The sequence below is a fragment of the Chenopodium quinoa genome, unplaced genomic scaffold (genome assembly GCF_001683475.1).
Source record: "Chenopodium quinoa cultivar QQ74 unplaced genomic scaffold, ASM168347v1, whole genome shotgun sequence".
NCBI classification, from domain to species: Eukaryota; Viridiplantae; Streptophyta; class Magnoliopsida; order Caryophyllales; family Amaranthaceae; genus Chenopodium; species Chenopodium quinoa.
This window is the reverse complement of record NW_018745395.1, coordinates 820,218-952,660: the sequence shown is the minus strand read 5'-3', so window position 1 is coordinate 952,660 and position 132,443 is coordinate 820,218. Positions and strand designations below refer to the sequence as shown.

General features: G+C 35.7%; 9 protein-coding genes across 11 annotated transcripts; 4 read left to right on the top strand and 5 right to left on the bottom strand.

Annotated features, from left to right (window-relative positions):
- Window positions 1–10,303: 10,303 nt before the first annotated feature.
- Window positions 10,304–12,184, bottom strand: LOC110712985. Its single transcript, XM_021891444.1, has one exon. The coding sequence runs from the start codon at window positions 12,182–12,184 to the stop codon at window positions 10,304–10,306; it is 1,881 nt and encodes a 626-aa protein (XP_021747136.1).
- A 13,684-nt stretch (window positions 12,185–25,868) lies between these two features.
- Window positions 25,869–29,750, top strand: LOC110712957 (probable serine/threonine-protein kinase PBL16). The gene is made up of 6 exons (XM_021891417.1): window positions 25,869–26,260; window positions 26,716–27,011; window positions 27,108–27,243; window positions 28,512–28,648; window positions 28,779–28,902; window positions 29,009–29,750. Exons 1-6 carry the CDS (start codon window positions 26,194–26,196, stop codon window positions 29,383–29,385), a joined length of 1,137 nt encoding a protein of 378 aa, XP_021747109.1. The 5' UTR covers window positions 25,869–26,193; the 3' UTR covers window positions 29,386–29,750.
- Window positions 29,751–30,226: 476 nt separating this feature from the next.
- On the bottom strand, window positions 30,227–39,692 carry LOC110712956 (WD-40 repeat-containing protein MSI4-like). The gene is made up of 15 exons (XM_021891416.1): window positions 39,427–39,692; window positions 38,574–38,637; window positions 37,472–37,558; window positions 36,810–36,872; window positions 36,250–36,315; window positions 36,060–36,134; window positions 35,866–35,941; window positions 33,968–34,163; window positions 33,787–33,868; window positions 33,280–33,353; window positions 32,676–32,787; window positions 32,519–32,593; window positions 31,631–31,707; window positions 31,162–31,261; window positions 30,227–30,727 (listed from the first exon to the last, which is right to left on the bottom strand). The coding sequence occupies exons 1-15, from the start codon at window positions 39,546–39,548 to the stop codon at window positions 30,626–30,628; spliced, it is 1,371 nt and encodes a 456-aa protein (XP_021747108.1). The 5' UTR covers window positions 39,549–39,692; the 3' UTR covers window positions 30,227–30,625.
- A 1,925-nt stretch (window positions 39,693–41,617) lies between these two features.
- On the bottom strand, window positions 41,618–46,094 carry LOC110712939 (transmembrane protein 258-like). Its single transcript, XM_021891403.1, has 4 exons — window positions 45,938–46,094; window positions 45,734–45,840; window positions 42,008–42,086; window positions 41,618–41,894 (listed from the first exon to the last, which is right to left on the bottom strand). The coding sequence occupies exons 1-4, from the start codon at window positions 45,938–45,940 to the stop codon at window positions 41,847–41,849; spliced, it is 237 nt and encodes a 78-aa protein (XP_021747095.1). The 5' UTR covers window positions 45,941–46,094; the 3' UTR covers window positions 41,618–41,846.
- Window positions 46,095–56,007: 9,913 nt separating this feature from the next.
- LOC110712984 lies at window positions 56,008–57,358 on the top strand. Its single transcript, XM_021891443.1, has 2 exons — window positions 56,008–56,899; window positions 57,003–57,358. The coding sequence occupies exons 1-2, from the start codon at window positions 56,008–56,010 to the stop codon at window positions 57,356–57,358; spliced, it is 1,248 nt and encodes a 415-aa protein (XP_021747135.1).
- A 577-nt stretch (window positions 57,359–57,935) lies between these two features.
- Window positions 57,936–60,878, top strand: LOC110712983. The gene is made up of 4 exons (XM_021891442.1): window positions 57,936–58,915; window positions 58,968–60,309; window positions 60,448–60,509; window positions 60,797–60,878. The coding sequence occupies exons 1-4, from the start codon at window positions 57,936–57,938 to the stop codon at window positions 60,876–60,878; spliced, it is 2,466 nt and encodes an 821-aa protein (XP_021747134.1).
- A 1,781-nt stretch (window positions 60,879–62,659) lies between these two features.
- On the top strand, window positions 62,660–64,630 carry LOC110712982 (replication factor A protein 1-like). The gene is made up of 9 exons (XM_021891441.1): window positions 62,660–62,803; window positions 62,886–63,147; window positions 63,255–63,354; window positions 63,436–63,566; window positions 63,638–63,716; window positions 63,831–63,942; window positions 64,019–64,144; window positions 64,234–64,344; window positions 64,496–64,630. Exons 1-9 carry the CDS (start codon window positions 62,660–62,662, stop codon window positions 64,628–64,630), a joined length of 1,200 nt encoding a protein of 399 aa, XP_021747133.1.
- Window positions 64,631–67,120: 2,490 nt separating this feature from the next.
- Window positions 67,121–68,069, bottom strand: LOC110712961. The gene is made up of 2 exons (XM_021891419.1): window positions 67,505–68,069; window positions 67,121–67,409 (listed from the first exon to the last, which is right to left on the bottom strand). The coding sequence occupies exons 1-2, from the start codon at window positions 67,664–67,666 to the stop codon at window positions 67,143–67,145; spliced, it is 429 nt and encodes a 142-aa protein (XP_021747111.1). The 5' UTR covers window positions 67,667–68,069; the 3' UTR covers window positions 67,121–67,142.
- A 44,943-nt stretch (window positions 68,070–113,012) lies between these two features.
- On the bottom strand, window positions 113,013–124,184 carry LOC110712903 (proline-rich protein 36-like). 3 transcript variants are annotated; one of them, XM_021891365.1, is made up of 13 exons: window positions 123,584–124,184; window positions 122,550–122,648; window positions 120,095–122,461; window positions 119,880–120,014; window positions 119,586–119,714; window positions 119,378–119,482; window positions 118,189–118,290; window positions 117,993–118,100; window positions 117,531–117,902; window positions 117,057–117,350; window positions 115,662–116,039; window positions 115,330–115,573; window positions 113,013–114,033 (listed from the first exon to the last, which is right to left on the bottom strand). In XM_021891365.1, the coding sequence occupies exons 1-13, from the start codon at window positions 123,663–123,665 to the stop codon at window positions 113,349–113,351; spliced, it is 5,100 nt and encodes a 1,699-aa protein (XP_021747057.1). In that variant the 5' UTR covers window positions 123,666–124,184; the 3' UTR covers window positions 113,013–113,348. The 3 variants fall into 3 exon arrangements, with proteins under 3 accessions (XP_021747057.1, XP_021747055.1, XP_021747056.1); XM_021891363.1 differs by having other exon boundaries at window positions 115,662–116,048; window positions 123,584–124,183; XM_021891364.1 differs by having other exon boundaries at window positions 115,330–115,567; window positions 115,662–116,048; window positions 123,584–124,183.
- Window positions 124,185–132,443: the final 8,259 nt, after the last annotated feature.

The window sequence follows — 132,443 nt, the reverse complement described above, 5'->3', positions numbered from 1 at the left end:
ATTTTTTAAAGGCAAATAGAGAGGACCCTTAATCTACGGCTTTATTATTTCACCTGATAAGGAAATTAAGTTGTAATCAATGTAAGGTCATGTTTACTTCATCTTAAAAAAAAAAAAAATTAATTCAATAAAATTAATTTTAGTTTAATAAAATTAATTTCAATTCAGTAAAAATAAGTTCAGTTTAGCAAAAATAATTTCAATTTTGTAAAAATAATATCAGTTCAGTAACTATAAAGAAGAAACAGAATCAGTAAAAATAATTTCAGTTCAGTAAAATTAATTTCACTTCAACAAAATTAATTCCAGTTTAATAAAAATAATTTTAGATCAACAAAAATAAAGTGAAGTGAGCGCGGCCTAAAAGTAATTATAAATGGGTTTATGAGTAATGATCAGGCTCATTAATAATGTGGGTTTCATACAAGCATGTTTAGTTTATTGGGTCATAAGACAAATGACAATTAGACTCAATTTCAATTGTCTAACCTAATTTTGTATGTAACACGATTTTTTTTATGAGAAAATGAATACCATTTTTTTTAGGCAAACGGGAACATGGCAAATTAGTTAATAGGAAAGCAGGTTACATCATATCTATCTCCGTCAAGGCAATCACACCTTGCGGAAAACCGTTCACAAACACCTGTTCAACCCTATCCCCACAAAGTAACAATCCAGCAACTAAGTGGGCTAGCACATTGGCATTTCTCTTAAGATGAAGACAACGAAAAGAATCACATGAAAGAACAATATCCTCAATGATCAAGTCAAACAGTGACCTTCCTTGTTCCTCTTTTTGCACAACATTAACAACACACAGAGCATCTGATTTAAGCTCGATCCTACTATATCCCAGAACTTTTGTTGGCAGGATTCCCATCCGAGTTTCTGCACACTTCACACTGTCATCTCCAGCCACTCTCTTCACCATTACAGCAAGCAGCTTCCCTTGTCCATCTCTCAATGCTGCACTTAAGCCCACACACCCTTCGTGAATCATAGCAGCATCCGAATTCACACACACACATCACCAACAGATGGAGTATAATCCACCTGCTACTCAAACCAGCACCCCTGACCACATTAGTGTAGCCTACAACAGAAGTGTACTTCTTCCACCAACCATAAATAGCCTGTAATGTCAACAACATCACAGCTACATGGATTTTAAAAAACAATCGAGTTTCAAAGAGACCAAGCAGCCCACGCAATAGTAGCAAAAGAGATGAGTTCATTTTTGCTCACCTTAGACGCAACGTAAAGAAATAATTCTTTAAAATTAAAACTAGGAGCATCTTGCAGCCGTGCATTAAAGGAGGAAGTATCCCAGATTCGTTTTACATTCTGACAGATAAAGATAAAGTGATAAATGGTCTCGCTGCTATTGAAGCACAGGGGGAAAAGATCATCATCACACACATGTCTATCTTTTAGTCAACCCAAAGTAGCAAGAGCATCCGAACTAGCCTTCTAGAAAAATTGTTTCAGTTTAGGCGGTCCACTAAAATTCCAAATCATTCTCCAAAAATCCTCACCAATGTTGTCGTAGTGCTGCTCCCAACCTCTAATATGACCCAACCTCCCCAACCAATAGGCAGATTTTGTAGAGAACATACCATATTCAGTAGGCCACCAATATCTCACATCAATTGGGTAGCGCAAACTAAGAGGGATACTCGCAAACTTTGGCACATCAGTAGCAGCAAGGTGTAATTGCAGAACCTCCATAAACACCCTCTCCCCTCAAAGTCGATAAGAGCAGCCACCTTCAGATCAACCGGGCTCTCAATAGGCATAGGGACAATCACAGAGCCACAACCCGGAAGCCACGCCTCATCCCACACACTGATATTTTCTCCATTGCCCACACTTCATTTTAGACCTTCAAGAAACAATGCTTTTGCCTCCCCCCCCCCCCCCCCCAAATACTCCACCACACATAGCTTGGATCATAACCCTTCCTAGCATCCACAAACTCGTCATTCTTAAAATATCTTGTCTTTAGGACTTTGTAAACGAGAGAGGTAAGATTGCACAGGAGCCTCCAACCTTGCTTGGCAAGTAGATCTTGGTTGGAGACTTTTAATTCCTGAAATCCCATCCCCCCATAAGACTTAGGCAAACATAACTTTTCCCAACTCATCTAATGCATCTTCCGATTCACACCATGAGACCCCCACCAAAACCGAGCAAGCAAGGAGTGAATTTCATCCAATAAGCCATTCAGGATTTTAAAGAGGCCCATCATATAGGTCGGAATCAATTGAGTAACCACTTTGATTAAGACTTCTCTGCCAGCTTGAGACACCAACTTCCCCTTCCATCCTAGCATTTTCTTCCAAATTCTCTCCTTGAGACAACTAAAAATACTCTTCTTTGATCTTCTGATGATTGTAGGGAGTCCAACATATTTTACATGTTTCGCCACCTCCCTAACACCAAGCACCGCTATAATATCCCTCCTTCGATTATACTCCACATTTTTGCTAAATGACACCTTCAATTATTCAAAGTAATTTTTTTACCCGAAGCTCCTTCTTTTTTTTTTTTTTTTGAAGGGGCCCGAAGCTCCCTCATAAATATTAATAGTATTAACAATTTTTTTAGCAATCTTGGAGAGTGGCTCTAGCAAATAGGATGCTATCATACGTGAAGAAGAGATGAGAGACCTTTGGAGCTCCTCGACAAACCTGTGCACTATGGATCAACCCTTCACAAGCTGCCATCCGAAGAAGACTAGGAAAGGCCTCCACACATAAAAAATAGGTAAGGTGAGATCAAGTCACCTTGTCTAAGGCCCCTAGAAGGAGTCACCTCACCATCATCCACAAAACCATTCCACTTAAAAGTGTACTTCACAGTAGACAAGCAACTCATAATTCTCCTCACCCAATCATTGCAAAAATCAAGCTTGCACATTACCCCTTCAAAAAACGACCACATTTCACGGTCATACGCCATAATCATGTCCAACTTCATCGCCATCGTCCCTATTTTACCTTCACCCTTCTTTTTCATCCAGTGAAAATTTTCAAAAGGCACTATACCATTATCCATTATCAACCTCCCCGGAACAAAAGCACTTTGATGATCATAAATGATATTCGGGAGAATTCTTTTGAGCTGGTTAGCCAACATTTTCGAGATCAATTTATGGATGACATTGCAAAGGCTAATAGGTCGAAACTCACTCATCTTTCGAGGCTCTTGGCATTTAGGAGTAAGAACTATATATATGTCTTATTTATATCAGAAATATCAATATTATCATGCCACCACTTCAAAGTATACTACACGACATCAAACCCTACAATATTCCAACATTTCTAATAAAAGAGGGCATGCATACCATCGATACCCAACGCCTTGTTGGGGCGCATTTGAGATAAGGCCGAAAAAATTTCCTCCTTTGTCGGATCGCACACAAGATCCTAGTTCATCTCCTCCATCACAAGAGGTTCCATACCTACAAGGGGCTCCTCAGAATTTGAAGGCAAAGAGCTAGTAAAAATATTAGAGAAAATGAATACCATTAATTAATAATAAAGCATACGATATCTACAACGATTATCAAGATTTATAAAATACATATTAAGAGAATTAACAGAACTTTTATGATAAAAAATACTGTTTGGGCAAATCTTAGCTAGGACATCTAAGAATTTGCTATGTTTTGGGGGGTAATAACAATCATACTACCAATAGTATCTAAAGCGAATAAGAACTACAATAAAGCAATAAATAATCAATAAGTAAGCAGTAAATATTCAATAAGAATAAGAAGATGAGATTAGAGACACAATACTGAGTAAGGACAAGCCTCCTTGTTCAGTAGGGACGCAGTTCCGTAGATAAAATTAGAGCAAATCGTTTATATTGAATTATATGTGAGTGTACATGAGTGTTAAAATGCTTAATTCTTCTTATTTATACCTAGGAATCCCCAGGGTTTACATGGATATTCAGAATATATTTGAAATGTAAAAGATCCCCTTGATTTATTTTGTTCCCTGTTGTAGGTGTATCTTTGGCAAGTATCTTCTTGATTGATGCTCTTGATGCTGCTTTCCTTGTTTACTCCAATCACGCCGTTTTTGTTTATTTTGTTGAACCCTTGATCTTGGATTAATGCCCTAAGCATACTGGGTCGTATGTTAATATGGGCCCAACAATTGCCCCTGATTTTTATTTTCAAGTATTGGAAGTGAAAATTACCTAAAGAAGCCGTTAGAAGGATTCTTCGAATTATTTCAACGGTTAACAAAAACGTGGAGTGTGGTGGCAGTTTTAAGGCAAGTTCCTCGGTAACCGCGGAGGGCGGTTTATTTCTTTCTTCGGTATTTATTGGGCGTGCTAGCTCTCGTTCAATCACTTTACTCTTTGTCCTAATTTTTTATTTTCATCAGGTATTTTCTCTCTCTTCTCTGTTTTCTCTGTTTTTCCTGTTTCTTCACTTTGTTGTTTTCTCTTTTGTTTTGTGATGGGTGATCCTGTAAGAGTGGTGTTTGTTGGGGTGGATGAGGGTGTTAAGAAGCCGACTTTGGTCGCGCAAAACGTCTTTCCTTCTAAAGATGTTTACCCTTCTACTGTGACGAGGGAGGAAGTTCAGAATATCGTTGCCGTTGCGCGATTTCCTGATGGGGTTGTGGTGAAAATCCCGTCTTCTAGGGAGAGGGATGACTGGACTGCCCCTGGTTGGGTGTGCTTTTTCGAGTACCCCTTTGTGATTGGGCACACTTTCCCTTTTTCTTCTCTTGTTCGTCAATTTTTGTCTAAGGTTAGGGTTTCGCCTTGTCAGTTATTGCCCCAAACTTGGAGGGTTTTGAGAATTTTGGATTTGCTGAGTGCGAAATTGGGTATAGAACTTGATGTGAGGGATTTGTGTTATCCTTATACTATTAGGACCAGTGGTAAGGGTCGGGTTGGTCTTCGTTTGAAAGATGGTGTTGGTCCTTTGATGACTGACTTGGAGAAGGCGTTTGACAAGAAGTGGTATCACAAGTTCTTCTTTGTGAGGATTGATTCGTTGGGTGATGATTGTGATTTTTTTATTGACACTGTTGAGGCTGAAGGTATTTTGTTTTCTTATTTTCCCGTGTTTTGCTTTCCTTCCTTGTTGATTCGGGCTTATTTGCTTGATGGTTGCAGTGAGTAAATTGAAGCAACGTTCTCAGTCTCTGTCCTTGATAGATAAGCTGTACGAGTTGAGTGCAGACGAGAGATCCTTTATCAGACTGACGCAGCCTGAAGCGGTTATTCAGATTAAGTCCTTGGACGATTCTGATTCTGAACAGAAAGTTGCTCCAACTATGTCTCAAGGTTTGTTTTTATTCCTTTCTGTTCTGTTTGTGAAACTCATTGTTGTGTCAATCCTTGTAAATGTGTTTGGTTGCTACGATTCTACTTTGTCTTTGTTATAAGTTTTGTTGATTCCCAGTTTGTTTGTCCTTTCTGAATTGGTTATGTATCCTGCTGAGTATGCTGCCGTGTTTCTTGCAGATACTTCGAGGTCACTAAGGTCTCATGACCTTCTTAGCTCGTCTTCTCTCTTAGGTCGCCTTAAACATCGTTCTTTTCCTCAAACTACAGAGGTCGTTCCTCTCAAAACGGTTGCTCCAAAGAGGGGTCCTCCTCCACCTCCACCTCGCACTGGCCTTAAGAGGAAGTTGGAGGTGCCTATTGATGTTGATGTTGCTGATTTCTCTTTTGATTCCTTGGCTCCGCATGTGGATACCCTACTGTTTCCGTCCTTCAAGGATCGTCAGTCCTCGCAGACTTTTGCTGACCTTTCTTAAGAGGTTGTTGTGCAGTCTTTCCAGGTATGGTATACTCCCAAAAAAAACAAAAAATTAATAAAAATGATTATATCGGGCTACGTTTCTCTTACTTGATTCCGTATTCTGCAGAGCCTTCAGTCTTGTCTGGCGTACTGGGCAAAGTGTCAGAGTTTACTCGGGTGTATGAGGCTATGAAGAAGGAGCGTGATGCCCTTTCTGACAAGTACAAGGCTGCTACTGATGCTCTAAAGGCTGAAAGGGCTAAGCATAGGGAATGCATTGCTGAACGTGATGGGCTGAAGAGCACCTTGAAGGAGGCTGGAAACGAGGTTGTTGATGCTGCAGCGTATTACTTTGGGAAAGCTCGTCTTGAGATGATGGAGGAGTTTATGCAAGGAAAGCATGAGGCCTGGGATTATGATGTTGATAAGGTCACCTTTAAGATTGCGTTTCCTGAAGGGACTACTGCTCCTAGCTCATTGTTTCTGAGCTTTGCTGATGAGGAAGTGAACTATTCTCACAACAATGAGGTCAAGGATGTCCCATAGAGTACGAAGTCTGTTGCTGAGGAGGTGGTCCCTGCTGATAACATGGACGAGAATTAGTTTCAATGGTGTTGTGTCACCTTAAATATTTTTAATTTTGAAGAACGTTTGTTTTTACTGCCTTGGTGCAGTTGGATATTTTGTTTTGTTTTTATGCTGCATTGTTGTAGCTGGATGATTTGTCTATTTTGTTGCTTTTGCGACTAAGTGATTCTGCTTCTGCTGCTATGTTGAACTGTGTTTATATTTCTTACTGTATCGTTGTTGCATTACTGTCGTATTACAGTTGTATTAAGGATGTAGTATTGCTTACATGTGTTTGCTTATTCTGTGGGGGCAATTGGTTTTCCATCCTCGTGTTGGTTTGTTCCTTGTAGGGACGAATAAGCATTGCTCTGTAGTGTTTTGTTGCGCTTTTGCTTAGCAGTGTCGATGTTGTCCTTGCAAAACAAAATTGGGTGAGGGTGGCCGTGGGTTTCCCCAACGGCCCTTCGATGCCAAAGTCAGTACTCGTAGTGAAAATAAATTAAATTGACAAGATGCAAGTAAAGAAGAGTACCTTTCATGCTGATTTTGGCTGTTGGAGATTTTTGTCTTTTTTTATTTTCTTTTTTTTTTGTTTTGCTGTTGTAAAAAGAAATGAAATCGAAATGATGACTACATACCTTCGCTCTTCAGAAATGATAGAGCTTTAAACGTGCTGCGTTCCAGCTTCTCTGTACCTCTTTTCCTTCCGTATTTCTGAGTCTGTAGGCCCCATTACCTACTACCTTGATGATCTCGTAGGGCCCTTCCCAGTTGGGTGCTAACTTCCCTGCGTTTACCTTTCTGGTATTTTTGTACACCTTTCTGAGAACCCAATCTCCCAACTTAAAAACTCTTGCCCTGACGTTCTTGTTGAAGGACCTTGCTACTTCTTGTTGATATGCTGCCATTCTCATTTTTACGTCTTCTCTTAGTTCCTCCACTGTGTCCAGGTTGTGAATTAGTTCTGCTTGGTTCCTTTCTTCTATCATTAACTCATACCTTGCTGTGGGGACTTCTACTTCTGTTGGGATTACTGCTTCACACCCGTACACCAATGAGAATGGAGTGTGGCATGTAGCGTCCTTTGGAGTTGTTCTGTCTGCCTATAATATGTTGGGAAATTCATCTGCCCATTTCCCTTTTGCTCCTTCTAGCCTTTTCTTCATGTTGCCTATAAGGACCTTGTTACTCGATTCCGCTTGTCCGTTTGCTTGTGGGTATCTAGGCGTAGATGATAAGATAAATGTTCCATTCTTTGCAGAACTTCGTGGTCTTATTGCTGATGAACTGAGATCCATTATCTGTAATGATCTCTGCTGGTACTCCGAATCTACTCAGGATGTTTCTTTTTATAAACGAGATGGCATGTTTGTCCTTGATTTCCTTGTACGCTTCTGCTTCAATCCATTTTGAAAAGTAGTCTGTCATTGCTAAGAAGTATACTCTTTGTCCTGATGACGGGGGTAGCTTCACTATATCCATTCCCCACTTCATGAATGGCCAAGGCGTTAGTGTTGGATGTAGCTCCTCTGATGGTTTGTGTGTCAAAGGTGCGTGCCTTTGGCATGCTAAACATTTCTTGGCGAACTCCGCAACATCTTTTCTCATGCTAGGCCAATAGTATCCCATTCTGAGTGCTCTGTTGGCTAGATTCCTTCCTCTTGAATGGTTTCCGCATTCCCCGCTATGTAGGGACTGTAAGACTTGTTGTGCTTCCTCTTTCTCTAAACATCGTAAAAAGGGACCTGCTGCAGATTTCTTGAAGAGTACATTGCTGATTAAGCAATACTTGGAGGCTTTCAGGGCGAATGCTTGAGCTTCTACTTTCCCTGTTGGTACTGTTTTGTCCAGAAGGTATTCCTTTAGCGGTGTTGTCCAGCTATTGCCTTCTTTCCCTGTAGAACCTATTTGAACTTCGCAGACGTTCATGGTTGAGTCTTTCTCTATGGCCGGAGAGAGTACGTGCACTAGGGGGATAGCTCCAAATTCTTCTGGATTAACATTTGATCCCAAGTTTGCCAGGGCGTCTGCTTCAGTGTTCATATTCCTAGGTACCTGGTCTATCTTGAATTCCTTGAACTTCTTAATGAGTTTATTTGTGACTTCTAGGTAAGCAATCATCCTGGTATCCTTTGCCGCATATTCTCCGTTGATTTGATTTACCATGAGTAGGGAGTCTGAGATTACCTCTAGATGTTGTATCTTCATATCCCTTACGACGGTCAATCCTGTGATCAATGCTTCGTAATCAACTTCATTATTGGTGGCTTTGAAGTTGCATCTTATTGCCTGTGCTATCTTGTCTCCTTGGGGTGAAGTCAGTACTACTCCTAAGCCTACACCGCGTATGTTCGCTGCGCCATCTGTATGGAGTATCCACTTCTGTGTAGCCTTTGGCTCTTGTAATGTCAATACTTCTTTTTGCGCTTCTTCCTCAAGGGTTGGACTGAAGTCTGCTACAAAGTCTGCCAAAGCTTGTGATTTGATTGCAGTCCTAAGATCGTATTGTACATCGTACCTGCTCAGATGTAAGGCCCATTTCTCCATCCTTCCTGACATTTCTGGCTTTCTCATGATGGCTTTGATGGGGTAGTTGGTGCGAACTCGTATGGAATGGCTTTCAAAGTATGGGCGTAGCTTTATTGAGGCAGTAACTAGGGCCAAAAAATTTTTCTCTAAGGACGCGTACCTTGTTTCCGCGCTGAGTAGGGTCTTGCTTACGTAGTAGATTGGGAATTGTTCCTTGCCTTCTTCTCTTGTAAGGACTGCGCTGATCGTCCCTTCAGAAACTGCGAGGTACAATTGGAGGGGCTCCCTTTCCTTAGGTTTAGAGAGAATCAACGGGTTGGCTAAGTACTCTTTTAACTTCAGAAATGCCTCTTCGTGTTCCTGCTCCCACTTGAATTCCTTGTTTTTCTTTAGTACCTCGTAAAAGGCTATGTTCTTGTCTGAAGATTTTGAAATGAACCTGTTCAGTGCTGCAATTTTCCCTGTTAGGCTCTGTACATCCTTCTTTGATTTTGGTCGTTCCAGATCTAGAATGTCCTTGACTTGGTCTGGGCTGGCTTCTATTCCTCTTTGTGTAACCATGTATCCTAAGAACTTTCCTGACTGTACTCCGAATGTGCATTTTGTGGGGTTCAACTTCATACCGTACTGCTTTAGGATGGCAAATGCTTCTTTAAGGTCTCTAACGTGCTCTTCTGCCTTCTTGGATTTAACCACCATGTCCTCTATATATACTTCTATTGTGTTCCCAATTTGTTTTTCAAACATCTTGTTCACCAGCCTTTGATATGTCGCTCCTGCGTTCTTCAATCCGAAAGGCATTACTTTGTAGCAATATATTCCTTGACTAGTGATAAAGGCGGTCTTCTCTTGTTCATCCTTGTGCATGAGGATTTGATTATAACCACAGTACGCATCCATGAAGGACAGCAGCTCGTATCCTGTTGTGGCGTCTACCATTGCATCAATATGAGGTAGGGGGAACGGATCTTTTGGGCATGCCTTATTGATATCTGTGAAGTCTATGCAGATTCGCCATTTTCCGTTCTTCTTCCTGACTACCACTACATTAGCGAGCCATTCTGGATATTTTACCTCTCTGATCTTTCCAGTCTTCAATAGGTTTTGGATTTCCTCGTTGATAATCTTGTTCCTTTCTGGCGCAAATTTCCTTCTCTTCTGCTTTACTGGTGTATGCATTGGGTCTACATTCAGCTTGTGAGTAATTACATCTGGAGAGATGCCTTTCATGTCTTCATGAGTCCAGGCGAACACATCTTTTTCTTCTTCTAAGAAGGCATATATTTGTTGTCGGAGATCTGGCTTCAATTCTGACCCTATCTTGACCTTTTGATCTGGGTGTTTGGGGTTCAACTGGACTTCTGTGGCTTCTTGCTCTTCTGCTATGCTCAACTTCTCTTGGCCCAGTTGACCCTCTAATTGCTATGCTGGACTCTTTTCTGCAGATGTTGCTTTTAATGCGATCTTGTAACATTCTTTGGCCTCTTTAGGGTCTCCTCTGATTTCTTGAATACCCCATCTGGTAGGGAACTTAATGACTTGATGGTATGTAGAGGGGATGGCCTTCATCTCATGTATCCAGGGTCTGCCTAAAATAATATTGTATAAGGATAGAGTGTCGATCACCAGGAACTTGACTTGTAGGATGACTCCTTTCGCATAGGTAGCTAATGTGATCTCCCCACTTGTCTTCTTGGTTTCTCCACTGAATCCCACTAGCATTGTTGACTTATGGATGATGTTCTTTTCGTCTATGTTCATATGTTTCAGAGTATCGAGCATGATGATGTTTGCAGAGCTTCCGTTGTCAACAAGGATTCGCTTGATCATACAATTTCCAATTGGGAGTGAAATTACTAGACCGTCATGATGGCCTTCTACTGCGACGCTTTCTTCAAACATAATGGGAATGTCTATTTTGGATTTTTCCCTTCTTTCTGGTTGATCCTTATTGCTCTCCTTTGCGTATCGCTTTGCTGCTGAGTATGTTAAGCCGCACACTTCTGATCCTCCTGATATGAAACAGATGGTTTTGACAATTGGGGGCGGAGGTGGAGGACCTCCCTGCTTTGATTCTCTTTCTTTCCCTGGAGCTTTAGATCTGTCTGACAGGAGTTCTTTGAGATAACCTTTCTTCAGTAGGTAAGCAACTTCCTTTCTGAGCGCAACATATTCATCGGTTGTGTGACCAATATCTGAATGGAAATCGCACCACCTGGACGGGTCTTTCTTCTCTCCAGGCCTATCATTCTTTCTGGGCCATTGCACAGTATCCCCCATCTTATTTAGGGTCCTAATTACTCCTGCAGGGTTAACATTGAAGCAATATTCATGTAATTTAGGTGGGAGCTCAGGATCTTCCCTCCAGTCGGAGAATTCTTCTTCAACAACATTGACTGATCCTTCATCAAAGCGGGAACGTTGATATGGCTTAAATCGGTGATCTCTTATGGGAAAGTTGATGTTCCTTCTTGATTGGCGATCTGGCTCAAGAGTCTTTCTTGCATAAGTATCCTCCTCGAATCTGACTTGAGCCATAGCTTTGGCTTGCACATCTTCAAAGGTTGTACAAGGATATTTGGTCAACTCCTTGTAGAGCTCACTATGGTGTAGCAGCCCTCTTCTGAATGCTTCGATTGTTGTAGGAGCATCACACTTGTGTATCCCAATCTTCTCCCTGTTGAACCTGTTTAGATAGTCCCTCAAGGATTCACCATGTCTCTGCACAACACGGTACAGATCTGAAGACTGCTTCTCGATTTTTCTGCTGCTAGCAAACTGGATCTTGAATAGGTTTACCATTCCTGCAAAAGATCGAATTGTCCCATCATCTAAATTAATGAACCAAGTTAGAGCTGGACCTGATAGCGTGGCTCCAAGGCCTTTGCACATGATAACTTCCCTTATATCTCTAAGGATCGAGCTTGTCATCATCTTTTGCTTGTATAGGGACACATGCTCATTAGGGTCCGTTGTTCCGTCATACATGGTCATGTTAGGCGTGTTGAACCTCTTCGGCACCTCTACCATGGCGATCTCTTCTGAGAAGGGAGATTCTATATAGCCATCTGCTGCTTCTTCTTCCATGGGTTTCGGCATTCCAGGAATTTTGGCGATTTTGGCCTCGATTTCCTTGAGGTATTCCTTGACCATCTTCTCTACCTTTCCTTCTTCGGATCCTTCCTGATTGTTCTTCTTGAAGGTTCCTGCATCCAAAAAGTCTAGATTCAGGGTTGCTTCCCTGTTGTTAGATCCTTTTTCCCCGTTAGGGGTGTGAAAGGTTCCGGACATGTCAAGCTGCATGGCTATACTTTCAGTGCTCTTTCTAGTGTTAACGGTTTTAGATGCGACTAATTGTATTTGGATCCGAAGGGCTTTATTTTGTTTGGTAAGACTGGTGAGTTTGGCTTCAGTTTGGACTTTTTGGGCCAGCAGTGTTTCGATTTGGCTTTTCTGTTGGTCTAAGGTTTGGCGGAATGCATTCATTCCTTCATTAATTTCGGCAATGGTAAAGGGTACTGGTTGCCTAGTCATGGTGTTTGTTTTGGTTTTTGGCGAATCGGTAGGTTAATTGACTATCAGCCCCACGGTGGGCGCCAAATTGTTTGGGCAAATCTCAGCTAGGACATCTAAGAATTTGCTATGTTTTGAGGGGTAATAACAATCATACTACCAATAGTATCTAAAGCGAATAAGAACTACAATAAAGCAATAAATAATCAATAAGTAAGCAATATATATTCAATAAGAACAAGAAGATGAGATTAGAGACACAATACTAAGTAAGGACAAGCCTCCTTGTTCAGTAGGGACGGAGTTCTGTAGATAAAAGTAGAGCAAATCGTTTATATTTAATTATATGTGAGTGTACATGAGTGTTAAAATGCTTAATTCTTCTTATTTATACCTAGGAATCCCTAGGGTTTACATAGATATTCAGAATATATTTGAAATGTAGAAGATCCCCTTGATTTATTTTGTTCCCTGTTCTGTAGGTGTATCTTTGGCAAGTATCTTCTTGATTGATGCTCTTGATGCTGCTTTCCTTGTTTACTCCATTCACGCCGTTTTATTTATTTTGCTGAATCCTTGATCTTGGATTAATTCCCTAAGCATACTGGGTCGTATGTTAATATGGGCCCAACAAATACTTAATGTCAAGCATACACGAGCATAACTCCAACTCCACTGCTTAGAGTTTAATGCGAGTAGTGTCCTTCGATATCTTCGCATCTTTCCAATTGGAAGGCTTCACACTATGATGATTCTATGGTTGTTCAGAGTGAAAAAATGATGAAAGACCCTATATCCATCCGCATCAAGATCACCTTGATTGTCTAAAAAAATAATATTATAAAGATAATATGATAAACACTTATACTATTTCTATTTTTTGAAAATTAGAAAAGTTGAATTAATATAATATGTAATTATTACATGATATTATAATAATTTTAAAAACCTACACTTCCTTCGTTTTTTTTTTTAAATATTGCTCACTTGTCTTTTAAGAAAGTTTCACGAATATTGCACCATATCCATTTTAGGAAAAAAAAAAATCTATGTTCATTCTACAAATACCTAACATACCCTTACTTTTCAACATTTGATTTTTTAGTTTATGTTTACAATCACATGGGCAATTTTGTATTTTCCCATTTTGTTCTTGTAGGGAATATTTCAAGCATTACCCCAAACTTGAACCCCACTGTGATCATACACTTAATCATGGTGGCGTCCAAAGGGAAGGAAGCTAGAGCAAAAGAGTCGCCAACAAGTTTTAGGAACTTGTAAACCGTTCACAGGGTGAAGGTTACACCCCTTAACGATCCAGGAGATCGTTAACTCCAATAAGTATGGAACCAAGACTGGAAGTTCGGGGATGAAGGTACAAATCCAACCTAAAAGAGATTGAACCTGCCCTAATAATAGGCCTCTACTTTATTCTGATCGTATTCATATGCGCTTTCTGACTAACATGCAATCAATAGATTAACCCTAAACCTGTTTATCTATGTTTGTTGAATATTAATGCACAAATAAAACTATTATTGGCGATCACTTGAATTATAATCAAATTAACCATAAACAAGATTATTAATTATCTTATTAAGCGTGATTACACGTACCAATTCCCTTTTAACATGCATAAAAGACGTGATCAAGCAATAACAATAGAAATATAATCAAGCAACATATAATAATAATCATAACAATTATAATAATCATAATAATAATAATTAAAATAATCATAATCATGCTAAAGCATAACAATAGCAAGATCCTAGGCATGATACTAACAAGATTAATAACAAACCCTAGCATGTCATTAAACATCAAAGATCAAATATATGGCCCTAACATGCTACTAACATGAATATTAGGAAGAAATAGAAAGCATCTGTCATATTTGATATTAGAAATTATAGTTATTATTCTAAACATGATACTAGGAAGATCAAAACGCCCTAACATGATTTCTATATCATAATATCAATGAAAATAATTAAAGCACTTACTTGGATACCTCGTATCTCTTTCTAATAACAAAATACACATGTTAGTAACTTCAAGGAAAATAAAAATAAACAATTAAATTAAATAATTGAAATAGAGATTTGGGACCAAATCCTTAGAAATATCAAACCTTTCACATCTAGGGCGAAGGCAACTTCGAACTTGGCTAGGTGTGTCTAGTGCTAATGTATGAGGAATTGTGTTTGTAAAAGGCTAGGCTAGAATGAGGGAGAGAGAGAATCAAGAAATTCTTGATGAGAGTTGATGAAAGAGAGAATTAGATGAGAAATTGATGATGGAAAACGGAGGTTTTAGGAGGCTATATTTATAGAGAAAATCAGCCGGATGTAATAAAAAAACGGACCAGAGTTTCGAAAAAAATAAAACACGACCGCAGCGTCAAACACGCGCGTGACGCCAAACGCTGAAGTGCAGCGCCACGCGCTAGGCTTGGCGTCCGGCGCTGAAAAACAGTTTTTGGGATTTTTTTTATCATATCTTTTGATCCAGAAGTCCAAATAAGTCATATAATATGTCGTCATAAAGCTCTTGAAGTCTAATTTCCATCCCAATTAGAATCAGATTAAAATATTTTGTAGATAAAAGGATATGGCCGAAATAGTAGAAGAGTGTCAGTTTTTGATAAAGTTTCATATTTAATTCATATTTTTTTTCTTTATGGCTCGTATTTAATATTATAATATATCATTGGAAAGATAATTTCAAGATCTATCCATCCATATAAAATTTGTATAAAGATTATGAGGCACAAAAAAAATATCTGACTGTCTTTGAACATCTTTAAATTCGAATAGAATTAGGATTTAAGAAAAGGAAAGTTTTTATAAAAGAAAAGTTTTTATTCAAACTCATTCTTTGATTTTATCTTTTCAAAAAGGATAATTAAGATATTTTAGAATCTTATAGAAGATAGTAATAAATCCTAATTAGTTTAGGAATTGGATTAGACCTTTGGACCCTCCACATGATCATTGGGCCGTAGGTAAAAATCGGTTTGGGCCCAGTTTAATATTTTGGCCATAACTTCCTCATTATTCATCGGAATTGAGCTTATAATATATCGTTGGAAAGGTCTTTTCAAACCCCATCCAAATACACCATTATTGGACCATATTATGGAACAAACTAAACTGGAATGCACGTTTTTCATAAATAGGGTAAGAAAAGAAATATTTTCAAAAATAGAAAGAATAGATATTTTAATAAAAACATCCTCATCACTAGACTTTTCACACTTTCGCTTTATTCGATAATCAATGACATGAAAGGTATTCATCACCGGGTTTGGTTTTGGGGAGACACATTTGGGTGTCTATAGTTCTCATCATTTTTTCCACTATCAATAATATTGTACCCAACCCCTATGGTGCAATAATAAAAAAATGGATGAATTACATATAAATGGATGAGTCATATCCAGATTTATCCATAAAAAATGGATACATTCAATCCAAAATTTGAAAATCTAATTCTATATAACAGATTAGAATAATATTTGACCTTTCATATGGTAAAGGCTACATTTCATATAGGCTAATACCACAAAATAACATATAGGATATGCACAATCGCACATTATATTCAATCACACTGATAATATGGATGCCAATGAAAATCTATCTACAGTTATTAATTAGGTCCGAGCAAAACTACCTGAAAATCCGAAAATTCGATTCGAATCCGATTTGAAAATTCGATCCAAATCCGATCCAAAATTTTAGGATATATATCTGATCTGATTAGGAATTTCGGATCGGATATCCGATCCGAAAATTCGGAAATCGGATACCAACCCGGATAGCTATATTTTCAATTTCACATATCCGAATAACCGATATATGGTTGGATAATGGATTAGATATTCGGATATCTGAAAATTTTCGGATATTTTTGGATAACGGATATCCGTATTCGATATATAGTATAAAAAATTATTTTTTTATACATAAAAAAATTAATTTTAAAATATATTTCAAAATAAAAAAAATATTTTTAAATAAAATTTCGGATAATCTGATATTTCGGATATCCTAACCTTTCGCATCAGATATCGGATATCAGATATCGTTGATTACGGACATCGGATATCCGATCCGTGCTCACCCCTAATAGTTATATACTGTAGGAGAACAATACATGGCACATGTCAATCTATAATCATATCATATCACTAATATATAAAGCCGGTCTCGCAGCTAGGTCACGAAACAACAACACTTGACATTTCAGTTTTTCAGCAAGTGTCGCACCATATAGGCGAAATATAGGTATTATTGTGACTCATATAGGTATTATCAATATATTTCTAATATTTCATATATATATAATTAATTATAGCTTTTAATATATATCTTATAACTTAATAATTTTAGTTTGGTAAAAATACTTTAAGTTCATTAGAAATAATTCAAGTGCAATAAAAAAAAATCAAATTAATAATAACATAGATATTTATTTACAAGTAAAACTACAAAAAGTGCAATATTATATAAGTATAAGCGATATGATATCGTATGCCTTAATATTTTACATCATCAAAAAGGGTTATTATTAATCGTATTTAAGCTAAAAAGTTTAGGAAAATCCGGGTATCGCTCGGGCACAAAACTAGTAACTAATATATAAAGCTAAACTTTTAGCCAGGCCACGAGACAGCAACACTTGGCGTTTCAACTTTCCAACAAGTGTCGAGCCATATATGCAACAATTAAATATTAGTATGACATGTAGGATTTTTTTGGATATATCTTTTGTGAATAAAAAAGTATTTTTCATATGATAAAAACTACTCCACATGATAGATTTTGTAGGATAAAATAAAATTAACTTAGAGTTTTATTTTCAATAAAATTTTGATAGATTTATAGGATTAAAATTGTTGCTTTAGAGTTTTATTTCCGATGAAATACCTATTTTTAGAGCGAATTATGTGATTCAAAGCGTATAATATTCATTTATAATATATCCTAATTGATTGAAATAAAATACTTCACAATCTAAAATGATTTTATTACTTTAGGTAGAATTGTCAATCGAGTCGGGTAACGGGTCATTTCAAATCGAGTCACTTCAGGTCACAGGTTAAGGAATGTTCACACTAGACCAAAATTTTGGGTTTAGGTCAACTCAATGAGATAATCACAAATTTTTTGTTCACTTTATTTTTGGCTAATTTTAAGAAATTTTTATTTCAAACTTAGTTTGCTTGTTTTTTTTTTAATAATTTTTTGAATCAAAAATTTTCACCAATGTTATTATGTAATTTAAATCGTCACAAAATCACATCAATTCCTTACTAATTTTATATCAATGATATAATTAAAACTTTGTACATAGATAAAAAGTTTATTTTTAAATTTAATAAATAATCCGAGCATCGCATCGGGCACCAAACTAGTATTATTAAAACTCAAAGTGACAACATGTTACCGCCATGTGTCACCATTCATTCTATATGACTTGGCGCCACACGAGCACTATGTGTCACTATATGGCATGTGTCGTCATTCATTACCTTATTACTCTTCATATGTGTATAAATTTTAAAAAAAATTTGAAAAAAAGTTATTATTTTATTGTGTAAAGTAAAGTGAAAAAAAAACTAGCACCCATTAATCTTAAATTTATTATTATACTTTAATTCACGTATAAATATTTTTGATCGAACACTAACCTTTTAAATTTAGTTTTTATCAAACTTACAAATTTATAGTGATTACAAATTTATAGTGATCCAGGGTATCGCCCGGGCCAATAACTAGTTCCTAAATAAAAGATCTCCCGCCTAACTTCTTATATATGTTAATTAAGGGTTCGTTTGGCATTGCTGTGGTTTTCTGTTTTTTGGTTTTTAAAAGTATATGATATATGTCACATAATGAATAATAAATTATTTAAACTTATTAAAATGATGATAATTTTGAAAACTGATAACAGAAAAGTGGAAACACCTTTTTCTTGTTTAACAGAAAACTATAAACCATAAATGATGCCAAACAAACCCTAATTTCTTTGTTTGGTTTTTTTTTTCGCTAAATCATTTTAGGAAAATTTTTATGTTAGTATCATATTTTCCTTCCTATCTTACCATTATATTTGTCTCTTCAATGTAGATTATATATCAAATCTTTATATCTTTTTATTTCAAATAAAAAAAAATCTTTCTATCGGTTTATTTATATATCAAGAAGAAGTAATTTGAATGTAATGCAATCTTTCTCTCCTAAATTTAGTAAACCACTTCAACGTCGGGGGTTCCCATACAGGATGCGACATGTGATCAATGCGGAACGCAGCTAGAAGATTTTAACCATCTATTTAGGGATTGCACTATTGCAAGAACAGCTTGGAGGGGTGGAGCTTTGGGCATCCACTCAGAATTACATGGAGACCTTTCTATCTCAGACTGGATCCAAGATAATATCCGACTTTTCATTAGTCAGGATGGGCTTTTTAGTCCTAGTATTAGCATCTTTGTTGGTACTCTATGGGGTCTTTGGTTATGTAGAAATAACAGGGTTTTCAATCCCGACACATCTGTTACTGCACTTATTGGACTGCAAATATTGGACATCCTACATTCTCATACTATCTATATGGGTGATGCCACAGGTATGGAGCTTTCTCCCTCTTCGTCTACTCTTTCTGGTTTGCCCCCGCCTGAGTTTCATGTAGCCCATGTAGGACAACTTCACACTGGCCCGTTCCTAGCCACGATTCAGGTTTACGGGTCTTGGTTCAAAGACACAGGACGAGCAGGAATGGGCTGGTGTCTTGATAATTCAGATTCGTTAGATGAAAGGATTGTAGGTGGGAGTAATTTTGGGTTGTGTTCTTCTTCACTTCATTCGGAAGCCTTAGCCTGTTTATATGCCCTGCAATGGGCTTCTAAAGCAAGCATTAAGTCGCTTCTACTTTTACAGATTCTTATAATCTGGTCACCTTGCTTCGCGGCGACGGACGTGGAGATATTCGGTATTTATGGCTGATGCAGCAGATTCTACTTTTAGGGTCCATTTTTCAGCGTTGTAGTATATACAAGGCGGATCGACATCGTGTTCATAGGGCGCAACTAATTGCAGGGGAGGCTGCTACTCATTTCATTTGCTTTAATAGTTTTATGTATTAGTTTTCTTCTTTTTATCCTTTGTAAAAAAAAAAAAAAATTAGTAAACCTTTTTTGTAATTACTTATAGAGAATTAACCATATATTATTATCATAAAGAAATTCATAATTTTAATTTTGAAATATGTACATACAACGTACGGGTGAACCTATCTAAAACATACTATTTGGAAGATTGCATAGATTATGAATAGCTTATTGTACTTCCTCCGCTTTTATATACTTGACTAACATTCCTAAAATGGAAATATTGTATTACTTGACCCATACTATACATGGTAAGCTTTAGTAGACAAATTCTCTAAACTACCCTCATACATTGCATATAGGGACAATTCTCTCCCCATTCCTTAAATATTGTGTCAAATATTACGGGTCAAGCAAATAGAAATGGAGGATCAAAAGTATATTATATAAAGAGAAAAAAATAAATAAATTAGAAATACATGTTATTATGAAGGAAAAATACACTTTAATAATCCCAACTATGGGTGATTTACTCATAATGATTCCAACTAAGGTTTATCATCTAACAATCCTAACTATGGGGTTAATTTGCCCCTAATGGTCCCAATAATCGGCGACTTGCTGAAAGAATTTTTTTTAATAGTCACGTGTCAACACGTGAATGGTCGAGAATTTGAAATTAAAAAAAAAACATATAAAAAAATAAAAATAAAAAGTGAGGAAAACCAAATTCTAGCCACCCTTTTCCCACCCCCAACTAGAGTTGTCAAAAGCTGACCCGACCCGAAATATCGACCCGAACTCGATTATTAACCGACCCGTTTGAACCCGAAAAAAATGGTGACCCGAACCCGACCTGAAACCAACCCTAGACCCGAGTATTGAGACCCGAACTCGAACATGAACCGGCCTGGAGATGACCCGATCCAAATGTAACCAGTAAATTATTGACCTAAACCGAACCCGACTTGAACCGAAATTGAACCAAACCCGTTTTAACCCATCAAAACCCGAATTTAACCTGACTTGTTACTAAACCGACCTAAATTCAACTCAACTTGTTCCTAACCCGACTCGAATTTAACCCAACATGTTACTAGCCCAACTCGAAATTCAACCGTACCCAACCTGTTACAAATCCGACCCGAAATCAACCCGACTTGTTATTGAACTGACCCAAATTTCAACCTGAATTGAATTGTTCCGACCCAAAATTCAAGCCGATCTGTTACTAACCCGACCCAAAATCAACACGACTTAGCTTGTTATTGACCTAACCTAAATTCAACCCAAATTGTTTCTGGCCTGATTTCAAATCACCTTAAAGTCAATTTAGACCACCTTATTATTATTGATCAAAGCATTTTGTCCAGGACGACCAAATCAGTCCACGCCAGCAAAAGAAAGAAGCATCATCCCCAAATTTAAGAGTTAAATATAGTATATAGAATTACCCTAACCCGTAAAAACCCGAATTAAACCCGACCTATTATTCACCTGACCCGAATGTAACCTGACGCAAACCCGATAAGATGTATGACCCGATGTGACCCGACTCAAGCACGACCCAACCCGAATCCGACTCGCATAGGCTATGTGTTAGAATCCAACCTCTTTATTATGTATTCTTCTTTATTTTCCTTGTAATTTCCCTTTTGTAATGTCTCTTTAGTCTTTCTTTTTATTTTCTAGGCTCTAGGGAGAATTATTGTGTTACTGTCATTTCAACGTTCACTTGTAATTCTCTACTAATGCAATATAAATCTCTTTAGGGAGCGCATGGTTATTCAATCTACACTCTCTACCCCTTTGCTATTGCTTTAAGACTTGTGTGTTGTTTAAGCCTTTATAGATATTGTGCTTACCTTGTTTTAAAGCATCCCCACCAAACCAAGAGACCCTCAAAAGACGCCCTCATCTAGTTGGTTCCGCTTGTGCCCGCTTCGAAGTATCGGCTGTCACAAGCCCCGACCTAGCACCCGTGGTTGACGAGTGCTTTCTTAAGATACCTTGGTCCGTGTTGCTGTGTGCTTACGAACCTCACTTACTTTAGGCTTGCGTCCTTGTGGCTAATAGACAAGCGCGCGCCGCACGATCCTGTGTCAAAACTCTCGGACCGTGACACTATGTCATTAACCCGAATTGACCCGACCCGAGTTTACCCGCTCAACTCTTACCTGACACAAACCCAACCCGTTTATCCGAATTGACATCTCTACCCCCAACCTCACCGGAATCCTAACCCCACCCCTTTAAGTTCGTCGAAAACCGGTCGGCCACCTCCCTTAGCCATCGAAACCGGCCGGCCGGTCCTCTACCTCCACATCGAACCTACCTCGACCCCTTAAACTAGCCACCCCGACCCCAATCACCGTCGATGCACAACAAAGAATCACCGCAACAACGGCAATTCAACGTGATCGTTTGCGCCATAGATTTCAGCAACGAGTGGGGCTTACCTACTTTCTCGGGCAATCCCCTCAATTTTCCCTCTCATTACCACCCTCCTCTTCATCCCAGAAAACGGTGCAGAAACTCATCATTGTGGTTGGTGGTTTTTGGGGTTGGGGTGGCTGTTTGGATGGTTTTCGAGGTCGGGGATAGGTTAGATGGGGTGGAAGAAGGTCAGTCATTCGATTTTGGTGGTTAAGGGGGGTGGCCAACCAAAGCGTGTTTATAGGTGGGGGTAGGGTTTTGCGGTGGTTGAAGGTGTCTGAGAATTTGTGTTTTTATTTTAATGTTTTTTTTGTTTTTTTTATAATTTTTTGGACCAATCACATATTGACATGTGTCATGGTAATGTGTGATAACATATCGTTGAATTGGTGTGAACGGATTAGGACCATTGAAGGAAAATTGATCCTATAATTAAAATAATTAAATAATAAAACTTAGTTGGGATTATTAGAAGTAAATCGTCCATATTAGAATTATTGTAGTTACTTCCTATTAAGTGAGGATCTATGTAAAAAAACTGTACAAAAAGACAAACACAACTTTACACTAACTCATCCTAAGAGAAACATAGAAATTGAGATGCCGTCGAATCTTTCTTGGATCATGTGTTCAACCAATTTTTGGCAATTCAATTGTATTGGGCTATTTCTTGCCGACATTTATCCAAGAGGCCCTACAACAAATTCTTCATCTATAGACTATAGTCACCTCAAATCCTCATTTCGTTGAAGTTGTGCTTTCACTGCTACGTGCTATAGATTCTTGATAAGGTTAGTTGCAAAAGAGTTACTTAACGTAACATTAAATTTGGAGAAACAAACCTAAAAGTACAATATACAACCATCTTAAATTTAATTAATTAGCTAACAAAAACTAGCATAGAAAATTGATGATATATGCGAATAAGTTCCTTTATTCAAATGACGGAAATGAGTAAGTTGTCAATATCTTAGAAAGTAAAAGTACTCCCTCCGTGTATTTTTAAGTGTTACACTTTCATTTCCGGCCGTGTTTTTTTTAAGTGTTACACTTTTTTTTTTTGAAAAAAAGATACATTAAAATATTATATATCTCTCTCTTCTCATGGTCCCCACCCAAGCCCACTACTATTTTTTTAATTATATTTTTCCTCACATTTATTACTTTTCAATAAACTACTTGTATTAACCTTACTATTTTTCTTTTACAATTTTTTAATACTCCAACTACCCCACTTACCTATTATCTTATTTAAGTCAATTAAATTGCCTAAAATTATATGCCGGTCAAATTGTTACACTTAAAAAAACACGGAGGGAATATTTTGATTATCGTGATATTTTATACTCTGTAAAGATGATGATGATGATGATACAAACTACGTCTGAAAAGCAACTAAATTTATTGGTTAAACTTTTGCATAGTACTCGTACAAGTTTAATTAATCTGCTCTTTTGCATGCATTCTACCCAGATATATTTGGCTATAAAGCTTGGTGGAGTTGGTGGGAAACTCACCTTGTGACTTTGAGATCACAAGTTTAAACCCCACTAACTACAAATTGCATGGGAGTAGAGGGATTCCCTTACCACTAACGATTGATACGTGTGTTAAACATTCATTCCCAAATTACTAGCTACTCCGATCCGCACTATTTTAGGAAGTAAATTAGAATTGTTATCTAGTACCCTAGGGACGTTCGTTAGCAGGATCTCCAAATAAGTGCTAATAGGGAACTCTTGTACAAAGTTAGTGATGAGGTGGATGGTGAAGATTAAGAGTTGACAATTTAATAGTTAGCCAAACACTTGAGAGTGGAGGGAAGGACAAGAAAATAATCTCTATCGCCAAATATGCTCATCCCTTGGCAAGATTCAAACCTTAAATCTCTAAAATATGAGGTAAGATTGTAAGAATCCTATCAAATGAGTCAACCCTTGCTTGATTGTCAGTAAAAAAATTTGTTTACAAAATCTGTCATAAACAATAATTCGTATATTCTACGCATGGCAATAGCATACATAAATAGAGAAAAAGGTAGCAAATTAAGCCATAGAATTTCACAATGGCCAAATGTAGTCCAACAAGTCAAAGATATAAAAGACTTCCCAATTGTTTACTCCTGCGGGACCAATATAATTAAGGGGTATGCGCAATTTTGAACTCAATTTTTCCTCATGATCATCATCCTCAAGGGGTGCATTCTTTTTATAATCATCTCACAAGAAATGTGAACAACTCTGAATTTACTAAGGAAAATATCCAATATAGAATATAGATGGTCCACAAAATATATGATTTCTTAAAACACATGCATATCCATCAAAGAGCGTAGAAAGTACAAGTAACATGGACTAGATGTTCCTAGGCTAGAGATCTTGATGGTTAAGTAATCACTTCGTTCTTAAATAAAAGTTCTATTTAACCAAAAAATCTAATTTATAGATAAATAATTTATTCATCTACATTTTTTTTTAACTACTTCTAAATTAGATTATATTTATTTTATTCATTTTTATAAACCTCAGTGTCATGATTTTTTTATATACATTGTAAATTAACAAAATCCTAGCTATACTTTTAAAAAAAAAATCACCAGTAATCAATCAAATCCTAATTTATACTTTGTATTTTCTTTATTTATTCACCTTCCTAAAACACATGTATTAAAAGACAAATAAGAATTTTGTTTAATGGACAAAGGGAATATATTATGGTTATACTTAAAGTTGGAGGTGGTCAAGAAAAACTCACATATGAAGAAGTGAATTCATCTCAGGGGTGATAAAGGAAATTAAATCCCTAAACCTTAGAAATACGAGGTAGGAAAAGATGTCACTACATCTCAACCTCAAGCTTATTATAAGAATGAATAAAACAATATATGCTGTGTAATATATCAGTATATTACTCATAGCGCATGTCTTGAATTAACATTTGACTTGCTTGTGGTTAGGAATTCTCTATTGTGAGTTTTGTTTAAAGATGATATGACATGAAAAAAGCACGGAACAAACACGAGCATGTGGTGGCTTAGGCAAGTTATGTGTGTGTTTTTTTTTTATGTCTTGAACATCATTGGAGTTGCATGTGGTCTATTGTATGTTTTGTTCAAAGTTGAGACGAAAAAAAGCTAGCATGGCATAACATGAGCACGAGGTAGGAAAGACATTTTTATTTTTAAAGAAACATGGGAAGGTGTGATATGTCACAACAAACAGAACACTAAAATACATTAAATTAATTTGGCTTAAACTAACATAATATAATGACATATGGACTTAGGTTGTGTTCGGGCTATCCTTTTAAAAATTCAAAATAAGCTGGGCTTTGGGTATACGGTCTGACATGAGACATATCCCATGACCAAATTTAATTGAATGTATTGAAAATCCCTCCATCTTTTTTGTAATTTAATTTAATAATATACAGAAATTAAGGAATATCAGTTTATTGTTTATGATTTATAATGACTAATTATGAATAAAATTTCATTTATACGAAGTGCCAACTAAAAATCTAATATAGCTTTGTTGGGTTGTTATAATCATGCTATTGTAATAAATCAAAGTATTTTTTGTTTTTTTGTTAATTTTGTTTTTGTATATTTGAGGGGAAGGACAGAAAATGATGAGTGGTGAGCCCATGAAAATGCGCAGAAACGCACTAACTCCCACATGACACAACAAAGCACGCACACTTCAAGGGCAAGAAAGAAAACACAAAAAGAAGCACCAAAAAAGCAAAACCCAATAATCCAATTAGTGTTCAACTCATCATAACTTAAGGGAGATAGAGGGGTATGTGTCCGATTTCCATTATACACACGGGTGTACTTTTTAGAACGTTCATTCACATAGTACATAATCTATATCAGGTACTATCACACTCTTTTACACTCGAGTATATATATAATGGAAATTCCGAGATAAGATGATGAGGTGTGTGAAATGAAAACTAAAGGGCACTAACAACAATAATATCCCATCAATTAAGAGTGTGAACCCAATATAGTTTAGTTGTTTTCAAATCTAAGCACTTACCAGTCAATAGTAGTGGCACTCAATTTTACTTGATCACATCAACTTCTTCTAAGTTCCCTGTGTATATCTCTTTATCCTTCCTTTCTAAACAAGAATACCCTTTTGAAAGATCTAGAACTGCTCTTAAGTGCAACATTAATCAAGAGGATTAGCACCCGAAATCGATCGAGGATGCCAAAATACAGCTAAATTTTTACAGAAAAATGGGTAATTGTTGGTTTAGATGGGGGCATGATTCAATCTACACAGTCTCTTCAGATCCCAAACCAGGTTTTTTTTTTCTTTCTCTGTTCTTTGTTTCATTTCTAATTACTTTTATTTCTTTCTTCATTTTTAGTCTCTTATTAAAATAATCGCGAAAACTTATGTACGAGTGTATAGTATACAACACGCCTCTGGTAAAAAGGGTTTGATTCTTATGAGAAAATATGAGAGTTGGAGGAATAAGGGATGTTGTTTGATAGGGCTGATAATCTTGAGGCACGGCAACTCGGCTGTGCCCACGTGTGCTTGTCCAATAAAAGCAATTGTCACCTCGAAGTTTCAAAATTGTTATTTTAACGCGTAGTTAAATTTTTAAGTGATTTGAAGTGACTTTTGTTAGATTTGGGGTGGCTTTTGGACAACAAATGAAATTTTGCTAAATATGTCCTGTTATATACAATATACTCGTACACAAACTTATTCGACGTATGAGCTAGTAATAACGTGCACGAAATTTTCAGATTCATCAACCCAGAACGAAGCTGTCAATGAGAGTAAATTGCCTTCTAATGCTAAGGAAGTAGAAGATTTACGTGGCCGGGATTCAGTGACAAATCCACTCCTAGTTTTCACCTTCCAAGAACTAAAAATTATCACTGAAAATTTTAGACCAGATCATTTGTTAGGAGGAGGTGGTTTTGGAAGTGTTTTCAAAGGTTTCATTTCAAAAGATTTAAGAGATAGCATTCAACCAATTCAAGTTGCTGTTAAGGTTCACGACGGGGACAATAGTTATCAAGGTCACAGAGAATGGCTGGTAAGTCGTATTACTCCCTATGTCCCAGAATCACGACTACAGTTAAAGTATGAGAAAATTAAAATAATAGGTCAAATTTGACTTTTCGGGTTTCAGGCCGAAGTAATATTTCTTGGACAACTTTCGCACCCTAATTTAGTGAAGTTGATTGGATATTGCTGTGAAGAGGATCATCGTGTGTTGATATATGAGTATATGTCACGAGGCAGTGTGGAGAACAATCTGTTTTCAAGTAAGTTTTAATTATACAATGCATGTTAATTTGTTTAATAGCTTAATATAGTATAATTAGTTGTTCGTAATTAGTCATTTAATATGAGTTTGTTGCAATTAGATGTAATTTGAAATTAGGTGTCTAAAGTGTCTATATTAAACTAGGTGTACCTAGAGGTAGTCAAGTAGGTACACCCAACTCCCAAATAAGCAACAATACGGTTCAGTTTTTGCTCATTTGGACAATCATTTGGAAACTGAAAATTAGTAGAAAGTTTTGCTCATTTGTATATAAAATGAGCAATTAAAAAATAAAACTTTGAACTCAAATGAGCATAAAATTGAAGCATAAATTGTAACTTGTTTTTTTTTTTTTTTTTTTTTTTTTGAAACCTAAATTGTATTTTGCTTGATTAAACTTTTTTTATTTTTATTTTTATTTTTTTATAGATTGCAATTTTATGACTATGCATGTTGTGTAATTAAACATTTGTAATTAAAAAATAGATAAAACTGTGATATGCTTATTGTGAATGACTGAATGTATTCTTGATAAACTTGGATTATCTTTTTCATAAATGTAACTTGCTACCAATGTACGTAGAGTCCGATTGTAAGGATTAAAATGTGCATTAAAAATAAAATTTAAATACACATTTATAATATTTCGTATATTTTTTAAATGGTTCTGCTTTTTTTTTTTTGAAAGGTTTAAATGGTTCTACTTTGAGTGATGACATATATTCCAATTCGCAACTTGATCACTATAATACTCAGCTTATTATTTCGGACTGATCACGAAATTAGATTACACATATTTTAGGAAAAAAAAAATTGGGTAGGGAGCAAAGGAGGAATCTAATAAGGTAGTAGTGAGTATATTTATAAAAGTACTTGGTAAAATAATATAGAGGTAGTATAAAAATATGCAATTAAATTACAATTTTTTACAGAATATTTTTTTTTTTTAATACGAGGACAAATTTTTATATTTTGAACAACATTTAGACTAGTAAATAAAGTTATGCACAAAGTATTCCCCTCACTCGGGCTATCCTAATGAATAACATAAAATTTAGACAAGTCGATATCAACCCATTACTTAGTTCACCAACATTTTTTTTTTTTTTTTTGATGTTTAGAGCGCTATAAGGGCGGGTGATGAGAATCAATTCTTAAATTTTCAGGAATTGGGAGAGAAGCTCTAACCATTTGAGCTATCCATCACTCTCGCTTAGTTTACCAACATTGTATACATTTAACTCGTAACATATAATTTTATTATAGGAGTATTGCTTCCCCTATCTTGGGGTATCAGAATGAAGATTGCTTTTGGTGCTGCAAAAGGACTCGCTTATTTACACGATGCTGAGAAGCCTGTCATATACCGAGACTTTAAGACATCTAACATCTTGTTGGACGAGGTGGGAAACTTATGTTTTAATTATACTACCCTATGTTTTCTATCTTTACCATGCAAATGTGCTTAATTTCACACCCTTATTTACTCCGTTCAACATTCATATATATATATGGGAACATTCGACATTATAGGATTACAATGCAAAACTCTCGGATTTTGGCCTTGCTAAAGATGGGCCAGTTGGCGACAAGTCTCATGTCTCCACTCGTATAATGGGAACATATGGATATGCAGCTCCGGAATATATCATGACAGGTAAACTGTCGATATATGACTATTAATTCTGAACAGAGGGAGTATAGGTTATTATTAGTCTATTACAGTGTTATTAAGCAAGTTACCGGTGGATGTGTAATTGCAGGTCATTTAACTCCTAGGAGTGATGTTTACAGCTACGGTGTAGTCTTACTTGAGCTTCTCACCGGAAGGAAGTCATTAGACAAGTCGCGACCAGCAAGAGAGCAAAACCTTACAGATTGGGCTATTCCATTACTTAAAGAGAAGAAAAAACTACTTAACATCATAGATCCTAGACTTGGAGGAGATTATCCTGTAAAAGGAGCACAAAAGGCAGCTATGTTAGCCTATCATTGCTTGAATCGCAACCCCAAGGCTAGACCACTTATGCGCGATATAGTAGACTCTCTTGAACCTCTTCAGATCGATGACAATGAACCTCAAATTTTGAATGGTCAAACCACTTTGACTTTCCAAGCCGAGGTTCCAAAAACTATCTAGTTACTTGTACTATAAACTAAGGTTTGTTGTTTGTGGCATGTAGTTATGTTTTGTTTTATTAAGAACAATGAGATGTTATGAATTAGGTATCCTTCTAACCAAGGTTTTACCTAATTTATCATCGATCATAGTAATTGGGAGGTGGGATAGTTGATTGATAAACTTGTTTGAAAAAGTTTTTTTTTTTTTGGCTTCATAAAACCTTCACAATTTGTCCTTAGTTTGTACGAAGTATGTATTAGGATTTAGGACCTTGTAGCTAAAAAGCCTGATATTATTCTTAAAGGATAATCTGATTTTCATTAGGCTAATTTGTGTACAAGATATTTCACTGTGTAATTAAACAATTTAGTAACAAAAAAGAATATAATTGGCATGCTACAATATTTCAATTTTACGTAGAATAAAGTTTTGAGCTTGAATTAAAAATGTTCTCCATGCCAAAAAAGGGCACACAAGATTGAAATCTTTAGGGCTTTCACTACTAGTCAGTTATAGGCTACATAGGTTTGATTTCATTTCTTTTTTTGTTTCTAAAAGGGTGCCCAATAGCGATGGTGATAGCCTGATAGGTTATGTTGTAATACTTACAAAAGAGGAGAAAACATGGACAAGAGGGAAGGAGACAAGTATCAAAGATGGTAATTAGATTGTGACAAGAATTGTGTCGAGTTTTATGGTAGCAAAAGGGGTTGAGTTTTATACGTAATTGCAAAGTAAGTCGATGTCATACAAAGGATTGCTCGACTCCCAAACAGAGAGTCCCAAGTTCCCAACTATATCAACTCCTTTACCTGTCTTTGGCCGTTTGGGTGCACCTAATTCTAGGAACACTGGAGTACCATAATTCTAGCCTTAGATATAGATATTGCAAAGGTGGAATTTAGCTAGAGCAATATCTGTATCCTAGAAATCAAGCATAATAAGCTGCTGTCTGATGTAGTGCTGTTCAGCCTAATCTAGTTACATACTATCATACTTCAATCTAGTAGTACACAGATTCACAAGTTTATATTACAAATAACACTCCACAACCAAGGTAAAAGATCCCCACCACCCCCAAACACCCTCAAAGTAAAACATAACCCTTAAATTCCATAAATACTAAGTCCCATTCCTTAACTTTCCTGCATCAGCATGCTACATAACTAAAATAGATTTCAGCTCTCATCAGCCATTGTCTACTCTACACATTCATGGGACCTGGAAGACCATGTACTCTACCACTGCTTATTTCACCTCATGATTTAGAACCACATGTAACAACATGTGACTTGAATTCTTCAAGCTCAACTAAAACCTCTTCTTCTGGTCGGTAAATTAGATCACTCATACGCCATATCTGCAGTAAAATACATGTAAGAAGACATCAGTGTTTCTGTTTATAGTTAACAAAGTTATGTTAGTTGAATGATGAGGTAATCAGATTATCAGAAGACTGATACAGCCTCAAATTAATTGTAGATTTTTGTCAGTTCAAATCAAAGGACTTACTGGCTTCTTTATATTAAGGCTTTGACTGAACAAAGCCAAAGTACTAATGTAAAAAAGGGCTTGTCAGTAGCTTCAGTATTAATTTAGGTCTAGCAGCAAAGCGGAGAATTAATTTAAATTTAGGCTGATGCGGCAACGTCAAAACAAACACTTCAACCTAAATGAAACTAAAACACATTTCTTTCTCTTTGAATGAGCTAATATCATGATTAAGGTCATGATAGTCACTATTCACGAGTCAGGACATCTAGTGCATATGTAGCAATCAGAGATGATTGGTACCTGTAGAGTTCCACCACCGCCACTAGAATCACAGTCATCAGAAACACTCACAATAGTCCAAGCATCATAGGTATTCCAATGAAAATCAACTACCTTATCCCTGTATATAATTCAGAAAAGCAAACTTGTTCAGTTGTAAGGCTTCAAGACCTCATCTATTAGAAAAAACAAAGCAGTCAGAAAACATACAAAATACTTTTGAAAACAATGGCTAATATCAAATTTGCATCAAAAACGTTTTTACACTAGCATAAGACAGAACCATGAACTGTTAAATTTTTTTATAGACTTGAATCACTTGATGTCAATTATTCTACAATATGACAACACAAAAGTATTTGTAGAGAAAATAATTTAATGAAACATGTAGAAAGATATGATGAACGAAAAATTTCTGAGTCCTTAAAATATCCTATAAACACAAAAGAAATGAATATATCATGTAGAAACATATTAAGAAAAACCAAACCTGTGTCCAGCATGCTGAAAAAAGAGACCTGGAGGAGCATTTGGTGTTCTTACCCCACGCTCTTTCTTTTTACCAACCTGGAAAAAATAGCAAAGGGTATATCAAAGAAGTTGTACAGGTGGTACAAAAATGCGGATAAAAAAAAAAAAAAAAAAGCACCAGGATATATTAAGATGAAATGCTTGAAATATCTAAGTTTATATTGTAAAATCATTAACTATGTCACAAATTCACGATCGGATAACCCTTTAATAACACATGCCAAGAAATTATAATATCAGCAAAGCACAGAAATCTTAAGACTTAGTTCTATCTGGCTTATTTAGTCTCAAATTATCTAGTCTGAATCTGTTTTAGCTTGGAACTTTAACTCGTATTATTTGAACTTATCTGAGTTATATCTGACTCATTTGTCTAAACTTTATTAGATAATTTTAAGTTATTTCCACTGTGGCGGAACTCATTTGTGAGTGTGTCCAAACTTATTATTTGTAGAACTTATCTGAGCTTATGCCCAAGAAACAATACAACCCATATGCTTACACTAAATCTATGACTTAAATAGATGATGTCCTTGCCACGGTTGATATGTATTCAAAAGTCAATTTCAAATAATCTTCAGACAGATATTAGCAGATGTTCATATGTATTAAAAGAAGGAAAGGGGCAAGAGAGCATTCAGCAATTGACAAATACAATAGGCACTAGAATATGAAATCAAAAGCTAGAACACTGGCAGATTCTTTTTACTGTAACTTTCGGCACAAAAGTTAAACAATAAGTCCAAGCAACTAAACTAATTCCCATCTCCTGAAACCCTCTGCCTATAGTTGTTTTATCCACAGGTCTCTAAAAAACATTACAAGAGCAACTGCTGATTTTCTTTACCTTCTCATAGTCCCAAATGTTGAGAACACCATCCTCTGCAGCACTTCCAAAGACAGTTGGATTGTCAGGAGACCACTGAAATTAAGGATGTGTTGAGAACAGAATTTGCAGGATTATAGAATGTGGTTACAATCATTATGTGAAAAACTTTTAGAACCTGGACACAAAGAACAGCAGCTTTGTGGCCCTCAAATTTGTGAACAGGTGATCCTACTCCGTCAGAAGTAAGATTACGCCGGTCAAACATACGAACAGAGCTATCAGCAGATCTGAAGAAAATAACACAGAAGCCATGTCAACTCCTACAAAAATATAACTATAAGTGTTATTACTGTTACCTAGAAAGGGTAAGGCTGTGCATATTTTGACCTCCCAGACTGACCTCCGAAGGGATCAAACTATACGCCTATCCTTCTTCTCATATGGATATACAATAGATGATCATATCTCATGCATAAATGAAGCAACCTAATACTTCCTCTGTTTCACTAAAATTGCAACACTTTGACTTGTGCAATATTCACATACTCTACTCTGACCAACTTTTATGATTTATGGTTATGGAAAAATAGACATGTGGGACCTTATTAGATTCACCTCAATTTATACTTTCAAACAAAATTTATAATATACACTTATTGATAAATAAAAATATTAGAGATTGAAATAATGCAATGTCAAGCGTGAAATGAGAAGTGTTACAATTTAGTGAAACAGAGGAAGTACAGCATGAATGGAAAAATCAGTGATACAGAGCATACCCTGTGAGGATGTAATTTTCATCAAAAGGATTCCAGTCAACACAGTGAAGATCGGCATTATGAGCCTTCTCAACCTGTCAAATTTAGGACCAAAGCACCAAGTCATGTAACAAATAGAATCAGAGTTAATTACATATAATAATAACGAAATTTAAAAGATAAGTTTACGACTTGAAACAAACATATAGTCTATTTAGTTGAAAGGGTAGAAAATCCCTTGAAAATCACTATCACAATAGCATCAATTAAGGGAATTTACAATAGTATTAGATAAATTTATATAAAATTCTTACTGCTGAGTTCAAATGGAAATTTCATCAATTAAACCAAATTAAAATAGCATTTGCCATTCATGTTTGTAGCTCAAAAGTAAAGATACATTTTGAAATCTGCTACTATACATAGTATATGATATTATGTATGAGCACATGTGCATGTTTGCATGTTTGTAACTATGATAAAATAATCAAGTCCTGCTAAAAACACAAAAAATAATGACAACTCTACCTTAATGGCTGGATCAGACCCAGTCCGAGCATCCCACAGTATAAGGCAAGAGTCATCTCCAACACTACAGAACTCCTGAGAGCTTCAAGATAATTGCAATAGAGTCAAAACCAAATGACAACACTGCAAAACTCAAGAGTCAAATTTTCACTTTACTAATAACATTAAATTGGAAAATCACCTTTTTGGACAAAACTGCACATCTTCCACAGTATCTTCATGGCCTTGAAAGATACCCCGAGGTCCAACAGAAGGGCTTTCACCATTTTGTTTCACTATTGTCGCCCCCGATCCTTGAGGCTTGTTGGTTGAAGGGTCTGAGGCTGTTGTTGTTATGTGGTCCTGAATGCTCCACAAAACTACGGACTTGTCTTTCCCTGCAAAATTATAGCTATGTGTGACAAATTTTGCAAATATAATTCAAGCATACTAAAAGCAAGTGATGCAAGTACAATTTATGGAGCTCCATTTTCAAGCATCCTGCTGTTATTGCTAATAAAAATTATCTATCTTTGTACATGCTTTTTATGGGAGTATATAAGAGGAGTTACATAGATAAGATATTTAAAGCAGGAAGAAAGCTTGTCCTATGAGAAGAATATGAATCTTTCACAGACCTGCTAAAAAAATGGTATTATGTACAGCCAATGATCGGCATCTACCTATATAGATTTCCATCTGACTTATAGAAAATTATATAAAGTTGAAGGCAACAGTAATGATGGCAAAAACAACACACACAATCACATTAATAAACAAACCACAGAATTTCCTTATATCAGTTGAGTCCCAATAAGGCAGTAATACCCCATCATCGTACATTCAACACTGGAATCTCATCCATGAAGCCTAAAGGCACCCCTCTCAGAAAAACATTATGATGTCAATGGCACACCATATAACAGGCCTATAAATCTCATTAATAGGTATCCCACCTCCTTGATGTAGTGCTAGGGTAAAACAGTGTGGTCAGGTTAAATTGATACAATTCAAGAGAAAACAACCCACTTAAGAAAATCACTTCCCTAGTGGTAATGTGGTATGCTACATTTCCCTAAACACAGCTCTCAGAAAAAAGGAATGAATCAAACAAAAATCTCCTTAAGAGAGAGTAATATCCCAAGGAGTATTACTACTGACCACTAGGGAAGTAAATTCAAAATATCTACAGGATCATAATATGTTTTACAATCAGATTAATGACTCTCTGTTCTTAAAATAAAAAAATAAAAATAAATAAAATAAAAAACCACCTGATTACTACTTTGGTACATTCTTACATAAGCTCCTCTTCCCATTTAAGAAAAAACAATTATTAAGCACTATTTCACTTTACTCTCTATCGCGTCAGTTTTTTCCCAATCTCATGTATACTACTTCTTACCTTTTTCCCTCTTTCCAACTTCTTGCATTTCATTCATTCATATTCAAAAATTACTTCCTAATTTTGAGTGAAGACCATCTAGGAACACTTTATGTACAAATAGAATATGATCCAACATATATTACCATAACTATAATTTGGATAAGCCGGACTTGATTTTTCAACCCACTTTGAACCAAAACCACCCCAAAATTCCACAGAGCAATGCTGGATTTACAAATAATTGAATCGCTTGTTAGTTTTCACATGGATGCAACAGAAGACAGTACGGCGAGGATATGTGCTTGCGTAGACTAGTTATCTGCGGGCGCAATTTTTTTGGATTGGCAGATTTTCTTTGTGCTTGTAATATTATGAATTATGAATATTCGCACCTAGTGAATGAACAAACACTGTTCCCAGATCCTACCCTGTTCCTCCCTCCACCACCTCCCCCCCCCCAAAAAAAAAAAAAGAAAAAGAAAAAGAAAAAAAAAACTACTACAATATAAGACGATATGATTGGGCATTGAATAGAATACCCAGCCAATAGCAACCTCAAGAATCCATGAAGTCAGACATTCCAAGATGATATCAAATCTATGAGAAAACATGATAGCATATTAACATCAATGTGATCTCAAAAAAAAGAAATATATCACACGAGCATCAAGATGAAGTCAAAACTAGAAGTACTAATAATACAGCCTCCCCACCTCCAGAGAGCACATAAGGTTCCTTTGGACACATTGCAAGAGCAAACTCGGCATTTTCTTTATGTCCTGTCAACACCTGCAAGAGAGCATGACATATTATACTTGCATGTTCCTTGAAATTAAAGCACAATGAATAACCCTAAATATATTATACCGAGAAATGAACAAGAAAAAAATAAAAATAAAAATCATACCAAATCTGGACGAGAAGGAGTTGCTCCTAGCACAGCATGGCGATTGGGTTGAGTCTCAACATCCCAAATCAAAACCTAAAATACAATCATATATAAACTTCTTTTGTACAGAAAATACATGAAAATAGAACAAGGGATAATAATAACATTTAGATAATAATTGTTTACTGTATGTCTAGAGAAAGCTTACATCAGGACTATCTGTATGGGTGGCAACAATATGATTATGCTGAGGAAGTTCCCTGATTCTGTTCACCTGTTAAAACACATTGGATGATTGCTCAAGTTCTCATCAGAAAGGAAATCATGCGCTAAAATTAACACTAATGAGTAAGTTCTTTCATAAGATGTCAAGCCACTTATAAAGAGTAAAACCAACTCAAGAAAAGGCACACACTCTCAAATGTCTAAGTTGATTACATTTGAAGATAAGCTATAATGTATGTCAACTTTTTATGTTTCCACTTAAATTGTCATCTTTTTGAATACTCTCTAAAAACAGCCTATCCAGGGCACCAGGCTTGAATAGTGTTATTCATAATTTTACAAGTTACAAACAAACAAAGGACATTTGAAAAGTAGCCATCAGTCACAGACACAAAATCACAAATAATATAAAATATAAATCCAAGCAAAGGCTCTAGCATGAAATATGAACATAATTCAATACAAATACGCATATACGAGCGAGTTTAATACTGTACACTTGTACAACCAGAGCTCTAGAATTCATAAACAATTTTTCCTCACCTCTCCAGGATGTATAATGGTCTTGTACTTCTTCACAAATGGAGAGCGAGCTTCTTCATTAAACTACACCAAAAAGAAATTAACATATTACAATCATCAAATGGAAAAACTGAACAGGAAATCAACAAAATAAGGCATTTCAATTATTATGAATCAGGATGGGATGGGGTGATATTTTTTGTTAACAACATTTATATGTATGCTTCATCTACTCAAGAAATATATATATATATATATATATATATATATATATATATATATATATATATATATATATATATATATATATATATATATATAACTGGAACGCCTTGTGCCCTTGTTCCAGTGTCCAATACAGAAGTGACTCACAATCACAGATTACAAAGTGTACTTAGAAATTGGGATAAAAGGAATATTAAGCAAATTCTACATCCTTCAATCATATCTTGCCACTTTCGAGATGAAAAGCACACCAATAATGAAAATAAAATAAATAGTTTTGAACTCAATTACGAAAAAACTGTCTCGTAAGTAGACTCACGAAATATTAGTTATTATATATATATACAAAACTAACAACCACCTATAAGTGACAGGTAAAATGAAATAGGAGTAAGAAAAGTTGGTCAAGCAAACACTTAATTTGGAGAGCAGGGAACTACATAAGATAATAAGATCACCTGTGAGATATGCTCTGCAGCAGCAACTCTTGGCTTTACAATTTCACAGTTAGCTATCACCAGTGTATTTGGCACACTGCCATCGGTCTGAACAATTACAAAGAGAAAAACCATCATAATTAAAAAGGACCATTTTATAAAAGAGCAAAGAAAGATTTAAATTTCAATCATATGTGAATGCAACTTTCTGAACAAACATTGGCTGAGTTCATGCAAAAGAAAATTTCAAATATAAATAATTTAATGGAGCATTGGAGATGAACAATCAAGTAGCAGAAAAAACAGAAATCTAATCGTTAACGATGCCATTGCTTGGTCCATGTCATGCCATAGCCAACACCTCTAATGAGGCTTTTACCTATAGCAATTCAAGCAACCCCACCAAACAAGCAAAGATGGTTTTCTTACATCAGACCTGTAATCTGAAAGTCACCTAACTGAACTACAATTTCACAACAAATAAAACATAACTACATAAGGTATAATAATTATTTAGTGACATGTTATATGTAATCCATTACAATTGAAAGTTGATATACTGTCCATCATAGAGGTTTGAATATGCCTTAAATCAGTTAGCCCCCTTCAAATGACTCTCTATTTGTTGTGTAGGCTATGGTTTTTTGTTTTTGAGCCTACATTCAGCCTAATCCATTTTAGGAGTACTATATAAACACCTTAAGGGTTTAACAATTTAACCCTAGGAAATATTATATAAATTGTACTTTCCTCAAGATCAATAAAACTCTCCTCTCACCTCTCCGTGAACATAGCTAACTCATCATTAGTGAACGAAATAAGATTTGTGTTCTTGTTTGTTGATTTCTTTAATCTTTCTTGCATCCATTATAACAATAGACGTCTCCATACTTGTTGAGAAACAAAGTATTAGGGGAGGTCTCTCAATCATGTCAGTTAGAACTTGAAAAGAAATTCTACAAGAATTGCAACACGGAAAAAATAAGATGAAAACATATAAGCACGAAATTTAAGGCAATTTTTTTTTTTATTATTTATTTTTTACTATAAATTCATAATGTACTATGAAATTAACCACTATTAAGATTAAAAGGAGAGAGATAGGAGGAAAGGCAGAAAATGCCTGTTCAGAGAGATAGAGACGCTGCCGGTTCTTGTAAGTAGCTTGCTCGAGCTGCGGGCCCCACCTGCACAAGGCCATGAACACAATTACTCAAGCCACACTAAAAGTACAGGTTTTTTTGAAGTGAATTATAAGGATGACAGATAATTAAGTTGCGCCCATTTGAAGTGAGTTTGTCGTGTTTAACTCCTCACAATTAGACCTGCTTATTATTTTTATTTTAACTCTGAAATTAACATCATACTTCAGAAGTTCAAACTTCAAAATGCCAATTATAACACCTTAAAATGCAGGAATACTACTTATCATTAAACCTCTAAAATTGCACAAATGTACTACAAAATCAGAAAATAAGGTAGTTCCATAACACTCATACTGCCAAATAATTTCAAAGGCGGACAATTTACGTTCATTTCATTCTTCATCACAACATCAAGTCATCAACACTACAAAAAAATTTCAACTTTGAAACACAACTGTGACGTTTAAGGTTCAGTTCGGCACGATATCAACACTACCGAAAATCCGCAACAACAATCAAAAGTATCAACTTTGAAACAAACAAACAAAATTATTAATTTCTCAACAGAACCTAGACTGATATATTTAATTTTCCAGCAAATGAAGTCAATTATGAACTAAGTCAACCATTTTGGACACAAAAATTCATCATTACAACAAAAGAAGACGAACAAAAACAATCAACAACTAAAAAAAATGCAACAAATTCGTCAAAATACAATACCTAAACCACAAAATACGCCAAATTAGGGCATGAAGAATTCAACATTTCCAGAATTTAGAGCGAAACAGGAAAATGAGAAAATATGAAACCCTAAAAAAAGTAGAATACCGGCAAGAGAGAGAAGGCCAGACGAGGTTGTGATTAGCGAGCCAGTCGTAGAGAACAGGGACGAGAGATTTCCATTGAGCGTACTTCTCATCAACTGCTGATTGTTGATGTTTTCCTCTCATTTTCTTCTTCTCTAACTTTCTCTAATTCTGCTTCTTCTTCTTGTTGTCTACAGTTGAAGTGAGCTGCTTTGCACTTGTAATACACACTATAAAATTACGGACTTGGGAGTTGGGAGTATGGGGACCCTATTTATTTTGTGTCTGTGTCTGGAATTGTAGAGAGAGATGATTGTGAATTTGTGACTTTAGTTTATGATCCGCTTATTCGAGCCTAACCCGACCTGATTAGAATTTAAATAAGGCAAAAATTAATGAGCGTCCCCATGGCGTTAGATAAGAGAATAAAAGTGTAAATATTAGAGTAAAATTACACCGAACGATGCGTGATTTTGTCATAAATTCCTAACTTAATACCATTTCAACCAATATAATTTATCCTTATCTAACGCCCCGGGGCGCTCGTTAGCGAGATCGAATTAAAAATTTTAACTAATTTCGATTTAATTTGAAAGTCACTTGAATTAAATATTGACTTTTACGATATGTAAACTCATTATTATCGCATGACTCATATCCAAGTTAAACTTGATATGACTAGATCAATTGAACTTAACCTAATTTAACACCTCTAAAGTATCTTTAGCTTGTCTAAGTCCAACACAACTCTAATTATCGCTATATTTACTCTATGGCCCTGTTTGGCAATTTGCTGTTGGCTATTGGTTGTCGGTTGTTTTAGTTAGTTGGTTTGACTGGCTATTTTGATTGGCTTTTGAGTTGTCAGTTTGACTAAAGTTGTAGTGTTAGGTAAATTGACTTGTTGGGTGCTAGCTATTGTCAAACTACACAACACTCATTAGTCATTATTTTAACATTAGTTATTGATTATAGATAATAATTTTTTAATAACTAATTATAATTTTAATTAATTAATTATTTTTTTGACTCATAAATTAATTAATTATTGGTTTTTAATTAACAATAATTGTATTAGTTATAAATTGATAATTATCAATAATAATATACTATAAATTACTAATATTTTAAATTGATAATTTATGTATCAACGAAATTAATAATTAGTAATTAATAATTAATAATTAATAATTACTAATTATTAATTATCATTTATTATGACTAATTATTATTAATCAAAATTTAATTATGTCAACAAGCCAAAATCCATAAGTCAAAAGCCAGCTAGCTTTTGGCTTAAAAGCCAGCTTTTTAGCTAGTTAAAAAAGCCAATAACCTAACAGCTGTGTTGACCAATTTGAAGAAGACAAAAACCAACTGAAAAGCTAGTTTCCAAACACCTCGAATTCTCCAACTTAAGAATTAAGCTGATTCCACTAGACCTTTTCGATTTTCTTAACGTGTTTTTCTTTTCCCCTCCTCTCCCTCTTTCTTTTTTCTCTTTCCATCGGAATCTTAAATTACAAACACTTTTTTTTAAAGCTCTTGCAAACTTACTTTGACTTTCATTTTTAAAGTTAGGAGAAGGCGTTAACCAATGATTTTATCTTTTTATCTTTTATCTTTGTTCTAATAATTGAGGAATTTGATTGATCCCATTTTTTCTTGTGGAATATTATTTAAATGATAATTCGCGGCTAGTTTGATCGATAAATTCAAAAAAAAAAAAAAAAAAAAAAAAAAATTGTTCCTTACTGTGAATGCTTTTAATTATCATCCAATCTATCTCCCATAACTGAAAACATTAACTTATCTCACATCAATACTTCCCATGACATCCCAAGGAATGCCAACATTCCTTCATCATGGAGTAAAAGTACCTACACATTATCACGAGCACCAATATATGATTCCTCAAAATTTGTCATCTCGTTCATGATAGTGAAGGCGGCAATATGTTTCATCTTCGTCAGCACAAGCTTTAATGTCCGTTATTATTCATTTATTCCCATAACCCTTTTTTTCCCTCCTTTCCCTCCGTTTCCTTCAATCCAAACAAAGTGTAAATAATGAAGATTGCTGGCAAATTATAAAGAGACGGATTCGCATAACTAATGTTATATCATGTCATCATGTGGTTAATGTGGTAAGTCATAAAGTTTGTCCTACTTCATCTACCAATTAAATATTGAATAGTCTTTCAGCCAACACTATTGAACTTCTTTCTTCATACTAGAATTTGAGAATTTAACCTTATATCAAAAAGTATAGCCTCCCATGATAAAGCATTACTGATCAATCCGATTCATGGAAGAAACCATGGTGCGGTCCATAATTACAGTTCATGAATAAGCCACAGTGAACTGCAAAATTGTCAAAACATGGCCAACTTTAACTATTACTCAATACTCTATAGCAAACAGATGGATTTAACACTAAAAATCAGACATAAACACCACTTGCTAGGAGCAAAAATAAAGATCCAAAGCCCTGCAACAGAAACAAAGATTTGTGTCAATTCAAGAGGGACTACAGGGCTATCAATTTCGGAAAGTTAAATTATACTGTATGTAGTATAAACTAGATGATGCATAATTGCTTACCAAAAAGACAGAAGCAACTCCTCCAGTGACGAGTTCTTTAGCTAGACTTCGATTCTTCTTAGCAGAAGTAGCCGCATAGCTAAAATAAAGATTAGAGTAAATATGTGGAATTAACATTAACAATGATACCATATAACCAGACAGAGCTAATCAACATTGATCGACCAGTACCACACAAGATGAATGCAGCAAAATCCATACTTAAATCAAACCGAAGTCCAAACACCAAATAATCCAAATCAGCATTTCACTCTCTAATACAACTAGTGTTGCACAAATGTTTCTAACAATCTGACCTCTATTGGTCAATGTGACATAAACGTAATTTAATCCATATTCCACACTATATTCACGCAGGATTCCAAGACAATTTTCACCTTTGCTTCCAAATTGAAAGATAAGAACTCCTTACATTTCAAACACTTCCAGCCAGTTTGGAAAACCACACCATTGTTTAGCTAATTAGCTATAGCTCATCACCAATAAATGTTAGCAGTAAGATGTTGAGCACTTGAGCCAATTAGATGTTACAACTATTCAACACAACCAGGTTTCAAAAAATATTTACACGAGAAAATTTGATCTAAAAAAATCTAAAAACATAGCTTGACACAATCATACCCTAAATACTAATCATACATCATGCAGAATCCTCTCTTTAACTACAACATTAGTGCTCAAACTGATCACCACTACTATATCAAAGACTGATACTTGGAAGTTGGAACAAACTGTACTGCCAAACATGCCTTTGATTTGATCATGCTATACTACAATTGCTTCATTTTTGGTACATCTCAACATTGTCATTTATTATCATTCCATACAACCAATTTAAGAAATGTCATAATACCCACAAAATTCGCATCCTTAAAATAAGGCAACTACTTTTATAAAATTAAAAAAATAAAAAATAAAAAATAAATAAGTAAATAAAAAAATAAAATAATAATGTCAGTATACTTAACAAAGTAAAATCCAGGCACCATCATAAAAATCATGAGGAGATGGAAGAAATAGAATAAAACAATTGTATATTGCACTCTCTGTACAGTTTGTCATACTTAAATTCGGCGTTTACTTACTCTTCTTTAGTTCCTAATTTTCTGGTAAGATTTGAGGTGGGATAACTTTCAAAACCTAGAGACTTCAAGTCTTCCAAAAGATAATCCTAACTCCTAACTACCATCCTCAAAGTTTTCTGGAACCTTAATAAAAATCCCTGCATATTCATCTACAGTTGACTGGCTTTCACAGGAGCAAAAGAAACCTGTGTAAGATCTAGGTCTTATTGAAGATTCACACTATTACATTCATGACTCATACACATATACACTAGGCAAGTAGGCATTAATCTTATCTCAGGGACCACCGACCAATACAACATCTTCTGATTTCAGAATAAGACTAAGAAATGCTATCCCTAACATGTTTTAATACCCTCAATCCCTCATATGTCATTTAGATAACAATAAGGGGGTGTTTGGTTCACAAAATACAGGTAAGAGGTATAGGTTTAGAGTGATTTAAACCCATACCATGAATGGGGTTTACAAACCTAAAGGGGGAGGTGGATTTGGCTTATACCAATAATTCAAGTATCAAATGAAATAAAATAAAAAAAAAAAAACATTTCTGAACTAAACCAAACACTTGATAATAAGAATTAGGTTCCAAACCTATACCATCATGGTTTCATTCCTTATTCCAACCCCATACCACTATGGGAACCGAATAACCCCTAAAAGGAATAGAGACCTTCAGGTGTAGGAAATCAAATGGGAGAGAGAAAAAAATAAAACCCTCCACCTAATGGTCACTTCTTTAGTTCTTCCTATTTCTCTTCTATATATTTGTCTAAGGTTCACTTCTTCAAATCTTTTGACTTTCACCCCTTTCAATTTGTTTGTCCAAACACTTTTCAATTAAAATTTAAACCCAAAAAAGAGCGAACTTAGCTGAGGACTTTGAAGAAGCATACCAATTAGTGAGAGTTAATATTTACAAGAAACAAAAACCACAACATACACTGTAGAGTAGCCTGAAGTTTTACTCTACTGACTGTGAATAAAATATAGGTTTGGAAAAAGTGAGTGAAAAGATTTGAGGCAAAAAAAAAAAAAGACATTTGTATGACAAATAACAACGAAAACAAACACTAGCCTATGCAAAGATTCCAGTTGTCGCCATGAATGGGCAGACTATAGATAATGGATGAACTTATAAAAGGTCATAATTTTAGGGGGGTACTAAACAGAGTCCGGTATTTACCGGGTAACGCCCGTATTTTTATATGAACTCCCTTAAGTAACCCTTTCTTAAATAACTCTTCAATTTTCTCTCTCTCATTTTCACTTTTACTTTTCTCTCTCTTCACCTTAAAAATTTCATTCACAAACACCACCAATCAAATCACCACCACCAAGCAATGCAAACCACCACAATTCCGTCACCACCAAACAAAGCCACCATAATTTCGTCGCCACCAAGGATTGCGACCGGCTACAAGGGACGATATCAATCGAAAAGGTAAGGGGGTTGGCGTCAGGTATTTGTTTTTAATTTTTTTTTTTTTTTTTTTTATTTCAGTCGTTCCAGACGAACGCCTGAAATTTTATAATGTTCCATGGAAGGAACACTTGAAATTTTAGAATCTCCCCTCGAACATTCTAAAATTTCAGGCGTTTCCCCCTATAACATTCTAAAATTTCAGGTGTTTCCCCCCTTGAACGCTTAAGATGTTAGAATGTTCCAAGGGTGATTCTAAAATTTCAGGTGTTCCTTCTATGATTACGAAAAAAATAAAAATAATAATAAAAAAAATTTCATAGCACTTACCGACTCCCTATGCTCCGACGATCTTTCTAGTGGCGTCATTGCTTCCTTAAACTCGTTCATTCACCGTTTGTGCTAATTGGTGTAAAACAAATATTTAAAAAAAAAATATGGCATGGTGGTTGTTTGTAGGTGATGGTTGTTTGGTGGTTGGTGGGGTAACAAGTTAGAGAGTGGTTAAAGAAAGTGAAAGTGGAATAGGGTCAATTTTATATGGGGAGATGTTTGTAAAGTCATGTTAAAATACGGGCGTTACCCGGTAAATACCGGACGTGGTTTAGCAATTCACTAATTTTATGAGGTGTTGATGTATTAGTATTAATAAATAATGATGAATAGCCTGTAAGCCCTTCAAAATTCCCTTACCCCATCTCCCCCCATTTCGCGACAGTAATACTAGGGTTTCATTTGCATCCTCAATTTGCAAAAGTTCAGCTCCACTCATCAAGCATAAAAGCCGGAAACTCGACCTCCCACTTTCACATACTAAATGAAACAATGACTAGTTAATCTCAATTGCAAAAACATTACTTGAACTCTACCACAACATACCCAACAAGGGCATCAACAAACACAAAAATTGAATTACGACGAGGCACCAGGTTCGGAATCATCAAATTCACAAGTTCTATGCATTACTATAACAATTCAATCTTAGTTTAACTTCATTATCAAAATACCCAATTCAGAGATCAGATCACAACAATCACATAAACAAATACTATTTTATATGACATTAAACAGAAAATCCCAATTCAAAACAAAAATCTCACAGAAAAACCCATCAAATAAATACAAAATCACAACAAAAAGTAGAAAAATTCAACCCAATAAACCAATAATTACTCAATGAAAATAAAAATTCAAAACATTAGGTAGAGATCGACTTACATAAAGAAAGATGCAGTGACAATGAGCCCAAAAACGAGGAGGAAGAAAGCTAGGGTTGGATACAACGATGGAGGAACAGGACTAGTGATGGGTTTTGCCGATTGAGCCTGAAAAACACCATTAAAAGAGAAACAATTACAGATCAAAAATTGATTAAAAATGAAGATTTGAAGAAGAATGGAATATGAGGAGAGAGATTGGTACCATGAGAGACGAGAAAGAGAAATCGCGATCTGCTCAAGGTTTTTGCGTTGCTTCAGCGAATTCAGGGAGACTGAAACAAGTTGAAAGGATGCACGCGCTACACTCTCTTGGGGAGTTGTTATTTTTTTTTTTTTTTTTTTTTTTTTTTAAAAAAAAATTTACTAATCAAAGACTAATGTGTTATTGTCTTTTTGGTGTTTGAAAGTCATTGACGCGAGTGATGAAAATCAATTCCGGAATCGCATCACTAATTCAAGACTAACTAGCTTTTTGACCAGTTTAATGAACTGGTTGTTAGTTAGGTTAATTATTTTAGATGTAGGTATTTTTTTTTTATGAAGTAATTGTTAATTTCTAAAACTTAAAAGAAAAAAGAGTGAGACTAGAACTGTGAAAGAAGGTGAAGGAATTTAGGGTCTGTTCCAATTTACTGAACCGAGCTGAACTGAACTTAATAGATTTGAAATGAATTCTATATGAGAAAATGATATTAGGAACTAAACTGAACTGAATTGAATAGAGTTGAAATGAATTGTTTATGAGAGAAGGATATTAGAAACTAAACTGAACTAATTAGAGCTGAACTGAAATTAAACTGAAGAGAACAGACCCTTAGGTAGATATATATACATGAAGATTATGGGATATGAAATGACATATAAGTTTAAATTATATTTAAAGTGTAGGAGATGAAAAGACAATTTTTACTATAATTCATATGTTTATGTAATGTGTACTAATTAATTGAACTTTATTTTATTTTGGTGGAAATGAAACACTTCATTTTTTTTTACTTGAATTTGCAAGTTCTAGTATGCATAAAGGATTAAACATAAATATTAAGGGAGGTGAGATGTGGCAATGAGTGACTTGTGATGCGATGTGTCATATGAAAAATTTGAGGTTTATGTTTATAAATGCTAAGTATAGAAGTATCGATAGATATAGATATAAACTAGGTTTTTAGGTAATGCCCCGAGTTACTACATTATTTTATCATTGAAATCATTATTTATATTTAACTAGGTTAAATCCCGTGCCATGCACGGTCATAATTAAATTTTACAATAAATAAATAATAAATATGGTGTTAATTCAACAATAATTTATCCAAAAAAATTATTTGTAACAAAATAACTTAAATTAAATGTACAGATTATTGAATTGAATTGTATAATATATATATATATATATATATATATATATATATATATATATATAGTAATAGAAACTTAGAAGATATAAGGTTTTATATAAGAAAATTAAATTATTAGCTTAGGTAATTAGGTAAGTACCCATATACGAACTCATATACATTTGTCCTTAAATTTTTGACACACTTTGATCAGCATAATATGAAAATTAATTTGAGTTCATTTTACTTTAGGATAATTAGTATTCCGTAATCAACTTTTTAAATATATTTTTAGTGAGTAGTAGGTTTTTTTTAAAATAAACTAAAATAATCACATAAATGTTTAGAACAATTAGATTTAATTTTACAATATATGTTACATACGAAGTATACTATAACAAAGTTATTATTTTGTTCTTATAAACGTTATGCATTGTTTTAAAATTAATACTCCGTACAAAGTATGCTACCAAAATGATTTTTCTTTAAAATTGATATTGATAATATTATAATAATCTTGGAAAACAATAGATTCCAATACCTTATTATTTTTTTTAATCTATGTTACTCCGTAGTATTTTTGTAATTAAAAGTTTCCTAGTATATACAGAATATATGTAAAAATTTGAATTGAGTAATATTGGATTAAATATGTTGTCAAAATGGAAATGACTATTATTATAGATCATAAAATATATAGATGTCATTAAAATATGGCAAAAAAAATTAAAAAGGAAAGGGAAAAAAAAGGCGGGAAAATTTTTAACCAAGAAATGACAAGTGTCATTCCTGGTTTCGCCTTTAGTATAAGCTTATTGATGATTGATTTTGGTTGAATGAAATGTAATATGGTGATAGCTTAGTGGCTAACGCTTTAGATTGTAAACTTAAGGTTGTGGGCTCAAAGCTTGTACTAAATTTTTCAAGTAATAGGAAATAGAGTGAAGCCGATTTAGTTATGCGTTAAAAATGAGCAAAATGGAATACCAATTTGCACTTTTAATAAATGGGAAAAACCAATGTATGCATGTGTGACTAGGAGTGTGCATAAATGGAACTGGACCGGAAAACCGACCGCGATCGGACCGGAATTGGACCGGACCGGTTGATTCCGGTCTGGTCTTCGGTCCTCACAAATTGGGGATTCCGGGTTTCCGGTCTGGGCCGAAATGGACCGGAAAGTGTATTTTGTAATTTTTTGGGTGAAAATTTTAAATTTTATGTTTAAATTTCTAAAAACTTTAGGTACAAAACTTGTAATTTATAAATTCTAGGTGCAAAATAGGAAAGCACGCAAACAAAACAAAACGTTAAAAATGTATGTATATATTAAGATACTAAAATGAAAAAGAAAAATAAAAAAAAATTATGTAACCGGTCCATTCTGATTCAAAACCGGACCAGAATAAACAGGTCTAAACCAAAACTCGGACCGGTTGATTACGGTCCGGTCTCCAAAAAAATTCGATTTCGGGTTCCGGTCCTGGACCGGTGCACAGCCCTATGTGGCTATGTGTGACAACGATCAACCAATTATACCATTATGAATTCAATTCAGGGGTTCACTTTCATGCAATCTCTTCTAATTATGAGTTGAAACAAACGATGTATTTGATTTCTGTGGAAAAATAGTCAATAAAGTACATAATGAGAGAGCCATATAAAGATTGATAGTATGGGAAATACAATGATTTACATGGTTTAATTAACCTATTTCACGAGTGGAGGACTTTGGTGCTTTTGAAAACTTCAATGACGAACATCAACACGATTACAAGGGCTTTTTAATGTGGCTCAATCTAAATAATGATCATCTAATGACCTTTTTGTAGAGCTTCAAATATCTCTCTCTAGAAAAATGCTCTCTACGAAATTTCTCTAAAAAATTCTAAAAAAAAATATAAAAAAAATATTTCACTTTCATTGTAAATCACTAGGGATTTTCTTCACACCCCGGGGTGTGGAGGCCTTGGGAGTTTGCTTTGATTAGAATAATATTTTTCTAGTATTTTTATTTCTTCTACTTCCATAATGGAAGAGAGTGTTTCTAGGCCTCTTAATGATATAGTTGCTATATCAACAGAAGAGTCTCCTTCTAGCGATCATATGGATGTTTGTCAACCTATGACTTCTAATATGATTTCTAATATAAATGCCCCGCAATCTAAAAATCCATCAGCAGCAATTTCTTTTAGGGAAGCGGTGGAAAGTTCAATTCAATGGTTCAGTGAAGCAAGGAATATTGCTATTACATCTCTTGATTGGGATGATAAGGCAGAAGAGTTACCAGCATCTCCTTTAGCGGTGGGTTTTACACCTGCAACACTTGCAAGACTAAGAGAGCCTTGGAAACTAACTCTTATGGGTAAGTGTCTAGGTCTCAATATTAGACCTAGCTTTATGGCTTCTCGTGCACGAATCATGTGGAAGGTTCGTGGTACGCTAGAAACTATAGATGTTGGAAACAATGTTTATCTTTTTCGATTTTCAACTTTGGATGATTATGAAAGGGCTTTGTATGGGGGACCTTGGTTTATATTAGATCACCTATTTAGTATTATCCAAGTGGAAACCAAATTTCATATCTTCTTCTACCAATTTTGATATCATGTCAGTTTGGATTAGATTTCCAGAATTGCCTGTTGAATATTATGATAAGGAAGCGTTGTTTGATATTGCAAAGCGCATTAGCACCCCTATAAGAGTAGATTATGCTACAGATAAGTTATCAAGAGCAAGATATGCACGGGTTTGTATTGAAATTAGCATGACTAATTCGCTAATCACTAAGGTTTGGGTTGGAGGTGGATGACAGCATGTCCAATATGAAAACATACATTCTCTATGCTTTACGTGTGGAAAAATTGGGCATCAATCTAAGGAATGTTCCCAGGTGTTGCATGGAAATTCAAATGTTGATATGCAAGTAGATGGGACCCCACATAAGAATTTGGCACCAATTTTGGACACCACCTCTTCATTGACAACACAGCCCTCAACCTCACATTGGGCTGCTAGTACAAGTAAGGCCAAAACTAAAGTAGGGGCCCTTCCTGATTGTTCCTATGATAAAACAGAAGGGTATTTCCCATGGACTTTGGTAAGTGGATCAAAGAAACAAAAAGGCAAATCTCAACCCATTGCTAAAAATAGCAACAACATTCCAACTGGGAAAAATAAAATACAAGGGAACAAAGCTCAAGTACAGAAACAAGTATTACCCAGCAATAAGTTTGCTCAAGGCTCGAGGCATTCATGGCATTTACTTGCTGAAAGCAGGCCTGAAGAGGAAGAGACTCAAGTTGCTATTACTGGTAACTTAATGCCACCTAACTCGTCTCCATGCATTAAAGAGGGTATAATTGATATTTCTACTACTCCAAGTAAAGTTTGTACCACTGATACACTTGAGCTAAGTACTACTTCTCAACATTTGGACATTGTGTCAGAGAACAATATTGATAAAGATCTTCACATTCAAGCTTTGCCAAATTTGCACTCTACCAATTCTCAAGTTTTTCCCACAAAAAATATTTCTTCCAAAGCATTAAATACTCCTGCTTCAGACATTACCCTACCTAGCTCTATCTCTTCTTCTGCAACTACAACTGTTCATTCATCTTCTTCCTCAGTTTTTTCTCAAGAAAATGGAAAAGGACAAAGTGATCACACCCTCCACCATGACCCTAACTCAACCACCAACATCATCCACCAACCCATCCATCCCTGTTTGGAAACCTGTACCAACAAGGAAACATTCCATTCCATCCCTACCAACTGTGTTGACCCCTCCTCCATGCAGCTCAGCCACAATCCCAAGCATACTCAATCTGAACTTTCCGCCACCACAAACAACACCTCCACCGTCAGTAGTGTACCATATCCAGAAATCATCCTTTGCGAGGGAATGGACATACAAACCTCAATCGCCTCCCCCATCTACTCTACCTCTATTTCCCATAGTCCCTCGCCCTATTTGCACAACAACTCGAATCCCCTCATCTCAATCTCTTCAGACATCATCTGCGATGATAGCTCTGGATGCTCTCAGAAGAAGGGAGGAGATTCTAACTCCTCATGCAAGGATGAGTCTATCCCTCAACTAGCCATCTCACGACAGACTACTCCAATTCAGACGCATGCACGAAAAATTACCAACCATTCCCTTGCAATGCGCAACAGAAGGTCAAGACATGGCTCTTCAGGGACCCCCTATGGCGATCTATCAGACTCTAGGGGAAGTATTAGGGATTCAAGTGCAGCTGTTTTTCCAGGAGGAGAATTACAGGATGCTTCCATCTCTCAGAACTTACATATCACCGATCAAGGTGGAGGATGTTCACGGTCTGGGACATTGGCAACACTGGAAGGATTGAGAGGAATTCTTCCTACCAATCAATCATCAACAAGGTGACATTCCCAGGTTATCTCCTCAGAAACCTCTTCCTAACTTAAAAATGAAGTTGATAGTTTGGAATGTTAGAGGTGTTAATAATGATGACTTTATATCACATGCATGGGATTTAGTTAAGATGCATAAACCTGATATTCTGATTTTGCTTGAAACAAAGTGTGATGATGGGAAAGCTTCTGATCTCATGAAGCAGCTAGGGTTTCATGAAAAAAGGGTAATTCCTGCAAGAGGTTTAAAGGGAGGAATATGCCTATTTTTTAAAGCAACTGTTGATCTGATCTTGTATAATAATGACAACCATAAGTTTCATTCCCTCTTTAAATTTTATAATCATAATTCAGAGGTGCTTGTCACTGGTATGCATGCCCCTAGTGTGGCTAGGGAGAGGCATGCTTTCTGGAATGAAATGCAAAGCAATATTCCTCCCTCTGCCACTCCTTGGTTGGTTGTAGGAGACATGAATGAGATTACATCTTAAGGGGATAAACAAGGGGGAAGGCCTTTCAGATCTTCTCAATGTAAGGATTATACAAATTTCACAAATGAAGCTGGTTTGATGGATCTTCATACAATAGGCAATCCTTACACTTGGGAGAATGCAAGGCATGGAAGAGCTCTTATCAGAGAGAAATTGGATAGAGAAATTGTTAATGCTGCCTTTATGGAAGTCTTTACTCAGGTATCTGTTACTAATCTTGTTAAAACATATTCTGATCATTGCCCTATTCTGATTAGTTTATGCTCCCAAAGAAATAATGACCCTTTCCCATTTAGATGCAAAGAGGTTTGGCTTCAACATAAGGATTTTAAGGACTTTTTCACCTCAAATTGGATTGCTAATGATCAGCACATTCCCTTTTTAGAAGGCAGATCTAATTTCATTAAAAATGCCCCCTTTTGGAATGACAATATTTTTGGGAATTTGACTAAAAAGAAAAAGATTTTGTTGGCTAGAATAAATGGCATACATTTCCTCCTTTTTAGTCAACCTTGAAAAGTCTCTTCTTTTTGAATTAAATGGAATCTATAAAATGGAAAGAGTGATTTGGGCACAAAAAGCAGGTATTAATTGGAGAAAATTTGGTGATTTTTATACCAAATATTTTCATATCCTTGCTAAAGTTAAGAAAAGCAGAAGCAAAATTGTAGCTTTGACTAATTCTTCAGGTGTTTTAATAGATGACCAAATGGTTCTAAAGGACCTAGCTAGGAGTCATTTCATTTCCTTGTTTAGTAGCTCCCTGTCTAGTCAATCCTCTATTTCCTGTGTCTCTATCATTCCCTTAAATCCTTCAGACAAAGAGCTTCTCTCTGCTCTTCCCTCTTTGGATGAAATCAAATCCAATCTTTTTAGGATGGATCCCATTAAAAGCCCTGGCCTAGATGGTATTCAGTCTCTTTTCTATCAACATTTCTGGAATGAGTTAGGAGTCTCAATTCATGAGTTTGTAGTTTCCATTTTTAGAGACTCAACTATTCCAGCAGATTTGAATTATTCCTATATCTCCCTCATCCCTAAAAAAGATCACCCTTGCACCATGAATGATTTTAGACCAATAGGTCTTTGTAATACCATCTATAAATTGGTCACTAAAATCATCTCCTCAAGACTGAAATCCATTTTGCATAGAGTGATCAGCCCCTTTCAGTCTAGTTTCATTGAAAATAGATGTATGGAGGATAACATCATCCTTATTAAAGAGGTTGCTCATATCTTTCATAAGAGTAAGAAGAACAAACATATCATGGCTTTGAAACTAGATTTAGCAAAGGCTTATGACTGTCTTGAGTGGTCTTTCATTGCAGATACTCTTACATGCTTTGATTTCCCATAGTCCACCATCAGACTGATTATGCATTGTGTGTCTTCCACCAATATTTCTGTTTTATGGAATGGGGGAATTACAAAAAGTTTTAAACCATCAAGGGGAAATTAGGTAGGGAGACCCTCTTTCTTCCTATCTTTTTTTTTATGTATGGAAAGACTCTCTTTACTAATTGAGGATAGTGTTAGAAATGGTGTGTGGAAACCTCTAAAAATCACAAAAAATTATAGCCTTTCCCATCTGTTCTATGCTGATGATGTTTTCCTTTTTGGAACTGCTAATGTTCAAAATCTTTCTGTCATGCTTTCCACTTTGGAGGATTTTGGTGCTTTCTCTGGCTTAAAAGTCAATGACTTGAAATCCAGCATTATATTTCCAGCAAAAATGGATTATATAGACACCATCTTACTTCTATATGTAATTTTAGATCTAGCTCTTCCTTTGGAAAATACCTAGGCATTAACATCAGCCCAAATAAGTTAAAAAAAATACATTATTGGGAGTTATTGTCTAAGTCTTTAGATAAGATAAGAGGGTGGCAAGCTAAGCTTTTGAATATGGCAGGGAGATGTACTCTCATTGTATTCCAGAACGCTGCTTAGGTGCTAAGAAAGGTCCTGCAAAAACTAGGACTAGCAAGCGTTTACAGGGCTTACAAGCTTTGTCTGGGACACCTGTTTCAATAAGGTCATTTGTTGTTCTGGTTGCAAATGTACCCTGCTAATTTACTCTCAGTGTTTGCTCACACTTTTTTTCACATTCATTTAAATTCCCTATTTGCTTGTATCATACAGAGAACCTAATGAGGCATGCTTAGCCAGAGGTGATCAATTGTCTGCCGGATTGCTGAACAGAAGTAAAAGTAAGAACAATTATATGTCTTTTGGATAAGTACTATGGCTGTGAACTATAAAGATCTTAGACTGATACTCATAGGGCATGCTAAATGAACACTCCTAACTATAAACCACAGTCTTGAATTATGCATTGCTTTATTGCTGCACTTAGATAACATGGTCTTTTGATTACAGGCCCTCATGTCTTGCCTGTTAATGCACCTGAATTGAATAGTGCACAAACTGCCAGTGAGGCTACTGGAAGGCCACTTTTAGACCAGTGCATGCTGTATCAGAATACTACTAATAATCCGAGAGCTAGCAAGCGCAAGCGAGCAAATGCTTCTATGTCTGAACCACCTGTTCCTATAAGGTCTTACTGCTTCTATTTGTCACTAAGACACATATTTTTTTCTATTTAATGGTTAACAACAACACTTCTTTAGCATTGACTGGTTGCTGTGAATATAGGGAAATAGGTGAAACCAGTGAACAAGGCAAAACAAGGAACCCAAAGTTGAAGAAATCACAAACTAAGACAACCAGTAAGTGTACATGGTATAGTTCAGAATAGCATATCGTATAGACTTAATAATAACCTCTTCAGATTTGCATTTCTGCTTTTACAACAAATTGAACAATTTTCCCCTGACAACTCTATAACCCAGCATCATAAGGATCTAGAGTAGAGGTTATTCATACATTATAAAGTAGCAAAATCTAAAATGGCTTACAACATAACAAAAACAAGCTAAAATTCAGAGTGCACAATTCCCTGCCAACATTAAGATCATAATAACCATTCTTCATTGTCAAGCCATTTACATGAAGATCCCATAAAATTCTTATTTTGTGTATTATCCCCACCACAAGTGTTGGATGACTATATCACTTTTCACTTCATTTTCTTCGACAATGTCTTTGTTCACATCTTCCTGAGCTATTCCAGCATCCTCATCATTAACAACAATGGTGGCATCTTCATTGCAGTTTCTGTTCAGCATTTTGCTCTTTCTTATCTGCACAGCAGGTGAAAATTCACCAGCTTTGCTTGCAACATTCTTTCTAGCTTTTTTCCCTTTACCAAGCTTCCTGATCTTTAAAACTTCAGTTGATATTTCATCTAATTTCCTCTTTAGCTTTGTTATCCTCTTTTCTGCATCAGAATGAACAGACATGACATTAGATAATTTTCCATGTAGATTAGCTTCGCTTAACTCTAACACTCGAAGCCTAGCTTCAATATCATGATTCTGCATTACTGGAAATTTATCCCCATCTCCTTTCATATTCATTTGTTTGCTTTTCTTACCCTCCCCCCCCCCAAAAAAAAAAAACAGAGGGTAATTTTAAATCTACACCACAGCTAGCTCAGGCAAAGGTCAGTAGGTTAGCCTGTGGAAACAAAAATACAATTCAAAGTGACCTCTTCCCTTTTATAATTAAATTCATATTAGGTGTTAATATTGCAAATAGACTTTTTTCAGTATAGTTTTTTAACAGCAAGCTAAGCTTTGACACAACAACTATTTAATTATCATTGTCCATGAGGCAAAAGGTTGACACATAAACACATTATATATGCAGTGACCACTATTAATGCTATCTTAACAACAAAACTGTGCACATTACCTTTTCAGTTAGTTTTTAGATGCCTGATTGCTTAGACCTTGCTTCTTACATTTACATATCACAGAGACTGCTGCTGATCTTTCTCAAAAGCAAGTAGTGAAGCAGCCCACTACTAAGAAGACAAGTAAGTTTTCTTGTCCATATTTCTTAGATTTTTGTTTTGTACTGTTACAAACCAATAAATTAATGTGGCAATTACTCCATGCATAGCAGAATCTCCAGCTGCTATGGTTGGTCTAAAATTACCAGCTGCTCCTCTGAAGCTTAAAGCACCTAGGTATTGTGGGCACTGTAATGCAAAAAAATTTCAGCATGAATCACTGCATTTCTGTTGTGGAAATGGATCAATTGAATTAGCAACTAATGATTATCCTCCTGCATTATATAGACTCTTAACATCTGATGAAGATGATGCAATGCTTTTTAGACAATATATCCGCTTATATAATAACTTACTTGCATTTAGCTCATTGGGTGGCAAGTATGATGCAGATACAGAAAAAGGAATTTATGTCTTTAAATTGCATGGCCAGATTTACCATAACTTGCCTGATTTAATCCCTGGTGATAAAGGTCCCAGATATTTGCAGCTCTATTTTTATGATGGCCAATTTGAAGCAACTGCTAGGAAAGACTGCTTTAATCAGATTAGACAGCATATTATAAATATACTTATGGAGGTAACTGAGCATAATCCATACGCTCGTTTTTTCAGATCTTTGAGAGAAATTGACATTGAAGAAGACACACAAATTTTGATCAACAAAAACACTGTTGTAGACCAACGCACCTATAATGCTCCTACAACAGATGAGGTGGCTGTGATCTGGCCTGACGATACATCGTCAAGTGAGTCCAGCAGCCCATATATTGTTGTAAGAGGAAAATCAAACGATCCTCATCGTATATACCATCATTACGGATGTTATGATCCTCTGCAGTACCCACTCTTATTTCCTTATGGTGATTGTGGTTGGAGTGAAGGTATAACTAAAAAAAGCGGCGCATCTCAGGAGCAAGGAAACTCTGCTATGGCCTCTGCAATACATACAGAGGAACATGTGCTCGAACAGGCTGCAATACACACAGAGGAAGATGTTCTTGAACAGGAAGCAACACGTAAGCTTTTCAACTCAGTAATGAACTTGCTTGTTTTCATCATACCTCTTAGCCTATCATTGTGTGCCTTATCTGACAGACATTGCAAGCATCCTGATTTCAGGTCTAGCAGATGCAAGTGGTACTTCAGCTAGGCATATTTCGCCTCGTGAATATTATGCTTACAAGCTGCAATCTCGGCCAAACAACATGCTTCTTAGAGCAGGCCGGTGTCTTCAGCAATATATAGACGATATGTATGTGAATATTGAAAATACTCGCCTAGATTTTTTCCGACACAATCAACATGCAATCAGAGCTGATTTGTACCAGGGGATCTTAGACTCAATTGAGAGTGGCGAAACAAATCCCATGAATGTTGGTCGGCGAGTTATATTACCTCCAACTTTTATTGGTGGTCCACGAGACATGAAAGCGCCGCTACTTAAATGCAATGGCTTTGGTTCAACGATTTGGTAAGACAGATTTGTTTGTCACAATGACTTGCAATGCTAATTGGCCAGAGATTAAGGCAGAACTGGCTCCTGGGGAAGCAGCGCAAAACCGACCAGATCTTGTTGCTCGTGTTTTCCGGGCAAAGTCGATCTGCTTGAAAAAACAAATAATGAAGAAGCATATTTTTGGAAAAGTTGCTGCTATGATATATGTGGTTGAATTCCAAAAAAGGGGTCTACCTCATGCACAGTTTCTCATTATCTTAAAACCAGGCTACAAGATCCAAAATCCTACAGATTTTGATCGCTTTGTCTCTGCAGAGCTGCCACCTCACCGCTCCCCAGAACTTCGGAAGATTGTGGTACGGCATATGATGCATGGGCCATGTGGAGAAATTAACCCTGAATGTGCATGCATGACTACAAAGCACAATTCTCCCCTGTCTTGTAAATATGGCTACCCGAAACATTTTTTACATGAAACAACGAACCACGATGATGGATATCCCATGTACATAAGAATAGATATGGGAGAAAGTGTCTGAATAAGGGGTGCAAGCCTTGATAACCGCTGGGTCATTCCATACAATCCATACCTTTCAATGTTATTTGATTGCCATTTGAATGTAGAAGTGTGCTCATCTATTAAGGCTGTGAAGTATCTGTACAAGTATGTTTATAAGGGCCATGATAGGGTTTCTTTCAATGTGGTTGGTATAGAAAAAAATTCTGAAGATGAAATAGAGAGGTTTCAGTCTGGACGATGGGTGTCACCATGTGAGGCAGTTTGGCGAATTTTTTCCTTTGATCTCTTTGAGATGTACCCACCTGTGCAACAATTGGCAGTGCATCTGGAAAACATGCAAACTGTTCAGTTACGTGCTCATGAACAGTTAGATTCTGCCATGCTAAATGAGCGTAGATCCAAAACTCAATTGTCAGAATTTTTTAAGGCAAATGCAGCCTCACCTCAAGGTACAGGATACCTTTACATCGAATTTATAGAGCACAACAGATGGGATGCCGGTAAGAAAAGATGGTTTCAACGGAAAAACAAGAAACTTGTGGTTGGTCGGCTGGCAAGTGTGACACCAGCAGAAGGAGAGCAATTTTTCTTACGGTTGTTGCTTGTTAATGTACGCAGCCCTAAGTCATTCACTGACCTTCGGATTGTTAATGGATTACTTTGCACCACTTTTCAAGAAGCAACTAGTAAAAGAGGCTTATGTGAAGAAGACAATGTTGTTCATGCATGCTTGGCTGAAGCAGCAGAAATACACTTGCCAGGAGCCTTACGGCGCTTATTTGCAGCTGTTTGTGTGTTCTGCAACCCCACTAACCCAAATAGACTGTGGCAGCGATTCTACAATGACCTATCTGATGATTACAGGCATGCTGATCCTGGGAGCGAATTCCGTGTTAAGTTGCTGACTATACAGTCAATTGAACGACATTTAGAGTCTATGGGAAAATCATTAGCTCATTTCCATCTTGATCACTTACATGAAGAGCTGCCAGAAGAGCTGAACAGAACAAAAGACATCATTGATGCCTTAGTTAGATGCACCTATTCCTCAAGAGTGTATTGATTGTAGAGGCAAACTGAACTCAGCTCAGCAAATTGCATTTGACAGGATTATTTCTCAAGTCCAATCAGGAAAGCTTGGCTGTTTCTTTGTTGATGGTCCTGGAGGAACTGGCAAAACATTCTTATACAATGCGTTATACGCAGAGGTTTGCATGTCAGGAAAGATTGTTCTGCCAACAGCTACATCAGGGATTGCTGCAGAAAACATCCCTTCTGGAAGAACAGCGCACTCAAGATTTAAGATTCCCCTGGATTCAGAGACATCTCTTGCCTGTGATGTTCCCAAAAAAGGCAGCCTAGCTGCTTTAATCAGAGAAACAGCTCTTATTATTTGGGATGAAACTTCAATGGCTAAAAAAGAAAACATTGAATCAGTTGAGCTTTTGCTTCGTGACCTTTGTGACGCAGAACAACGATTTGGTGGAAAGATTGTAGTTTTTGGGGGAGATTTTAGGCAGGTTTTTCCAGTTGTTCCTCGCAAAACTCAAAGAGAAGTTGTTGCAGCAAGCCTGGTAAACTCACATATTTGGCCTTGGCTAGAGAAGCTACACCTAACTGAAAACATCAGAGCAAGAGAAGATCCCCCATATGCTTCATTTCTGCTGAGTTTGGGCAATGGCCAGCTACAATCTAATGGAAATTCTTATGTTCAGGTTCCTCCTCACATTGTGAGTTATTATCATGAGAGTGATGATCCTATCAATCACCTAGCTGCTACTGCATTTCCAGAATTAGAACATGCATTATTTTCACCAGATATATTCACAGAGAGAGCCATTCTTACACCATTGAATGATGCAGTTGATGCTATTAACACTGTTCTCATAGAAAAATTTCCAGGAAACTCTGTAATTTACAAGAGCTTTGATAGCATGCTAGATGACAATTGTGCCATTTACCCTACAGAGTTCCTAAACCAGCTAGCCCCTGGTGGTATGACTCCGCATGAACTTGTTCTTAAAATAAACAGTCCTGTAATATTGCTCAGAAACATTGATCCAGCAGATGGGCTTTGCAATGGAACACGTCTTATATGCAAGTCTTTCAGAAGGAATGTAATTGTTTGTTCTATAGCCACTGGTCATCGTCGAGGAGAGCTTGTATTCATTCATCGTGTTAATCTCCGACCTTCATCATCAACAAAATATCCTATTCAGTTTGAGCGAATTCAATTCCCTCTGAAACTCAGCTTTGCAATGACTGTAAACAAATCTCAAGGCCAGACACTAAGCGAAGTGATAGTTTACCTCCCACAACCATGCTTTTCCCATGGACAACTATATGTTTCCTTGTCAAGGGCAAAGAAGTCAGCTAAAGTGACTGTGATCACACCATACCCAAATGAACAACACACTTCACCGGTCCTGAAAAACGTTGTAGCGTATGATGTCTTGCAATTATCTAGCATAAAATGATACAAGAATGTAAAGGTATAGCTCCCTAATTACTTAATCTGCTAGCCTAATTTTAAATCAGCTATTCTACATGTTGTAACTAACATAATATTTACCATGTTACAAATGCAGGTGCTTTTGCTTCTATATATCTATAATGTAATTGAGCCTAAGGTTAAGCTTTCTAAATTCTCGTAAGCTCATTTGTGTTAAAGCACAATAAAAAGGTTCTAGAGATATTTATGTTTACAGCCATGTATTATGTTATATGATATATACAGTTACTTTTGCACCTATTGCATGTGATTTTTTTTCCCCACTTTTCTATTTTTAAATACAATCTTAAGTATATTGAAATTGGTAACACAAAAATGGAAATATCCTAGGTTTTCCAACCTTATTACCCTTAAAAAAAATGAATCAGATTTGCTATAAAGACAAATCTCATTTTTGCTTTTGTATTACATCTTTGCTTTTGCAGCTGTATTGCAGCAAAACATCATTCATTCTATTACCCACAGTACAAATTTCAGCATTTACTTTTCCCACACACATCTTATTGACTGCTGGTCCATACTATGCTCTACTTTATTTTACAGAAAAATCTCTGTCACTTTAGTTTTCTGCTGCTGTGATCTAGCAATAACTGCTTGCAAACCCACTCTAACAAGGTACGTCCATAAATGCTTTTCCTCTTCAATTTAAACTCAGTTTTTCATTTGTAATTTTCTTTTTGCTTTCAAATTAGCAATGCCTTGCTGTTGTCTAGATTCAATTTACAAAGATAGGACACAATCACTCACTCTAGCTTACTTGCTAAGCCACTTAACAAACCATGTACCTAAAACTTCATTTGTATAATTCTATGACAGATAATCATGCTTTGTTTTATAGATAATATTATTTAGAAATTTATCAATTGCTTAATTTATACAGGGTGCATTACCTAGCTTTCGAAATTTGCATGTACACTTTAAACAACTTTCACATTACATTCTCCTGAACTTATAATCAGTGCCCTTTATACTAGCTTTGACTAGCACTTTGACACACATTATGTAAATGCTAAGCTTATAAAAAATTCTCTTTTTGGTACATTTACCTGTAAAGCTTTGCCTTACTAAAGTTACCACTTCCTTTTATACAAGCCTTAGTTGATAATATGCTGACAATTCAAAATTTTTATAGAATTTGCTTAATTAGAACTCAGTATTAGCTAGCCATATTCAGACTTCATTTATCTGGACCACAATACACAATCTAAAAATGGTTAAACTTTTCTTTATCTTCAAGTTTGCATGGAAACCATGCCTTAAAATTCAATCTCAAAGAGAATTGCTTAGTTCTGCATTAGTGAAGATAATAGGTTTTGCATGTGCAGTTGGAAAAAAAAGGACTTATTTTTTGGTAAAAACAGACATAATAAATAAATCCACACAACACCAATAGATAACCATTAGTACTTAGAAAATACAACTTATAGCAATAATAACTACTACTTGGGAGATTTAAAGACAAAGTACAACTGATAAAAAACAACAACTAGCTACTCCCACTTTGAAAATCCAGCTTGAAGCTGGTATTACATGAAAACAACAATAATAAGACCTTTTTAGTTAAGAACCAACATTAGTAAGCCTAAAAACCTACAACAAGTGTGGATATAAATTAAGAGCTCCCTTAGAAACGACCACCATAAGAAGCATCACTCTCAGGTGAATATTCCGGGCTTGAATGGTGGTGGATGTCATCCAAGCCAAGAATAATCTTAGGCTTGCTGGTTCCCTCTGTTGGAGTTTCTTTCTTTGGGCTTGGCTGCTTATCTTCTGGCTCAAAGCAAAGTGCTTGCACAACTGCTTCCAGGTTCTCCACCTTCTGCTCTAAAACAACAACCCTTTCCTCCAGAGGGCTTGACCTTTGCTGGTTGGGGAGGTCACCTTCTTTACTGCTTTCCATCTTACTCTTTCCTTAGCTGGACATTGCTGCCTACTTTGTTCTGAGAACACTAAGCTACAACACTGTAGGGGAAAAAATGAAAAGGAAGGCTTGTAAAATTGTGAACACTTACCTTTCTTTTATATATGGTTAAGTGTCACTCTATTGTCTGCAAGTTAAAGCTGTTCCTGCCAAAATACTTATTCATACTAGATTCCCTCATGTGCCTTACCATTCAATACAAGTGGCAGAGTTAATAAAATAAAACAGATATCATCCTAGATTATTTGTACATTTGAAAATCCAGTTATAACATATTAGATTGTTAGCTACAACAAATAATAAGTGACTCTGCAAAATAAAACAACTTAGACCCATGTAACATTTTTATTTAAACTCATGTCCAAAGATGAAACCTGAATACACTCCTTTGGACAAGCTTTCACCTATAACGAAAGCATACAAAGTGCGGGTTACCGTGAAAGAAAAGTCCCCTATCCGATCTCCTCCTAACAAAAAAATATTCCAAAAGCTGGTATTCGAAGACGATGAGGTATATGTTACCATTTACCCTTCCTCTTTTCAAATATATAAGCATATGCTACTGCACATCAGCTTAATATTTTGCAATGCAGGGAAAAAACATGAAAGCTACTTTGTTCGGAGATGAATGTGACCACTTCAAGAGAGTCTTTGAACACAAGAAAAAGTATGAAATTGCTAATGCTCCGGTCAGAGTCGTAAACCCCAAGTTCAGTTCCTTCCCAGGCGAATGTGAGCTAACCTTTGGAGGCATGACTAAAATCCAACCTGTTGATCGAACTGAAGGACTTGTATTGCCAGAATACATCCCTATTGCTGATGTCCCTAATACCAGTGATCAGGATGATCGGTTTGGTAAGCTGCTTGTATTGTCTTCATTGCATGAAAACTTCCTTTGTGTTTACTACCTAAGACCACATCATCTCTTAGCCATATTGAACTCATCTGCTGCCGTTTGCTAGATTTGCTAGGCGTAGTGGTCCACATGGAAGATGTCCGCCAAGTGACATACAAGTCAGGTAGAGTTGCTGATGTGCGCGATATAAGCATTGTTGATGAAAGGTAACACCTCAGTTGCACATTAACAGCACCACTACCAATATACTAACCAAAATACAAACTTACAATTCCTTGCCCTTGCAGCACTGGTACTAGACCCATGATCATCTCTGCATGGGGTCAGCTTGCAACTTCTGATTGTGAACTCCTTAAGGATTGGTCATCCAGCCCCTTGGTTGTAAGCTTAACTTTTCTTAAGCCTGCAACTCACAGAGGTTATACACATTTACACCATCTATTATTTTAAAGGTTCCGCAATATCAAATTACTAATGCAATCTTCACAGGCTTTTCTCTGCAATCAAGTATGTCTACAGAAATTAACCCAACCCCTGTTGGTGAGAAAGTTGAAGCTTTAAGAGCCTGGTAAGTAAACAACCTTAGTGTTCTTGGTCAGCACTAAGATTACATTGTATTATAGAATTATATTTAGCTTCCTTAGTTCAATTCACTTCTTCCTGCCCTTTTTACTGTCAATAGGGCTCATGCACATCTAGATGTCATTACTGACTATATGGCCAGGCAACTCGAATTCATGACTGTTGGTGTTGAACCAGTTCCTACAACACTTGATCAGATCATCAAAAAAAATGTGAGCCTCTTTGGCAACTACTCCCTATCCCATTGCCACCAGCACTTAATTTTCTAACTCACCCTAAATATTCCAGGTTGACAACACTGTCCAAGAAGAGGTGTACACAATCACTGTCACAATTCCTGATGCACAGCTAAGCAATGTCATTGCTTACATTGGCTGTGATGGCTGTGGTAAACGCTGTGGAGTTGCTGCAAATGTACCATTTTTTTGTCCACATTGCCCTAACAAAAAATGCACTTCCACTGAAAGGTGCACTTTGCTTTTCAGCATGCTTATTTTATGCAGCCAACTACTACACTCAATTTTAAAACACTAACTCCAGGCCATTGCAGGGTTAATTTCACCTTTGATGCAGCAGACAATACTGGAACATTCCGCCTGACTGCCTTTGGTCCAGTATGTGAGAAAATCCTCCAGTTGCCTACATTAGAAATTTTTGAGAGGAAAATTAAGGTGCCTAATTAATCAAACAAGTGTCTTATTGAATAAAATCGCTTATATAAACCTATTCTTGCAATGACACTTTCTTCTATTCTATTTATCTTAGGATGATTGGAGTGACTTTGACCACCTTGCTGTAGCACTGAAGAACACACCAATGCACATCATAATTCACCCAGCACAGTCCTTGAACAGGGCAGGGGTACTTAGGTGGGTAGTGCAGTCAGTTTCCCGCGAGTGAATACTAAGTCTGCTGATCTACGGGCTCACATCAGAACACATCATTCTCGATGAGCGTTGCTTATCATTTTGAGTTGTGTTCTTGTTTGAGACCTTAGTAATTGCTATTAGTAAGTTAGCTATTCTCTAATCACCTGCCAAAAAGACTTGCTTTTGATTGGCACTTAAATCTTGCTTTTGTTTGTATGTTGTTGTTTTGTCTTGCATGCAGTTTCGCTCAATTTGTAAAAAAAATTATCTGCTGCATACTAAACTAAGGCTTCAATTCAGAAATTTCTTGTACTATATACTCTAATGTTTCACAGTCAATGCATGATTTGTGTCAGTTAGCAGCTATTTCTACCATTTTTAAAAATTTCCTTACTAATAGTCAATCTTCTTGCCTTTCCCCTTCAAATATCACACATAATCACTAATTTTGTTTTAGTTCTTCCGAATTAATGTGTACGGCTTTCTAGCAATTTTTTCCTTATTTTTTACGTGCTAAAGCTCTCAAAATGCATTGTCTAAATATTATTAATAACTACATTGCCGTATAGCACGCTACAGCAACAAATTTCGGTTGAGTTTTTCTAGGACAAGTATTTTTTAGTTTTAACGAAAAATCCCATTAGTTAAACAAGTCATGGCTATTAGAAATTAGTATTAGAACTACAACAAAATAGGCTTCCTGATATGTACTTGTTCTACGCATATTCACAGCACCAAAATTCTGCCAGCATTACATAGATTGAAAGATCAAACACTCTTTGTTTGTGAATGATTTCAATGCTCAACTGATTTTCCCTGCCAAACATTCTACAACTCTGAAAATTCACCTATATCAAAATGGACTGAAAATCACTCTCCTTTCACAATGAACACTTTGCTTTTATGCAAAATCACATTGTAACTATCTAGCTCAAAATAAACTAACATATTTCATTCAACCACAATCAACAATCAAAGACATAAGTAATTCCAGCATAATCATATTCATTCACAAGCAATATCCACCTTCAACAATAACAAGCATGCTGTAATACACCACCAGCAATAATTCAAAGCATATTTTGTGAACAAAAGACCCCTACAATCATGTATTAATACATCTAACATAAATACATAACTTAGGTTCAAAATAGATAATGCCTTAAAATAACTAAGAAAGACCTAAAATAAAGCTACTTCACTGAACAAAAACACAGAAAGCTTTGAATCTTAATCAGAATCAAACCCATAAGCTTCATCATCGCTTTCAGACATATCCGGAGAATAATAATGGTAAGGATGACCATTAGCTGACTTAGAAGTATCACCTTGCTCCTCAGCCTCCTCTTCCTCATCTGCATCCTCCTCCTCCGAATCCTTTTGCTGCTGCTGCTGTGGGCTCTGTTGCGCTGCACTAACACCCTGAACCCGAACAACATGTTCCTCTTCCTCTGCTTCAGCAAACGCACCCACTGTTGTGTCAATAACATGTTTCACTATACCTTCATCCTCGCTGATATCCATATCAACCTCCCCTCCTTCGACCCCAGCACCAAACACCAACTTAGTACCACTGCATTGACCTCTGAATTTAGATGGCTCACCCTGCACACCAACATATCTTATCATTCTCACTGGTGTTTCGTCATCATCAGAATCGCTGTCGACTTTGATTGGAGTTTCATAGTTGCTTCCGGGTTCAGGTTTCTTGCCCTGCGTTCCTGGCTTTTTCTCTTTGGCCTTGCTTTTCCTCTTAGCCACATCATCACACTTTGCTATCTGCGCATCACAATCCTTCATCCATCTTCTTTTTTAGCTTGTGTTTGAATTCCTCCCCAGGCCACAAACTGGCCACGAAGGCTGTCTTTGCGCTTGACAAGGAAATTCTGGTACCAATCATCAAAGATTCTATTACTATCATCAAATCCAGACATGGTGTTGTTTAGATATTTCAATTAGGTGTGCAGATGGAGAAGATGAAACGGGAGAAATTGAGAGGAAGGGTATTCAACTTTCAAGAATGCAAAACGAGTTTGGGAAAATGTGAGAAAATGATGATTATTTTCTCTGTTTTCAAGCAACGCAAACCATCAATTATCGTAAATGTCTTTTCAGTTGTCTATCATACCATGCAAAAGAAGAAGAAAAATTACACTGTTTCATACAATGCACCTATTTGCGCAAACACTCGATTATAAAAGTAATTTTTTTAAAAAAAAAAATTTTTGTTAAAAAAAGCCTACATATAAATAATCCCGGATAATTTTTTTTCTCTTCACATATGTCAAAAACCTTTTATATTAGAATGTATTACAATTTGTTATTAGATAATCCAATTAACTCATGAAATACATATCTAAATTGATTTATAATTTCTATTTATTACAATACCAAAATATGTGTATAACATATTAAAATACCGAAATATGTGAGAAAATGATGATACACTTAACTTATTGTAATTGTTATTTCATAACACAATAAGATAATAATAACACTCTTATTCACACTATAAGAAGTTATTATTCTACCAACACACTACATTAAGAATCAGCACTCAATTGTAATGTGACATCGAATACTATAGGATTTCCATGAAAATAACTAATATTCGCTCCTTCATCAATTTGTATTTCATAATAGTCAATCGCAGCATCAACTCCATTTTTGATTAAACATTGAATAAGCTTTTCATCACGCCTATTGATTTTCAGCTGAGCATCAAAGCGAGTATCATAAAGTTGCACAACAACATCCGTTGATTTTGGAAACAAGCCAAAGTGTGCTTTAGCAAACCCCAACGGAACATTCTGCATCAAATCATCAAACATGATTAACAACACAACAAAAAAAAATAAACCATGAAAAATAATCACTATGTAAACATAGTCTCACAAAAACTTACAATAATTCCTTGATCATAATATTCTTTAGAAAACACAAACTTAAAAAACATTCCTTCCCAATAGGTTTCCATATCATTCAACCACGCATGTGTTTTGGCTATTGTTTCCCGAGACCCTTGCACAAAAGGCTTGCGCCCACACACACCACCTCTACTAGCCATCACATATCAAATAATTCACTTTTTCATGCAAACAACTACAATTACTTAGCCATTATTTATACACAAATAAACACTAAAAGCACAACGTTCAAACTACAATAAATATCATTTACCAATTCACATTAGTCACCCATAACTCCAAAACTAATTAACCTTTTTCAATACATACACAAACTCTAACATCTACCATAAATAATAATATTCCAAAGTCAACAATAACCATCCACCTTAATTCAATGCCTAGCATTCCAATCTCCAATCAACAACACATTAGTCACCCATAACTCCAACACCAATTATTCTTTTTCAATGCATAATATACAAACTCTAACATCTACCATAAATAATTATATTCAAAAGTCAACAATAACATCCAACCTAATTCAATACCTAGCATTCTAACTCCAACTTATAAATTTAAGTGAATCTTTAATAGATTACTTGACTTCTACATGTAATATAGATTATCTATAATTTTAAAATAACATATACATGCAATTTTTACATCAATAATATTCTAACACTTCGTATCAATATATATGATGTATATACATCACTTTGTTTATGATACACAAGGAAAAAATGCATAAAATCTAAAGTATATTATTACATATACTTATACTATTTTTTCCCTAATCCTCAATACTCCCTTACATTACAATTCACAACTACACACTTTGTATTTTATCTAGAAATCATAGAATACATACATTTCAATTTTGTTAAACCCCCAACATTGCCCAATTTCTAAACACGACAAACGAACGTGATTTACAAACCATAAGCGCGCGTAGCGCGCTCTAGTCCCCTAGTATATCTAAAAAATCATTTGTCAAACACATCTTTTATTTTATAGCTATACGCCTATAATATACTCTATAAATCCTTAATTTGTGATAATATGTACGTATAATAGTAAAATTTCAGAAACAAAATTGTAATTAACTTAAATATATAGTTATATTAAATTAAAATAAAATATTAGCTAGCCGAGGACTGAGGTATTTGAAAAAAAATTAAGTGATGTTTCAAAGTGATTACTATAACATCTATTATATGAATCAATTTATAATTTCTTTTTTGGCAAAATCTAATAATACTCAGCTCCATTTAAAAGATAATATAATATGAACACCAAATAAAAAGGAATACATATTTGTTCCCCTAAAAAAAAAGGAATACATAATTGTCATAAAGATAATATAAAATATTTAGAATGATATTATTATAGAAACAAATATTAACAAAAAAAATAAATAAATAAAAGATTAAAACTGAAAGGGGAGTTTTGGAGGGAATAAAAACAACATCAGGATGTGACACGTGTCACTCCCGGAGTCTGTTTTAGTATTAAGTTATTGATTAGATTTTTTTTTAAGTTGGAGGGGAAAAGAAGCACCATGAATTAACACGTGTCATTCTTGGTGTCTGTGTTAGGATTATGTTATTAATGATTTAACTACATTATGACAATTTGTTTTATACTATGTATATGGTGAATTGTAGGTGGGGGGGGGGGATAGGAATTAGTAATCTCAAAAATACTATCTTTGTCGTTTTTGTTATAGGGTATAAAAAAGACATGACCCAAATGACTTGACTATCATCGATCTCTATTGACAGTATCATTATTATTGGTAATGATGTAATCGAAATATACATGCATGGCGTTATTGTCATACTTTCCAAGTATATCATTATACTTCTATCATGATATAAGAGTGAGGGATAGCTCAAACGATTAGAGCTCCCTTGCCTTCTGATTCCAAATGATCTTAGGATTGATTCTCATCATTTGCCAATGTGGCTCTCTAAACACCAAAAAATGATATGATTTACTTGATTGTAGGTCGTCTTAGAGAGTTTTGCGATAGATTGAGCAAGACAATCAAAGGTGATTGCACAGATCATAAAGCATGTAGAAATTCATGCTTGGATGAACAAGGTCCTGTTCTAGGTGGAGTTTGCATCCCAACATCTTTATCATTTGATCAAACTTCATTTACCGACTGCTAGAACGAAGTTCAATCGATAGAACTGTGTGGCTAAAGTGCCCGTCGCAATACCATGAACAGATGCGTCTGCTTTGTCGCTTGTTAATGAATGATATCAAAACCCAAAATCACTGTCAGTCCATTCAAGTTCTATTATTTCAATTGTACTACATGTTCGTACCCCTTTTAATTTTCAGTTTGTGAGTTTTTCTTTTGTTAATTAATTTCATTCAATTATGAGTGTATTTTGTTAATTTTTAGAGAATCAACTTCAAAACTTTAACCAATTAAGTTGGTTGACATCTACTTTTGTTATTCTAATGCAAATTATTAGAAATGTAAAAGTGTATTAAACCTCCACTTCACCCGCATAGTGAAGAAAAAGCACCAAGGTGCACCAATGCTAGCACAACACCTCCATGTTCCCACGCCCAAATAATAAGCAACTACATACCATAAGGTTTCAAATAAGTGATTTACTATTATGCGGAAAAGTAGTCAATCTTGATGTTGAAAGAGAAAGGAGATATTTCCTTTATCATAGTGATTTTTTTGAATAATATGTTGAAACCATATTTACTTATTGTAACAATTATATTTAAGTTATATGACTATAAAAAAATCCTCGAGACAAGCTCCCACCACTTTCTCTCTCCTAGGTTATCTACTTCCCACCGCTCGGGCTGCTCCCGAGCAAACTGCTAGCTAGGCCTCGCCGCTCCCGTTCTCCGGTGAGCCTCAACCCTATTTGTTCTCATTCTTGGTTGCTGGGGGGTTCCTTCCACCGGCAACCCTGATCTTCTGTGGGTGCTTCGAGTTACCCTTTTCTTTTGTTACTGCTGGTTCGCTTCTCCTTTTCAGATCCTGGTTCTTTTTTCCTTTAGTTGGGTTGGGTTGGGTTGTGTTTTATATGTTCTTGTTTTAGTCTTCTGTTCTTGATTTTAATTCCCTTGTTTATATATTCACGTTTCTTTTTTTTATTCATGGATTACTTTTTGTCTTTCTTTTTTAAACTACCTTGTTAGGATTTGTCTCGTTTCTTGTTTCTTTTTCTTAGGTTAGTTTGCCTCTTTTACAAAGATTATTAAAGTTTTTATTGTTTTGTTCAAGTGTTTTTTCTTCCATTTTTTTTGTAGAAGTCGTTGAGTGGTTGTGCTAGGTGGAGTTTCCTCCTCCTTGAGTTGTTTGTTGTTTCGTTTTTTTAGGCTCTTAGTTTAATTAGAATTTTGAGTCTCAATATGGAGTTATATATTTCCATCCTTTATTATTTCTTTTCATCTTCCTAATGATTTCAATGATGAAAATGTTTTCCACCTTCTTTCCTCTATGGATAATCCTGGTAATGTTGTTGTATGTTCCTCGGAGTTCAAGGAGTAAGGGAACTCCTTGTTTAAGGCTGGCAAGTTTAAACTTGCCTTTTTTAAGTATGAAATGGCTAGTAAATTGTTGTGTTTTACTCATGTTCTATGGAAGCTTTATCTTCGTTTCGCTCTTTGGCATTTTCTTTGCATCTCAATCATGCGGCTTGTGCTTTGAAGCTTCTTTATTATTCTGCAGCTGTTAAGCTTTGTTCCTTCGTGTTAGAGTTTGATTCTTGTCATATTAAGGCTCTTTATAGAAGAGCCTTTGCGTATCAAGAATTAGGCAAGCTTCGGTCCGCTGGAAATGATCTAGTTAAGGATACTTAAGGTGATCCTAATAATTTAGAGGAGTTAACAAAATTACATTGTCTTGAGGGTTTGCTACAAGATGTGTCTTTGGTCAATTAGAAGCAAAAGGCCATGGTATGATGGTCCAGTCTATTACCCAAGTTGAGTCGACTGTCAAAGTTCCCAATGATTGTGTTGTTGGTTGTCAAGTCATAAGGGATTGATGTGTTGCGGATGTGGCTGCTCCGGTTACTGATCTTCAGTGTAGTGTGTTAGATTCAACTGTTATTTCGGAGCCAGTATTAGCACTTAGTTCATCTAGTGGTGATAAAAATTGTAATCTTCTACCAGAGGATGTTTCTATGGAATGTGATTTCCATTAAGATTTAGTTGTTAATGACATGATTACAGAAAGTGTTGATATGGAATGTGTAGGGAATAAATTTCAAGCGTTAAACCCCTAGCTTGAACCCCACTGTGATCATACACTAAAGTACAGTGGCGTCCAAAAGGGAAGAAGATAGAGCAAAAGAGTCGCCAACAAGTTTTAGGAACTTGTAAACCGTTCACAGGGTGAAGGTTACACCCCTTAACGATCCAAGAGATCGTCAACTCCATAAGGTCTTGAACCAAATAAGGGTTCGGGGATCAAGGAACAAATCCAACCTAAAAGATATTGAACCTGCCCTAATAATAGGCCTCTACTTTATTCTGATCGTATTCATGTGCGCTTTTTAACTAACATGCAATCAATAGGTTACCCTAAACCTGTTTATCTATGTTGATTGAATATAAATGCACAAATAAACTATTATTGGTGATCACTTGAATTATAACCAAATTAACCCTAACAAGATTATTAAATATCTTATTAAGCGTGAGTACAAGTACCAATTCCCTTTAAACATGCATAAAAAGGTGTGATCAAGCATCAAGAATAAATATAACAACATAATAATAAATAGTAATAAAAATAATCATAAAAATAATAATCATAATCATGTTAAAGCATAATAGCAATAGCAAGATCCTAGGCATGATACTAATAAGATTAATAACAAAACCTAGCATGTCACTAAGCAATAAAAATCAAAGCTTTAACCCAAACATGATACTAACATGAATATTAGGAAAGAAAATAGGAAGCATCGCAGGAATCACAATTGTCATATTTGATATTAAAGTTACCCTAAACATGATACTAGGAAGATCAAAACGCCCTAACATGACACTAGGAATCATAATAACAACCTAGACATGATTTCTATATCATAATAACAATGAAAACAATTAAAGTGATGCCTCGTACCTCTTTCTAATAACAAAATACACACGTTAGTAACTTCAAAGAAAATAATAAAATCCAACAATTAAATTAAATAATTGAAAGAGAGATTTGGGATAAAACCCTCAGAAATTAAACCTTTCACGTCTAGGACGAAGGCAACTTCGAATATGGCTAGGTGTTTCTAGATCTTGTGAATGTGGAATTTTGTATGTGAAAATCAAGTTTTGAAAAAGAGAGATGAATGATTAGAGAAGAATAAGGATTGATGATTGTGAATGAAAACTGATTGTAGGTGAATATTAATTAAAACTGATTGTTGATGAGAATTGGTGAATGAAAACGGAGTTTTTAATACGTTATTTATAGAGAAAATCAGCCAAAAAGATAAATTAAACAAAACAGAGTATGGCGCACGCAAAACGAGATTGGCGCTAGGCGCCAACGTCAGCGCCAGACGCCAATGCTGGCTCCAGGCGCGGTTGTTTTTGGCGCGTTTTCTAAAATCTGATAAATTTTGCCGTACAGGAGGATAAAATCTTATCTTTTCCTCAAAAATGCTCTTTGATTTTAATTAAAACTCTGAAAAGTCAACAAAAGTCAATTTATCAATGTTAATAGAATTAGAAATGAAAAGAACCTTCTAGAAGAATCTAGAAGACTAAAACCATTCCTAATTGCATTAGGAATGATAAATCATAATAGGCCCTCCCCTAGATCATTGGGCCGCATATAAGGTTCAAACCGGGCCCAGTTTGGTAAATTGGCCATAACTTCCTCAATATTCATCGGAATTGGGCTTATAATATATCGTTGAAAAGCTCTTGTCAAGCCCCATCCAACTACACTACTATTGGAACCATATCATAGACCAAGGATTGGCTGTTTTTTTAAAATAAGTTTTCAAAAACAGAGAGAAGAGAAAAGAAATTAAAACTATCCGCAACAATAAACTTTCCACACTTTCGCTTCATTCGATTATGATTCGACGCGAAAGGTACTCATCACTGGGTTTGGTTTTAGGGAGACACAAATGGGTGTCTACAGAATGTGATTTCCAATCAGATTCAGTTGGTATTGACAGGAGTTGTAAGTCTTTACTACCTTTCTTCGAGAAGATGAAGTCCCTCGTATGCATGAGTATATTTCTCAAAATGGTTCGAGTGAATCCCTTTGTCTTTCTTCCTCAAATTTGCAGCAAATTAAACAAGACAATGTCATTCGTTTCTACCATTCTCACTCCATGTTGTTAATGTCTATTTGGGTTTTATAATATTCTGTATTATTATTATTATTATTATTATTTTTATTATTATTATTATTATTATTATATTTTTATACATGTATAAATTATTTATTTTATTCATTAAAATGATTTGTTTCATTTTAAAAAGAAATTAATTATCTAAATAATGTGTATAAATTAAATGAGTCATGAACTGAGGCAATAAAAGTATTTTGAATTGGGTCAATCTTGGTTAATGATTGGACCAACCTATTGGGGAATTAAGGAAACTTAAGAGCCCAATTCAATGAGTTGGCTCTAAAGGAAAAGTTAAGGGGGAGTATGATTTAGTAATGACAATGTTGTAATTATGAGTTTTTGTTTTAAAAGGGGAGTATAAATACCTTAAACCTCAAGATTTTTCCACTTAAGATTTTATAATTGTCAGATTTCACAAAAAACCCAAAATTCTCTCTTTATTTTCCTCTTTTTTTCCCCTTATTTTTCTCTCTTTCTCACGCCTTTCTCTCCCTCTTTTTCTTACCTCATGCCGACAACCACCTGCACCACCACTACCACCAGCGGCAGCAGCAGCACCAGCGGCCACCACCGCCGATCGTCTTTCTCCTCATCCTCTCCTCTTTTTCGGTTTGGTATTATTTTTGTTTTTTTTTTAAAAAAAAAAACTCTTTCTCTTCATAATTTAATTCTATTGTTTTATTATTCTTTAAGCATAATTTTAATTATGTTTTGGTATTGATTTTGGGATTTTGATGTTGTTAAATTATTCATATAAATTTTAGATTTTTATTAATCAAGAACCCTAGAAATTGGGGATTTTATGTAATTGGTGAGGGTTTGATGCTAAGTTGTTGTTATTGATTAATTCATGGTTTAAACAAGTTTTTAATGTGTTTAAAGCCCTCAATTTAATGCTGTAATTTAATTGTACACACTACTATTTAATTATTGAGTTAGGGTTTGATTTCTCATAAAAGGGAAATAGTTTTAATGATTTAAATATGTTTTTCTAGTCTAAATGTGATGTTTTATACTCCTTCTGTCCCCGAAAGAACGACCCTTTTGGGTTGATTTTGCGGGTATTAAGAAAATTAAATAAAAAAATAAAAGTATATTGGAAAGATAAATTTACATGGGGTTTGTAAAAAAGTAGAGAGAAAAAGTATTAATAATACATGAAAAAACAAAATTTATACGGGAAAACTAATTTTACACAAATATTGTTGTAAATTGGGTATTTTAATGTAAATGGGTCGATCATTTTGGGACTAAAATTAGGCCAAAAGGGTCTAACTTTTGGGGACGGAGGGAGTACTAATAAGTATATGCTGAAATTTTATTTAAGTTGCGATGAAAACTAAGTCTTTTTGAAAAGATTTAAAGTACCCACTTAAAGAAAATGTTTTATGGCTTTTATTTCATTAAATTGGGTTGATTAGTAAGGTTTAAGGAGTATTATAGTTACTGGAAATTTGTGAGAATAGTGGATTAATTATAGTTATGTATTTTTATATATAGGAAGCTTCGAGCTAGCTTAGGTGCTTTCTAGTGAGTGTGGCCGAGTTTAGGCAATAATTAAGGAACGTATGTGCACAAGAATATTTGTATATGCGTAGTATCATGTTAGGATTGTGAATTATGATTTAAGTGATGAACTAGTAGCATGTTTGGTTGATTATATGCTTGGAATTGATGTTGGATGAACATGGATTATTATGCAAGCATGTGAATATGTTAATTAAACCATGATACAAGTTGAATATGTATGAACCATGGAAGTATGTTTTATTATCAAGTATCAAAGAAGCATGAAATTTATAAGCAAGGCTTATGCATGTTTAAAAGAGCTATAATTAGAATTATTGAGCATGATTCATTAATTAAATTCTCACCTATTAATTATTGGTGTTGAGTCAAGAAGTTAGTTTATTTAGTTAATTACTCGCTCAAGTAAATTGAGATTGAGTCAATGAAGTTTATTAGTGCATTCTATGCACCAAGGTAGTAAGTAGAGGTGGTTATTGGACAGGGTAGTCCAATGATAATAGGGTCAGGGCCAAGATTATAGGGCTTTTAATGGACATGGCTATTAATGGACAGGGCCCTTATTGGGTAGAGTCAATATAGGGCCAACATGTTTTTCCAATTTAGTTGATAAAGAAAATACATAATGTAAAAATAATTATATAGATTAATTTGTACTCATATGTATTTAATAATGGCTTTGTCCAATATTTATTTAAATTGATATTTTGTAGGCCCGCCCATTATCGACCCGCGACCCTCATTGTCCCGATCCTATATTGACCCTATAAAATGTGACCCTCTTTGACCCTGACCCGCAACTGACCCGCACCGACCCTGACCCGCCCCGCCCAATAACCAGGTCTAGTAGTAATCGTGCAATTTTGTGCACAAAATTAGGCAAGGAACCTTAATGAAAATAAATAGTATGTGCTCAGTAATTAATTCAAGAATGAATTGGAAGTATGTGTTGCATGTTATGTTTATTCTTGATTGATTAGTTGGAGCCATCACATGTTAAGTTGGTAAATCGCGTAAAGTGTAAGAGCATACGCACTAAAACTCTTATATACCTTGATTATAAACATATGGGGGAGTTATGGAGTTTTAAATTTAACCATAGATTCTATAGGAGTACATGACACTGTACTTTCTTTTATTATTTATGCGCTAGAATTCCGTCATCAAGTGTAACATAGTAAGTGCCAATTAGGGTAGCTCCCTGATTGGAAGCTCCATTTTTAATGGGTTATTTTCAAGGAAGGAAACTCGTTCGATGCGTAATCCAAAGCTATTATTTATTATTGAATTAATTATTGAGCACATACTAGTTATAAGTCAAGGTAAGTTGACTTGTGAGTGTATGGCAAAGCATGTTTTATTTACTTTTGTTGATGATATGATATTCATGTTACTGTGGTGTATATGTACTCAGCTTTTGCTGATTCGTACTTTTTTGGCTTTCCTTTGGTTGACCCTACTATTACCCATTTATATGATGATTAGAGGGTTAAATAAAGGGGAAGTGACATTTACTTGAATCATGAAGAGCTTGAAGGGAATGAGTGCCGAGAGTTACTTGTTATGCTTTCCTAGTTTTATATTTTGAATTATTTGAGTATTAAATTATGGTTTATGTACTAAATTTACTGTGTTTGTTTTTAAGTTGGTTTTTAAAAAGGGTCTTGTTTGGAGTGATTCCAACTTGTGTTTTATTTAATCTTGTTTTTGTTTTGAGGTTGTGAACTCAAGTTTTATTTTAAGAGTTGGTTTTTATTTAGCTTTCGTTGGTGACTTTGAAAATAGCCTTAGATGTTATCATGGTGGCGGTAATATTTTGGATATTTTCTAAGAAGCGTTTTATTTAGGATAGAAAGTATATTTTTAAAGAAGGAAATTTCCAGGGTATTATAGGTTTGCCCGAGTCAAACTTCTATCCATATAGAGGTCCCCCAAGATGTAACTGTTGGACTTAATGATTTTGATGATGACACAACCTCACTTACTTACAAACTAATAAGTGCTTGATTTTTTAAGTGTGTACTTAGTTATAAAGACCAGGAGAATTAAGTTTCTTGTAAAAATACCATGAGGAACAAGAAGGCCAGAAGCAGAGCTAGCCGTATAGAAGAGTTCCCTTACAGGAACTAGCGCTTCAGAAATGAAGACTGGAGAAGAGAAGGTTCCCTCAGGGAACAGAAGCTTCAGAGAAGAAGCCTCATCAGAGAAGAGAAGTTCCTCCCAAGGAACAGAAGCCTCGGAGTAGAAGCTTCATCAGAGAACATGAAGACTAAATATATTTTTATATTTTAGGATTTATGTAAGTATAAGATATTAATTTGCACTCGAAAAATCTGTGTGGAATTGGTCTAAAAGATAAAATATGTGCATGCTAGTTTTTAGTAAAGTGGTTAAGTTTTTAAAGCTTATCTTTTTTTAACCAAAAAGATTTTATTTTATTTCTGATTTTCGAAAATTTCTTTAGAAAATAAAATCTCCCACGTTTTTGTAAAAACTTGCGGCCTACTCCTCCATGATCTTCTTTAAGTCATGGTCTTGCACATTAAGGAGTTCATGTTTCCTTAATTTTAGGAACATGATCTTCTTAGTGGGTTGGAGTAGTGGCGTTGTGGATTTGCTGCACAAAGAAGTTTTTCCTAAACGAATTTTGGTCTATAAATAGATGTTTATTTCCGTTGGAAAAACTCACCCTTGCTCACATAAGTTTTCAAGCTTCAAATCGAGTCAAGTGTCAATTCCACACACGTTCATTAGAGTGTTCTTATACTAGAGTTTGTTTTTATTTCGAGTTGTAATTGGGGAATGGGGAAGTTTGAGTGAACGTTTGTGTATGAGAAAGAGAAGAGAGAGAGAGAAGAGAAAGAGAAGAGAAAGAGAAGAGAGAACAGAGAAGTGAGAAGAGAGAAAGAGAAGAGAAGAGTAACAAGTTGGGTGACTTGTTCCTCAAGGTCTCAAGTTTGTAGAGGAACTTGAGTTTGAGTCTTTAGCTTGTTATAGGATCATTTGCCCTATTATAGTGAAGATTCTTTTCCCAAAATCCCAAGTGGTCGTGGTTTTTCTCCTTGTTAGGGCCAAGGAGTTTTCCACGCAAAATCTCTCTTGCATTCTTTAGTTCCTTTAGTTAATCTCTCAGTTCCTTTAGCTAACTTAATTTTAATTCGCAAAAAGTTTGGCTAAATTCTCATACTACAATTCAACCCCCTTCTTGTAGTATTCATTAAAACAACAATTGGTATCAGAGCCTAACTTCTAGGAAAATCAGGAAACCCTGAAGAAGAAAGGTCTTGGAGAAAATGAATACTCATGAGAAGCTCGAGGAAGGATACTCAACTCAGAGGCCTCCTATGTTCAACGGCAAGTTCTATACTTACTGGAAGAACCGTATGGAGATCTTTATCAAGACAGAGAACTAATAAGTCTGGAGAGTCATCGAGGTTGGTGATTTCGAAGTCACCAAAACTAATGCTCAGAATAAGGTAATCCCTAAGCCTATGTCTGAATATGAAAAAGAGGACTTTGATAAAATGGAAATAAATGCTATGGCTGTGAAATTGCTCCACTGTGGACTTGGACCTCACGAACACAATCGTGTTATGGGGTGCAAGAACGCTAAGGAAATCTGGGATTTGCTGCAGATCACTCATGAAGGAACTAATGAGGTTAAGCGCTCAAAAATCGATCTACTTATGTCTAAGTATGAACGATTTGAAATGCAGCCTAAGGAAACCATTCAAGAGATGCTAACCCGTTTTACTAACATCATAAATGAGTTGGTTTCCCTTGGTAGACAGATTCCTACAGATGAGCAGGTTAGGAAGGTTCTTAGAAGTCTTCCACAAGATGAGAGATGGAGAGCTAAGGTGACAGCCCTTCAGGAAACGAAGGACTTTACAAAGTTCAATATTGAACAACTAGCAGGTTCTCTCATGACTCATGAGCTACACCTTGGAGTCAACAATGAACCCATGAGGAACAAAGGATTGGCTCTTAAGGCTGATGAGGAGGAAGACTCAGAAGTGGACGAGGATGAAGCTGCCCTAATTGTGCGAAGATTCAAAAAGATGTTAAAGAAAGGCCGAACCTCAAGGAACTTCGGGAAAAATACCTCAAATCCAAAGCCTGACTACAGCTGCCACAAGTGTGGATCCCCAAATCACTTTATTAGAGACTGTCCCCTTTGGAAAAATGATAAAGGAAAAGGAAAGGCTAAGGAACAGGGAAGAGAAAAATTCAGCAAAGCAAACTATCAGAAGTCAGACATGAGGAAGGCCATGATAGCAGCCTGGGGAGACTCAGAAAGTGAAGAAGAAGATGATGACCAGCCAGAAGAGGAGACGACCAATCTTTGTTTGATGGCAAAATCAGATGATGAAAAAGCTTACCTTGAGGAACTCCAGAAAGAGGTATTTCTTGATCCTAAACAGCTTAAAACTCTCTCTAAAGATGTCTTGATAGATATATGTCTAGAAGAAGAAGAATTCTTTAGAGATACACGTGTGAAGCTAAATAAATGTGAAAAAGCTCTTAAGGTTTGCAAAGAACATGGCGCTTGGTTGGAAACAGCCTATGCCAAGTCTCAAAGCAAATTAAGAGAACTTGATTTTAAATACAAACACATAACTTAGCTAGCTGATAGGATTAAGAATGAAAGTATTCTTCTGAATGTTGAATTAACTCAGTATAAGCTCATAAATTCTGATATCAGTTTTAGCAGTTCCTCAAGCGATCAGTTGCTTAAATTCAATGTTGATTTTGAAAATTTGAAAAATGAGCTTTTTACTTTAAAAACCCAAAAGGATCAACTTGAATCAGAACTAAATGCTAGAAAGGATAGAAGTATTGACCCAAAAGTCATACCTAAGTGGATAGAAGAAGCTCAAGGAAAAAGAACTGAAGGCCTTGGTTATATGACCAAGAAGAAAGGTAAGCAAAAGAAATATGTTTAGCTTCCTAGCATGAAGGTATGTACCATTTTTGGCAAGACTGGACATCTCTATGGACAGTGTAGGATAAGAGAAGAAGCTGATAAAAGAAATGTAAAACAAGTGTGGGTCAAGAAAACTGATATTGCATCCACGTCTAAGGAACCCAAGGAAACCTGGGTTCCTGATCCTAATGCTTAGTTTTCTTGCAAGTCCTAGTGAGGGGGAACAACTCGTGGTATCTCGACAGCGGTTGTTCAAAGCATATGACATGTGATAAATCAAAATTCCTCTCACTAGAAGACTACCCTGGAGGAACAGTAACCTTTGGGGATAATAAGAAGGGCGAGATCATTGGAAAAGGCAAAATTGGTAGATCAAAATCTCATTCCATTGATAATGTGTTCCTGGCCGAGGGCTTAATGCACAATTTTCTCAGTATATCACAATTTTGTGATAAAAGAAATTCTGTAAGTTTTACTTCTGACTCTTGCAACATCATCAACAACAAGTCAGGAAAGGTTGTTCTAGAAGGAACTAGAAGAGGGAACACTTATACAGTTGACCTCAACTTAATCCCAAGGAACAACCTTACATGTCTGAGTGTTGTTGAAGATGATCCCCTGCTATGGCATAAACGTTTTGGACATGCTAGTTTTTCATTACTGGACAAGCTAAGATCAAGGAACTTGGTTGTGGGACTTCCTATTATCAAGTTCCTACAGAACAAAGTTTGTGATGCATGTGTGAAAGGCAAGCATGTTCGCTCATCTTTTAAATTGAAGAAAATGGTGAGCACTACAAAGCCTTTGGAATTAATCCATATGGATTTGTGTGGTCCCATGAGAATTCAAAGCAGGAGTGGCAAGAAATATGTTTTGGTTATTATTGATGATTATTCTAGATTCACTTGGGTTATTTTTCTTGCTAGTAAAGATGAAACTTTTAACGAGTTTGTTGCCTTTGCCAAGAAAATACAGAAAATCAATGGTCACTCCATAGTCCATCTCAGATCAGATCACGGAACTGAATTTGAGAACTCAAGATTCGATGAGTTTTGCTGGGAAAATGGCATGAATCATAACTTCTCAACTCCAAGGACTCCCCAACAGAATGGAGTTGTAGAAAGGAAAAATCGAACCCTTGAGGAAATGGCTAGAACAATGCTGATTGCAAGTGGATTGCCAAGGAACTTCTGGGCTGAAGCCGTGAATACAGCGTGTTACGTCCTTAACTGGGTAACAATCAGAAGTATCATCAACAAGACTCCCTATGAACTATTCAGGGGAAGTAAGCCAAACATATCTCATCTTAGAGCCTTTGATTGTAAGTGCTTTGTACATAACAATGGAACTAGAAGATGATAATGATTTTGAAATTGGATTTATAAGAGACAGGGATGAAGAAGATATTTAAAAGCAAACCAAAGAAAAGCAGCCTGCTCCAGAAGAGGAACATCAAGAAAATGGAAAGGTTCCTCAACCAGATGAACAGGTGAATGAGGAACAAGCAGAAGAAGCAGAAGGAACAGAACCAGAAGCTCCTCAAATTGGAGTTCCAGCAAAGGAATTTAAACCCAGGCCATTAAGGTATCGAGGTTCCCATCCAACTGATCTAATTATCAGTGATATAGGAAAAGGAACTCAAACAAGATCACAAATGAGGAACTACTGCGCATTCCATGCATTTCTTTCCATACTAGAGCCAAGAAATCATCAAGAAGCCTTGGGAGATGCTGATTGGATAGTGGTCATGCAAGAGGAACTCAATGAGTTCGAAAGGAACAAAGTCTGGCACCTTGAGCCAAAGCCTAAGGGAAAGAAAGTTATTGGGCTCAAATGGGTGTTCAGGAACAAGCTTGATGAACATGGCACCATTGTAAGGAACAAGGCTAGATTGGTTGTGAAAGGCTACAACCAACAGGAAGGTATTGATTTCGATGAAACCTTTGCTCCTGTAGCTAGATTAGAAGCTATTAGAATCCTAGTAGCTCTTGCTTTTTTTATGGGTTTCAAACTCTATCAAATGGATGTGAAATGTGCTTTTCTAAATGGTTTCTTAAATGAGGAGGTGTTTGTTGAACAACCTCCAGGTTTCGAAAATCCTAAATTTCCAAATCATGTTTTTAAGCTTGATTAAGCTCTCTACGGGCTTAAACAAGCTCCAAGAGCCTAGTATGAAAGGCTTTCAAAGTTCCTACTGAAAAATGATTTCAAAAGAGGAAAAGTAGACAAAACTCTTTTTCTTAAATCTCGAGGAACTGATTTGTTAGTTGTACAGATCTATGTAGATGATATTATATTTGGTGCTACTAACAATGGTTTGTGCAAGTACTTTGCTGAGCTAATGGGTGGTGAATTTGAGATGAGCATGATGGGTGAATGCTTAGGTTGCTTTTACAGCAGAACTCTCCTCATGGAAGAGAGAGGCCAGGAGTCGGGAGTGGAGCTTTTTTCTGCAACACTGCCTCTGTTTGAGGCGCCCTATCATTGCGTTTCCTGCCGGCTAAAGATCACTGCCATCTCACGAATTGGATTCGAACCAATCAATCTCCGATACCTTTAGTAGATCGTGAGTGGGTATGTCGTCCGCTTACTTGTTAGAGTAAGGGCAGTCATCGCTTGGAAAAAAGAGAATTTCTCTTGAACTTCTCCACTTCCCACCTAGAGCAGCTTCGCTCGCGGTGATCTAATTATTAATTGAACTTCTTCCTTGGACTTCAAATAAAGCAAACAACTGAAGGAATAATGATTCACCAACAGAAGTATGTCAAGGAACTTCTGAAGAAGTACAACATGGAAAATGCCAAGACAAATCATACACCTATGGGAACAGCAACAAGACTTGATGAGGATCCACAAGGAACAAGTGTGGATCAAACCACTTACAGAGGTATGATTGGTTCATTATTATATCTAACAACCAGTAGGCCTGACATTTCTTTTAGTGTTGGATTGTGTGCTAGATTTCAGTCTAATCCTAAAGAATCACATCTAACGGTTGTTAAAGAGAATTTTGAGATACCTCAAAGGAACATATGACCTGTGTCTGTTCTATCCTAGAAGTGATGACTTTATGCTTAGAGGATTCACAGATGCTGACTATGTAGGTGACCTAGTCAATAGGAAAAGCACCTCAGGTATGGTTCAGTTCCTTGGCTCTTGTCTAGTTTCTTGGGGTTCCAAGAAACAAAATACTGTTGCATTGTCTACTGCAGAGGCTGAGTATGTAGCAGCAGCTGCTTGTTGCTCTCAAGTCCTCTGGATTAAACAACAGTTGCGTGACTTTGGTATTAAATTTAATTGCATTACTATCTACTGTGATAACACTAGTGCAATTTGCATATCTAAAGATCCAGTCCATCATTCAAGAGTTAAGCATATTCATATAAGGCATCATTTCCTTAAGGATAATGTTGAAAAGGGTTTGATTAAATTAGATTTCTGCCAAACTGACAATCAAATTGCAGATATATTAACAAAACCCTTGAATAGAGAAAGGCATGAGAAGATGAGAATGGAACTTAGGATGATTAAGTTATGCTGAGAAAAATGCATCAAGTTCCCTCAGGTATGAAACTCAAACTGACATGCTTAATCTGTTGTATACTATGCACAAGTGTTATATGTTTAATTACATAGTTAAGACAGGTTGTGAGCAGGAGTAATATTTACTAAGGGCATGTAAATTTGAAAGACATAGAATATGAAAAGTCCAAAATTGGTTGCATGAGCCTTGTTGGTTTGTTCCGTGTATCAAGTTGTATTTGCAAGTGTTCTTTACTGATAATATTCAAAAGATAAAATTGTTGTGTTTATCTATTTTTCAAAATTCCAAATTCTTTTTATCTAAACACAAAAATCGGATGAATGCATCTAAATTCATCATTATCTTTTGTTCAAAAAGTAGCCCACTTACACTACTCTCTTGAAACACGGTTTGCGTTTCCCTAAGCAATAAATATGAGTGTCAAATCAACTAAATTCACCTCACCTCCCAAGCGACACCTCACTTCACCAATTTACCTCCACCATAAAAGATGTCAGCCTCACACAAATTTACACCACACAAAAATTACCTTTTCTCTCATCACTCTGATCAAAACTATTCTCCAATGTCCACCTCTCCAAAAACCCAAATTGAAGCCGACCTTAACACAAACCCAATTCCAGAAATTACCATGGAAATTCCACCGGAAATTAACCCCATTGATGACCAAGAGCCTCCAAAAGTGGATTCAACCACCGAATCCCAGTCCTCTCGAAAAAGGAAGTCCGATGACATGCAAGAAGAAGAAGAAAGCGCTCCGGAACTAGGGGTCAATTACCGAGATAAGCCAGCAGCCATGAAACGGCAAGAGAAGATCAGTGATCACTTTGTGACAGGTTTGGCTATTAATCTTCCTTGGTGTAAGTCTGTTAAGTTGTATGAATTGCTCGATTTAATTGAGGCTCAAAATTGGGTGAATTTGTTGAGTGAATGCTTTAATCGGAGTATGTATGTTGATGCTATGAGGGATTTTTGCAAAAGTTTCAAATATTCTAAAGGTGTTATTCGTTGCTGTGTGTATGAAAAAGAAATTGAGTTTGATGCGATTTACTTGGCTGAGTTGTTTGATGTTCCTAATACTGGACAAGACTTGTATTTTAAGAGTAATGTGATAAGGAACCCTATTCCTGATGCCAATATTGATGAAATAGTGGAGTATTTAGGTGGTGACCCGGAGGAAACCTACATAAATCACAATGACCTAACCCCTCTTGACAAAATTTTGCTAAAATTTGTTTTCAATGATATTATCCCTCGCACCCAAAAGAGAGACAGTGCCAACAAGCTTGACTCTGTTCTCATCTATTGCCTAGCCAAAAAGATCCAAATAAACTTTCCCTCCATCATGATTCAACACCTTTCCCACTGTGTTCCAAAAGGATGGAAGGTGGGATATGGTAACCTTCTCACCTATGTCTTTGAAAGCTTTGGCATTTCCTTTTTTGATAAAGAACCCCTGCCCCTCAAAAACACCGAGTACATGTAGCCCATTTTCCTTGAAAACCATAAGATGAAGGTTGTAGATGGATGTTTTGAGGTTGTACTGGAAGAAAAAGATAAGAGGCCAAAGGAAGTAGGTGTTGTAGCTGAGGGGGAAGAAGAGAGAGCTACTGGGATCATAGAGGGAGTGGTACAGGACATTCAGGAGGAGGAAGAGGAAAAGGTGGTTGAGGAAGTGACTGAGACAGGGGGAAGGAAGAAAAGGAAAAGCTTGAGGTTGATGAAGAAAAAGGAGACCTTTGCCCCCATTTGCATTGATATCTCAGGGGTGCAAGAGGATTTGTAGAAAGTCACAAGCTCTCCTATTTCGGGCAAGTATGCATCTGCAGGTACAGGTTTTGCAGCTTTCAGTTCCCCATCAAAGGTTCCCAGCGAGGATGTTAAGGAGATGAAGGATATGCTCCTGAAGGTGCTGAAGGAACAAGAGGATTCAAAGCAGAACATGGAGGAACTGAAGAAGAGTGTGCTCACTCTAGATGCTGTCGTGAACGAACTGGTCAAAAGCTCAGAACAGGGGAGACAGTCCACTGTCAAGGACATAGTGTCTCAAATCAGCAAGAAGCAGGAGGATCTTGCTGTTGATGATGACCAGAGCACTGCTTCCTAAACTATCCTACCTTGAAGCCTTTCTTTGTTGACGAAACATTCTGTTTATTTGCTTTTAGGAACAATTTTTGATTTGGTCTGTCATATTTTGGGCACTTTTTAATTTCTTTTGGTAAACTTGCAAGTTTGGTACATTGGCCGACGTTTTTAATCGGTTTTGGATGATTATAATCTATGTTTCTTTTTCCTATATGCTTTGTGAATGTTTTCTCTCTATGCATGCTTCTTGTCTTAACACTAAACCACTAGATGGTGCTGTGTTATGGTATACTATATACTTGTGTGTTAGTTTTTGATAATGCCAAAAGGGGGAAAAGGATGCAAACTATCAAGGAAACTTAATCATTCTATGGTCTCTGTTCGAAATCTTCACAAGCTGCCTAATCTCTACAAGCAGGTATAATGTATATACAAGTTTTTTTTTTAAGTTTTTCAGTTTTTCCTTAAGTTATTTATTTATGCATTATTTTTATTTTTTCTTAACTTAGTTTCCATTCTGCATTGCATCTTGTTTTTGCATTTTCTTTTCTTTAGAAATAAAATGGATTATCTCTGTTTCCTTGTAAGTAAGTTTGGTTTGTTTGTCATCATCAAAAAGGGGGAATATTGTTGGACTTAATGATTTTGATAATTACACAACCTCACTTACTTACAAACTAATAAGTGCTTGATTGTTTAAGTGTGTACTCAGTTATAAAGACCAGGAGAATTAAGTGTCTTGTAAAAATACCATGAGGAACAAGAAGGCCAGAAGCAGAGCTAGCCATATAGAAGAGTTCCCTCACAGGAACTGGCGCTTCAGAAATTAAGACTGGAGAAGAGAAGGTTCCCTCAGGGAACAGAAGCTTCAGAGAAGAAGCCTCATCAGAGAAGAGAAGTTCCTCCCAAGGAACAAAAGCCTCGGAGTAGAAGCTTCATCAGAGAACATGTAGACTAAATATATTTTTATATTTTAGGATTTATGTAAGTATAAGATATTAATTTGCACTCGAAAAATCTGTGTGGAATTGGTCTAAAAGATAAAATATGTGCATGCTAGTTTTTAGGAAAGTGGTTAAGTTTTTAAAGCTTATCTTTTTTTAACCAAAAAGATTTTATTTTATTTCTGATTTTCGAAAATATCTTTAGAAAATAAAATCTCCCACGTTTTTCTAAAAACTTGCGGCCTACTCCTCCATGATCTTCTTTAAGTCACGGTCTTGCACATTAAAGAGTTCATGTTTCCTTAATTTTAGGAACATGATCTTCTTAGTGGGTTGGAGTAGTGGCGTTGTGGATTTGCTGTACAAAGAAGTTTTTCCTAAATGAATTTTGGTCTATAAATAGCTGTTGATTTCCGTTGGAAAAACTCACCCTTGCTCACATAAGTTTTCAAGCTTCAAATCGAGTCAAGTGTCAATTCCACACAAGTTCATTAGAATGTTCTTAATGTTCTTATACTAGAGTTTGTTTTTCTTTCGAGTTGTAATTGGGGAATGGGGAAGTTTGAGTGAACGTTTGTGTATGAGAAAGAGAAGAGAGAGAGAGAGAGAAGAGAAATAAAACCCTTTCTGATAAAACTACTCACACATAATTAAATCTAAACAAATCAAAACAATTAAAGGAGACATGATCAAAGAAAGAGAATAAATTACTGAAATTAAATCAAAAGTTGTAGAGAGAGAAATAATAGAAAAAGTAATACTAAGAGTTTAATTAAGGGAGAGAGAGAAAAGAGAAAAGAAAACTAAACTAAAACTAAAACTAATCAATAAGAAAACTACCTAAAACTAAAGGTTGGAGAACCTAACCCTCCACGTACTACTACTCTTTTTATAAGGAAAAGTCAACTAGAAACTTTTAGTTTCCTATTCCTAATAAAACTCAAACTACAAAGAAACTAATACTCAGAAACCGCCTCTCGTCCGCAATGACAAAAGTATGGGCCCAAAACTATAGCAGCTAGCAAGCCTACTTAAATGCTTGGCCCAAAATAATTACACCAACAATTGAATAATTGCAAGCAGCGGCAATACATCTACGCCCGATCGGGCTGAATCCCGATCGATCGGGCCCGTCTAAAATCACGCCCAGCAGGCCTGTTGTGATATTATTTGGGCTTCTTTCTTGGGGCTTCTTGTTTACTCTTGGACCTTTGTTGTTTGTCTTATGTTTTGTGGCCTCATTACTTGGTCCGTAATAGTTGCTTATAATTGGACTTCTTTATTAATCGAGCCCTTAATCACCGAATTAAATTCCTTTAACTCGATCTTGGGCTTTAAATATACGGTCATAAAATACGATCAAACTCTAATATCTTTGTAGTGACTCAATAAGCTCGGGAATTGTCATAAATCTGCAAATTCCTACTAAATAATACCAACTCTACAAAAACACTAGAAAACGTATATTAGTAATAAAAATAGCTTTGTAGAACTCAAATAAGCACAAATATGACCGTGGGACGGGGAATGAAATATATATAAAATAGACTGACCAGTTATCCCCTCTATTACGACAAAGGTCTCCCACAATGTGAAGTCCAACATAGCGATGTCTTTTACCTATACTTCACTTCAGGTATCCTGTGATATGATAAGGAGTGGTAGACGGTGCCCATAACAGAGTCTCAACCGGTTCCCATTTTTCAACAATCTTTAGGTGCTCCAATGGCGCACAATAGTTTCGAGTGCATGACTGCCCTTTCTGATGTTGATAGTCATATGGAAGGGATAAATTCACTGGAGTTTGTGGGAAAATTTGTGATTCCAGGTTTCAATTTTCCACTTTACATACGAGTACCAAGTCTTTGGGTCATCCATTTTGCCATCACAAGTCTTTATTTCATTCTCGGTTTAGGAAGATGAGTTCTTTGGTGGATCAAACTAGATCAACTACAGATTGCCAGGTGGTTCGTGTGGGTACAAAGTGTGAGCGTAGGCCTAGTGTGGACTTCAAGTACTCCAACTTGGCTCGAACTAAAATTGCCCCAAAAATCTACATTTTACATTATTACAAAATCTTCTTTACATTTCAATAAATTAAACAGATGAATGCCTTTACCTCAAGATTGTCCTCAACATTATTAGATAATCAAACTAGTACTCATTCTTCTAACCTCCATCCTTAGGGTAAACTTACAAACAAGACCTTCAAATATGTCCACGAACATTCATCCCACTTCTGTCTATCCGTACTTTGGAAGATATTAACATAAAAGCAAGAAAACAAAATTTGTAAGTACCTTGAAAAAAATGACAAGCAAGCACTAAACTAAAAAAAAGTTTCTGAATAGTGTGATCTTGTCCATAACTTATACATCAACCTAGTAATAATGACACGTGGCAGGCTCATGTCTTTCTATATATATATATATATATATATATATATATATAGATATATTATATATATTGGTTTTTTTAAAAATTTTATTTGAAAAGCTCCCACTAGTTGTGTAGGCTATAGAAATGAGCATTTGCGTGTTGCCTCCACTGTTGGTTTATTAGTTCATGACACGTTTGTGGTGTGGTGTACGTATTTACCTTCTTGGAAAAAAAAAACTGAACTACGCATTGTAAGATTATAATGTTATAAGCACATTATAGCGTCTTAAACACATTAAAAATTTCGGCACACATTTGTAATCTTTTTGCCATAGCCTACAAGAGGGATTGCGGAGTACCAATTAGTACTCCATTCTTATTTACTTTAACATTGTATACACACCTTTGACCGTCTTTTGTATTTATACATAAGAAAATACATAGTTTTGTATTAGATTCAGCTCGTAATTTTTTTTTTACAATATTAACTTTTAATAATTTTAACTAATATATAATTAAAGATGTTAAGTTATAAATTTGCATTGCTAAGCTTGAAAACTCTAGCATTGTTATGAAATATTGTGTGGATATCCATTATCCTCCTTTATAATTCTGGAATGTTCTAGATCCCAGGTTTATTGTTATCTAGGCAAAACCTAGTTATACTGTATGTATATATATCCTCACTCTATGGAATAATATTGACTGATCTATTCTCTACCCTAATTTCTCCTCTTTCTCTTTAATTTATAACACGTTATCAGCACCACTCTAGCCTATTGAGCATACAATACGAATACACACGTTTGATTATATATATATATATATATATATATATATATATATATATATATATATATATATATATATATATCAAGGATAAACAAAGTTACGCATATACTCCATATTATGCATAATTATTAATTGATTTCCCCAGATCGGTGTAGATATATAAATATGTATGCAAGTTGGATTGAATAAGTTATACTTCATAACAACCGATAATTTTTATGCACTGTGATTCAATGTGCCTAACTTGTATTGATTTTTAGTGCTATAGTTTAATTTGTATTAATAGAGTCACTATACGTTACAAGTTCTTTGCATAATACTATTGTTTATTTGGGTCATTGAATTCATTAAATCAATAGTTTTAGATAATGTCGCTTACTTTTGTGATTGATCAAATTAATGACATAATTATTGGCCTTATATTTTGCTGTCATAGGATTATTTGTTTTGATCATTCACGGATATTTTGTATCTTTATATATACTTTTACAATTCTATAAATTTGATTATATATTGGTGATCATATACCCCGTGTCATATGTGTGCATATATCTATATATGTATTTGCAATTCTCTGTTTGTTTATTTGATTGCATACCTTTTATCCCTTGAATGACCATCACACGTCAATTCTTTTTAAGCCAAAAACTTTAACGAGCTAACATTATTGAATAAATACCCATGGAATTTTGTTTCGTATAAAAGTTTGACGATGAAATATAGGTCCTGCAATATTACTTAGGCAACTAGAATGATAAGTTAGGCAACCAGAAAGATAATGCTTCGTATACTATATTATTAGTTGAGATTTCATGTTTGTTATGATAACTAACTTAAATTAGTTGTGGTTTCATGAACATTAATTCCCTCTAGATAGAATAGTGTAATTATCTTCTTGGTAAAGTTTTTATATACATAGCTATATAACTGTCAAATATTAACTTGCAAAATTTGAGATCTTTTACGCCAATACTTAGCTTGAACTTTGTTTTGATAGAAACTTGAATTGGCATATGCAAAGTACATATTTATTATAATATCTTAATTCCTAATTTATAATATTGTTTTATATCATTGAATCATGTCAAAATTTGCAAAACTCGAATTTGTTGCTATTGATATTACTAGAAACAACTGTTGAAATACACTTAGATGCAAAAGGACTCGGTGATACCATAAACTATGCTAGTATTTATTTGACGTTGAATTTAAGTTGTAGTTTGCATTGTGATGAGCTAATAATAATATTACATGGATACTTATAATTCCGCATGAAATAAATAAGACAAATAGTGTACTACTATTAACTTACATGTTAATGCTCCATATAAAATGGCATGCATATTCGTCTCTCCTTTTTTTTTAGTATCCTTATAAGTTGATAATATTATGAAGCATACTATATACATTATGTTTATCGATGTATGATTAAATTTAATTATAGTATTATGTACCTACTTGAAGTTAGATTATTGGAATGAATGTTAATTGAATATGATGTGAGGACCTGAACTTCCTTATATTTATAAAGATTATTCACACATATAGACTTAAAGTTCCTAGCTTGAACTTATAAAGGGCTCAAAACCCTTTAGAATAATACAAAGAAATGTGCATGATCTACAAAGCTAAAGTATGTTGCTTAGATATCCACTATATACTAACGTGATTTTATAAACACAATTTCATGAAATAATACTATACAAAAATTTAGAAAAGTTGACATAATGTCTTTTAATTTGGTGGTTATTATAGATACCAGTCATACCACACTTTGGGTGAGTATTAATGATTCATAGATAACTAGATTCTTATACCCAAAAAATGAATAAGAAATAATTGTATGATTGAGATGATACATGCATGTTTTCGTGATGAATATAATTCATGTAAAAGTTATACGATCTATGTATTAAACACGATTGCACAATATATATTTGAGCAAGAGATGGACGACATTGTGGAAAACTTACTTGTAAAATATATATATTATGCCCATTCTTATAAGAAATTAATATAATTGGGCAAGAGTTACGAGGAAGAACAAGTTTATAAAAATAACTTTATTATGCTTGATACATGCATTGCTAAAAGAATTTATGCCTTAAAATTTGGATGAGATTTAATGTTGGATTCATTTTATGCCCCATATGCAAGGATTAGGGGGAGATTATATTCATTCCATTATTTTATGTAATCCTTGCACATAAATAATAAAATATATTGATGGTCAATTTGGTATATACATTAACTTGAATACCAACAATTTATTTAATAGAAGTGTCCACATGCTATTTTGAAATGATACCATCCTGAAGATGGATATAAATAAATGTCATTGATCATATACTAATTGTAAATGCACCAATTAAAATTGATGTCCTAGAAGGACAACACCAATTGCTGATGAACCTATATCGTGCCTGAAGCGTGATCGATTAATAAATCTAAAGATAATTAAGTATCTTCGAAAAGGAAAGGAGCCACTATTGACAATGACCAGTTTGAGGAAGTGATAAACTACATTACATTTCTAGAAGAAATAACTTTTAGTAAAATTCTTATATTCCTTGATTATATAAGAGACTCCAAAAGAGTATGGAATATACAACAAGATTAACATGTATCAAGTTTATAGACAAAACTCCAATAGAGTATGAGTAATTATTGGATAAAATATGAATTGATTGTCTTGCCAATTGTATAAAGTAACACATGTTGGTGTTATAATATCATATCATATCATGGCCATACATAAATTAAGTTTAATAAAGTGATCACTAGTGTTGGAAAACTGACCAAAGCTCAAAGTTAGAAAATTGATTGGATGTGATGATTAAATTAGGCCATCCGGGTTTAATAATTACCCGTTATGGAAACCTGAAGTTTCATTTGATAATGTGATGACGCTCTCTTAATGTTAGATATATGAAATGAATTGAATAGCAAGACATAACATTGAGATTGAGCTTTATTTCGATTATGATTCATAATAATTTGTATTGATGAAAATTTCAAGAGTTCATAGATTTTAATTTCTTATTTAAAGAGTAACGGGTGACCAAAAGTTCACCAAAATAATTTATATATTATTGTCAACTATCAGGTGACCAGAAGCTCACCAAATACACTATTTAAGTCTTTAAAGATCTAGAAGATCACCACTTAGTAGAATTACAAGCAAGTGATTTATGCTTGTATAACAATTCTTTTAATTGGGGCTATTATATATCAGCACATAAGAAATAGGAAAAGTAGGAAATTCAACTACACAACATATGTCTCCCCATTGATGTTGAATTATCGATCTCCTAAAGAGAACAAATTATGAAAGATTTAATAATAAATACATATGTGTTATGCAATGTATAATGATTTAAAATTGCTCTCTTAGAAGAGATAAAAACTTGTTTAATATAATTCTTCTGAGAGATAAATTTTGTTGATTATGATCCTCCCATGAAATGAATTTTATTACAAATTTAATTTGTATGCTAAGTTGGTGAAGAATTGTGATGCCCCTATACATGAGATATTTTACCAACTTAGAGGGAGAATTGGAGTTAGTTGGCAAAAAAAAAAAAGAATTAAAATGATGATCCCTATATATATATAATGGTAATTTGAAATGTTTTCTAGCCAAATTTCGTCCATATGTTATCAAGATATGTTGCACATTGAGATAAAGCTTGCCAATTGTATATACTTGAATCACTACACCTGAAGTGTAGATTGTAAAATCGGTTCCAAAATAAAAATGTGATATATGGCAAGATAGTGCAGTTGACACTTTTAATAGTGTAATAGTATATTAATACCAGGTGTATAAAATACCCTTGATACGAAGCTGTGTAGATATCTAAATTATTACAATAGATGGCCTATGATGTAAGAAAAATTGTGATGGTACCTATGAAAAATGTATTCAGATATCATTGTCAAGATAACATGCAAATTAAAATTGTACCTTGAGGAATTATATGATAATACCAGTATATGATGGAACCGATAAATAATGCATATGCATGATATAATGGACTAGTGAATAAGGGATCTGAAATATACGTCCATTTTGATGTCGACATAATGATAATAATTAAAGTTTATCATGGACCAGAAGTCCAATGAAATATGGATTTTTAAAATCCACACTATACAGTGTCTTACATTATTTCGAGTCCTATGTGTGTTCATATGCATGTGTGAGTCATAGGTTACTGGATTATTCATTGCATATGTTCGAAGTTGTTAGATGCATTACTCATTGTATAATTTGTTTAATATGTTATCATATTTTCTATATCTCATATTGCATGCATTACTTTCTGTAAAATAATTGTGGTGTATGTCAATGTTCATTCAAAGTATAGTAAGACATATTTACAACTTTGATGGAAAATGAGAAAGAAATATTTATATTCTAGTGGGCTTATAATTGTGATGAAATTATTGATGACGCCGATTCAATTGCATGTTATGAATCATGTAAGAAGAAGAGTTCATGAAGAACTTATGTACGGCGCATTTATATATCCAGCTCTACAAAAATTATATTTTGAATATTGTAATTATTATTAAACTTTTAGTCTATGTGACTAAATCATTGACATCTCAACCTGAAGTTTGAGCATATGAGAGTTAATGAGATTTACTATTCATGTTTGCAAGAGAGCTATCGTGTCAATTATGAAACATCTAAAGAATATCAATGGAATACTTATGCGTGAGAATGTTTTCTTATGGTCCAGAAGAACCATGGTTAGTGTATATAGTTATATGTCCCATATTATAATTCATATGAGATTGAATAACGACATTGATAATATCAAGTTTTGACATCATATTATTATTAAAGAATGTTTGATCAAATAATGATCGTCAATAACGACTTCCAGCAGAAGTCATTACCGCATAAGTATTAAATCAACTATTGAACAGGGATTTGAAATAATGATATTAGAGATAAACACATGTATGGTGAAATCAAGACACTTCACATGTTTACGTGAAGACTTGAAGATGTTATTTCATTTTAGGAGGATCGAAGATCGAGGAATGATACTATTCTGCGTTATATGAGAAGACACCTAGCCAGGCCATATTAGATTCATTTCAGCACTAGATATTCTCAAGTTTTGTATTCATCAGGGGGAGAAAATACGCGTTGCACTCTTTTTCCCTTAACCATGGTTTTGTCCCACACTGGGTTTTCCTGGTAAGGTTTTTAATGAGGCAGCATCTCAAGCGTATTACGAAGAATGTTGTACTCTTTTTCCTTCATTAGGTTTTTATCCTACAAGGTTTTTCCTAATAAGGTTTTAGTGAGGCACACTCTTCGATAATGGACATCCAAGGGGGAGTGTTATGAAATATTGTGTGGATATCCATTATCCTCCTTTATTATTCTGGAATGTTCTAGATCTAGGGTTTATTGTTATCTAAGCAAACCCTAGTTATATTGTATGTATATATATCCTCACTCTATCACTAGTAGAATAAATGTGATGGGAAGCGGTTATAGGCAAGCGGTTTACAAAATCCGCTTCCCATTAGATTAATAAAAAAAAAAAGAGGGAAGTGAAATGGCAAGCGGTTTTGGCGCGAACCGCTTGCCTTTTAATTAATGGCCAGCGGTTTGGCCTTGAACCGCTTACCATTAGTTAAATTGGCAAGCGGTTCAAGGCCGAACCGCTTACCATTTAAAAAAAAAAGCGGGATATACGACCCTTTTCTCCTCCCTGCGAAATTTCACCACTTCAATTCACTTCTTCGTTCTCACTTCACTCCTCCTCTCTGTCTCCCGCCTTCACTCCTCCTCTCTGTCTCCCTCGTCCTCACCTCTCTTCTCACTTCTTCAGATTCCGGCCACCACCACCACCACTCCATTTATATTCATTTTTTTTTTATAATTTGGCTATTGAAGCTGCGTTTGGGGGTCGTGGGTCGAGGCTGCTGCTGGTGGTGGGTCGAGGCTGCTGCTGGTTGGTCGATTTTGCTGGTGGTTGCTCGAGGCTGCCGGTGTTTGGTGGTGGTGCATGTTCGAGGGTGTTGTTAAACCGAGCCCAAGCACGCATTCTTCAATTTTCAATCTTTGTCTTTCTCACTCTCAAATTAGGGTGAGTTCTTGCTAAATTTTAGTTTCATATGTATTAATTAGTATTAATTGTTTGTTATTCCAAAATTTCAAGTTAGGGTTTCAAGTAGTTAATCCAAGTTTCATATGTATATATATATTGTTTGAATTTGAGTAGCTTTAAATAAAATTTATGAATAGAATATATATTAGTTAACATTTTAGTTTGTTAAATGTGGTTAGTAAATTGCAATGTATGAATATAATGGATTGCTATATATAGCAAAGAAAAGACTTCTTATAGGTCGATCTGGCCGGGGCTGAGGTGCAAAGACAAAGGAATATGGTATATATATATATATATATATATATAAGTAAACTTAGTTTGATTTTGTATGTATGTTAATTTAATTATTAGCCCTATTTAAATGAATGAACTTGTTTATTGTTGAATGTCAAATAAATGCAAATAATAATTGAATGCTTGCATCATCATTTGCCTAGATACTCGTTCGAGTCTTTCTCAATAGGAGAAAGTCTTGAATAGTCCCCAGTTGGGACTGTTCTTGGACGTTTAATCTCACTTAGGTAGTGAATGTATGTCTCTTTTTCGATTTTAAGGAATATCTGGGCTTCTCATTTTCTCACCATGTTCTCTGGGTACATATGTAGGTAAGTTATTACCTACATCGTGTACTTGGAGAACTGGGGGGAAATGCTGCCAGATTTTCCTTAAAATTGAAAAGTTGACATACATTCACTAGTGACATTAGACGTTCAAGGATGGGTTAGGTTGGAGTGATAAGGACCTTTTGGGAGCATTCATTTTTACGATATATGGATGATATATATGCTATGTACTTTGATTACATAATATATGTTACATTTATTATTGTTTGAAATGTGTTGGTATGTTTAAAGGCAATTTAAAGCGTCAATGGATCGCGGTTGGATGTATGGTAGACGTGATACATTGGAATTTTTTAATGGGGTTCAAGAGTTTTGCAAGAGTGCTTCACAGTATCAGCTTAGAACGGGTGTCAATTACCTTTATTGTCCTTGTGTCAATTGTAATAATGTCATAAGGGTCAATAGTGTGGATACCATCATGGCTCATGTACAATGTCATGGGTTTAGGCCTCAATATCATGTTTGGGTTTGGCATGGTGAGAAGGGATCGTATAGGGAGAATGTTGTTGGCAATGAGACGCATGTTGAAAGTGCCGAGATTCATGTTGAAGAAGAAAATGGGAGTGATGATGGTGGTGAAGGGGATGACACCGAGGATGGTGGTGGTGATGATCACTTGGATGAGATGATGCGTGATGTTGAAGGTGAATTTGGTGACCGACCTGATGTATTTGAGTCATTATCAGAGGCTACCAAAAAGCCTTTGTATCCCGGGTCCAAAAAATACACAAAACTCTCAGCCGTGCTTACACTATTTAACATTAAGTCTAAGCATAACTGGAGTGACACTAGTTTCACTTCTTTGTTGACTGCGTTATGTGATATGTTGCCAGATGGGAACAAACTTCCTAATTCCTATTATTATGCAAAGAAACTAATGTGTCCATTTGGTTTGGAGTATAAAAAGATACATGCATGTCCTAATGACTATGTTTTGTATCGAAATGAATATGAAGAGTTGGAGGAGTGTCCACGTTGCGGTAAGTCGTGTTACAAGCGATCAAGCTGCAATGCTGGTAGTAAAGGACCTCCTGCCAAGGTGTTGTGGTATCTTCCTATTATTCCAAGGTTAAAGCGTCTATTTTCAATACCAAAAGACGCCAAGAACCTGAGATGGCATGCTGAGGGAAGAAAGAAAAATGGTTTGTTAAAGCATCCTGCTGACTCTCCACAATGGAAGAACATCGATATGAAGTTTAGGGAATTCGGTGGTGAATTCATAAATTTAAGGCTTGGGTTGTGCACGGACGGTATGAATCCATTTGGCACTCTTAGTACTAAACACAGCACATGGCCGGTACTTTTAGTGATTTACAACTTGCCTCCGTGGTTGTGTATGAAACGGAAATATATAATGCTTTCACTTTTGATAACGGGGCCAAGGCAACCTGGAAACGACATTGATGTTTACCTTGAGCCCCTTATTGATGATTTGAGAAAGATGTGGGACGAAGGTGTTACCGTTTATGATGCCCATAAGAACGAGATGTTTCTTTCGCGTGCTGCCCTTATGTGGACCATCAATGATTTTCCTACATATGGCACTCTGTCCGGGTACAAGAACAAAGGGCATAAAGCATGTCCCATTTGTATTGATGACACACCGAACGTGTACCTTGACCACTATGGCAAAGATGTGTACGTGAGGACCCGAAGATTTCTTAGGCGCGATCACCCGTATCGTAAGCAGAAAAAGGCCTTTGATGGGAAAGTTGAGGAGAGGGTTGCGCCTAGGCCATTGAGTGGAAAGGAGGTTTATGAGAGAGTGAAGGGTATTCCATGTGTTTTTGGTAAAACAACGAAACTAATTGACCCACACGCTCTCTTTAAAAAGGAATCAATCTTTTGGAAGCTTGAGTACTGGAAAGAACATGATGTTAGACATTGTCTCGATGTGATGCATATAGAGAAGAATGTTTGTGATGCAATTCTGGGGACAATTATGAACATTCCTGGAAAAACGAAGGATGGCAAGAGTGCGCGGTTAGATTTGCAAGAGTGGAGTGTTCGTCCGGAGTTGTGGGTTCAAGCTAAGGTAGGGATGGCGAAGGTTAAGGAAAAGGGAAGCGAAGATGGTGGTCAAAACCGTAAGGGGAAGCGCAAGGAAAAGGCCACGGGTATCGCAAAGAAGAAAGGTGATGGAAAAGGAAAGAACCAAAAGGTGTATTTACCTCCAGCATGCTACACATTATCAAAGGAAGAAAAACGGAGGTTTTGTGCTTGTTTGTATGACATTAAGCTTCCATCTGGGTTCTCGTCAAACATGAAAAGGTTTGTTTCCTTAAATGGAGAATTGAAGTTGACAAGTATGAAATCCCATGATTGTCACATGATGATGCAAGTTTTCCTACCGATTGCACTTCGTGGTATTTTACCAAAGCACGTGAGAGAATTATAACAAGCCTCTGTGGGTTTTTTAATACTATCTGCAACAAAGTTCTTGATCCCTTTACACTTGATGCTCTCCAGGCGACTGTTGTGGTAACTTTGTGCAAATTTGAGATGTTTTTCCCACCTTCACTTTTTGACATAATGGTGCATTTGATTCTGCATTTGGTTCGTGAGATTAAGTTGTGCGGTCCAATATTTATGAGGTGGTGCTACCCTTTTGAACGACACATGGGTACACTGCAAGATAAAGTAAGAAATCCAGACCATCCGGAAGGCAGTATGATACAAGGAATTGTGTCCTAGGAGATTGGGAATTTCGTGGCAGAGTATGTTGCCGTTGCCGAACCTATTGGGCTTCCCACTTCCCGACATGAAGGGAGACTTGATGGTCATGGAACAATTGGGTTAAAAAGGATCTGGGCTGCTCGAGATCAAATCATGCAAGCTCACCTATTTGTGCTTCATCATATTGCGGAGGTTCACCCATATTTAGAAGAGCACATGGATAGTTTGCGTGTTGAATATCCATCAAAAGGGGAAAGAGCACTAATGCAGTTGCATAATAAGATGTTTGTGAAGTGGTTCCATGATCGTGTGATGCGTCAATTGGATGAGACTGTGTCTGATACAATAAAGTGGCTAGCTTATGGTCCAAAGGAAGATGTTCATTCATTTGAGGGATATGATATAAATGGGTACACATTTTGGACTGAAAGTCGGGATTAGAAATCCTCATCGACTCAAAATAGTGGTGTCACTCTTGTGGCTTTATCAAGAGTGTTTGCAAGTGCAAAGGATACATCACCAGTTGACGCACTATTATCATACTATGGACGAATTCAGGAAATATGGGAACTAGATTACCGTGACTTCAAGGTTGGTCTATTCAAGTGTAAATGGGTCGATAATAATAGGCGCAACGTGAGAAATGATGACTTCACTCTTGTAGATCTTGGCCACTTGCGGGATAGTCTTGAACCATTCATCCTTGCATCTCAAGCTAAGCAAGTGTTCTATGTAACTGACCCGTCCGATCCAAGATGGTTCATCGTCCTGGCTGGCAAAAGGAGAATTTTAGGGGTTGGAGAGGTTGAGGACGAGGAAGAATATGATGCATTTGATGATTCTCCCCCTTTCACTACTCCTACACTTGATGTAGCAACTGATGTAGATGATGATCTTATATTCGATCTGACCACAATGAGGGAATACACGAATGAGGTACTTTTATTAATGCATGTTTTATTTACTAAATATCTTATACTCCAACAACTTTGTTTATTTCGGGAAGTGTTTTATTTTTTTGTATTTTCAACGTATAAGCATGTAATATGAACTAAATATATGAATTGTTTAGAGGATTATATGTGAATTTGTTATGAAACCAAAGAAGTTGGGTAAGTGTTTGTCTTTCTTCGTGCCTCAGATTTGATTGCCATTACTGATGACTAACAACATGCTTTGCTTGTTTAATGTAGGTGTGCACATATCATGGATCCTGATGAGAACCTTCATTCTGATGAGGATATGGATGATGATGATGGTGACGAGTTGTATGATGTTAATAAGGAGACGGATATGGGGGAACCGAAAGACCAAGCTTATGATGAGTTCCAACATAAGCTTGATGAATTTGAGCGTATAGCTGAAACTGCCCCACCTATTGATGATAATGTGGTTACCGAAGTAGTAGGTGATTCACATTGTGAAACTCAAATGCAAAGGCAAGTGAAAAAAACCGGTGGTGGAGGAGGGGTAAAGCCACCGGTGAACAGAAGGAGTAGGGGTGCTACTAAATCTTTCAAGAAACCCGGCATTCCTATGGTGCTTGAGTTTGATGAGTTAGGTCAACCTACTGGATAATGGCGCGACAAATTTTCTAGTCAAGTTGGCATTCTAACTCGTAAAGTACCAATCACACTTGAGTTTGCCGATATACCTCACGGGTTGCTTCAAACATTTTGGGACGATACTATGGTAAGTATTTATTTCAATCACACTTTTATTTTAAATTCATATATATCTTGCCAAAAAAAATATTGCAAAAACTTCCCCCGGGCCTAACCCGAGGGCTGCAGCCGGCAGCTGCCTGGGTGCTGCAGCTGCCTAGGCAGTAGCCTAGGCTGCTGCAGCTGCCGCCTGGGCTGCTGCCTGGGTGCTGCAGCTGCCTGGGCAGTAGCCTGGGCTGCTGCAGCTGCCTCGGCTGCTGCCTTGCCCGATTCCCGGGTTTATTTTTCCCCTATTTTTTTCATTTTTTTTTCTCTTTCCTAATGTGGATGTTTGCGCCAATTACAGAGTATGTTCCATATTCCTGATGAGCCGGCCAAGAGAAAAGTCTTTAAAGCTTTTGTACAAGAGAGATTCAAAAACTTCAAGAGTTACTTGAGGACGAGATGAATCCATAAGAGAAGAAAGAGAAGACCAAATAAAAATGTGCCTGCAGATGGAGAAGAAGAGAAACCTAATAAGAAACCGTGGGATTTATATCCACAAATAACGGTGGATGATTGGGAGAAGTTTGTGGAAAAATCTTCCACTAGGACCGCACTTGTATGTTTTTATTTATCAATAGAGTCGGCTACTCATATTTAGTTTCTTACAATGACTGATGCTAACATATATTTCTAGGGGTGAAAGTTCGGTGTTCGGTTTGGATTATGGCCCAAACCGAAACCAAACCGAATTAATTCGGTTTTACATTTTTCAATCCGAATCCAAACCGAATATTAATTCGGTCCAAACCAAACCGAACCGAATTTCTGATTAGCAAACCGAAACCGATCCATACACCGAATTTTTTACCAGATATGAACTGAAGTACGGAGCATAAGAAAACTAAGCAATTTGTATAATTATAAACACAAAACAATGCAAACTAAATTGATAGATAATTTTATATAATCAACTATTATAAATTTGCCCACAATAATCTGACATTAAAAGACAAAGATTAAATAAAGACAAAGATTAAAAAAAATTAGATCTTTAGCCTCGGTGCTTCCTTCATAAACTTTTGGCTCAAAACTTCAGATCCATCTTCAACTTGTACCTCTTTACTAATTGGATCTTCTGCTTCGGTGTTGGGGAGGGAACGTGGTGGTGAGCGACGGTGAAGTGGTGGTGATTTGAGGGAGAACGAACACCAGAATGGAGCAGTTGAGTTTACACAAGAGAGATACGTTGAGAACACAAGTGAGGAGGGTGACTTGAGATACCGGAGTATCGAACTGGTGGTGGTGGATGACTGGACGGACGGAGTGAGGTGGTGACGAAGGATAAAAGAGGGGAAATCTAGGGTTTTGGTGAGGAATGTCGAGGGAAAGTGAAAGGAAATGGGAAAAGACGGTAGAAATTTAGGGTTTTGGGTATATATATGAGGATAATGGGCTGGAATTAGTGGGCTTAATAAATTTCGGTTTGGATTTCAGTTTTCGGTTTTTGGAATCTCAAGACCGAATCCAAACCAAAATATTTCGGTTTCAATTTTTTCAAACCGATCCAAATTGAAAACCGAAAAAAACTGAACCGAATTGCTTATTCGGTTTGGTTTGGTTCGGTTTTCGATTTTTATCCAATTTACTTTCACCCCTATATATTTTTGAATGTGTAGGAAAAAAGCGAACAAGCTAGAATCAATGCCGGAAAGAAATTGTATAGCCATCATATGGGTTGTAAGACCTTTGCGGAGTCAAGACCAAAGTGGGTCAAAGCGGGTCTATACCCCAAATCCATAATGTCATCAACTGATAAACCACTTTCTTCCACGGTCACAACTTTTGTTAATCGTGCAATTGACTGGTGGTGTGATATGCATGGGATGGACAAGGAAACCGGCAAGTATGTCATGCAACCGGATAAGAAAGTAGTAGCAGATGCACTTGTAAGCAAATTTTTCTACTTATTAATTATATTTCCTTGTCAAGTACATTGTACTTAGATCTGATAAATTTTTGTGTTGTTAAAGCTCGAGCATACTTTGGAAGTGATTGAAGGCAAGCTGACTCCAAGCATCGAACATGATCCTTTCACCTTAGCTTTGGGAAAACCATACCACCCTGGGCGAGTAATTGGTTTTGGCGGGAAACAACTAGGGTAGGAGAAGGTGATGAGTTCATAATACACAAAATCAGCAAAAAGCAGATCAAGTGTTAATTCGCCACATCGGATTGATGAGAAGGAAAAGGAATCAATTAAGGCGGAGATACGCGCGGAGCTGCAAGAACAGATGCAAAGTCAATTCAATGCCATTCTGAAGCACATGAACTTGCCGCCTTTTCCATTTCCCTCGAGTACCCCAGTAGACTCATGTAGTCACCCAGGAGGCCCCGAGGACGATCCAGTAGTTGAGAGAGAGGTAATTTTAGTACAACTACGAATTACGTCATATGAAGTTCGTCTAATGAGGTCGTTTGCATGTTTAATTATTTTACTTTTGCAGGATCCTAGTCCTATGGATGCAGAGTCACTGAAGAAAGCAAATTCGATGCCTGAACCTTTCCCAGATGTTAAGGTGAACTTCACTACGTAATCAGCTTTTCTTATGTTAGGCTTTCGTTTGTTATTTCTTAACTTATGTCCTAACTCCTAACCAAATATGTAGGAAGAGACGCCTTGTGAGCTTCTTCACCCCGGGGAAAACACCGGTGGACAGTTGCAGTTGGTGGGGTATGGTAGTGCACAACCTTTTGACAAGGTCCATTTTAAGTCTAATACTAGCACCCATTACATCTCGGTCGGGATCGATTCTATAGTTGTTGGGTTTGAGGACTTACCACTATCGGTGCCTAGAGAGGAATATGATTTTTTTAAGCTGCGTGACGCGACCGGGAGCTTTGGGAAATGGCCACGTGATGGGTTGAGGTTGGTAGGAGGGGTAAGTAAACACTACTTGTATGTAAATACTTGTATGTAACTAGATTACCATGTGCTTTGTGCAATGACCATGTTCTTTTATGCTACTAGATTACTATGGAAATTCAGTCCGCTAAAAGGAAGAAGGTGGAGAAGCCAAAATCCAAGGAAGAAGGTCCTCCGAATATGGAACAAGGACAAGTGTCGAAGAAGAGTTCGAGAGCTTCATGTACTCAACTCGTAAAGCCAATGTCCTTAGGTCGCTTTCGAAAGCATGTACTTTTCTTAACAACCGTGTTAGTGAGTTGCCTATGGGTACACACATTCAAGTGAACTTGCCTAAGGCATTGTTCCACTATGACGAGGATGCGATCGCATACATTTCTAGAGAGGATGTGACGGAATTTCTAACCGGTTCCATGCTTAACATTTCCATCACTCAAACTTTCATGAGGTAAATTAACGAGACTATTTCTAAACATATTGTATTTTTGATATTTTCGTACCAAAACAATGCAATAGTAATTACTTGCACACATTACTTTCTTGAAGGTCACTACATGAGCTCCTTGCTAGTAAACCCGATGGTGAAGCAGCGGTTGGGTGGTTATGCCCCGAGCAGACCTCCGTAACCAAATGCTTGCATAACCCTCGTGATGTGATAGATTACCTTGAGCGGGGTATTAGAGAATCAATGCGTGCGAGAAACAAGTTCTTAGTAGCCCCTTGTTTTGAGGAGTAAGTTTAAATATGTCACTCTTAATTTGTTTGTTAAGTATAGATGTTGACGCATAACAATTAATGGATTGATATTTGCTTTAATATACATGTAGTCTATATTGGAGCCTTATGGTGATTTGTGTTTCCAATAACACAATCTACTACTTTGACTCGGCTCGTATATGGACACCAAGGAAGTTGCTAGTGAATAACCTATTGAATAGGTACATACCGCTTCCTATATATTGTTTTGTATCATCACCTAAGTGATTGAGTGGCTATGTTCCTAAATCGTTTGTTTTTTATTTTTTTTCAGTGTTATGAAGAAGTTGAATTGTCGTTTGGTTACGGGTCCCACGTGGAAATATGCGAAGGTAAAGCCTTGATATATTGATTTATTTAATAAAATTGCCTTGAGTTATGGCTATGCATGACTATTTTAACTTTGTGTCATGTTAGTGTGCGCAACAAGACAACGGCGTTGATTGTGCCCTCTACGTGATGAGGTTTATGCATGACATAGTCAATAGGTGCACTGAAGCCCAACACATTGAGGAGGTACTTGTTATTACTTTTTTCCGGTTCGATTTCGGGTAAAAGTCGTCCTAAAACTAAGTATAATGCTAATTTGCTATGATTCCAAACATTAGACACCTAAGACTAGTTGTAATTGACATGTTATGATAAAGAAATAGCTCATTAGATAAGAAATGTAGAAATCGGGCAAAGTAGAAGTCAAATAGGCGATTTTGGGTAAAAGTCGTCCAAAAACTTAGTTGAATGATAATTTTCTATGATTTCAAACATTAGACACCTAAGACTAGTTATAATTGACATGTTATGATAAAAAAAATAGCTCATTAGATGAGAAATGTAGAAATCGGGCAAAGTAGAAGTCAAATAGGCGATTTTGGGTACAAGTCGTCCTAAAACATAGTTGAATGCTAATTTGCTATGATTTCAAACATTAGACACCTAAGACTAGTTATAATTGACATGTTATGATAAAGAAATAGCTCATTACATAAGAAATGTAGTAATCGGGCAAAGTAGAAGTCAAATAGGCGATTTTGGGTATAAGCCGTCCAAATACTTAGTAAAACCTTCTTCTGATGCGCTTACAGACCTTAGACACCCAAGACTAGTTAATATGGGTCTGCTCTAAAGCCATTAGGTCATTTGATACAAAATGCAGAAATTGGGAAAATGAGCACCCGAGGCAACTGCCTCGGGTTATGCCAGCCAGCTGGAAGCAGCCAGCCACCAAACTGCAACAGCTTCCAGACAGCCGCAGCAGCATCTGCAGGAGCCTAGGCAGCTGCACAGGCAGCCGCAGCAGCCACCTGGCAGCTGCAGCAACAGCCAGGCCGCTGCACAGGCCACTGCAGCAGCAGCCTAGGAGCTTCACAGGCAGCTGCAGCAGCCACCAGGGAGCTGCACAGGCAGCTGCAGCTGCGACCAGGCAGCTGCAGCAGCCACCAGGGAGTTGCACAGGCAGCCGCAACAGCCACCAGGGAGCTGCACAGGCAGCTGCTGCAGCAGCCCAGGCAGCACCCAAGGCAGCTGCAGCAGCCGTTCAAGAAACTGAGCCGCTCATGCAATTTTGTGTAATTTTTGCGTACTTGCGCTGTTAGTGTATTATGAGCAATGTTTGTGAAAAAAAATTCCAAACGGAAAAAAATGTAAAAAAATGGGCAAGTAGAAGTGGAATAGGCGATTTTTGGTAAAAGCCGTCCTAAAACTTAGTAGAATGCTAAGTTGCTATGATTTCAAACATTAGACACCTAAGACTAGTTGTAATTGACATGTTATGATAGATAAATAGCTCATTAGATAAGAAATGTAGAAAACGGGCAAAGTAGTAGTGAAATAGGTGATTTCGGGTAAAAGTCGTCCTAAAACTTAGTAGAATGCTAATTTTCTATGATTTCAAACGTTAGACACCTAAGACTTGTTGTAATTGACATGTTATAATAGGTAAATAGCTCATTAGATAAGAAATGTAGAAAACGGGCAAAGTAGTAGTGAAATAGGCGATTTCGGGTAAAAGTCGTCCTAAAACTTAGTAGAATGCTAATTTGCTATGATTTCAAACATTAGACACCTAAGACTAGTTGTAATTGACATGTTATGATAGATAAATAGCTCATTAGATAAGAAATGTAGAAAACGGGCAAAGTAGTAGTGAAATAGGCGATTTCGGGTAAAAGACGTCCTAAAACTTAGTAGAATGCTAAGTTTCTATGATTTCAAACATTAGACACCTAAGACTAGTTGTAATTGACATGTTATGATATATAAATAGCTCATTAGATAAGAAATGTAGAAAACGGGCAAAGTAGTAGTGAAATAGGCAATTTCGGGTAAAAGCCGTCCTAAAACTTAGTAGAATGCTAATTTGCTATGATTTCAAACATTAGACACCTAAGACTAGTTGTAATTGACATGTTATGACAGATAAATAGCTCATTAGATAATAAATGTAGAAAACGGGCAAAGTAGTAGTGAAATAGGCGATTTCGGGTAAAAGCCGTCCTAAAACTTAGTAGAATACACACCTAAGACTAGTTTTAATTGCCATTTTATGATAGATAAATAGCTCATTAGATAAGAAATGTAGAAAACGGGCAAAGTAGTAGTGAAATAGGCGATTTCGGGTAAAAGCCGTCCTAAAACTTAGTAGAATGCTAAGTTGCTATGATTTCAAACATTAGACATCTAAGACTAGTTGTAATTGACATGTTATGATAGATAAATAGCTCATTACATAAGAAATATAGAAAACGGGAAAAGTAGTAGTGAAATAGGCGATTTTTGGTAAAAGTCGTCCTAAAACTTAGTAGAATGCTAAATCGGGCAAGTTAGATTGATGTTTGAAATATTTAACATATATACATTATTATTTTTTAATTATTAGTTTGAATTTTATGTAATATATGAATGATTATGTTTAATGTTTGGTACTTTTTTCTTTTCAAAGGTTTGTAAGATTCAAAGGGAAGGCCCTTTGACAAAGGAAGAAGTTGATGAAATTCGCGACATGTAGGCTTTTTTTGTGACATATGATGGCATCTAGGTAGAATATATAATATATATGTGTTAGTTAGATAATGAATGAGATTGAGTTTTTTTTTTTATTTATGAACAATTAATATTTAGTTACTATATCTTTTTTATTTTTATTAAATCCATATGTACATTATATTACTTATTTTTAATTAGTACTATACATTATTTATGAGTTTTATATATGTTATTATTATTATGCATTTTATTGTTATTGGATTATTATTATTCCAAAATTTGTAATATTTTTAATTAATTATTATTTATTATTAATATTAATTAATAATAATATTAATAATAATAATAATTTTTAAAATTACAGATTAATGTGCATATCAAAACAGGTCACTAGTAATATTATTATTATTATTATATATATATAAATAAAAAAATAAAAAAAAAATTACAAATGGGAAGCGGTTTGGCGCCAAAACCGCTTGCCATTTGCACTGGACATAATGTTATGTGAAGTGCAAATGGCAAGCGGTTTTGGCGCCAAACCGCTTGTCATTCTCCCCAAATGGGAAGCGGTTCTGAACCGCTTGCCATTTACATGGCAATTGGGAAGCCCCCTAAACCCATGCGGTTCAGAACCGCTTCCCATAATGTTTTTTCTACTAGTGTATGGAATAATATTGACTGATCTATTCTCTACCCTAATTTCTCCTCTTTCTCTTTAATTTATAACAAGCATTGCTTTTTTTTTTTAAGTAAGTTTTCAATAAAAAATAAAAATGTACTTCCTTCGTTCCAAATTAGATGACACATTTCTTTTTGCTGAAAGTATATCCCACCAAATATCATATGTAAGAGTCCCACATTGATAAAAGAAGATAGAGTTAAACACTTTATAAGGCTAAGGAGCTACTCTTCCTATTGTATATGGTTTTGGGATAGAACCTCATTTGGACTTGTGAAGTAGACTCTCTCTCTTAGTTTGTGGGTGCGGTATAGACCTATAATTAATATGGTATCAGAGCCAACATGACACAAAGGTCACAGGTTCGAATCTCATACATCCACCCCTCCTTTCAAAATGGAATATTAAGCGCAAGGTATGAGGTGGGCCTATGTTGCTTCCACACTTCAAGCCCAACGGGCTCTCGTGTAAGGGGGCGTGATAGAGTATAAAACATATTCTTGAGCCTCAACCATCAGCTTGAGCTTTTGGTTAAGTTGGTCCTTTAACATGGTATCAGAGTCAGGTTCACGGTTTGGGACCTCGGCTTGAGTATATTGCCAGACCCATGATTTGGGACCTTTAATGGCATTAAGTATTCTAGGCCAAATTGAATTGGATCATGTGATCCTTGAGCTAAAGGGACATTACATGTGAGGGGGAGTGTTGAAGTATATCCCACCAAATATCACATTTAAAAGTCCCACATTGATAAAAGAAGAGAGTATAAACACTTTATAAAGCTAAGAGGCTACTCCTCCTATTGTCATATGGTTTTGGGATGGAACCTCCTTTGAATAGCGAAAGTTAACTCTTACTCTCTTGGTTTGCGGGTGCGGTCAAACCCGTAATTAACACTTTTATCATGTTTGCCAATGTAAAAGCCCAATCGAAAATATCTTTTCGTATATTATTGTAAAAATACAAAAAAAATATTTTAATTAAGTACACATCGACATCTATCTATCTATTAACCTATGCTAAAAACAAATTCTTCTATGACACTTGTCGTTACCTTGTGAAAATTTATATTCCATGTATAAATATTTATTATTAACAATCATATTCCATATGTATTATATACAAAGTAAAGATTTTTGAGTATTTTTATATACTTTATATTTTGTAATATTATTGTCAAAAATATTTAACAATCGTACATTGCACGATATTTTAACCTATTTCCTTATAAAAAAAAATCACAAATGTTAGTCAAAGCAAAGTTAATTAAAAGTGTAAAAAGTCAAGACATGTCATCTAATTTAAAACAGAAGAAATATTACATTAGCCAACCCGACATCTCGAATACCTTTTCAAATGAATCAAACCAGTTGAAGAGAATGTTTCTAAATGTAGCGAATTAATTCTCCTATAAACGTGATTAGCCACTAATATATACATAACCTAGAATCGATCAATTGGGAGAAGTAAGTGATGAACCACCACTTTGTTAACAATTATTATTCGATGATTACATAAATCTTATGTTAATTTTAAAAATCATCTTGCTACCGGCCAGCCATATTATATAATGTGGAATACTAAAATTTAGGCCGGCAAGTTTAGCTATAAAATAAAAGTAGCATAATTAAACCCTTTACAAGTTAGTGAGCTACCAAACAGGGCCAATATAAATCACACAAATTAAAGTTTTTTATTAGAGAAGAATGGCTAAGCTCATCCGTAGCACCAACTTAGCTGCTCCTTTCTTAATTGCGTTGCTCGCGTGCTTTGTCCTCGATGCTGCTCTTGCGCAGGATTTTGGTAATGTTTAGTTGTTTACTTCTAAACTAGGTTAAATTTCTGTTAATGCATGGTTGTTAAATATTTTTAACAATATATAATATGGTTTACTTAAAGATTTTGCAAAAAAAAAAATAAAAAAAATAAAAAAGGCGGAAAAACTTTCACAAGGTAATGACAAGTGTCATAAAAGAATTTGTTTTTAAAAGATACTTCCTCTGTTCTTTTTTACTTGACCCGCTTTGACTTTTACACTATTTACCACCTCTCCTTCGACCGTGTTTTGTGAATAATATGTAAGAAAAAACATATTCATGTTAGATCATTTTGAATTCGTCTCAATAAGTACTATCATAATATAACTTTTATATTATTTAATCATGGAGAATTAAAGTTATTGACCGTTAAAGTTTTGCATTGACAAGCGTGATAAAAGAAACATGTCAAGTAAAAAAGAATAGAAGGAAGTAGATAACAGGGAATTTTTAATTATTAGTAACGTAGTAATTTAGGAATGCATATCAAGTTAAGTTTGATGACCAAGTGGAAAGGATATCATCTTTCATCAATTGAAAGTAAATAAGGACAATTAGGGGTTGAAATTCCCTAACATTTCCTCTCATTCTCCCAAATTATTTTGCTTATTAACCTAGATCGAGTTAAACCATGAGGGATTTTAGCTTGATAGGGTCCTTCATCTTACCTACCTAAACAATGCAACGTAGAAAATTTACTTTCCATAAAACATGTATGTGAATTTAGTTCAAGATCATTTCTTAGGAAACACAAGGAAAATACTTTCCATGAAATTAAAATTCCAATACGAATTTAATTTGTTGTAACCAAACAAGCATTGAAAATTTGATAAAGTATACATTTTAATTTATATCCCGATCCTTAATCCTTAATCCTAAGTCTTGAATTTTTGTTCTTCAATTAGGTTCGATCCGGTCTTGGATTAGTGAATGACTCTCGTTGTACAAAACAACTTTACATAACTAGGATATGATACTTTATTTCTTATTGCTTCCTCTCGTGTTTTTGTTTTTGTTTTTTTTAAATAAGGACTTCCTCTAATTTATTTATTTATTTATTTATTATATCATTTTTATTATATAATATTTATTCTAGTGGTGTTTTAAAATTAGTTTGGACGGGAAAAACAGATCGAATTAAATTGAAGAGCACCTGTCCGATATTGGGGTTGAGAAATTTAAATTTTTAATATTCGGTTTGGTCCAAAATCGGTTAAAAGTCAGTCTTGAACAGGACACTTTTTATTTTTTATAATTATGGATATAAACCTTTTTAATTTTTAATTTTTACCATCAACATACTAGGAATATTTTTATAATATGAGCTATTTTATATTCGGCCTTCAAAATAACCATCAAATAATCATGTTATATATTTTAATTAAGATAGTTAAAAATATGCATGAAAAAAAATCTAAAACCAGTCTACACCAATTCGAGTTTGAAAGCAAAACCAATCTGATGTCTAGTCTTAAATTTTAAATCTTCAACAAGGTCCTATGTGAAATTCCCGTAGTTTTCAATATAATATTATAATTAATATATTTCAAGGTACTTATAAAATATTTATACACATTACATAAATAAAAAGTTGAGATGAATTTTATTTTTTATTATTAAGGAAAGAGGCGAATCTAATAAGATTTCACGAAATTAATTTTAATTAGTTAATTGTTGTACGCAGCGACCAGAGAGTTTTGCGATAGGTTGAGCCAGACATTGAAAGGTACGTGCACAGATCATAAAGCATGTAGAAATGCATGCTTGGAAGAGGAAGGTCCGGTTTAAGGAGGGGCATGCGCCCAGACACCCTTAGCATATGATGAAGTTGTTTTATTCAAATGCTTGAATGAAGGTCGTTCGAAAAAAGAATGCGAGAAAATCGCTCGTCCCAATGACATGGATCTATGCGTCTGCTTTGTTCCATGTTCACCACACTTTTCGTAGTATCGTGCTTTTGTCCTTTTTTTTTTTTTTTTTGGTTTGCCTCGTATTCCTTTTTGGGTGTCCTAATGTTGTTCTATCTCATTATACTACTTCCGTTAAATGTTATATGCAACTTTGGGGTATCATTTGTGAGATATAAATATTCTAAAGTTGCACATAACATTTAACGGAGGTAGTATATTTATATTGCTTGTTGTTACTCGTTTATTTTCAGCTTGTGTGTCTTTCTTTTGTAATTTCAATTATTTTCACTTTTGAGTGTATATATTTTTTTTTAATTCTTTAGCGACTCTGGTATTATATGTATTAATGGGTTGATTGATATTTTCTATACAATAAATTTATTTCTTTATAGCGTTTTTCAATTTTTTTTTTTTTGAAAAAATAGTATTTTTCATTTTAGTTTGACAGCAAAAGTGCAAAACTACTGAAAAAAATGTACTTTTGAATCTAAATATGTCCAAGCACATTGCTAAACAAACCATTGTTAATTGATAACTCTTTATGCCAAATATATAGAAGAAAGATAAATGATATTGAACCTCCGCTTTACCCAGATGATGAAGATTGTAGAGCACTTTGCCGGGTACATATGCACCTGACCTTGAAAAGGTACACGAAGGTGCCCGACACCACCGTCGTGTACCCCTAAATAAGCAACCACCGTAAAGAAAGTTGTCAATCTTGATGCTGAACGAGAGAGGAGGGAATTCCTTTTGGCGATTCCCAGTAGTAATACGTTTTATACGTAGAAACCATCGTTACATTGTAACAAATAATATATTTCATCTGAAACTGCCCCAAAAATCTACATTTAACATTGTTACAAAATGTTCTGTACATTTCAATAAACAGATGAATGCCTTTACCTCAACACCAGATAATCAAACTAGTACTCATTCTTCTAACCTCCATCCTTGGGGTAAACTTATAAACAAGACCTCCAAATATGTCCTCGAACATTCATCCCACTTCCGTCTATCTGCATTTCGTAAGATATTAACATAAAAGAAAACAAAATGCCTAATTACCTTGTAAAAAAAAAGAAGAGAGAAGCAAGCACTAAACTAAAAACTAAAAAAGAAGTTTCTGAACATTCAGTGTGACCCTGCCCATAACCTATACATAATACCGTGCTCACTTGCACTTCCATTAGACAGCCTCATTTTCTGCCAAAAATTCCAGCCCCTTGTCGTCTTTAAAGGACCTGATGCAGAGTGTCTTCGAAAAGAATCTGATGTCTGCCTATTTGTCCTTGCTGATGCATTGAAATTTTCAGACATTGACATACCCTTCTCAACATCTAATGTAGATTGACAGTTTGGGAGAGAGAATTGGGTTGGTAAATAATCAGGTGCCTCTGAAACCAGGCTTGCTTTATCATCGTAATCCACCGATAAGTTTTCATGGCTTCCATGTCTAGAGTTGCCATCTCTGGAGTCATCACACTCATCACATACTAGCTTCAATGCCTGAACAACCTCACCCATAAAAGGACGGTGAGACACCTCAGATTGCACACACATTGAGGCAATAGCAGCAACTTTCGCCGCACTATCTAAAGATAAATCAGACCCTAAAGAGGGGTCAAGAATCAATTCTATTCCTTCTTTAGTAGTGAGGAATGGCCTAGTCCAAGCAGCTAGGTTTTCTTGGCCAGGTGGTTGCGTCATATCTACTGGCTTTCTTCCAGTTAAAAGCTCGAGAAGAACAACTCCATAGCTGTAGACGTCACTCTTTACAAGAAGGTGTCCTGTCATAGCATACTCTGGAGCAACATACCTAAATAGAATTCAAAAGAATTAGGACCTAATTAGAGTAAAATGAAGCAAAATCTGCTTAGAACAAAAGGACTATACTGTCATAATGTTTCCATTTTAAGATTAGCAAAAATAATAAAATTACAGCTTTAATTATTAACAATTTTAAAGAATTAGAAAACAAAAAGAACATTCAATCCTAATTAGAATACAATGAAACAAGATATTCAAAATAGTCAACATACGGAAATATTGAGGATAAATTAACATTAATTACACCGACGTGCGTTTGATTATGCTATAAATTTCCAACTTAATTCCATTTTAAGAAGTATATTTTATGTTAATATATAGCCCTAAGGGTTACATATATCATTATCCTTTAAAAAAAGTTACAACTTTAAAGTCACGAGTAGGTGAATTAACATGCTGAACTAGAGATTGCTCAAATGCTCAGGATAGGCTAGCAACTCTTTTTTTCTAGTTCATCTTACCACATAATTTGGTGAGCGTGAAAGTTATAACCTCTTTGTAGGTAAGCTAAATTAGTTGAAAAATATTTCTGAGACTTGTATTATTCACATGCTTCTTAAGTATCTGAACTCATGATAGTTTAAGCTGAGCTACAATGACAGCTGAAACATGAATTTTATTGGAGAGGGAAGTGATCACAGAAATAAATTAAAGAGGGAAGAGATGTAGTAAGATGGCACTTCACAAGATTTATGTGCAAAATTAAGAGTTAAATATGCATCTTCCTGTGGATATGATACACGAAGTTCATATTTTTCTTTCTTGAGTTTAAATGTACAAAATTCCTAAAAAACTCTTGATAAAAGAAATTGAACATAAAAATCATGTATTTCTAATTCAAATTAGATGCATATTCAATTCAAAATAGATGCATATGAATCCTCATTTTAACTTACTCATTTTAATTCCATTCTCATTTGATCCTAGCTAAGATTAAATTAAGGACATTATGTTTTTCAGATCCCATGTATTTATACCTTTAAAATAAAATATTACTCCGTAATTTTTACTGGGATTAATAACTAAAAATTTCCAAATTATAGTAGAAATGGATTTATCAGTGGCCGCACCATTCTCCCCAGTCCCAGCCATGAAAGACAAGTCATCACAAACAACCAGGAATCCATAGAATATAATCAAGCAAGCACCAGAATTGTGTGTACTTTCTCCAACAAAAGAGGAAACATTCACAGAAAACTCAATAGCTCAAATACAGTGAAGCATTAAAAATGTTAAAGCAAATTTCTCCAGATTATCATGCTAAAGACAATGGAAATTTTCATACCCAAAAGTTCCCATAACACGTGTAGAGATGTGTTGATTGTCTCCATCCATAGCAGAACGAGCCAAGCCAAAGTCTGAGACTTTTGGTGTGAAATCATTCTCCAACAAGATGTTGCTGGACTTAAAATCTCTATGAATAACTCGAGGACTGGAATCCTCATGCAAATAGGCAAGACCACGTGCAGCACCAAGTGCTATCTTCATCCGAGAAGCCCAATCAAGAGGAGCGGTTTCTTTATCTGTCCCTAACAGCATAAGAGCCAGCAGTTAGTCATGCTGTTTTAGTTTAAAAGAGAGGAAGGAGAAACAACAACAATAATATAACTTTACTACCATGTAGATGAGACTCAACACTGCCATTCGGAATAAGTTCATAAATTAAGCAACGTAAATGCTCATCGGTACAAATGCCAATTAACTTGACCAAATTCCTGTGATGAAGACGGCTAAGCATTTCGACTTCAGCCAAGAATTCCCGACCTCCCTGCTGATCATCTCTCTTGAGAACCTTTACAGCAACACTAGTTTCATCTTCCAGAACACCACCATATACAAGACCAAAACCGCCTTCCCCAACTATTCTTGAAGGACTGAAGCCATCTGTGGCCTTTTCTATCTCACTTGCACTGAAAGTCTTAGCTGATCCAGTGTATGCCGCAAGGTTAGATCCAATTGACAATGAAGAGCTTGGACCACTTCCAATTGAATTTCCTGTAGGACCTGAAATGAATAGTTCAGGTACCTATTAATCTTCAATTATATCTGATAATCAATAGTATCATCATAGTCCATAGAATGATCAGAATATATTTCATTAGTGTTTATCTAAATAAAAGTCACTCTGTGATGATGCCAAAACTCCTAAAGTCTTATTCCCCCATGTCTATAACAATGCTGCCTCTTTTCATTCCATAGGAAGTGTGTGGTAGGGGCAGGAAAAAGGAGGCGGGGGGGGGGGGGGGGGGGGGGGGGGGGGGGGGGGGGAGGGGGGGGGGGTTGGAGGAGCTCCATTACCACACAGTTGAACAGACCTTTTAGCCACACACACCTACATTTGTAGAGAGGCTTAATGACTGAATCATTTACACCTAATTTTGAAATGCGAATAAATTTCCTAATACAAAGCATAGAAAGAACAATTGAATTGCCCATTAGAAACTCTTTCCACTTCACAGAAATTGGACTCAAGTTAGTAAAAATTCCTAGAACCTAACTATGAATTCAATCATTGCCTTCATATCTCCTTTTTATTCTGTCTTTTGGCTGATTTGGAAATTGGCTACTTAAGTTTGCAGGAGTCATGGCAACACTACTCTGAGAACTCTCTTTTATATTTGTTATGCAATGCTTTTGAAAGATCAAGGAAACAACAAGATCAACACAATCGTACTCACTTAACTCACCTTTATTCAAACTCTTTCAACTGATTATCATGTTATGTTCCTTTCTTTATATCGTACGGTTCCTTATGACAAAGTGGGTCATTGCTTTTTTAGGGGTGTGAGTGGGATGTTTTTTTTTTTTATTTTTTATTTTTTATTTCAGTCTTTTTTAAGAAAGCAGCAAGTATATTGAAGTATTGGACCCAAAATAAGTGAGAAAAATATTATAGACGTATTATAAATATAAATAATTAAATATACAGTAGGGGGGGGGGGGGGGGGGGGGTTAATCATTTTAAGTAATCTAGGAGGACTTAAGTGGGTGAAAGGATAACAAGGGTATCACCTGATGATCTTCCAAGTGAAGGTAGACCACGTGCAATTTGTGCTGGTTCAGGATCACGGTTCGTATGTCTGAATAGCAGAACCCAAGCAACAGAACAGCAGATCAATACACAAACAATTGCTGAAAAAATTATAGCAGCAATAACAATGCCACTAAGTCTTTTTCTATGCTTCTGCTTAGACAAATCAACTCCCAGAGGATGCACACTATTCTGATTAGGGTCTCGAACAGAGTAAGGCATGCCATTAATGACCGCAATGTCAGCAGGAGCCATAGGTGGAGATGCAGGGAGACCTAAATTATCAAAGATCAAATCAACGATAAATTTTAAATAATGATCAATTTTTACGTTTTAGTGAAAGAAGTAAGAACAAACACTACTTTTCACCTGTCAAATATTTCACTTTGTCACCAGAAGAAATAAAAAAGAAAAGAAGGAGAATCAAACAACCAGAGGCAGCTATAGGGTAATACCTGGATAGCGTACGTACAGCACGTCATAATCACCAAATATGGACTTGTCTATGACGACCTGCTTGTGCCAGAACCTCTGGAATGTCAACAAGGCTGTAACATTGTCAAATTTTTCATCAAGGGGTACCAAGTCGACTAGGGCAATAGTTTTATCTGATTCCTGGCTTGCTGCATTGGCTCCCATTACGCGAACTTGACTTTGTTTCATAAATACCCCGGCTGCAATTTCTCTGGACAACTCTGATACCAAAGGGAAAAATGTGTACAAAGGCACACTAAGGCGCAACCCAACTTGCATCGGCCAGACACAACCACAGGGTGATCCAGGAGGCGTATTTGTAAAAGGCTCGGGGCACGTAAGGTATGCGCAATCTACAATTTAGTCAACCTGTGTTAGATTAATGCAGATAAGGAAAGAGATAAAGACAAGCATAACATAAAGAGGAGTGAGGGCTTATGGACCTGCATTGGGTGGTGGAGGCGGTAATGACCGAATTGGTGGTGCAAGTGGTCTCTTTGTTTTCCTTGTTGAAGACCCAGAAGGAGAAATTTTAGGAGAGAGAAGGGGAACTTGCAAGAAGAAAAAATGTTTAAAATAAATAAGCCATTTCTATACAGATACAGAATTAGAATGCATATCAACAAGTGTTTTACTTACTTCCAGAATTACCAGGTGAAGCCATCTGGAGGGGTGAAGGCGCAGGAGTAATTTCAGGAATTCCTGGAGGAGATGGTAAAGGGGCCATAGCTGTTGGAGATCCTGAAATAAACAAACAGAAAACAAATGATATCATTGTCAAGCCATTGGCAATAATTTGGCATTCATTTAGGAGCATTTAGAAACTAAGGCTTTCAGCTTGAACTTAAACCCCCCCAAAAAAAGAATTTACAACTCCATCTCAAAAGAAGAAAGATAGGATTAATTACTATGAATACATGAATTAACTAATTCAAACAACATTATGAATATGATTTCAAGCTGGTGGGAGGAGGAACAATGATTGAAGTAGGAAAATAAAGTTTATTTATTCCTTACGTAAAGGTGATTATGTATCAATAGAGGTTGATGGAGAAGGCACCGAAAAATGTGACCCTTCACATGGTTGCTAGTAAGGAGATAGTGAAGCCTGAACAGTAGTGAAACTAGATGTCCTTGCGGATTTATGGATCAACAGAGCTTCTAACAGAAAAATTCCTGGAAATTACTCTAAAAATGTGATGTTCACTGAATTAGTTTTCAGTAAAATATTAGAGCGTGTCCAACTTGCCCTTTCCACTCAACTTGTTTACTTTCTCAATTGATTTTTCTTGTTTTGATTTTCACAAATGGCTTTGAATAAGAGTTCATATTAGCCAGCCCCAAATTCTTTTGGAATTAAAGCTATATTGTTTTGAGAGTGTGCTATCACCTAGATTATAGATGTGATACATGATTTTAAGGTGCATTTACATACATATTGTCTTATTGATTACATGCATAAATCTAGGGAATCTAATCCATCTAAGATCTGTGTATAAGTGAATATTCCATCAAATCCAAGAGAAGTCAAGAAAAAATTGAGAAGCATGTGAACCAGGAAACAATCATTTTACAGCAAGGTTATGTTCTATAATCTACGCCACCCCAGGGTATTGCATCTCCAACGTTTTTACTCTTGTTTCTAGTTCATGTCTTACTATCTAGCCCCTTAGCACAATACATCATTCACTCTTCATATCTAGTCCCTTTCCTGCCCGCATTTAATACAAATTTACCACCTAAAGTTTTAGCCTCCTACACCTACAAGTATAAAAGTGCTAGAGACCCTCTAATGTCAACAGAAACAATTAATCAAACCAAACAGTACCTGTAACTGGAGAATGATGAGATCCGTTATTTGCAGGAGACACTCTGAATGAGAATGGGGCGGGAGCATTTGCACTGTGTCTCTCTAATTTGGGTTTTGACGGAGCTTTATCAAGGGATGATCCCACAAAACAAGGAACGGAAATTTTTAGTCTAGCAGACAAGTTTCTTTAACACAAATAAGACAGATATCTTCATTATATTCTTACCATGATGTGGTGAAAACTTGTCCTCTGGTGATTGATCTGGTGCTCTACCTGGAGGTGCCGTTGGTGAAGATCTACCACTAACAGGGTTATTGCTTGGAGGTGGAGCAGATGATGGAGATGTATTTGGTTCTGTTAAACGAGTTCAAGCCAAAAAGAAAGTTTGACACTGGGTTCAATGAGCCATATACAGGTAATGCATAGCAAATTATATGCAAACAAGATTGATGGCGCATTTACGTAAAATAATACTGGTAATATTATCTCCCTGGAAGACTGACAGAAAGACACAGGTACCTGTAAATTTTGGTCTCGAGATGGGAGCATGATTTGGTGCTTCTGACTGATGAGAAGTCGGGGGAAGGGATCTTGGAGTAACTTCGGGGCCAGGTGGCGCACCTTCTGGCAATGTTCTTGGAGATAGTGATTGCTCTGAGATGTAGGTAGAATTCAGATTAATTGAATATAAAGAAGTACAATGCAAGGATACACTTTCATATACGTTGACATACCTGGAGAAGATAGTGATGGTGGAGGAGCCATATCCGGTATTTCTTTTCTTTGAGAAGAATGAGGGGGTGCGGCGGGAACAGTTTGTTGCCTTACTGGAGAAGGTGGAACAGAGGAATGTAATGGCTCTGAAGACGGAGGAACAGATAAAGGTTGCGACGGGTTTGCAGGTGAAGCTGGAGACAGAGGAGTCAAGAAAAGGGATGGAGGAGAAGCATTTGGTGGAACTTCTCCTGGTACAATGGACGAACGTGGAGGGGAGACGTGAGGTAACTCTAACGGTGGTGGTGCAGGCAAAACATAGGGAGGTGGTGAGGGATGAGGTGGTGCCAATTGAGGTAGTGGAGCTGATGCATGTGATGGCATAGCAGACGAATGAGGCGGAACAGCTGGGGGTGGTAAAGGTAAATCTGGTGGAGGCATCACAGAAGACGGTGGTACTGAAGCATTTGAGGGGAATGCAGATGTTGGAGGAGAGGCGGGTGGAGGGATCAATTGAGGAAGAGGAGAAGATGCAATAGGAGGGATCAGTTGAGGGGGAGGAGAAGATAGAATTGGTGGCACATGTTGAGGCGGAGGAGATAAAACATTTGATGGAAGAGGAGAAGGTGAAGCTAAAGTTGGTGGAGGGTCCAACGTAGGAGGCGCCATTGAAGGAGGAAGAGAAGCATTTGAAGGCACGGTAGAAGTTGGGGGAGGAGCATGTGGTAAGACCAACTGTGGTGGGGGAGACATCGTATATGGTGATACCAATTGTGAAGGGGGAGATGATTGATGAGGTGGCACTGGTTGAGGCAAAGGAGATGATGTATTCGGCATGCTCAACTGAGGCGGAAGAGATGATGCATTTGGCATGCGTAACTGAGGTGGAGGAGACTGCGTATCTAAAGGATGTGGTGGCATCATAGGGGGTAGCAAAGGTAAAATTGGCAATGCCTTTGGGGGAGGTGTCAAATTCAATCCTTGTGGTGGCTCTATAGGCAATGGGGGCTCAGGAAACGGTGGGTTTGTGGCCAGTGGAATAACCGGAATATGAGGAGGTTTAGCAGCTCGTGGTGGTTGAGCTAATGCATGTGTCGGGGCCAAAATAGCGGGTGAAGTTGAGTTAGCTGGGGCCTCAGCAGCAGGAATGTGAGGTAATACCTCTGGTGGTTGAGCATAAGGCAGTTGAGGTATGACCACTGGAGGCTTTGCTGGTGAAGCATGTGGTGGTTCAGCAACAGGCAATGGGGGCTTAGCAACAAATGGAAGATCAGAACTCTGAGGAGGTTTTGCAACTAATGGCTGAGAAGAAGCATGTGATGGGGCCATAACAGTCGGGGTAGTTAAATTTACTGTGGTATCAGCAGGAATAGGAGGGGACTGCATGGTCAAAGTATGTTGCGATAACGCCTTTGGTGGTTCAGCACTTGGCAATTGAGGTAAGGTCCCAGGTGACTTTGCATGTGGTGTTTCTGCAACAGGTGACAGGGGCTTAAAATCTGTTGGCTTACTTTGAGGAGGCCTAGCATCTAGTGGCTGAGATGAAGCATGTGAAGGGGCCAATACAGTCGGTGGAGTTGATATAACTGGAGCGTCAGCTCTAGACATAGGAGGTGACTGCATGGTTGAATTATGTTGTGAAACTTCCAGTGGTGGTGAAGGAGATGCTAGAGCCTCTGGTGGTTGAGAAGTTGGTTGTTGAGATATGGCCACCAGTGGCTTTGCTGCTAGTGGAATAGCTGACGCATGTGGTGGCCCAGCAGCTGTCAATGGGGGCTTAAGATCTGGGGGCTTTGCAACCTGTGGAACCAAAACAGATGGTGATGTTGAAACAATTGGGGCCTCAGATGCCGGTATTGGAGGAATAGGAGGGGATTGCATGGTTATATTATGTTGTGAAACTTCCATATGTGGTGAAGGAGATGCTAATGGGAAAGGCTCTGGTGGTGGTACAGTACTTGGCACTTGAGGTATGGCTATTGGCGGCTTTGCAGTCAGTGGAACAGCTAAAGCATGTGGTGGCTGAACAGACGGTGTCATAATTGAATCATATGATGGCTCATCACTAGCAGGTTGTGTTGTATATTGTGGTGGTTTAGCAACTTGTAAAGATGGTGCCAAATCATTTGACTGCTCGGACGCAGGTGGTGACGTCGATTCTTGTGGAGCCTTTGCAGATGGAAAAACAGAATAGCTTGGTGATTCCTCAGATGATGTTGGAGTGGAATCACGGGGAGTTTGTGTTGGAGTAAGTTTTGAAAAGCCATGCTGTGGTGGCAGTGTATTTGATTGTCTAGGTGACAGGAAGGGTGGTGGCCCTTGGATTAATTGGTAAACTGGAGGCGATTTGATTGATGGAGATGAAATGGGAGGCTGAACAATCAATCCTAATTCATAGATAAATACAAACTCATTAGCTTGAAAATTTTGTTCTATAAAGCAGTAGCACATATGCTATTAGAATCAACAACTTACCATTTTTCAGTGGCTCTTGTTTAAGTATGGAATTAGGCACTTGTGCTTCTATGGAAGGAATTGGAGATGAAGACTTTAGTGACAGAGGTTCACCAAAACCTGCAGATTATTACGATCATAGAAGTCAAAATGGTATTCAGGTTTGCTAAATCATTTCGGTTTCAAAATCACAATTATCCACCAGTATGTATCTCACTGTTAGGCTGGTCATAATCAGGTTTGCATGTACAAAATCTTCTCCCTAACCAAATCAAACTAGTTGACAGACTACTTTCCACCAAAGTTCCAAGGATTGGAAAGATTACATGAAAGTGCAACCTAAAACCATGAGAAAGATTGCGGTCACTAATTGCACCCTAAGGTTTACTAAGTTGTCATTAATTTTATCAGGATGCAATAACTGGCATGGAAGCTCATTTATCAACCACATTACATTGGCCACGACATTGAGGCAGAAACCAGACTGCAGTCAAGTCATATTGCAGGCTAAAAAGGCCACGACATCCTCCGGTAAAGGGAGAAGCAGACAAAGTACGGCTCATCCAATAACCAGATGCGCTCAAACCGCCATATGAACCATACAATAAATGGCAACCAGGGTAATGTACAAGTAGAATCCAGCAAATGCTCAAACAACAAATTTCATGCATTAGAAGTTGGAATTAGTCCATACTTCAAAGCTTAATCATACTTTACAGGAAATTCGTATTCTAACAGAGAAGACTGATATATGAACATCAATTACTGTTACATGTGTCACCAATACAGGAATTTTGACAGCAGAAATTAGAACAAACCCATGATCTTATTCTCAACCACCTAATTCTCCACCAATTTTACAATCTTCAGCATTTTGTACATTCAAAATCTCCCAAACAATACAGGAAAATTCAATGAAAAAACTAACCCAAATCAATATTCAGAAAATGTGATAACCCAGATGAGATTATAGATAAAACTAACCAAATTAATCAAAAATTGAACAAAATCTGAAAAAGATTATAAAATAGCACATTGGAAATTAAATTTATTACCTGAAGATCCTGGGACAAGAATAGCAACAGCCATGATGAATAGATTCATCAATTGCCAAGTAACTTGAAGCATCAACCCCATCCCATGAAGTAGTATAAAATTCAAATCTCTGAATTTTAAGCTTTTTAATCATGGAAAATTAAACACACCCATAAACCAAGAACAAAAAAAAATCACCAAATTTGTGAATTTTAAGCAAAATCACTTCTCACCCAGAAAATAGCAGTAATTTTTAAGCAATAAGAATAAAATTTAATCTACAGAAACCCAAAAACCAAGCAATCTTTTCAGAATAAAAATTTAATTTAAAAAAATCCCTCTTTTTTTTTCCCACTTATTTCCTGCAAACTCTGAACACTAAAGCTGGCTAAAGCACAGAACTGCGGTTGCCATGAACCGTTTCTACTGTCAAGAGTTAAGAGAAATGCCAATAACTGACTAATTATTAATTAAATAATAAAAGAAGGTGTAGTTACACTTGTATTATACACTGTACTAGTTAATTAATTATGTTCATCTTCCCTAATTAGAGAGAGATTGATTCTAAGAGAGAGAAATGAGGGATACCGCCAAATATTAAAGTATATAAGTTGGTAATAATGGATTTTTATCAAGTGATTGTTTGACAACTAGTTTTCAATAAATATCCTTAATTATTTGTATGTTAAGATTAGAGGAAGATGATATTTTGAAGATTTATAATAATATTTGGATTTTAGAATAATAATCACAAGTTATAATATATTGACCGACACAATTGTTAATGTAAAGTTTGATTCTAAATCCAGAAAATCAAGAAGTGATGAACAGATATCTGTATATCAAGCTAAACTTAGCCTAGTGGTAAGATTGTCATCTTTCTACTAGAGACACTTTGAGAGTAAGAATCCCTTACACTTCCTCCCCACTCTCAAAGTATCTAACTTGCAAATACCGAAAAAAAAAAAAAAAAAGTGAGGGTTGAGGTTATGGTCATGATCTTTCTCCTAGGACCTTTAAAAAAAAGTTATATCTGTATACAAAATAAGTTTTGCTTATGGTATAAGTAATCAAATATCATCAAGTAAGTAATTGGTATGTGAATAAAATACTTTTGTTTCAAATTAGATTATCCCTTTTTAATAATGTATGGATTTATTACTTGCTTCACTCCTTTAATTATTTCTAATATTTATGTTATTTAATGAAACATATAAACTAATTAAAACATCTATATTATCGTAAAAAAAACTTATATAACTGTCACGTGGATGTAGTTGGTTAAAGTATGTCAAGTTGGTGAAAATGTAGTTTTATCGAGTGAATGTAAGGTAGTGATGGAAATGAGCCAAAAAAAGTTTGAAGAAAAACAATAAAAGAGGAAAGTGATATTTTATTATTGGGAGGCTGCTCATTACCATGGATTTGTTGGATTGTCAGCAACTTAAAATAGTTATAAATATGTCATGTGTCTAAACAGGTATTGCCACGTCATCCTTCTTTATATCTAATCTTTCTCTAATTTGCCTTTTAAGACAAAACAAGTCCCTATGTGAGCATCACCCTATTTTCAACTCCTATTTATTAACAATAATAACACATTAAGGTTTTTATATATCCTACTCAACTTAATATAGTAGGTTTATGGAAATAAAGTTTAAGTAATTAAGCAAAAACAAATAAATTTTAGAAATAAAAGGTTTGATTAACAAACTAAGGGTATGTTCTCTTCAAATTACTTTCATTTTAATTTAGTTCAGTTCAGTTCAATTCTTAATTTCCTTCTCTCATAAAATATTCAGTTCAACTCAGTTCATTTCAGTTCTTAATTTCCTTCTCTCATAAAATATTCAGTTCAGTTCAGCTCCAATAAATTCAGTTCAGTTCACTTTAATTTAGTTCGATTCACTTTAATTTAGTTCAATCAATCAGAACATGCCCTAAAGTTCATATAAAAAAATTTCAGCAAATGAATGATGATATAAAAAAAATAAAGAAATTTATTCTCTTTTTCACCTATACTATTTTTAAAAAAGTTTAAAGAAAAATAAAAATAAAAAAAAAAGGTTTAGGCTTTATTCTCTTTTTCACCATATTCTTATTACTCCCTACAATATACTATATATTAGTTTTAGTACCTTTGTTTTTTTTAGTTTTAGTACTTATTCTTATCAAGATCATATTAGATTTAGTTTGCTTATTATTATCAGATATCTTTAATTTCATATTTGTAAAAGGTATGACATAAGATAATATAATACCTATACTATTTCATTTTGTTAATAAATATACCTTTGACTGTTAAATGTTTACAATAATAACAAAAAAAATATAAATAAATAAAAATAATAAAATTGATATTATTAAGGCAAATCTAATTAACAATGTCTCGCATAATTTTATTTTTTTTAGGAAAATTTGTAATTATTAATCCCAACTTTCGCCCGTTTTCTTTCATTAATCCCAACTTTCAATTATTATTGAATAATCCCAACTTTGGGGGGCATTTTCTTTTATCAGGTCAAATGATCGGTGACTTGTTTAAAAGGTAATTTTTTTTTCTTACATGCCACATGTTGCAATTTCATTAGTTAATTTTTTTTAAAAAAAAACCAAAAAAAATTTAAAAACCAAATCCACCAGCACCATAGCCCCACCGGAAACCACCATCTCCTTCCCCAACCCCACTAAAAACCACCGCAACCTCACCCCCCGTCGCCGACAACAACCCCCCAAGCCACCATTTTCACCCCTCGTCGCCGAAAACAACCCCCAAGCACCGCAACTCCTCCTAGACGCATCTCCACCCTTCACCCCGATCTCCCTCATCCACTCACGAAAACCACCAATATCCCTCCCCCACTCACGAAAACCCTAACAACATGGTGGGGAAGGGGCATTTGGTGGTTTTCGTGAGTGAGGGAGGTAATTCGCGCGAATGGTTTCAAGGGGACGGTGGTTTCAAGGGCCGCGGTTGCGCGGCTGGTGATGTTGGGGGTCAGGATTCGCGCGACTGTTGGTTTTTGAGGGTTGAGGTTCGCGCTGGTGGTGGTAAAGAGGGTTGAGATTCGTGCTGCTGGTGGTAATGGGGGTCGGGATTCGCACTCCTGGTAGTAATGGGGCCGAGGTTCGCGTGAACCAGCTGTTTTAGAGGTCGTGGTGGTGCGGCTGGTGGTTTTGGTGGTCGGGGTTCGTCGATCGATTGGTTTTGGTGGCCCAAAGGCAGTGGCCGACGAGTTTAGGGGTGGGGGTTATGTTTCACGGTGGTAAAAGGGTGGATGGGATGTCAGGGTGGGGGTTAGGGTGTGGTGGTTCGATGAACGGAAGGGAGAGGTTTGGGTTTTTTTTTTTTCAATTTTTGTAATTTTCAATTTTTTTTTTTATTTTTTTGACCAATTAGGGCTTGACACGTATCAAGTTACTTGTTATAATAGGTCATTGACTTTTATTGACCGGTCATGACCTGATAAAAGAAAATGCCCCCCAAAGTTGGGATTATTCAATAATAATCGAAAGTTGGGATTAATGAAAGAAAATGGGCGAAAGTTGGGATTAATAATTACAAATTTTCCTTTTTTTTATATACTAATAATGAGAATTTTAGGTCAAAGTTCTAAAGTTTGGCATGCATTATTTATTTTTTTTAGGTCAAAGTTCTAAAGTTTGACATGCATTATTAATGTATAAATATGCACTATATTATTATTATTATTATATTATACAACTATGATGGAGCCCATGGAGATATACACATTGATAATGTATTTCTTTATACATTAACTACTTAAAATCAAATCAAATAAAGTTTAATCAAGTTAGACAATTGAATCAAAGTATACTTCAGATATGCCAAATGAGCTCATTTTATATGCATCTTTCATCGATCATTAAAAAAAATGGCGTAATAAATATTACAAATAAAAGGACTGCTCTACGGGTCTACATTGAGATTGAAATAATTGTCATCTCTTATATATGGAGCTTTAATTTGAGTAAAAAGCAAATTAACAATGACGGGAGAATTAAAGGCAATTGAGGAGTCCAAAAAGGAGGACCAAATGAATATATGTTGGCTTTATATTCTTTAAACTTATGCACAAAAAACAGATCATGAGGACATGGACATCATTGCTTTCAACTTGCGACCGTAGCTAAGACACCAAGGAATCAAGGATATAATTGAACATAAATATGTGCCAACTCCTCCAACCACAAAATGCCCCTAAGTAGACTAATAAATAAATAAATAAATAAATACTAGTAGTCAAAATACATTTATTAACGATTATGATTATATTTACGTAGTCCTCACTCCTCACCCAATCACCCTCTATTTTGTATTAATTGTACGGAGTATTTTACGTTTCAACCTGACCAAATGTATGTCAATGCACAAATTTATGTTATGAGACAATGTTTTTTATAATCATTCCTCATATTCTTGTATTTCAATTAGAACAACTACAATAGCTTATTAGTACGTGTAGATTACAACTATGTCAAATATGTTTTTTTTTCCCTATATCGAATTCATGTTCGATATAATGAATCAGGAAGGGTCACATACAATCATGCAAATAAGTTAAGGTGGAGAAAGATCGAGCTGAGGTTTAGATCGATCGCGATCGATGACATATGACGAAAGGGTGTGATTATTCTACTTTCTAAAACCATAGTTAAAGTGCCCTAACACTTTGAGCTATACTCACATTCAATTTTTTTATTTTTTTTTGGAAGCAGTACTACACTTTCAATTAGAAATAACTCAATAAGTACTATATCTATTTCATACTATTTATAATAATTAGACATTTTCTACTCACTTTATATCAAACCATTGTATATAATATGATACAGAGATAGTATAATAAATTTTGTAAAGGTTGAGGACATGTGTAACACAATACAGAAGGACGTTTTTAAAAACTCTTTGACGTTGAATGATGTGCAATAGTGCAATACTACATACATAATTACATATTACTGTACATAAAGTCTTAGAAAATCAACATGTGTTTGTTACTAAATCACATTAGCAATATTTAATTGCTTCATGCGGTTGGAATGTCAATTAACTTATTGTCAAAATTATTTAACAATCTAACTCACATTGCCTCAAAAAAAAAATTAACTTGCATATTTTAAAAAGATATAATGGTCGTTTGAAATATGACTACTATAATATTTTAATGATTATATAGTTCAAAATTAACGTATTTTTATCCAAGTAATTATATATATTAATCTATTTTTGCTATAAAATATTATTATCAGCATTTTTTTAATTTATCAAATTTTTAGTTTTATTTATGTAATTTTTACACTTATATTATAGTTTCTCGAAAAATATTTATTTTATGTTGAATTAAAATTTTCAAAAATTATATTTGCATTGTAGAAATTAGAATACTAATTGTGTCCAATTTATAATGTGAAAAAATGTATCACTCATATAGTTTACCATTAAAATAATAAGATAGTCATATTTCAAACGACCGCTGTAAAAACATTCAAAAAACATTGATATTTATACAGTAATCTTTTGAAATGTGACTACCATAAATTTTATATAACAGGGGTTATAACATACAATCAAATCATGTCATGTAATAATAAGTCTTGGTGCACGAAACTAAAAATGTCCAAAATATCAATATATGATCGTTTATGGTTTTTTCACCTCCTACTCTCGGGGGAATATTATTGTACGAGTATTTTGTGAGTGGTATCTTGCGGAGTTGCGGGGACAAGGACCAAAAAAATGTTGTCACAATATCACGATTACAAGACATGGGCGGTGGGAAACATCAGACATGATTTAATGGATGATCTTGTACTTAGTGGAAATTCTTGTTTCATCAATATATTTCTTGTTCTATTATATGGGATACATATAGCTGTTTACATAAATTACATAGTATGAACAACCATCATGGAAATTACAATATCAGGGCATGTTCTGATTTATCGAAATAAGCTGAAATGAAGTGAACTGATTGAAGCGAAACTGAACTGAACTGAATATTTAATGAGAGAAGGAAATTGAGAACTGAACTGACTGAAGCTAAACTAAACTGAGCTGAAAATAAGCTAAAGAGAACATGTCCTTAGTGTTATACAGGATACTCAATCAGTGGTACAAGAGTTATTTCATTAGTGTTATAAAGGTTATTCGATCTGTGTTATACTACCTTCGTTTTTTATTAGTTGACATGTTTTGACTTTAGCACTATTCACACACCTCCCTTTGATGACCATGTTTTGTGATTTATATATAAGGAAAAACATAGTCAAGTGGGATCTTATTAGATTCGACACAATGTATATTTTCATAATATCAACTTTTTATAATTTTTGCTTATCGGTAATTAAAGATATTAATAATTTAATTTGTGCATTGGCAAATGTGACTAAAGAAACGTGTCAACTAAAAAGAAACGGAGGAACTATAGGTTATTTAGTCAATATTACAGTCTTACATAGATTACTCGGTCAATGTTATAAGGGTTAATTTGTTCATTTACAAGCAGTCACATAATGAGGCTAGCCGCACACCTTGTATAAATCAATACATGTAGTACTCGCCCTTTTTTTTTTTTTTTTTTTTTTGGGTTTATTGCTCATCTTTTGTTTAGATTTTATACAGTTTTGATCAAATCACCTATTAAGATTTTTCACAGTTTTCATTAGTTAAAGTCCAATTTAGAATCATTATACAGTACATTTCAACAATAATGAAATTATTAACGTACATGATTGTCTTGGATGAAAAAAAAGGCAAGAAACAAGAATTGGTTTAAGTTCCAAAGTTAAATCTTGTAGAACAATGTTATTGAGAAAGTAGATGTTCACGAGAATCAATTTTTAACAACTTTTTAAAATAAAATGGAACATTCGATTGAAGTTTGCCTACGAAAACTACTGCATGTGATTAGAGAATATCCATGAAAATGAAAATCTAAAGAGCCACACTTTTTGTCAACATATATTTTGTAATTTTTGATTGAATTATTTCCAATTGCTCACTCATCTCTCAATTCTTTCACGTGAACAAACGATACTTTTTAGTGTGATCACGGATCCATCATGTTGCTGATTTCAAATTAACTTAATTAATTTTCAAAAATATAAATATATATACTTTTTATATACTTAGTTAATGAATTGGGCTTCATGGATTAATAAAAAGATTGAGCTATCTAAAAATATGAGCTTCAAAGCAAAGGATCATTGTACTCAAGTGCAATTATGTCTAATTTTAGGTGTATTCTATTCAAATGATTTTAATCTTTTTAAAACTTATTTTAGTTGTAATTGTAGTTAGGTGGTATTTCTTATTAGAACTTATTTTTTATAAATTGAACTTATTACACCTGAAAAAGGTGAAAATAAGGTGAACATAACATGCCCAGTGGCGGAGCTACATTGTGTCCTGGTAGGGTACGTGCCCTGCCAGTTTTTTTTTTTTTTTTTTTTTTTTTTTTTTGGAAATTCTCTTTGGTAAACCTCTAGTTTTTAACATTCTCAATGGTGAATTGTAAAAAAATGTTATTATCCTTGGTAAATTTTAATTAGTTATAATTTTTCAATGGTAACATTAATGAAATTATAAGCCTAACCCTAGTTAACTAAACATTTAATAACTGAATTGACCCTATCTTAAACTCTAGTTTTCCTACCAAAAGCATTCAACCACGAATAGCTCCTCCCTTACGCCGGCAACCCTTCTCCTACAATCACCGGCCTTCCCAGTCCCTTATCCTCCTCCTCCCTCGCGATCTGTCTTTCATCGTCGAAAACCCCACCTAAAAAGTGGTTTCTCGGTTTGATGTTCGTTAGTTAGAGTGTTTTTTTGGTGGGGTTTAAGGTTTGGAGGGCGTTTTTAAGGTGGGGGAAGGGAGGGACACCATTTTCGAGATCTGGGAAGGGATGGGGGTCTGATTCAAGAACTTAACATCTCATTGATTTCGATCATATGGCCAAATGATGCGCGAATTTGATTTAGAACTTAATGCCATATTTACCACTATCTCTCACAATTTAATTTGGAAGAGAAATTTCGTAAATTAACCAACAATTCATTCAAAATTGCAAAAGAAAATACGCTTTTAGAGGTTCAATTGGGGAGATTCAAGCTAAATTTTGCGGATTTTTTTTAGGAGAAGAGATTGAGGATTTAAGGGACGTCGACTGTTTGTTTGGGGAAAGGGTACAGTGGTGGTTCATAGGGAAGGAAAGGTGTGACATGGGTGGGGAATTGGATTGAGGATTGGTGGCAGGTGGTGTTGCGGGCTATTGGAGTGAGAGTTGGTGGCGGTTTGAAGGTGGCTTGGTGGTGTGGCTGAAGTGGTGTAGCGTACAACAAGGTGTGGCAGTGGCTAACTGTGGTGGATGAACTGGTGGATGTTCGGTGTTGGCGTGAGGCGATGAATGTGGTGGTGGAGAATGTAGGTGAGTGGTTTTAGTGTATTGTGGTGGTTGTTGAAAAGGTGAGGGATTGAGGATGAAGATGATGAATTGGTGATGTTTAGGGTAAAAATACCCTAGTCACGTGGACCAATGAGAGGAGGCCACGTGGCGAGATCAGGATGGCCCAAGTGGCCCAATATCCTCTTGACACGTGGCCCCCTTTAATCAGCCTCTGAAATGGCGGCCTTCAAGGGCCCAAATCCCTAGGAGTGTCGTAAAGCGGCGCAACCCACTAAAATCTAGGTCAAGTGACTTAGATAGGGACACGTTCTCCAAAGACCCTATAAATAAGGAGATATTTCCCCATTTTGGGGACACATTCAATAATTTATTACACCTACATTCTCTCTCATCAGAGAAGCACCTGAGCTTGGAATCCAAGAAGATCCCCACCTAAGTTTCCGTAGTCTT

What these genes read in the sequence shown, in the direction of transcription:
- LOC110712903 (XM_021891363.1), bottom strand. Translation starts at nt 123,665, where the DNA reads ATGGGGTTGATGCTTCAAGTTACTTGGCAATTGATGAATCTATTCATC. An exon ending in TGTTGAGTCTCATCTACATG is followed by an intron (nt 115,574 to 115,661) that starts GTAGTAAAGTTA and finishes TTATGCTGTTAG; the next exon opens with GGACAGATAAAGAAACCGCT. An exon ending in CGTGTTATGGGAACTTTTGG is followed by an intron (nt 114,034 to 115,329) that starts GTATGAAAATTT and finishes AATTCTATTTAG; the next exon opens with GTATGTTGCTCCAGAGTATG.
- LOC110712983 (XM_021891442.1), top strand. Translation starts at nt 57,936, where the DNA reads ATGTTATTTGATTGCCATTTGAATGTAGAAGTGTGCTCATCTATTAAG. An exon ending in TGCACCTATTCCTCAAGAGT is followed by an intron (nt 58,916 to 58,967) that starts GTATTGATTGTA and finishes TGCATTTGACAG; the next exon opens with GATTATTTCTCAAGTCCAAT. An exon ending in GTTAAGCTTTCTAAATTCTC is followed by an intron (nt 60,510 to 60,796) that starts GTAAGCTCATTT and finishes TTGCTTTTGCAG; the next exon opens with CTGTATTGCAGCAAAACATC.
- LOC110712982 (XM_021891441.1), top strand. Translation starts at nt 62,660, where the DNA reads ATGAAACCTGAATACACTCCTTTGGACAAGCTTTCACCTATAACGAAA. An exon ending in TGGTATTCGAAGACGATGAG is followed by an intron (nt 62,804 to 62,885) that starts GTATATGTTACC and finishes TTTGCAATGCAG; the next exon opens with GGAAAAAACATGAAAGCTAC. An exon ending in ATAAGCATTGTTGATGAAAG is followed by an intron (nt 63,355 to 63,435) that starts GTAACACCTCAG and finishes TTGCCCTTGCAG; the next exon opens with CACTGGTACTAGACCCATGA.
- LOC110712939 (XM_021891403.1), bottom strand. An exon ending in GTCACTGCATCTTTCTTTAT is followed by an intron (nt 42,087 to 45,733) that starts GTAAGTCGATCT and finishes TCTTTATTTTAG; the next exon opens with CTATGCGGCTACTTCTGCTA. An exon ending in GAGTTGCTTCTGTCTTTTTG is followed by an intron (nt 41,895 to 42,007) that starts GTAAGCAATTAT and finishes TTTCTGTTGCAG; the next exon opens with GGCTTTGGATCTTTATTTTT.
- LOC110712956 (XM_021891416.1), bottom strand. Translation starts at nt 39,548, where the DNA reads ATGAGAGGAAAACATCAACAATCAGCAGTTGATGAGAAGTACGCTCAA. An exon ending in GAAAATTACATCCTCACAGG is followed by an intron (nt 32,788 to 33,279) that starts GTATGCTCTGTA and finishes TATTTTCTTCAG; the next exon opens with ATCTGCTGATAGCTCTGTTC. An exon ending in TTTCAGCATGCTGGACACAG is followed by an intron (nt 31,262 to 31,630) that starts GTTTGGTTTTTC and finishes AATTATATACAG; the next exon opens with GGATAAGGTAGTTGATTTTC.
- LOC110712961 (XM_021891419.1), bottom strand. Translation starts at nt 67,666, where the DNA reads ATGGCTAGTAGAGGTGGTGTGTGTGGGCGCAAGCCTTTTGTGCAAGGG. An exon ending in ATTATGATCAAGGAATTATT is followed by an intron (nt 67,410 to 67,504) that starts GTAAGTTTTTGT and finishes GATTTGATGCAG; the next exon opens with AATGTTCCGTTGGGGTTTGC.
- LOC110712985 (XM_021891444.1), bottom strand. Translation starts at nt 12,184, where the DNA reads ATGCAGCTTGACATGTCCGGAACCTTTCACACCCCTAACGGGGAAAAA.
- LOC110712984 (XM_021891443.1), top strand. Translation starts at nt 56,008, where the DNA reads ATGGTTGGTCTAAAATTACCAGCTGCTCCTCTGAAGCTTAAAGCACCT. An exon ending in TCTTGAACAGGAAGCAACAC is followed by an intron (nt 56,900 to 57,002) that starts GTAAGCTTTTCA and finishes TCCTGATTTCAG; the next exon opens with GTCTAGCAGATGCAAGTGGT.
- LOC110712957 (XM_021891417.1), top strand. Translation starts at nt 26,194, where the DNA reads ATGGGTAATTGTTGGTTTAGATGGGGGCATGATTCAATCTACACAGTC. An exon ending in CTAACATCTTGTTGGACGAG is followed by an intron (nt 28,649 to 28,778) that starts GTGGGAAACTTA and finishes TCGACATTATAG; the next exon opens with GATTACAATGCAAAACTCTC. An exon ending in TCCGGAATATATCATGACAG is followed by an intron (nt 28,903 to 29,008) that starts GTAAACTGTCGA and finishes GTGTAATTGCAG; the next exon opens with GTCATTTAACTCCTAGGAGT.